General features: G+C 40.1%; 1 protein-coding gene and 1 long non-coding RNA gene across 5 annotated transcripts; both read left to right on the top strand.

Annotated features, from left to right (window-relative positions):
- The first annotated feature begins 71996 nt into the window (after positions 1 to 71996).
- On the top strand, positions 71997 to 78055 carry LOC111094886. Of its 3 annotated transcripts, XR_005385985.1 has the most exons (6): positions 71997 to 72102; positions 73296 to 73469; positions 73769 to 73847; positions 75555 to 75835; positions 76741 to 76804; positions 77889 to 78055. It is a non-coding gene; the product is annotated as an uncharacterized LOC111094886 (long non-coding RNA). The 3 variants fall into 3 exon arrangements; XR_005385986.1 differs by lacking the exon at positions 75555 to 75835 and having other exon boundaries at positions 73296 to 73442; XR_005385984.1 differs by lacking the exon at positions 75555 to 75835.
- A 12193-nt stretch (positions 78056 to 90248) lies between these two features.
- On the top strand, positions 90249 to 143422 carry MORC4 (MORC family CW-type zinc finger 4). Of its 2 annotated transcripts, none has more exons than XM_038587999.1 (17): positions 90249 to 90612; positions 90731 to 90803; positions 96946 to 97078; positions 102468 to 102685; positions 103326 to 103473; positions 105916 to 106048; positions 106353 to 106481; positions 110551 to 110670; positions 112288 to 112388; positions 123729 to 123827; positions 127033 to 127161; positions 128677 to 128745; positions 129210 to 129261; positions 130633 to 130808; positions 140894 to 141581; positions 141886 to 142131; positions 142487 to 143422. In XM_038587999.1, exons 1-17 carry the CDS (start codon positions 90511 to 90513, stop codon positions 142565 to 142567), a joined length of 2697 nt encoding a protein of 898 aa, XP_038443927.1. In that variant the 5' UTR covers positions 90249 to 90510; the 3' UTR covers positions 142568 to 143422. The 2 variants fall into 2 exon arrangements, with proteins under 2 accessions (XP_038443927.1, XP_038443926.1); XM_038587998.1 differs by having other exon boundaries at positions 141886 to 142169.
- The last annotated feature ends 757 nt before the right edge of the window (positions 143423 to 144179 follow it).

The raw sequence follows: 144179 nt of genomic DNA, 5'->3' as shown, positions 1-144179 counted from the left end.
TAGTGATCTCTCCTTTCTCATTCATGATTTTATTAATTTGAGTCTTCTCTCTCTTCTTTTTAATAAGGCTGGCTAATGGTTTATCTATCTTATTAATTCTTTCAAAGAACCAACTCCTGGTTCTGTTGATCTGTTCCACAGTTCTTCTGGTCTCGATTTCGTTGAGTTCTGCTCGAATCTTTATTAACTCCCTTCTTCTCTTGGGTGTAGGATCTATTTGCTGTTTTTTCTCTAGCTCCTTTATGTGTAAGGTTAGCTTTTGTATTTGAGTTCTTTCCAGTTTTTGAATGGATGCTTGTATTGCGATGTATTTCCCCCTTAGGACTGCTTTTGCTGCATCCCAAAGATTTTGAACGGTTGTATCTTCATTTTCATTAGTTTCCATGAATCTTTTTAATTCTTCCTTAATTTCCTGGTTGACCCTTTTATCTTTTAGCAGGATGGTCCTTAACCTCCATGTGTTTGAGGTCCTTCCAAACTTCTTGTTGTGATTTAGTTCTAATTTCAAGGCATTATGGTCCGAGAATATGCAGGGGACAATCCGAATCTTTTGGTATCGGTTCAGACCCGATTTGTGACCCAATATGTGGTCTATTCTGGAGAAAGTTCCATGTGCGCTTGAGAAGAATGTGTATTCAGTTGAGTTTGGATGTAAAGTTCTGTAGATATCTGTGAAATCCATCTGGTCCAGTGTATCATTTAAAGCTCTCGTTTCTTTGGAGATGTTTTGCTTAGAAGACCTATCGAGTATAGAAAGAGCTAGATTGAAGTCACCAAGTATAAGTGTATTATTATCTAAGTATTTCTTCACTTTGGTTAATAATTGATTTATATATTTGGCAGCTCCCACATTCGGAGCATATATATTGAGGATTGTTAAGTCCTCTTGTTGAATAGATCCTTTAAGTATGATATAGTGTCCCTCTTCATCTCTCACTACAGTCTTTGGGGTAAATTTTAGTTTATCTGATATAAGGATGGCTACCCCTGCTTTCTTTTGAGGACCATTCGAATGGTAAATGGTTCTCCAACCTTTTATTTTCAGGCTGTAGGTGTCCTTCTGTCTAAAATGAGTCTCTTGTAGACAGCAAATAGATGGGTCCTGCTTTTTTATCCAGTCTGAAACCCTGCGCCTTTTGATGGGGTCATTAAGCCCGTTCACATTCAGAGTTACTATTGAGAGATATGAGTTTAGTGTCATCATGATATCTATTCAGTCTTTGTTTTTGTGGACTGTTCCACTGAACTTCTTCTTAAAGGGGAATTTTAAGAGGCCCCCTTAAAATTTCTTGCAGAGCTGGTTTGGAGGTCACATATTCTTTTAGTTGCTGCCTGTCTTGGAAGCTCTTTATCTCTCCTTCCATTTTGAATGACAGCCTTGCTGGATAAAGTATTCTTGGTTGCATGTTCTTCTCATTTAGGACCCTGAATATATCCTGCCAGCCCTTTCTGGCCTGCCAGGTCTCTGTGGAGAGGTCTGCTGTTACCCTAATACTCCTCCCCATAAAAGTCAGGGATTTCTTGTCTCTTGCTGCTTTAAGGATCTTCTCTTTATCTTTGGAATTTGCAAGCTTCACAATTAAATGTCGAGGTGTTGAACGGTTTTTATTGATTTTAGGGGGGGATCTCTCTATTTCCTGGATCTGAATGCCTGTTTCCCTTCCCAGATTAGGAAAGTTTTCAGCTAGAATTTGTTCAAATACATATTCTGGCCCTCTGTCCCTTTCGGCGCCCTCGGGAACCCCAATTAAACGTAGGTTTTTCTTCCTCAGGCTGTCGTTTATTTCCCTTAATGTATCTTCATGGTCTTTTAATTGTTTGTCTCTTTTTTCCTCAGTTTCCCTCTTTGCTATCAACTTGTCTTCTAGGTCACTCACTCGTTCTTCCACCTCGTTAACCCTCGTCGTTAGGACTTCTAGTTTGGATTGCATCTCATTCAATTGATTTTTAATTTCTGCCTGATTAGCTCTAAATTCTGCAGTCATGAAGTCTCTTGAGTCCTTTATACTTTTTTCTAGAGCCACCAGTAGCTGTATAATAGTGCTTCTGAATTGGCTTTCTGACATTGAATTGTAATCCAGATTTTGTAACTCTGTGGGAGAGACGACTGTTTCTGATTCTTTCTTTTGAGGTGAGGTTTTCCTTCTAGTCATTTTGCTCAGTGCAGAGTGGCCAAAAGCAAGTTGTATTGGGAAAAAGAGAAAAAGAGAGCAAAGAAAGAAGGAAAGAAAAGAGAAAGAGAAAAAAAAGGGAAGAAAAAGAAAAAAAAAGAAGAAAAAGAGAAAGAAAAAGGAGAAAAAAAGGGGGTGGGGGAAGGAAACAAATCAAAAAGCAAAACAAAACAAAAACAAAAACAAACAAACAAACAAAAAAAAGAACCACCGGGGAGTATCTTCTGATTCTGTGTACTTTAAGTCCCTTGGCTTCTCCTGGAAGTTGTCCGTCTAGCTGGTGTTCTGGGGGAGGGGCCTGTTGTGCTGATTTTCAGGTGTTAGCAGTTGGGGGAGCTGCTGTGCCCCTGCCTGGTGCAGGGCTCAGTGGGGGTTGTTTACCCCGTGAGGCCGCAGGAGGAACAGCCCCAGTGGCGGGGCAGCTCTGGAAACCTGGATTCAGCTCCGGCAGGAACTCCGTCTGCAGGGCCTGGAGGCTCCGGGGCGGGGCCGCTGATGTGCTCAGCTCGGGGCAGGAGCGTCCTTGCTGTCCTGGGCCCTCCCGGCCTCTGCCTGTCCCGGGGGAGGCGGGATCCTTGGCTGTGTCCCGGCGCCCTGTGCTCCGGAGCCTGCGCTGGTGGATTCGCGCTCCCGGGCCGCGCAGCCCCCTCCGTGGAGCCGCCGCCCAAGTCCCTCCGAGCTGCTCCTGGAACCGCGCAGCCCCCTCCGCACGGAGCCTCTTCCTCTGCCCGAGCCCCTCCGAGCTGCTCCCGGGGCCGCGCAGCCCCCTCCGCGGAGCCGCCGCCCGAGCCCCTTCAGCTGCTCCGGGTCCCGCCGGGTCCCGCCGTGCGCGCTGCAGCCCTTAGGGAGCTCGGCGCACTCTCCTGGGCGCGCAGTTGCTGTTACTGTCCCCGGGAGCCCGAGGGCATCCCCGCCCTCCTGGGTCCTGCTCCAACTCCCCACGAGCCCCTTTCCGCCCGGGAAGGTCGGTGCAGCTCCTGCTCCTCCGGGACGGGGCTCTCCTGTCCTGGGGACACTCGCCCCGGCCTCAGCCCGGCTCCTCGCGGGGCCCCTCCCCCTTGGAGGCCTTTGTTTCTTTACTTCTTTTTCCCCGTCTTCCTACCTTGATAGATGCGCGAACTCTTCTCACTGTAGCATTCCAGCTGGTCTCTCTTTAAATCTCAGGCCGAATTCATAGATTTTCAGGATAATTTGAAGGTTTTCTAGGTAGTTTGGTGGAGACAGGTGATTTGGAGACCCTACTCTTCCGCCATCTTGCTCCTCCCCCCGAGCCCCAGTCAGTACCACACTGTCTTGATGACCACAGCTTTGTAGTACAACCTGAAATCTGGCATTGTGATGCTCCCAGATATGGTTTTCTTTTTTAAAATTTCCCTGGCTATTCGGGGTCTTTTCTGATTCCACACAAATCTTAAAATAATTTGTTCTAACTCTCTGAAGAAAGTCCATGTTATTTTGATTGCATTAAACGTGTACATTGCCCTGGGTAACATTGACATTTTCACAATATTAATTCTGCCAATCCATGAGCATGGAATATTTTTCCATCTCTTTGTGTCTTCCTCAATTTCTTTCAGAAGTGTTCTATAGTTTTGAGGGTATAGATCCTTTACATCTTTGGTTAGGTTTATTCCTGGGTATCTTATGCTTTTGGGTGCAATTGTAAATGGGATTGACTCCTTAATTTCTCTTTCTTCAGTCTCATTGTTAGTGTATAGAAATGCCACTGATTTCTGGGCATTGATTTTGTATCCTGCCACGCTACCGAATTGCTGTATGAGTTCTAGCAATCTTGGTGTGGAGTCCTTTGGATTTTCTATGTAGAGTATCATGTCATCGGCGAAGAGGGAGAGTTTGACTTCTTCTTTGCCAATTTGAATGCCTTTAATGTCTTTTTGTTGTCTGATTGCTGAGGCTAGGACTTCCAGTACTATGTTGAACAGCAGTGGTGAGAGTGGACATCCCTGGCTTGTTCCTGATCTTAGGGGAAAGGCTCCCAGTGCTTCCCCATTGAGAATGGTATTTGCTGTGGGCTTTTCATAGATGGCTTTTAAGATGTCGAGGAATGTTCCCTCTATCCCTACACTCTGAAGAGTTTTGATCAGAAATGGATGCTGTATTTTGTCAAATGCTTTCTCTGCATCTAATGAGAGGATCCTATGGTTCTTGGTTTTTCTCTTGCTGATATGATGAATCACATTGATTGTTTTACGGGTGTTGAACCAGCCTTGTGTCCCAGGGATAAATCCTACTTAGTCATGGTGAATAATTTTCTTAATGTATTGTTGGATCCTATTGGCCAGTATCTTGTTGAGAATTTTTGCATCCATGTTCATCAGGGATATTGGTCTGTAATTCTCCTTTTTGGTGGGGTCTTTGTCTGGTTTTGGAATTAAGGTGATGCTGGCCTCATAGAACGAATTTGGAAGTACTCCATCTCTTTCTATCTTTCCAAAGAGCTTTAGGAGAATAGGTATGGTTTCTTCTTTAAACGTTTGATAAAATTCCCCTGGGAAGCCATCTGGCCCTGGACTCTTGTGTCTTGGGAGGTTTTTGATGACTGCTTCAATTTCCTCCCTGGTTATTGGCCTGTTAAGGTTTTCTATTTCTTCCTGTTCCAGTTTTGGTAGTTTTTGGCTTTCCAGGAATGCGTCCATTTCTCCTAGATTGTCTAATTTATTGGCGTATAGCTGTTCATAATATGTTTTTAAAATCGTTCGTATTTCCTTGGTGTTGGTAGTGATCTCTCCTTTCTCATTCATGATTTTATTATTTTGAGTCTTCTGTCTCTTCTTTTTAATAAGGCTGGCTAATGGTTTATGTATCTTATTAATTCTTTCAAAGAACCAACTCCTGGTTTTGTTGATCTGTTCCACAGTTCTTCTGGTCTCGATTTCGTTGAGTTCTGCTCGAATCTTTATTAACTCCCTTCTTCTCTTGGGTGTAGGATCTATTTGCTGTTTTTCCTCTAGCTCCTTTATGTGTAAGGTTAGCTTTTGTATTTGAGTTCTTTCCAGTTTTTGAATGGATGCTTGTATTGCGATGTATTTCCCCCTTAGGACTGCTTTTGCTGCATCCCAAAGATTTTGGATGGTTGTATCTTCATTCTCATTAGTTTCCATGAATCTTTTTAATTCTTCCTTAATTTCCTGGTTGACCCTTTCATCTTTTAGCAGGATGGTCCTTAACCTCCACGTGTTTGAGGTCCTTCCAAACTTCTTGTTGTGATTTAGTTCTAATTTCAAGGCATTATGGTCTGAGAATATGCAGGGGACGATCCCAATCTTTTGGTATCGGTTCAGACCCGATTTGTGACCCAATATGTGGTCTATTCTGGAGAAAGTTCCATGAACACTTGAGAAGAATGTGTATTCAGTTGAGTTTGGATGTAAAGTTCTGTAGATATCTGTGAAATCCATCTGGTCCAGTGTATCATTTAAAGCTCTCATTTCTTTGGAGATGTTGTGCTTAGAAGACCTATCGAGTATAGAAAGAGCTAGATTGAAGTCACCAAGTATAAGTGTATTATTATCTAAGTATTTCTTCACTTTGGTTAATAATTGATTTATATATTTGGCAGCTCCCACATTCGGGGCATATATCCTGAGGATTGTTAAGTCCTCTTGTTGAATAAATCCTTTAAGTATGATATAGTGTCCCTCTTCATCTCTCACTACAGTCTTCGGGGTAAATTTTAGTTTATCTGATATAAGGATGGCTACCCCTGCTTTCTTTTGAGGACCATTCGAATGGTAAATGGTTCTCCAACCTTTTATTTTCAGGCTGTAGGTGTCCTTCTGTCTAAAATGAGTCTCTTGTAGACAGCAAATAGATGGGTCCTGCTTTTTTATCCAGTCTGAAACCCTGGGCCTTTTGATGGGGTCATTAAGCCCGTTCACATTCAGAGTTACTATTGAGAGATATGAATTTAGTGTCATCATGATAACTATTCAGTCCTTGTTTTTGTGGAATGTTCCACTGAACTTCTTCTTAAAGGGGAATTTTAAGAGTCCCCCTTAAAATTTCTTGCAGAGCTGGTTTGGAGGTCACATATTCTTTTAGTTGCTGCCTGTCTTGGAAGCTCTTTATCTCTCCTTCCATTTTGAATGAGAGCCTTGCTGGATAAAGTATTCTTGGTTGTATGACAAAGAATTTAAAGCAACCGTCTTAAATATGCTCAAAGATCTAAAGCAAGCAAAAAGAGTCAAAGGAAACAAGTAGAACAAAGTCTCATCCGATAGAGAATATCAATAAAGAGGATAAATTCTACAGTCTGAGCTGATCCTGAGCTGATACAGTCTGAGGATCAGCTCAGACTGTAGGATTTGAACCATTCTGTCTTGAAGTTCACCGATTCTTCTGCTTGTTCATATATGGTGTTGAATCATTCTAGTGATTGTACTCTTTAGTTCTTGAATTTCTATGCTGAGTGAAATAAGTCAATCGGAGAAGGACAAACGTTATATGTTCTCATTAATTTGGGGAATATAAATAATAGTGAAAGGGAATAGAAAGGAGGTAGAAGAAATGGGTAGGAAATATCAGAAAGGGAGACAGAACATAAAGACTCCTAACTCTGGGAAACGAACTAGGGGTGGTGGAAGGGGAGGAGGGCGGGGGTGGGGGTGAATGGGTGATGGGCACTGAGGGGGGCACTTGAGGATGAGCACTGGGTGTTATTCTGTATGTTGGCAAATTGAACACCAATAAAAAATAAATTTATTATAAAAAATTAAAAAAATAAAGAATGGATAAAAATGTACAGAGCCTAAAGGACCCGTGGGATACCACAAAGTGGAAAACATGCATTATAGGAGTCCTAGAAGGTAAAGAAAGGGCAGAAAGAATATTTGAAGATCAATTGCACCTGAAAACTTCTCACATTTGATGATATGAATCTACACATCAAGGAAGCTCAACAAACATCAGGTAGGATGAACTCAAAGAGATCCACAATGAAACATATTATAATCAAACAATTATATATTATATTCAAACATATTATAATTCAAAAAAAGAGAATCTTGTAAACAACATGGGAAGCAACTCATTAAGTGCAAGTGTTTTTCAACAAGATTAATGGCTGATTACTTATCAGAAATCATGTAGAGCAGAAGGTATGGGATTATTTATTCAAGGCGCTGAAAGGAAAACCCTGTCAAACAAGAATTCTAGTTCTAACAAAACAACCCTTCAAAATTGATGGTGAAATGGAGGCATTTCCAGATAAACATTCTCCCTCTCCCTCTTCCCCCCCAATTTGTGCTTTCTCAAGTAAATAAGTAAAATCTTTTAAGAAGAGAAAATCAATCAATGTAATACACCATTGTAATAGAATGAAGGAAAAATACTACATGATTATCTCAATTTATGCCAAAAAAAATCATTTGACAAAATCCAATACACTTTCATGATGAAAACCTTCAGGAAACTAGGAATAAAAGGGAACTTCCTTAACATAATACAGGGCATCATAAAAAACCCATAGCTACTATCATGCTCAATGATGAAAGACTGAAAGCTTTTTCTCTAAGATCAGAAACAAGACAAAGATGCCTGTTTCTTCCACTTCTATTTAACAATGTACTGGAAGTTCTAGCCAAAACAATTGGACAAGAAATAAAAGGCTTTCCAAGTGGAACAGAAGTTAAACTATCTCTATAAAAGAGATATAAAACTATATCTCTACAGATGGGGTATGATATATGTAGAAAACCCTAAAGAATCTACATACAAAATAATTATTATAATGAACAAGTGAATTAGCAAAGTTGCTGAATATAAAATCAACACACAGAAAAATTCATTGTATTTCTATATATCAGCAATGAACAATCCAAAAACAAAATCAAAGGGCACATGGGTGGCTCATTAGGTTAAGCATCTGTCTTTGGCTCAGGTCATGATCCCGGGTCATGGGATTGATCCCTACATTGGGCTCCGTGCTTAATGGAGAGGCTGTTTCTCCCTCTTCTTTTGCCACTCTTATCTGATTGTTCTCACTCTCTTTCTCTCTCTCACTTCCTCCCCTCAAATAAATAAATATCTTAAAATGACGAAGTTAAGAAAACAATTTATTATAGCACCAAAAAGAATAAACTACTTAGAAATAAATTAAACCGAAGAGGCACAATACTTGTAAAATTTAAACTATAAAACATTGCTGAAATAAATAAAAGGCCTAAATGAATAGAAACACATCCTGTGTTTATGGATTGAAAGACATAATATCGGTAAGGTAGCTATGCTCCCCAAAGCAATCTACAAATTTAATGCAATCCATGTAAAACCGCAAACAGCCCTTTTTGAAGTAATATAAAAGTTGATGCTCAAATTTATATGGAATTGTAAGGCACTCAGAATAGCTAAAACAATCTTGGAAAAGAGTAATAAAGTCGGAGGACTCACATTTTCCAACTTCAAAACTTGCAACAGCTGTATTAATAAAAACTGTTTTACTAGCATAAGGATAGACATATAGATACATGGACTAGAACTGAGGACCCAGAAATTAATGCACACATCTATTGTCATTGGATTTTTTAGAAATATACAAAGACAATTCAATTTTTTGTATAGTTTTTATTGGAGTTCAATTTGCCAATATATACTATAACACCCAGTACTCATCCCATCAAATGCCCCCTCAGTGACCGCCACCCAGTCACCCCATCCCCCCACCCACCCACCTCCCCTCATTACACCTTGTTCATTTCCCAGAGTTAGGTGTCTCTCATGTTCTGTCACCCTCACTGATATTTCCCACTCATTTTTCTCTCCTTTCCCCTTTATTCCTTTTCACTATTTTTATATTCTCCAAATGAATGAGACCATATAATGTTTGTCCTTCTCCGATTGACTTACTTCACTCAGCATAATATCCTCCAGTTTCAACCACGTTGAAGCAAATGGTGGGTATTTGTTGTTTCTAATGGCTGAGTAATATTCCGTTGTATACATAGACCACATCTTCTTTATCCATTCATTTTTCAATGGACACCGAGGCTCCTTCCACAGTTTGGCTATTGTGGACATTGCTGCTATAAACATTGGGGTGCAGGTAGTCCTGTCATTTCACTGCATCGTATCTTTGGGGTAAATCCCCAGCAGTGCAATAGCTAGGTAGTAGGGTAGCTCCATTTTGAACTATTTGAAGAACTTCCACAGTTTTCCAGAATGGCTGTACCAGTTCACATTCCCACCAACAGTCCAAGAGGGTTCCCCTTTCACCACATCCCCTCCAACGTTTGTTGTTTCCTGTCTTGTTAATGTTCACCATTCTCACTGGGGTGAGATGGTATCTCATTGTGGTTTTGATTTGTAGTTCCCTGATGGCAACTGATGCGGAGCATTTTTTCATGTGCTTGTTGGACATGTGTATGTATTCTTTGGTGAAATTTCTGTTCATGTCTTCTGCCCATTTCATGATGGGATTGTTTCTTGGGTGTTCAGTTTAATAAGTTCTTTATAGATATTAGATACTAGCCCTTTATCTAATATGTCATTGGCAAATATCTTCTCCTATTCTGTAGGTGGTTTTTGAGTTTTGTTGACCGTTTCCTTTGTGCAGAAGCTTTTTATCTTGATTAAGTCTCAATAGTTCGTTTTTGCTTTTGATTTCCTTGCCTTCATAGATGTATCTTGCAAGAATTTGCTGTAGCCAAGCTCAAAAATGGTGTTGCCTGTGTTCTCCTCTAGGATTTTCATGGATTCTTGTCTCACATTAGATCTTTCAACCATTTTAAGTTTGTCTTTGTGTATAGTGTGAGAGAATGGTCTAGTTTCATTCTTCTGCATGTGGCTGACCAATTTTCCAAATTGCATTTATTAAAGAGACTGTCCTTTTCCCAGGGGATAGTCTTTCCTGCTTTGTGGAACATTAGTTGCCCATAGAGTTGAGGGCCCATTTCTGGGTTCTCTATTCTGTTCCATTGATCTAGGTGTCTGGTTTTTGCCAGTGCCACACTGTCTTGATGATCACAGCTTTGTAGTACAACTTTAAATCCAGCATTGTGATGCCCCCGGCTCTGGTTTTCTTTTTCAATATTCCCCTGGCTATTCGGGGTCTTCTCTGATTCCACACAAATCTTAAGATAATTTGTTCCAACTCTCTGAAGAAAGTCCATGGTATTTTGATAGGGATTGCATTGAATGTGTAAATTGCCCTGGGTAACATTGACATTTTCACAATATTAATTCTTCCAATCCATGAGCATGGAATATTTTTCCATCTCTTTGTATCTTCCTCAATTTCTTTCAGGAGTGTTCTGTAGTTTTTAGCGTATATATCCTTAATCTCTTTGGTTAGGTTTATTCCTAGGTGTCTTATGCTTTTGGGTGCCATTGTATGTGGGATTGACTCCTTAATTTCTCTTTCTTCGGTCTCATTGTTAGTGTATAGAAATGCCACTAAATTCTGGGCATTGATTTTGTATCCTGCCACACTGCTAAATTGCTATATGAGTTCTAGCAATCGTGGGGTGGAGTCTTTTGGGTTTTCTAAGTACAGTATCATGTCATCTGTGAAGGGGGAGAGTTTGATTTCTTCTTCACCAATTTGAATGCCTGTTATTTCTTTTTGTTGTCCGATTGTTGAGGCTAGGACTTCTAGGTATTGAATAGCAGTGGTGAGCGTGAATATCCCTGTCATGTTCCTGATCTTAGGGGAAAGGCTCCCAGTGTTTCCCCATTGAGAATGATATTTTCTGTGGGCTTTTCATAGATGGCTTTTAAGATGCTGAGGAATGTTCCCCCTACCCCTACACTTTGAAGAGTTTTAATCAGGAATGGATGCTGTATTTTGTCAAATGCTTTCTCTGCATCTATTGAGAGGATCATAGGGTTCTTGTTTTTTCTCTTGTTGATATGATCACGTTGATTGCTTTACAACTGTTGAACCAGCCTTGCATCATGGGGATAAATCCCTCTTTGTCATGGTGAATAATCATCTTCATGTCCTGTTGGATCCTATTGGCTAGTATCTTGTTGAGAATTTTTGCATCTGTGTTCATCAGAGATATTGATCTATAATTCTCCTTTTTGGTGGAGTCTTTGTCTGGTTTGGAATTAAGGTGATGCTGCCCTTATAAAACTAGTTTGGAAGTATTCCATCCCTTTCTATCTTCTGGAACAGCTTAGTAGAATAGGTATTGTTTCTTCTTTAAACGTTTCATAGAATTCCCCTGGGAAGCCATCTGGCCCTGGGCTTTCGTGTCTTGGGAGGTTTTTGATAACTGCTTCAATTTCCTCCCTGGTTATTGGCCTGTGCACGTTTTCTATTTCTTCCTGTTCCAGTTTTGGTAGTTTGTGGTTTTCCAGAAATGTGTCCATTTCTTCTAGATTGCCTAATTTCTTGGCGTATACCTGCTCATAATATGTTTTTAAAATCGTTTGTATTTCCTTGGTATTGGTTGTGATCTCCTTTTTCATTCATGATTTTATTAATTAGAGTCTTTTCTCTTTGTTTTTAATAAGGCTGGCTAATGGTTTACCTATCTTATTAATTCTTTCAAAGAACCAACTCCTGGTTTTGTTGATCTGTTCTATAGTTCTTCTGGTCTCTATTTCATTGGGCTCTGCTCAAATCTTTATGAACTCTCTTCTGTTTGGTGTATGTTTTATTTGTTGTTCTTTCTCCAGTTCCTTTAGGTGTGAGGTTAGCTTGTGTATTTGAGATTTTTCCAATTTTTTGAGGGATGCTTGTATTGTCATGTATTTCCCTCTTAGGACTGCTTTTGCAGTATCCCAAGGATTTTGAACAGTTGTATCTTCATTCTCATTAGTTTCCATGAATCCTTTTAATTCTTCTCTAATTTCCTGGTTGACCCTTTCATATTTTAGTAGGATGCTCTTTAACCTCCATGTGTTTGAATTTATTCAAATTTCTTCTTGTGATTGAATTCAAATTTCAAAGCATTATGGTCTGAGAATATGCAGGGGATGATCCCAATTTTTTGGTATCAGTTGAGACCTGATTTGTGACACAGTATGTGGTCTATTCTGGAGAAAGTTCCATGTGCACTTGAGAAGAATGTGTATTCAGTTGCATTTGGATGTAAAGTTCTGTAAATATCTGTGACATCCATCTGCTTTAGTGTATCATTTAAAGTTCTTGTTTCTTTGGAGATGTTGTGCTTGGAATATCTGTCATTTGCAGAAAGTGCCATATTGAAGTCTCCCAGTATTAGTGTATTATTATCTAAGTATGTCTTTACTTTGGTTATTAATTGATTGATATACTTGGCAGCTCCCACATTAGGGCCATAAATATTCATGATTGTTAGTCCATCTTGTTGAATAGATACTTTAAGTATGATATAGTGTCCCTCTTCATCACTTACTACAGTCTTTGGGATAAACTTTAATTTATCTGATATGAAGATTGGTACCCCAGCTTTCTTTTTTAGGACGATTGGAGTGGTAAATCGTTCCCCAGCCTTTCAGTTTCAGGCTGGAGGTGTCCCTAGGTCTAAAATGAGTCTCTTGTAGACAGCAAATAGATGGGTCTTGCTTTTTTATCCAGTCTGAAACCTTGCATCTTTTGATGGGATCATTAAGCCCATTCATGTTCAGAGTTACTCTTGAAAGATATGAATTTAGTTTCATCATAATACCTATTTAGTCCCTGTTTTGTGGATTATTTCTTTGGGTGTCCTCTTTCTTTTACAGAGTCTCCCTTAATATTTCTTGCAGAGCTGGTTTGGTGGTCACATATTCTTTCAGTTTCTGCCTATTCTGGAAGCTCTTTATCTCTCCTTCTATTCTGAATGAGAGCCTTGCTGCATAAAGTATTCTTGACTGCATGTTCTTCTCATTTAGGACCCTGAATATATCCTGCCAGCCCTTTCTGGCCTGCCAGTTCTCTGTGCAGTGGTATGCAGTTAATCTTCCTCCCATATAAGTTAGGAATCTCTTATCTCTTGCTGCTTTAAGGATTTTCTCTTTATCTTTGGAATTTGCAAGTTTCACTATTAAATGTCAAGTTGTTGAAGAGTTTTTACTGATTTTAGTGGGGGGACCTCTCTATCTCCTGGATCTGAATGCCCGTTTCCCTCCACAAATTAGGGAAGTTCTCAGCTATGATTTGTTCAATATGCTTTCTGGCCCTCTTGCCCTCTTGGCGCCCTCTGGAACCCCAGTTAAAGATAGATTTTTCCTTCTGAGGCTGTCATTCATTTCCCTTAACATTTTCCCATGGTCTTTTAATTCTTTTTCTTTTCTCCTCAGCTTCCTTCCTTGCCATCAACTTGTCTTCTATGTCACTCACTCTTTCTTCTACCTCATTAACCCTCATAGTTAGGACCTCCAGCTTGGATTGCATCTCATTTAATTGATTTTTAATTTTGGCCTGATTAGATCTAAATTTTGCAGTCATGAAGTCTCTTGAATCCTTTATGCTTTTTTCCAGAGCCACCAGTAGCTTTATAACTGTGCTTCTGAATTGCCTCTCTGACATCGAATTGTAATCCAAATTCTGTAACTCTGTGGCAGAGAGTACTGTTTCTGATTCTTTCTTTTGTGGTGAGTTCTTCTTTCTAGTCATTTTGCTCAGTGCAGAGTGGCTAGAAATGAGTTGTACTTGTTAGAAGTGCAACCTCTTCTCTCTATCGTTCCAACTATTCTCTCTTTAAATCTCAGGTCGAATCCATAGGTGTTCAGTATGATTTGAAAGTTATCTAGGTAAGTTAGTGAGGACAGGTGACTTGGGGCTCCTACTCCTCTGCCATCTTGCCCTGCCTCCCCATTCAATTTTTTTTTATCAACAAATTTTGCTGAATCAACTGGATATCTACATGCAAAGCAATGAATTTGGACTCTTATGTTGAATTACATATATACTACATTTTTTCCATTCATCTGTTGATGGAAACTTGGGTTGCTTCCTTATCTTGACTATTGTAAATAATGCTTCAAAAACATAGGAGTGCATATATCTTTTTAAATAATGTTTTTGTTTTATTTGGGTAAATACCCAGTAGTGGAATTACTGGATCATATATTTCTATTATTGAGTTTTTCAAGGAACCTCCATAGTTTTTTTTTTTCCTTCATAGTTGTCTACAGTGTTTGCACCAATTTACACCCTCAACATGAGTGCATGAGGGTTGCAACAACATGGATGGACCTAGAAGGTATTTTACTAAGTGAAATAAGTCAAACAATGACAAATACCATATGATTTTACTTATATGTGTAATATAATAAACAAAATAAATGAACAACCCCCCCCAAAAAAAACCCAGACTCTTAAATACAGAGAACAAACTGGTAGTTGTCAGAGAGGAGGCAGGTTCGGGGATGGGCAAAATAGATAAGACAAATTAAGAGGTACAAACGTCCAGTTATAAATAAGTCACAGAGATAAAAAGTATAGCATAGGGAATATAGTTGATAATATTGTAATAATGTATGATGACAGATGGTGACTACACTTATTGTGGTAAGCACTGAGTAAGGTAAATTGTCAAATCAATATGCTATACACCTAAAACTAATATAACATATCAATTATACTTCAGTAATTTAAAAAAAACTCACAATATGATATTCTAAATCATACCCACTAGGATGGATATAAAAGTAATAATAGCTATTAATATTAAAGGAAAATAAATGTAACTAATAAATAAGCAAAGAAAAATAATTAAAGGAAAACAAGGATATATGAAAATTGAAATCCTCATACATGGCTGAAAGGAATGTAAAATAGTTCAACCACTGTAAAAAAATTGTTTAACTATTGTTAAAACATGGAATTACCATGAGCTGCAACAAATGAGGAATTGTTCAAACAAAATTTATACTATACTGGTTTTACTAGTCTATTATAATAGACAAATGATGAGAACAGCCTAAATATCCAACTGATGAATAAAGAAACAAATACAGTATATCTATACAATAGGATATTATTCAGCCATGAAAAGGAACAAATCCTGATACATGCTATATAACATGGATGAACTTTGAAAACATTACGCTAAATGAAATAAACTAGACACAAAAAGCCACATATTGTGATTCCATTTATATGAAATATCCATAATAGGCAAATCTATAGTGACAAAAAAGATTTGTTGTTTCCAGGGTTTGGGAGAGAGAGGGAATAGAGAGTTCCTGCTTAATCATTACAGAGTTTCTTTTTGGCTTACTGAAAATGTTCTGGAACTAGATAGAGGTAATTATTGCATAACAATGTGAATATACTAAATGCTACTATATTGTGCACTTCAAAATTCTTAAAATGTTAAATTTTATGTTATGTGTATTTTTCACAATTTTTGAAAAAACAAACTCCTTACTATTATCTACAAAGCCTATACCATATCTGGTTATTGGCCACCTGACTCTTCATACCATTGTTCTTGCTCATTATATAGCAGATGTACCAGCCTTATTTCTGTTCTACTTACAACTGAAGCTTCACCTTACCTTGGGATCTTTGTTTCCTTTGCCTAGAAAATTGCTCCCTCCCCATGCTTGCATATAGCTGCTTCCTTTACCAGACCAAATGCTACTTCCTGAGAGCAGCTTCCTTTGATTACCTTATTTAAATAGAATTTCACCCATCCTACTCCTAGTAACTTCTTATCTCTTTACTCTGTATATAGTCTTCAAACCAGACATAATATGAAATTATCTTACCAATTATTTGCATACCTATTTACCTATTCCCCCCTCCATCAAAATATAACCTTGAAGAGAGTAGAAGTTTTTTGTGTTTTTTTTTTTTTTAATTGCAGTGCTCCAAGCATCTGGAATAGTATCTGGCACACAATTGTTTAATAAATAATTATTAAATTTGTGAATAAAAAAATATAATTGACACATTAGCTAATTCTCAGAGTTTTTCTTTTTACTATAGTGATTCTAGTGTGAAAGTCACACACCAAAAATTATGTCTCCTATAATACCTGGGCAGCTATGGATGTCTTCTGTTCTGGTGGGATGAGCTTATGTGTAGTGAGTAGGGTGGTCTGTCACCACAAGTATGCTCACAAAATTCTGAGTTTCTTGTTCTGAGGATTCGATTTTCCTTTTTGTTCCAAACTTAAAGAATCAGAACATGAATAATAAAAGTCCTAAAATTATCTAGATTAGTAAAGAAAAATTCAAGGGATTCTCATACTGACATAATAATAAATATAATTTACTTACCCACTACTATGCTAAATAGTTTATATTAGTAAATTATATACTCTCATCTTTTTTAAAAAGATTTTATTCATTTATTCATGAGAGACACAAAGAGAGAGAGAGAGAGAGGCAGAGACACAGGCAGAGGGAGAAGCAGGCTCCATGCAGGGAGCCTGATTTGGGACTCGATCCCTGGACTCCAGGATCACACCCTGAGCCAAAAGCAGACACTCAATCGCTGAGCCACCCAGGCATCCCTATAATCTCATCGTTAAAAATAAACCCTCTCTTGACTTCTTGATGTCCTCCTAGCTATGATCCCATTTCTACACTCCCCTTAACAGTAAAATTCATAAAAAGTTGTTTATACTTTTCTATTTCCAATTTTTCTCCTTAATCCACTTTAGCAAGGATTTAGGCCCTGTTACTCTACTGAATCAGCTCTTGTTAAGTTCACCAATTGCCAAATGCAATGGTCCTATTTTTGTCTCCATGTTCATTTACCTCTCAGCATCATTCAACATAATTGATCATTCCCACCTCTTAAAATTTTATCTTCACTTGGCTTCTGTGATACCTTACTTTTAGTTTCCTTCCTTCCTCACTGGCTGCTCCTTCATTGTTTCCTTTGCTGACTGACTTTTATTCCTCTTCTCACATCTCTAAATATTGTATTTCCCCAGTTATAGGTACTATAGAACTCTTCTTAATAGGCACTCATTCTTAGCTGATCTCATTCAGACCCATGGCTTTGAATCCCATCTATATGCTGATGGCCTCAAAATTTATAACTCCAGGTTGACTCTCTCCCTTGAATTCTAGAATTGTGCATATATCTGTTTACATGATATCTCTACTTGGATGTTTAATAGGAATCTCAAACTAAGCTTATACAAAACAGAACTCTTGATACACTTCATATCCAAAAACTGGTTCCATTACCACAGTATATACCCCTAAATGCTATAATATTTATGCAACTGCTAAAGCTAAGTCCATTAAAATACATCTGGGACACTTGACTGGCTAAGTCAGTAAAGCACCCAAATTTTGTTTATTTATTTATTTTTGTATTGGAATTTGATTTGCCAACATACAGTATAACACCCAGTTCTCATCCTGTCAAGTGCCCCCCTCAGTGCCTGAGCACCCGAATTTTGATTTCAGCTCAGGTCATGATCTCAGGATCATGAGATGGAGCCCCGTGTTGGGCTCTGCACTCAACAGGGAGTCTGCTTGAGATTCTCCCTCTCCCTTTGCCCCTCCTCCTGCTCTCCCGCATGCTCTCTCTCTCTCTCTCTCTCTAATACATAAATAAATCTTTAAAATATATCTAGAGCCTAGAACAATACATAGCACATAGAAAAGGAACAATAAATATTAGTTGAATAAATTAATAGAATAAATTAATATAATTATCATAAATTCTTCTGCACCTGATGTGATGCAGGGCTCAACCCTACAGGATATAGAAGGAACAGATCTCCTTCTCATTGTAACAACTAGGAAAAAAGGAGACATCTATCTGTCTCCATCTATATATCCCAACAAGGAAAGGGTCCTTTATATGTGTGTAGCAATTTTCAACCTCTTCCTTTGTGGGCATCTAGAAAGTCTAGATATGAAGTAAGGTTTGTTTTTGCTGTAGACAGAGGCACTCTACTGAGGGGAGAAAAAGCAGCAGCACCTTTTACAGCCTTATGAGTTGGCACAACAGGTCAGAATTTGGAAGAGCCTCAAACCCACAGTCAAATCTTACCTTGGTTTCTCTCTATAGGCTTTTGTTCAGTGCTGGACTGGCATTGGGGGCTAAGAAACTGGTTTGGGAGGTCAGAGATAGATCCATTGCAGTCTCATGATTTATAGGAGACAAAGTCTAGGTAGAGAAAAGGAGCTCTATTAAAGAGGAAGGATCTGCTTTTAAATTTTGCCCTTGAGACTTTTAGTTAGAACTGAGTGGGAACTAAAGCCACAACCTCGTGTTACCTAGCTCAATTCCTATCTGATTTGAGATGATTTTCTCCTTACCCATCTTCCTAACAATGATCATACCCTCTCTTGGGAAAAAAACATTGACATTAGAATTTATAGTCACTTTATACACAATGTTCAAGATACAAAGATTATGAGACATGGAGAAACAGGGAACTGTGACTCTTAATCAACAGGAAAAGTAGTCAGTAGAATTAGACCTACTGGTGATTCATGTGGTTGTACCTCAAAACATTATGCTAAATGAAAGAAACTTGACACAAAGTATAATTGTTTGAATATACTTGTACGAAATATCCAGAATAGATAAATCTATAAAGACAGGAAGCAAACTGTTGATTGCCAGAGTCTAAGACGAGGGGAGACTAGACAGCAACTAATTAATGGATATGTTCTTTTCTTTTGGGGTGTTGAAAATGTTTTGAAACTAGAAGTGCTGGTTGCACAACATTATTAAGTGTGCTAAATTCCACTGAACAGTATACTTTAAAATTATTAATTTTATGTGGGTATATTTCACCTCAATTAAAAAAATAATTCCTTGAGTGGGTTTGGTAGTAGGCTGAACACAGCAGAAGAGAGGAATAGAGTATTCAAAGACAGTTCAATAGAAACCATCCAACTGAAACAAGAAATTATGGAAAGAAGAGAAAAATGTATAAGAAATACATGGGAGATTGTTGGTCAGTCTAATATATGTATAATTAGGATCCTAGAATGAGAAGAGCAAAATAATAAGCCAGAAAAAATTTTAGAAGAGGTAATGGCTGATAATTTCCCCAAAGTGGTAAAAGACATTGGAGTGCCTGGGTGGCTCAGTTGGTTAAGCAGCCGACTCTTGATTTCAGCTCAGGTCATGATCTCAGAGTCATGGGATAGAGCATTGAGCATGGAGCCTGCTTGAGATTCTCTCTCTCCCTCTGCTCTCTCCTCTCATCTTGTGTGCTATCTCTCTCTCTTTCAAAAAAAAGTTTAAAAGACATCAACCAGAGGGGAGGAGCAAGATGGCGGAAGAGTAGGGTCCCCAAATCACCTGTCTCCACCAAATTATCTAGAAAACCTTCAAATTATCCTGAAAATCTATCAATTCGGCCTGAGATTTAAAGAGAGACCAGCTGGAATGCTACAGTGAGAAGAGTTCGCGCTTCTATCAAGGTAGGAAGACGGGGAAAAAGAAATAAACAAAGGCCTCCAAGGGGGAGGGGCCCCGCGAGGAGCCGGGCTGAGGCCGGGGCGAGTGTCCCCAGGACAGGAGAGCCCCGTCCCGGAGGAGCAGGAGCTGCACCAACCTTCCCGGGCGGAAAGGGGCTCGCAGGGAGTTGGAGCAGGACCCAGGAGGGCGAGGATGCCCTCGGGCTCCCGGGGACAGTAACAGAGCAACTGAGTGCCCAGGAGAGTGCGCCGAGCTCCCTAAGGGCTGCAGCGCGCACGGGACCCGGAGCAGCTCGGAGGGGCTCGGGTAAGGAAGAGGCTCCGTGCGGAGGGGGCTGCGCGGTTCCAGGAGCAGCTCGGAGGGGCTCGGGCGGCGGCTCCGCAGAGGGGGTTGCGCGGCCCGGGAGCGCGAATCCAGCAGCGCAGGCCCCGGAGCACAGGGCGCCGGGACACAGCTCAGGATCCGGCCTCCCCCGGGACAGGCAGAGGCCGGGAGAGCCCAGGACAGCAAGGACGCTCCTGCCCCGAGCTGAGCAGATCAGCGGCCCCGCCCCGGAGCCTCCAGGCCCTGCAGACGGAGTTCCTGCCGGAGCTGAATCCAGGTTTCCAGAGCTGCCCCGCCACTGGGGCTGTTCCTCCTGCGGCCTCACGGGGTAAACAACCCCCACTGAGCCCTGCACCAGGCAGGGGCACAGCAGCTCCCCCAACTGCTAACACCTGAAAATCAGCACAACAGGCCCCTCCCCCAGAACACCAGCTAGACTGACAACCTCCAGGAGAAGCCAAGGGACTTAAAGTACACAGAATCAGAAGATACTCCCCCGTGGTTGTTTTTTGTTGTTGTTGTTTTTTGTTTTCTGTTTTTTGTTTTGTTTTGTTTTGCTTTTTGATTTGTTTCCTTCCCCCATCCCCTTTTTTCTCCTTTCTTTTTCTTTCTCTTTTTCTTCTTTTTTTTTTTTTCGTTTTTTTTCTTCCCTTTTTTTCTCTTTCTCTTTTCTTTCCTTCTTTCTCTCCTCTGTTTTTCTCTTTTTACCAATACAACTTGCTTTTGGCCACTCTGCACTGAGCAAAATGACTAGAAGGAAAACCTCACCTCAAAAGAAAGAATCAGAAACAGTCCTCTATCCCACAGAGTTACAAAATCTGGATTACAATTCAATGTCAGAAAGCCAATTCAGAAGCACTATTATACAGCTACTGGTGGCTCTAGAAAAAAGTATAAAGGACTCAAGAGACTTCATGACTGCAGAATTTAGAGCTAATCAGGCAGAAATTAAAAATCAATTGAATGAGATGCAATCCAAACTAGAAGTCCTAACGACGAGGGTTAACGAGGTGGAAGAACGAGTGAGTGACCTAGAAGACAAGTTGATGGCAAAGAGGGAAACTGAGGAAAAAAGAGACAAACAATTAAAAGACCATGAAGATAGATTAAGGGAAATAAACGACAGCCTGAGGAAGAAAAACCAACGTTTAATCGGGGTTCCCGAGGGCGCCGAAAGGGACAGAGGGCCAGAATATGTATTTGAACAAATTCTAGCTGAAAACTTTCCTAATCTGGGAAGGGAAACAGGCATTCAGATCCAGGAAATAGAGAGATCCCCCCCTAAAATCAATAAAAACCGTTCAACACCTCGACATTTAATAGTGAAGCTTGCAAATTCCAAAGATAAAGAGAAGATCCTTAAAGCAGCAAGAGACAAGAAATCCCTGACTTTTATGGGAAGGAGTATTAGGGTAACAGCAGACCTCTCCACAGAGACCTGGCAGGCCAGAAAGGGCTGGCAGGATATATTCAGGGTCCTAAATGAGAAGAACATGCAACCAAGAATACTTTATCCAGCAAGGCTGTCATTCAGAATGGAAGGAGAGATAAAGATCTTCCAAGACAGGCAGCAACTGAAAGAATATGTGACCTCCAAACCAGCTCTGCAAGAAATTTTAAGGGGGACTCTTAAAATTCCCCTTTAAGAAGAAGTTCAGTGGAACAGTCCAGAAAAACAAGGACTGAATAGATATCATGATGACACTAAACTCATATCTCTCAATAGTAACTCTGAATGTGAACGGGCTTAATGACCCCATCAAAAGGCGCAGGGTTTCAGACTGGATAAAAAAGCAGGACCCATCTATTTTCTGTCTACAAGAGACTCATTTTAGACAGAAGGACACCTACAGCCTGAAAATAAAAGGTTGGAGAACCATTTACCATTCGAATGGTCCTCAAAAGAAAGCAGGGGTAGCCATCCTTATATCAGATAAACTAAAATTTACCCCAAAGACTGTAGTGAGAGATGAAGAGGGACACTATATCATACTTAAAGGATCTATTCAACAAGAGGACTTAACAATCCTCAATATATATGCCCCGAATGTGGGAGCTGCCAAATATATAAATCAATTATTAACCAAAGTGAAGAAATACTTAGATAATAATACACTTATACTTGGTGACTTCAATCTAGCTCTTTCTATACTCGATAGGTCTTCTAAGCAAAACATCTCCAAAGAAACGAGAGCTTTAAATGATACACTGGACCAGATGGATTTCACAGATATCTACAGAACTTTACATCCAAACTCAACTGAATACACATTCTTCTCAAGTGCACATGGAACTTTCTCCAGAATAGACCACATATTGGGTCACAAATCGGGTCTGAACCGATACCAAAAGATTGGGATCGTCCCCTGCATATTCTCGAACCATAATGCCTTGAAATTAGAACTAAATCACAACAAGAAGTTTGGAAGGACCTCAAACACGTGGAGGTTAAGGACCATCCTGCTAAAAGATAAAAGGGTCAATCAGGAAATTAAGGAAGAATTAAAAAGATTCATGGAAACTAATGAGAATGAAGATACAACCGTTCAAAATCTTTGGGATGCAGCAAAAGCAGTCCTAAGGGGGAAATACATCGCAATACAAGCATCCATTCAATAACTGGAAAGAACTCAAATACAAAAGCTAACCTTACACATAAAGGAGCTAGAGAAAAAACAGCAAATAGATCCTACACCCAAGAGAAGAAGGGAGTTAATAAAGATTCGAGCAGAACTCAACGAAATCGAGACCAGAAGAACTGTGGAACAGATCAACAGAACCAGGAGTTGGTTCTTTGAAATAATTAATAAGATAGATAAACCATTAGCCAGCCTTATTAAAAAGAAGAGAGAGAAGACTCAAATTAATAAAATCATGAATGAGAAAGGAGAGATCACTACCAACACCAAGGAAATACAAACGATTTTAAAAACATATTATGAACAGCTATACGCCAATAAATTAGGCAATCTAGAAGAAATGGACGCATTCCTGGAAAGCCAAAAACTACCAAAACTGGAACAGGAAGAAATAGAAAACCTTAACAGGCCAATAACCAGGGAGGAAATTGAAGCAGTCATCAAAAACCTCCCAAGACACAAGAGTCCAGGGCCAGATGGCTTCCCAGGGGAATTTTATCAAACGTTTAAAGAAGAAACCATACCTATTCTCCTAAAGCTCTTTGGAAAGATAGAAAGAGATGGAGTACTTCCAAATTCGTTCTATGAGGCCAGCATCACCTTAATTCCAAAACCAGACAAAGACCCCACCAAAAAGGAGAATTACAGACCAATATCCCTGATGAACATGGACGCAAAAATTCTCAACAAGATACTGGCCAATAGGATTCAACAGTACATTAAGAAAATTATTCACCATGACCAAGTAGGATTTATCCCTGGGACACAAGGCTGGTTCAACACCCGTAAAACAATCAATGTGATTCATCATATCAGCAAGAGAAAAACCAAGAACCATAGGATCCTCTCATTGGATGCAGAGAAAGCATTTGACAAAATACAGCATCCATTCCTGATCAAAACTCTTCAGAGTGTAGGGATAGAGGGAACATTCCTCGACATCTTAAAAGCCATCTATGAAAAGCCCACAGCAAATATCATTCTCAATGGGGAAACACTGGGAGCCTTTCCCCTAAGATCAGGAACAAGACAGGGATGTCCACTCTCACCACTGCTATTCAACATAGTACTGGAAGTCCTCGCATCAGCAATCAGACAACAAAAAGACATTAAAGGCATTCAAATTGGCAAAGAAGAAGTCAAACTCTCCCTCTTCGCTGATGACATGATACTCTACATAGAAAACCCAAAAGTCTCCACCCCAAGATTGCTAGAACTCATACAGCAATTCGGTAGCGTGGCAGGATACAAAATCAATGTCCAGAAGTCAGTGGCATTTCTATACACTAACAATGAGACTGAAGAAAGAGAAATTAAGGAGTCAATCCCATTTACAATTGCACCCAAAAGCATAAGATACCTAGGAATAAACCTAACCAAAGAGGTAAAGGATCTATACCCTCAAAACTATAGAACACTTCTGAAAGAAATTGAGGAAGACACAAAGAGATGGAAAAATATTCCATGCTCATGGATTGGCAGAATTAATATTGTGAAAATGTCAATGTTACCCAGGGCAATTTACACATTTAATGCAATCCCTATCAAAATACCATGGACTTTCTTCAGAGAATTAGAACAAATTATTTTAAAATTTGTGTGGAATCAGAAAAGACCCCGAATAGCCAGGGGAATTTTAAAAAAGAAAACCATATCTGGGGGCTTCACAATGCCAGATTTCAGGTTGTACTACAAAGCTGTGGTCATCAAGACAGTGTGGTACTGGCACAAAAACAGACACATAGATCAGTGGAACAGAATAGAGAATCCAGAAGTGGACCCTGAACTTTATGGGCAACTAATATTCGATAAAGGAGGAAAGACTATCCATTGGAAGAAAGACAGTCTCTTCAATAAATGGTGCTGGGAAAATTGGACATCCACATGCAGAAGAATGAAACTAGACCACTCTCTTTCACCATACACAAAGAAAAACTCAAAATGGATGAAAGATCTAAATGTGAGACAAGATTCCATCAAAATCCTAGAGGAGAACACAGGCAACACCCTTTTTGAACTCGGCCATAGTAACTTCTTGCAAGATACATCCACGAAGGCAAAAGAAACAAAAGCAAAAATGAACTATTGGGACTTCATCAAGATAAGAAGCTTTTGCACAGCAAAGGATACAGTCAACAAAACTAAAAGACAACCTACAGAATGGGAGAAGATATTTGCAAATGACATATCAGATAAAGGGCTAGTTTCCAAGATCTATAAAGAACTTATTAAACTCAACACCAAAGAAACAAACAATCCAATCATGAAATGGGCAAAAGACATGAACAGAAATCTCACAGAGGAAGACATAGACATGGCCAACATGCATATGAGAAAATGCTCTGCATCACTTGCCATCAGGGAAATACAAATCACAACCACAATGAGATACCACCTCACACCAGTGAGAATGGGGAAAATTAACAAGGCAGGAAACCACAAATGTTGGAGAGGATGCGGAGAAAAGGGAACCCTCTTACACTTTTGGTGGGAATGTGAACTGGTGCAGCCACTCTGGAAAACTGTGTGGAGGTTCCTCAAACAGTTAAAAATATACCTGCCCTACGACCCAGCAATTGCACTGTTGGGGATTTACCCCAAAGATACAAATGCAATGAAACGCCGGGACACCTGCACCCCGATGTTTCTAGCAGCAATGGCCACGATAGCCAAACTGTGGAAGGAGCCTCGGTGTCCAACGAAAGATGAATGGATAAAGAAGATGTGGTTTATGTATACAATGGAATATTACTCAGCTGTTAGAAATGACAAATACCCACCATTTGCTTCAACGTGGATGGAACTGGAGGGTATTATGCTGAGTGAAGTAAGTCAGTCGGAGAAGGACAAACATTATATGTTCTCATTCATTGGGGAATATAAATAATAGTGAAAGGGAATATAAGGGAAGGGAGAAGAAATGTGTGGGAAATATCAGAAAGGGAGACAGAACGTAAAGACTGCTAACTCTGGGAAACGAACTAGGGGTGGTAGAAGGGGAGGAGGGCGGGGGGTGGGAGTGAATGGGTGACGGGCACTGGGGGTTATTCTGTATGTTATAGTAAGTTGAACACCAATAAAAAATAAAAAAAAAGGCATCAACCATAGATCCAAGAATCTCAGTAAAGCCCAAGCAGGATAAACAACAAAATTATACCTAAATGTGTCATAATCCAACCTCTTACCCAAGAATGCAGGAAAAATCCTAAAAGCAGCCAGAGATGGAAAAAGATAAATTGTCTTCAAAGAAGTGAAAACAAGACTAACACCATACCCTTCAACACAACACAATCCATGGATGCCAAAATATAGTGTAGTCACATCTTTAAACTATTATAAGAGAAAACTGCCAGTCTGTACCCAGTGAAATATCCTTCAAAAATGAAGGTGAAATAAAGATGTTTTTGGACAAATAAAAGTTGTGAGAATTCATTGCCATCAGAAATGAACTGTATGAAATACTAATTCCTTCAGGCTGAAGAAAATGATAACTGCTTTGAAGAACAGAACTGCAGAAAGGAATGAAGAGCACCATACATATGTATGGGTAAATATATATTTATTATTTAAAGTAACAATAACAATAATATCAGTGCCTTGTAGAGGTATATTGTACATAGAAGTGAAATATAATAGCCAAAAGTATGAAAGCACATAAATAAATAAATGGAGTTTTACTAATGTGTAATTTTTACATTTGTCATGAACTGGTAAAGTACTAATTTAAGGTAGACTATAATAAATTAAGGATGCATAATGTAATCTCTAGCTATCTTAAGCAGGATTTCTCAACCTTATCACTATTGACTTTGTGGATTTGAGAACTCTGTTGTGGAGGATTCTCTTGTGTATTGCAAGATGTCAAACAGTGTGACTGGACTCACTCACCCCCTAAATGCCACTAACACTCTCCCCACAATGAGTGACAACCAAAACTATTTCCAGACTTTGCCAAATGTCCCCTGGGTAGCAAAATCACTCCTGGTTGAGAAATACTGCTCTAGAATAACTACTAAAAAAATAGAAAATGATATAAACAAAATGCTAATAGAGGACTCAAATGGAATGATAATAATGAGAAACTTGATTAATCTGAAGTAAGGTAGGATAAGAGGAACAAAGGAGCAATGGACAAATGAGACAAACAAAATAATAGCAAGATGCTCAGCTTAAATAAAACTATATCATTGATTACATTAATATAAATGAACTAAATAATATTTACAAGAGACATTTTACATGTAAAGATACAGATAGTTTGAGAGTAAAAGGATGGAAAATATACCGTGCAAACACTAACAAAAACAACAAAGTTGTCATGGTTATATTAACATCAGATTAAGTAGTCTTTAAGGCAAGAAGTATTACTGGAAAAAGAAACATTTCATAATGCCTTCATGAGGAAGGCAATAGTTCTCATACTACAAAATAGATACTATTTTTTATTCTAATTTTTACAGATGAGGAATTGAAGTCACAGAAACCTTTTGGGACTTATACAAGTAGTAAATAATGGATCCAGAGCAAGCTAATATTATACAGTATTTTTTGGCAAAGAAAAAAAAGAGATCATTTCTCTTCATGATTGAAGTTAAAGGATTGCAGTACCCAAGGAACAATGACACTTTTCTATATTTCTTTAGGGAAGCAGGGCAGTTTTTCCACAACGGCATTAATTATTTAAATGTAAACTTCAACCAGAATGAGGCCTTATTATATCTTTAAGTTGTGAAGTTAACAGAAAAACATTCTACGATACCATACCCTAAGTGTAAAGTTCGTTCAGCACAGCTGCGGTCTGTGATCCTCATAAAACACTTCAAGCTACTTCGAAGAATCAAGTCAAATCATCTCTTTTTAGATTGCTATAAAACAAAGTGGAAACTTTCTTTTTCCATTACTACTCAGACTGCTTCAACAAAGCAAGTCTTATATTCCTGGGGGAAGCATAGAAAGGATATGAGTAAAATTTAATTTTGCCAGTAAAATAAATAAAAAAGAAAATTTCCAGTAAGTCATATTCCTCTGTTCTCTGGGAAATAACATTTTCAATGTCTGACTTTTCTGAAAAAGGCTCTGGACAGGTTGAGAACCCACTAATCTGCAAGGAGCAATTTGATCTTTGATACAATTTTCTACTTTAAAAATATGCTATCAGTTATCTTATTATAAAACTAATACACACGAAAGGGAAAAAGTGGTAAACTTTAATGTGGCAAACCTTGGGAAGCACATCTTTAACCTAGTGATCGAGGTTGACATCAGCAATGATCAGTCATGTTGATTTGTGTACTCCTGATATGACACAAAAAGAGCACATCACTTCTGTGGTATTTTCCCTCAAAACTCATAACCCTAAGTGTAATCAAGATTAAACTATCAGATAAATTCAAATTGAGAGACAGTCTACAAAATACCTGACCAGTACTCTTCAAAACTGTGAAAGTCATGAAAAATAAGGAAAGATATTATCACAGACTACAGCAGGCTAAGGAGATACAACAACTAAATGCAGTGTGGTATAGTGGATTGGATCCTGGAAATAAAAAAATGGAATTAATGGGAAAAAATGGCAAAATGTGATTAAAGTCTGGAGCTTAGTGAATACCAATGTTGGTTTCTTAGTTTTGACAAATATTTCACAGTAGTGTAAGGTGATAGCATTAAGAGAAACTGAAACTATGTACTATGTTTGCAACTTTCCTCTAAATCTAAAACTATTCCAAAATAAAAAGATTTATTTTAAAATGTCATACATGATTGTGGTAGAAAGAAAAAAAGAAATGAAAGAAAAAAGACACAAGAAAGAAATGGAAGCAAGGAGGGAAGGAAACAATAACTAATAAATGTAAAAAGTGAATAATCTTTCAAAAATTTCCAGAGGTAAACTAATGACGTTGAGCATCTTTCATGTACTTGGTTATCCTCCATATATCTTCCTTGGGGAAGTGTTTGTTCAAGTTTTTTACCTATTTATAAAACTGGGTTGTTGGTTTTCTTCCTGTTTCCTCCTGTTTTTATTTTATTCTTTTATACTTTTTTTATAACAAATTTATTTTTTATTGGTGTTCAATTTACCAACATATAGAATAACACCCAGTGCTCATCCCATCAAGTGCCCCCCTCAGTGCCCGTCACCCATTCACCCCCACCCCCCACCCTCCTCCCCTTCCACCACCCCTAGTTCGTTTCCCAGAGTTAGGAGTCTTTATGTTCTGTCTCCCTTTCTGATATTTCCCACACATTTCTTCTCCCTTCCCTTATATTCCCTTTCACTATTATTTATATTCCCCAAATGAATGAGAACATACAATGTTTGTCCTTCTCCGATTGACTTACTTCACTCAGCAAAATACCCTCCAGTTCCATCCACGTTGAAGCAAATGGTGGGTATTTGTCGTTTCTATACATTTATTTTTTTTATTTATTTACAATAGTCAGAGAGAGAGAGAGAGAGAGAGAGAGAGGCAGAGACATAGGCAGAGGGCGAAGCAGGCTCCATGCACCGGGAGCCCGACGTGGGATTCGATCCCAGGTCTCCAGGATCGCGCCCTGAGCCAAAGGCAGGCGCCAAACCGCTGCGCCACCCAGGGATCCAGTATTTGTCGTTTCTAATGGCTGAGTAATATTCCATTGTATACATAGACCACATCTTCTTTATCCATTCATCTTTTGATGGACACTGAGGCTCCTTCCACAGTTTGGCTATTGTGGCCATTGCTGCTAGAAACATTGGGGTGCAGGTGTCCCGGCGTTTCATTGCATCTGAATCTTTGGGGTAAATCCCCCGTAGTGCAATTGGTGGGTCCTAGTGCAGGTCTATTTTTAACTGTTTGAGGAACCTCCACACAGTTTTCCAGAGTGGCTGCACCAGTTCACATTCCCACCAACAGTGCAAGAGGGTTCCCTTTTCTCCCATCCTCTCCAACATTTGTGGTTTTCTGCCTTGTTAATTTTCCCCATTCTCACTGGTGTGAGGTGGTATCTCATTGTGGTTTTGATTTGTATTTCCCTGATGGCTAGTGATAGAGAGGTTCCATATGCCCCACCTAGTTTTCCCTATCATTAACATCTTACATTGGTTTGGTATATTTGCTACAATTAATGAAACAATGTTGATATATTAAATTCACACTTTATTCATGTCTTTAGTTTTTACCTAATGTTTTGCTGTTCCAGGATCCTATTCAGGATATACTTTACATGTAGTCATCATGTCTCTTTAGGTTCCTCTTGACTGTGACAGTTTCTTAGACATTCCCTGTTTTCAATGGCCTTAGCAGTTTTGAGGTGTCAGGTATTTTGTAGATTGTCCCTAAACTTACTTTTTAAATGTTCTTCTTATGATTAGAATAGAATTTGGGGAGGAAGACCAGAGAGTAAATTACCATTTCATCACATCACATCAAGGGTACATACTATCAGCAAGACTTATCAAATGTTGATGCTAATCTTGATCACCTTCTATTGACTCATTGGCCATGTATGTGATTTACAAATATTTTCCCCCAATCTTTCTTGTCTTTTGATTTTCTTTACATTGTCTTTTATCAGAAAAGTTTCAATTTTGATGAAGTTTAATGTATCAATATTTTCTCATATGGATCTTACTTTTGTTATAGTGTCTAAGAACTCTTTGCCCAACCCCAGGTTATGAAATCCCACTATATTTTCTCCTAAAAGTTTTATAATTTTACATTTTACATTAAGATATATGATCCATTTTGAGATACATTTTGTATAAGGTGAATAAAGGTGTTAGAGTTTTCAGCATATAGATCCTGTACATAGTTTCCCTATTCTTTTTCTAATTACAATTTCATTTATCTCTGTTCTAGTCCTTATTCTTTCTCGCTGCTAGTTTGGGGTTTAATTTAATCTTTTTTCTAGTTACTTAAAGTGTATGATTAAGTTATTAATTTGAGGTCTTTCTTCAAGTTTTGATGTAGGTGTTTATAGCTATACATTTTCTTCCAAGCATTACTTTCACTGCATTCAACAAGTTTATTACGTTGTGTTTTCATTTTTACTCATCTCAAGGTGTTTCCTAATTTCTCTTGTAATTTATTCTTTGACTCATTGTAAGAGTGTGTTTTTGAACTTCTGCATATTTATGAGTTTTCTAATTATCTGGCTTTATTCTACTACCATTAGAAAATATACTTTCTATGATCTCAATCTTTTAAATTTATTGAGACATTTTCTGTGGTCTGATATATGGTCTATTATGGAGAGTGTTTCATGTGCAGTTGATAAGAATGCAAATTCTGTCTTTATATTGGTAAAGTGTTCTGTATATGTTTGTTGGATTTAATTGGTTAATAGTGTTGTTCAAGTCTTCTGTTCTCTTATTCTGTCTGGTTGTTCTATCCATTATTGAAAGTAGGATATTAAAGTCTCCAACTATTATTGTAAATTGTCTATTTCTTCCTTCAATTCTATCAATATTTGCTTTATATTTGAGGAGCTCTGCTTTTAGGTACATATATGTTTATAATTATTATATTTTCTTGAATTATTGGAAACTTCCATCAATATATGTCTTTCTTTTTTTAAGATTTTATTTATTCATGAGAGACACACACACACAAAGAGGCAGAGGAAGAAGCAGGCCCCGTGCAGAGAGCCTGATGCAGGACTCGATCCCAGGACTCTAGGATCACACCCTGGGCTGAAGGCAGGTGCTAAACCACTGAGCCACCCAGGGATCCCCTATAATGTCTTTCTTTGTATCCTATTATTTTTATTACTTATATTCTATTTTTTCTGATGATGATATAGGTACCCTGGCTCTCTTATGATTACTATCTGTATGATAAATCTTGTCCTATCCTTTTTGTGTCTTTGTGCCTCAAATGAGTCTCTTTTAGACAAAATTTAGATGGATCATGTGTTTATTTCCAGTTTCAAATATTTTCTTTCTAATTGAAGATTTTATCCATTCACATTTAAAGTAATTAGTGATAAGGAAGAACTTCTGTTATCTAGCTATTTGTTTTCTGTATGTTTTATATGCCCCAATTCTCTTGTACCGCCTTTTTTCATATTTAGTTGATGTTTTCTAGTGTACCATTTTTTATTCCCTTATTTGTTTTTCTGTATACTTTTTTTAAATTATGTATTTATTCATGAGAAACATAGAGAGGAGAGAGAGAGGCAAAGACACAGGCAGAGGGAGAAGCAGGCTCCATGCAGGGAGCCCAATGTGAGACTCAATCCTGGGACTCCAGGATCACTACCTGAGCTGAAGGCAGATGCTCAACCGCGAGCCACCCACGTGTCCCAGGTCACTGTCATGTTTGAAAGATATTTTGCCTGAATATAGAATTCTAAGTTGACAATGTATTTCTCTAAGCACTTAAAATATGTTGCTCTTTCCTTTTGCAGCTTACATTGCTTTTAATGAGAACTCTACTGTCTTCTCTCTTACAGAGAGGCAAAAATACTTGGTCGGCTTCCATATCTTGGCTATTGTGAATAATGCTGCTATAAACATAGAGGTGCATGTATCCCTTTGAATTAGTGTTCATGTATTCTTTGGGTAAATATCCAGTAGTGTGATTGCTAGATCATAGGGTAGTTCTATTTTTAACTTTCTCTTTATTATTATTATTTTTTTAGCTTTTTGAGGACCCCCCCATACTGTTTTCTGGAGTGGCTGCACCAGATTGCATTACCACCAATATTTCATGAGTGTTCCCCTCTCTCTACATCCTTACCAACACTTGTTTCTTATGTTGATTTTAGCCATTCTGACAGATGTGAGGCAATATCTCATTATAGTTTTGATTTACATTTCCCTTATGGTAAGTGTGATAAACATCTTTTCATGTGTCTGTTGGTGTCCTTTGGAGAAATGCTTGTTCATGTCTTCTGCCCATCCATTTAGGCTATTTTTCATCACAGAAAATTAATTTTTCTGAAGTTTACTTTGGGCCTTCCGTGTCTCTTAACATATTCATGCTTTTTTCTACCTTTTTGAACAGATGACATATCGTTATCGCTATTTTCATGTTGGTGTCTAATAATTGTATCATATGTTTCTCTTATGTATTTATCTATTGACTCACTTTTATTTTCATCATGGGTTGTATTTTTATGCTTCGTTGCATGCTTAGTAATTTTTTATTGGATATTTTCCATTGTGAATATTTCATTGATGGGTACTGGAATTTTTAAATTTTCTATTGAGCTTTGTGTAGGCTGATGTTAAATTATTTGAAAATCATTTGATTCTTTTGAAGATTGCTTTTAAACTTTGTTATGTGGAATGAGAGCAGTTTCTAGTACAGAGCTAGACTATCCTCTGTACTATCCTCTGTACTGAGGTAATACCTTTGTGGGTACTGAACCTGATGCCCTGGAGTTTTTCACTCTGACTGGTAGGAATACAATTTGTTCCTCACCCTCTGTGAGCTCTAAGGATCGTTCTTCATATGCCTTTCCATTGTTCCTTTAATCCCCCCAGGCACAAGTGGTTTCTTCACATGAATGTACTGATCAGTAGTTAGCTAAAGATTTATTGGAAACCCTCTGTAGATCTTTAGTGCTCTATTCTCTCTCCTCTCTTATCTTCCCTCTCTCCTCTTTATTCTATTTCTCTCTCCTCTTTGTCTCTCTTTCTCTCTGCAACTCTCTTACTTCCAGTAATCTGCCTTATAAATTCTAGATGTCTTGGCCTCCTGAAGTTCTCTATATCTTCTGTGGGACCCAAGGAATTTAACAAAAATCCCCTACCCCTGGACAAGCAGAGCAGGACTAACTCCATTTTGTGCTACACCCGCCATCTCATGTATAACCCCCACATGACCTGCTTATTGCTTAAGGCACTCCCCCACCCTAGTCAAGCCGCTGAGCGCACCCTTACCGGAAACCCGCTCATATAGGAATGCGGAACCCCTAGCCGCCAAAGAATGTAAACCCCACCTTTTGCCCACCAAACCTGAGCACCAATTCTGACCAGAGTGATAGGCTAGTTTAAACGGTCACTATAGGGTAAATTGTAATTCAATTGGCCACCTGCGTGTGGATCGACATGACTGTGCAACTTTCTGTGTGTGTTACAATCTCATTGGCCACTAGCCCCTATAAAACTGCTAGCCTCTTAACCACAGGGTCCAAGTCCCTGCTCTGCTGTGTCGGGAATACTTGGACCCAAGCTCAAGCTTGCAAATAAACCCTCGTGCACCTGCATCGCTGTCGGCTCCTTGGTGGTTTCTCGGATTCGCAATCTTGGGCACAACACTTCAACTTGGGCAGATACTCAAATACTACCAGGCAGAAATTTGGAGCAATTGTAGGGCTCATCTCTTTGTTTTTCTTCTCTTGGAGAAAACTATTCTATAGTTACTATTCAATGTCTGAAGATCATTATTTTATGTGTTTTGCCCTATTTTACAGTTGTTCGTGTTGGAAGGGTAAATCTGGCCATAAGCCCACCACCTGGTCTTTTGTTTATTTTTGTTTTTATATTAACTTTGTTTAAATTGTCTCAGAAAATCTGTGGTGGCTTTTGCTCAATTTGTTTTCATTTTTAAAGTGTTAATCTTATGAATTAATAACTATTTACCAGTTAGGATTTAGAGGGCAATGTATTAGGTTCCTAAGGCTGTCAGTTACCACAAATTAGGTGGCTTAAACAACAAAAAATAATCTTCTCATAGTCTCAGAGGCTAGACATCCAAGATCAAGGTGTTGGTGGGATTGATTTCTTCTGAGACCTCTTTCCTTGGCTTGAAGATATCTAACTGCTCTCTATGTCTTCACATGGTCTTCCCTCTGTATCTGTGGGTGTCAAAATTTCCTCTTCTTATAAAGACACCAATCATATTGCTTTAGGGCTCACCCGAAAAACCTCATTTTCACTTAATTACCTCTTTAAAGATATTATCTCCAAATTCAGTCACATTCTGAAGTACTAGTGGTTGGGACTTCAATATATGAATTTAAAGGTGACACATTCAACCCATAACAGGAAATAACACAATGGCCCATCTAAAGTGGCTTAGACAATAAATGCATTTACTATCTTACATAACAAAAAGTACAGATATATGATGGCTACTGGGTTGGTTGTAGTGTTTCGATGGATTTAACAGGGATTCAGTTACTCTCCATTTTTAAACTTTGCCATCCTCAAGTATATCAGTGATATCTTCCTCCGTGGTTGTGAGAATGCTATAGCAGTTCTACTCATCACATACAGACATAGCCAATTTCAAAAAAGAAGTGTTTTCTCCAAAGCATCATTTTTATAGGAGTGAATATTTACTAAAAACTTTATCAAAAACTGAATCACATGGTCATTACCTATCTGCAAAGGAAGCTAGAAAAATGAGTATCTGGTGTTTTGATCTATATATAATTGCTACCTCTGCCACCAAGGGATGGAAGTAGTGACTGTTGACTAAGAAGCTGACATACTCTGCTACAAATTTCCAGAAAACAAATGGTCCACAAAACATTTCTCTCCATCTGAAGCTTTTACAATGTACTGTCATCATTAATTAGTCTTACAGTGAAATTTCCATGGCTAGGCTAAATTAGACAGATTGAAATAGTTCCTCCTTTAAAATGCAGTACAAAACTTCAAGCATTATATTTCTGCCAGTAATGTTATCCTTATATATGAATTTCCATCCATTTGATGAAGTCATATTAGAGCTTGACTCCAACATAATTTCCTCATTTTAACCAGAAATTAGAGCAAATGCAACAGTGCCTAGGTGGTGTCCAATTTTAGAGAAGTAGAGGCTAGATCCTTTGAAAATTTCCTCAGTTATTTCTTGGTTATAGAGTGCCTTAGTCAGATCCATTTTATTAAAATTAACATACATAGTTTCATACTAAGCAGTTCCATCAGGCTGAGGGGTGTGTGTGTGTGTTTGTGTGTGTGTGTGTGTGTGTGTTTAAAAATTAAACATTTCTGTTCTGAAACACCAAAAGAGATCACATAGAGTTTGATGGGCTCAAATTTCCACTGAAAGATATTAGTGGTGCCACCACTTTCATGTTTAACTTTCAGGTTATCCAGGACCTAGGATTATTTTTCTCATTTAAGCTACTGCTTTCACCAGCTTATCCATGTACCTTTATCAATTACACCAAACTTGTAAACCAGATGGCCAGTAGTGATAGACTTGGGAAAGTCTATATGCCAATGGCTATTATATTGATCTCTGGGAGTTTACCCTTTCCCATTTTGGCTTGAGTGTAGTGATGATTTTCACAATCTTTTTCTGGCATTGTCCCATTGCCCCAGCTTATGTTTCTATCCTGGAGGTGAATACTCTCCGGTCCCCTAAATTAAATCCAGAATTTTATTTTATTTATAGCAGTTGTTAGTTCTATTTAAATTCCAGTGAGTTAATGTACAGTGTAATATTAGTTTCAAGTGTATGATTTAGTGATTCAATACTTCCATACAATATCTGGAGCTCATCACAGCAAGTGCACTCCTTAATCTCCATCACCCATTTCACTCATCCCCCTACCCACCTCCCTTCTGATAACTATCAGTTTGTTCTCTGTTGTTAAGAGTCTGTTTTTTTATTTTGCCTTTTTTCCTCTGTGATCATTTGTTTTAAATTACACATATGAGTGAAATCATATGGTATTTGCCTTTTATGAGACTTATTTTGCTTACCACAATGCTCTCTAACTCCATCCACAGCATTACAAATGGCAAGAATTCATCCTTTTTTTTGGCTGAGTAATATTCCATTATATATATATATATAAATAAATATATACACACATATATATACATATATATGTATATATTATATATATACACCATGTTTTTTTTTTTACCATGTTTTCTTTATCCACTCATCAATTGATGAACATTGGGTTCTTTCCACAATTTGAAATCCAGAATTTGGGATCCCTGGGTGGCGCAGCGGTTTGGTGCCTGCCTTTGGCCCAGGGCGCGATCCTGGAGACCCGGGATCGAATCCCACATCGGGCTCCCGGTGCATGGAGCCTGCTTCTCCCTCTGCCTGTGTCTCTGCCTCTCTCTCTCTCTGTGACTATCATGAATAAATAAATAAAATCTTTAAAAAAAAAAAAAAGAAATCCAGAATTTTAATTTGGAGGGCCTCCTAATACCTAAAGAAAGAATGATGAGATTGAGGAGAAATTCTAAGTCTAGAATTTTCTCCCTCTGTGAATGGGATGTGGGCTATGCTCAAGATGGTAAGCTTAAGATGGAGTTACAGGAATTTTTTATTATGTGAGAAACTATTTAGGAATATTGAAAAGTAGATATTTAGAGTGCAGACTCAGCAGTGAGGAAGAAGATGTTGCAGTAGGAGGATCCTAAGCTCATCCCATCCCAAAGATAAAACTAAATAACACCAACATCAATGTAAATAACCCAGAAAATGACCCAAAGATTGGAGAACAGATTATCCTCAGCTAAAAGTAGAGAAGAGGTCACATTAAAGAAGACAGGAAAGGCAAAGAAATAATTGGAGCTAAAAGGACCCACTCCTTTATTTTTCATATGAGTGAAGGATGTGACAGACACAGAGAGGGGAAAGAAACAGACCACCACAATAGGTCCCAAGCATGGGGGACTTGAACAGGGAAGATAAAGCTCCATAACATTTGGTTTTGAAAACCAGAGGGTACTGGTTTCATGAGTTCTTACAATTAGTGGGGCTTAACACCTGGAACTTTAAAAATCAGCAGACTTGGCTTGGGAGAGCTTGGAGAATGGTAGGAAACTCAGTCTCCATCCGTAAGGAGATATCACAACAAACAGCAGAGATATAGTATAGAAGCAGCACTTTGAAAGTGCCTGGGATATAGAGTAAGATTTATTTACTAATCTCAGAGCATTTTGCTGGAGGTCAGGAATCTTTGGGAGACTTCTCCAAGAACAAAAGAGTTGGTGGGTGCCATTTCTGTCCCCTAACCTCTGGTCTAAATACAGGGACACCTGCAGGAAACAGCACAGATCCAACACTCTCCATCTAGCTTGCAAACAGTGCAACCTGCCCTTGCCTGCTTCTGTGGCTCTGCCCCCTCCAACCCAGCCCATGTTGGCAGAAGCTTCCCAGGTGAATGCACATCCCCTCCCATAGTGTACCATCATGGACATTGCTGTTGCCACACACCTCACACCCAGCTTCTCCTGCAGACCTCCTCCCTCCAATACACCCTTGACTGGAGACCATCCCAAGTTGTGCTACAAACCTAGCAGTGTGCAAGCAGTCCAGGGGCCAGCACTACTTCAAAGTGACTTCTGACTTAGAGAGAAGGGAAGGTAACCACACATACCAGTACAACTGTGGCCTAAGTAGTGGGCTGGGAGCATACATTGGGTCTGACTGCAGGCCCCGTCCATCAATAAAAGCTTCTTGGGGGACAACTCATGGAAAGTGCCCTGCATTTCAGTGGCACTGCATCTCTGGAAAATGCCTGGTCTGACTCAACTCAAGCCCAGGGCAGCCCCAGACTAATGCCCTAACAACACAGATGCTTCCCAGAAGAAAGAGAGTCATTGTAGATGACTAGACTGAAGGCAAAAGTGGCTCAGCCACAACAGTAGGGTGCGTGCAACACACATAGGAGACACTCCTGAAACACCAGGTTCTGGTGAACACAGGACATTGCACTGAAGGGTACTAAAGGAACTCTTCTTCATAAGACCATTACTTTAAAGAGCAGGATATGAAGCTGACTTTCCAAAACATAGAAACAGACACAGAGGGTTAGGCAAAATGAAGAGGCAGAGAAATATGTCCCAAATGAAAGAATAGTACAAAATCACAGCAAGAGACCTAAGTGAAATGGAAATAAGTAATATGACAGATGGAGAATTTAAAGCAATGATCATAAAGATACTCACTGGACTTTAGAAAAACTTGGAGGACCTTAGTGTGGCCCTCAACAAATAGATAGAAAACATAAAAAAGAACCAATCAGAGATGATTAAGAACTTAATAATGAATTAAAAATTCACCAAATGGAATAAATAGTAGACTAGAGGAAGCAAAAGAACAGATCAGTGACCTGGAGGACAGAGTAATGGAAAGCAATCAACCTGAATAGGAGAAAGGAAAATATAATAACAAAAATGAAAATGGACCAAGGGAAATCAGAGACACCATAAAAGCATAATAACATTTGCATTATAGGGATCCCAAAAGGAGAAGAGAAAGAAAGGGGGGCAGAAAATTTATTTGAAGAAAAAAATAACTGAAAACTTTTTAAATCTGGGGAAGAAAACAGAAATCCAGATATGAGGGGCAAGAGAGCCCTGACGTACTAATTAAAATGGCAAAAAGTAGTGATGAATAGAGAAGTTTAAAAGTATCAAGAGAAAAGAAAACAGTTGCATACAAGGGGAACCCCATAAGGCTGTCAGCTGATTTTTCAGCAGAAACTTTGCAGGTCAGAAGAGATTGGCACGATACATTCAAAGTGCTGAAAGAAAAAAAAACTTGCAACCAGAATACTCTATCCAGCAAGGCTATCATTCAGAATAGAAGAAATAAAGAATTTCCAAGACAAAAGTTAAAGGAATTCATCACCATTAAACAAGCCCTACAAGAAATGTTAAAGGCGATTCTGAGTGGAAAGGAAAGACCATAAGTAGGAGAAAGAAAAGTAGAAAGCACAAATGCAGTAACACTAAGTATACCTGGAAAAATCAGTCAAGGGATTCACAAAATAAAAAGATATAAAGTATGACACCATATACCTAAAACTTGGGAAGAGAGAGAAGAATAAAGAATGGGTTCAAACTTAAAAGTGCAGACTCTGAGTCTGGGTTCACTTTTTAAAAGATTTTATTTATTTACTCATGAAAGACACAGAGAAAGAGAGACAGAGACATAGGCAGAGAGAGAAGCAGACTCCATGCAGGGAGCCTGATGTGGGACTCCATCCCAGAACTCCAAGATCACACCCTAAACCAGAGGCAGACGCTCAACCACCAAGCCACCCAGGCGTCCCTGAGTCTGGGTTCAAATCTCAGATCCACCATTAGCTAGCGTGTAAATCTGGGCTAGTTTATTAACCTTTAAATACCACAGTTTCCTCATCTGTAAGAGGGGATAATAGCAACCACCACATAGGGCTGTAATGAGTTAATGTGTTTGATCTGGGGGTGCAAGTATTATCAAGTGCCTTTGGATGAAATGAGCAACAAAAAGAAAGCTTTCATCTGTCCTGCAGGATTTTACCAATATGAAAGAATGCCTAAATTATCTTGGGAGAGAGGCTGCTATGATGGGGCAAAAATTACTGGTAATTTGAACTACCTAGAGATGTGAATTTATTTAGACGGTATATCATATTAGCCAGAACTTGGAGAAACATGAAGGAGGACTGAAGCAGAAACCACTTGGAAGATGGTTCCAAGCCTGAAAGTATCCACTGACAAATGCCAATTCTACCAATCCTAGATCATGTAGAGTATATTGTGCCACAACTGGAGGTGATCATAAATTCTAAAAGTTTCACTCTTATTAACTTCCCCTATTCACAAATTATAGGAAATTAAAGATCTTCTCGGGTTTCATTGAGCACTGTAGATTTGTGAAACCTCTTCATGATCCAACTTAATGTCAGATTAAAAATGGAATAGTTCTATTCTCAGAGGTTATGCTAGTCATTTTACCTCTTTAGGCATTGGTTGGAAAATCCTATAGATAGGTACTTCAGTCATTGATGACCTGCTTAAGCTCATTTCCTAATATTTGTTGGCCTCATCAAACATTGTATTTAACATCCTTTTTAAATAAATATTGTGGTTTATCAGGAATATTATGAAGATATATTATATATAGTTATTGTGATATAAGCCTGTCTGAAGCTGAGACTCAGTATCCTATTTGTAAAACAAAATTCTTGACTTTAAAATAGGCTCTTCAGGAAACTGACTGGGGAAAAATTAGAGAGGTTAGACCATGAGAGACTCCTAACTCTGGGAAACAAACAAAGGGTTGTGGAAGGGGAGGGGGGTGGGGGGATGGGGTAACTTGGAGACAAGCAATGAGGAGGGCACTTGATGGGATGAGCAGTGGGTGTTATACTATATGTTGGCAAATTGAATTTTTTTGGTATGATTCCATTTATTTATTTTTAATTTTTCTTTTTTTTTTTACATTTGTTTTTATTGAAGTTTGATTTGCCAACATATAGTGAAGGGTTCAGGGTATCTGTAGCTACTAAAGTATAGGAAACTTTCTTGAGTGAAATGTAGCCAAAAGCTTAATGCTGCCTCCAGAAATTGGGTCTATGGTGAGGATCAACTCTGGTCATGGAAACTTGTCAAATGTTCCAACTAGAAGTCAGCCTGGAGGAAAAGACAATGGACAAAATGCAAGGTAAAATGGCTGATCGAAGGAAATCTAAAGGCCTCTTAGGAGAAACCATATAAGTTATCTTGAAGTTTGCTTGAAGAATAGCATAAATGAGAACTGATTAATAGTATATTACATTATACCCAGTGTAAAGGCAATAGGAACAACTGGTTAAACTTCAAGAATGCTATTACCATGGTTGTGAGAGTTTTATGTCGTGGCATTAGCCTTTGGGGAAGCAAAGAACTATATACACAGAATCTAGTTTGGGGCTAAAGATGACTAAGAGTACCAGAGTCAAATGTGAAATTTCTACTTTTTGCATTTAATGAAAAAAGTTGCCAACATGCAGATTTCCTGGAAGCCATTCAAAGCCAATATTTTGAGAGTTAGAGAGTGTAGCCTCCTTACTGTACCCTGAATACCCAAGTGGAGCACAATAAAATGCATTCCCAAAGAGACAAATCTTACTCTCAATCAGCCACATGCTCAGAATCCATAAGAATGTGCCGGAAAGTGTTACCTTTGTGGGAGAACTGGAAGTAGCTTTTCCACACTATGCAGCTCATTGTTCCTGCTCCACTACAGGTGTGTTGAATCTTTGTCTTGATTATTGGAACAACCCATGTTTCTTAGGGAAACTCTTCCCTCTTTGGAGTTATTATCTCTTTCCTCATTCCTCCACAGGCTTTTCCTGTTGTTAAACCTGTTTTCCTCTTCTGAGCTGCTACATTTTTTTTGTTTCAGTCTTTGATGTAGGAGGGTTGTTATTAGTTCCATCTAGTTCTTTCATTAAAGATGGAAAGGTCTTTAAATCCACGTGGATAGAGGATGGGATGAAGGACAGCTACCCCTGTCAGTCTGGCATTGGAACATAACTCCTATGAGATACTATGCTAAAAATTCTCAATCTCTTTAGTCTATTTACAGTTGCATTTCAAATAGCCCCCTTCTATTATCCCAGTTTCTGCATATTTGTACCCACAACCTCACCAAAATAGACACACCATTTTATGAAGGGATCAATTAAATCAAGAGACTACAAAGATTTTACTATTGTGAAATACTAATGGGAAATTTATGTTGTCTGCAGATAGTGTAATGAGGTCCCTGTTCACTCTCCACCTTCTACATACCAGTATCCATTTGCTTCTAGTCATAAACTAGGAGAGGTTTTTGTTTTTATTCCGAAGAGAGGGACTTAAAAAGATGAAAATAGAGAATAAAGATGATGATACAGGATGTGTCCCCAGGCCCGTGGACTGAGTAATCTTTTGTGGTTAGAGAAAGGTGAGAGATAGGGCATTCAAGAAAGCCTCTGGAATTCTGGGCACAAGCAAGTTGGCTTTAGAACCGAGGCAAAACAGTATAACAAAGAGAGGCCCTTTCCTTTGCCTTCTCATGGGACCCAGTACAGGTATGAGATCCCAAGGATGGGCATTTTAGAATAATCTAAAGACAGTTTACTTGGGGCTATACCTGGCATCAGTGGTGATGCTTTTCTGAGTAGCTTTATGGTAGTAGGTATAGACAAATGGGATCCAGAGAAGTAGAAAAGAGCAGAATAGTTGCTGAGTGGAAACCACAGCTGATAAATTAGTTTGTAGTCACACATGAGGCAATTTTTTTTGCTACACTCTCCCAGCAGACATTTGTATTACATACACACACACATACATATTCTTAAAAACTGTATCGATTGCATGAATGTGTATGTAGAAACACAAAATAATCTACAGACAAATGCTATAATTAATAGTATTAATTTTAGTATTTTGAAAATTCTCTGGGTAAAAAGTCAATATGGAAATATCGATTTTATTTCAATATACTATCAACAAGCAATTGTAAATGAAGTTTTAAAAGATACATTTACAACAACACGAAATACCTAGGAATTAATCCAACAAGACCTCTACTCAGGAAACTGCAAAATATTACTGAAAAAAGTTGAAGCAGATGTAAACAAATGGAGGAATTTGTTAAGTTCATGGACAGGAATGCTCAATGTTGTAAAGATGTCAGTTCTCTGTGCACTGAATTATAGATGTAATTCAACCAATCCAAATCTCTGCATATTCTTTTTTTAGTGAAAATTGACAGGCTGACTCTAAAATTTATAAAGCAGAACAAAAAGCCAAGAACAGCCAAGACAATTCTAAAGAACAAAGTTGAAGAATTCACAATATCAGATAGCAAGACTCATAAAACTACATTAATAAAGATAGTTTGGTCTTTTCAAAAGGGTAGACAAATAGAGCAATATAACAGAGTAGAGTCTGAAAACAAACCCATAATCCCACATATGAATGGGCATTTGATTTATGACAAAGGTGACACTGCAGGACATTGAGAAAAGGAATTCTCTTATGTTAATCATCTGAGTCAATGGAATAGCCATAAAGGAAGAAGGGAATCTAGACCTCAACCACACACTTATATTAAAATAATTTCAAGGTGGATCTAAATGTGAAAGTTAAAAGAATAAAGCATTTGGAACATAATATAGCAAAATATATTCACGACTTTGAAATATCAAAGGTTTCTTCAACGTGGATGGAACTGGAGGGTATTATGCTGAGTGAAGTAAGTCAGTCGGAGAAGGACAAACATTATATGTTCTCATTCATTTGGGGAATATAAATAATAGTGAAAGGGAAAATAAGGGAAGGTAGAAGAAATGTGTGGGAAATATCAGAAAGGGAGACAGAACGTAAAGACTGCTAACTCTGGGAAACGAACTAGGGGTGGTAGAAGGGGAGGAGGGCGGGGGGTGGGAGTGAAAGGGTGACGGGCACTGGGTGTTATTCTGTATGTTAGTAAATTGAACACCAATAAAAATAAAATAAAATAAAATAAAATAAAATAAAAAAAAACAAAGGTTTCTTAAATGGAACACAAAAATTACACTAACCATTAAGTCAAAAGATTGATAAATTGGAATATGTTAAAATTTAGAACATCTGACTATCAAATTATACCATGAATAGAGTGAAAAAGCAAGTCAAAGAATAAGAGATGTTTGCACAATATAAGACTGACAAAGGACTCATATACAAAATACATAAAGAACTACTAAAAATTAGTAAGAAAGAGAGAAAAACCCTATAGAAAAATGCACAAAAGACTTAAATAGGCACTTAATAAAAGAAGATAAATGATTAATACATGTATTTAAAAGTATGCAACATTATTAGTCATCAGAAGTTTAAATAAAATCCACAATGCTATATGATTACACACCCACCAGAATGTCAGATATTAAAGAGTGACAACAGCAAATAATATGGATATGGGGCAACAGACCTCTCATATATTGCTGGTAAAAATGTAAATTGGTACAACTTTTGAAAAACATTTGGCATTCTGTACTAAATCTGAACATGGGAATATTGCAAGTGTATATAAAAGGACTAGCACTACAGTAACATTTCAATAAAATGAATTATAAGGTAAATGGGAGTAGTTTTTCCTGGATAAAGTACTTTGAATTAGAGAAAGATTCTTATGGGGCATGGCTTCTAAGTGTATATTGTTGCTTTTTGACTGACTGCCAGGCTTTTTTTTTAGCTAACTGGGGTGCCAATATGAAGATAAGAGTTGGGTATCTATGGAAAATTGGTGTAGTTTTGAGAAATAATTTATGTGAAGGAAAAGGAAGGATTGGTAACAGATGACAAAATTCTTCACTGAAAGAGTGTTCCACAACTATCTTTATGAAGCTTTATAAAGCTGCATGATATAAACTACTCCCCTGGTTTCCCCCAATATCCTTGGTAAAGAATCTATTGCCCCTTTTTATGAAACAACATTTGGGAAGGTGCAAGGAAGGCCATTACTAGAAATCAGATTTTACTGCTAGCTGATCACTCATGCTTAGAGTGGGATGAAATCAATCTTGCTTTGTTTTTCCCTATCAAATCATTAGCCAATCCAAAATTTTCCTCTAATGGGCATTTGGGAATCCCACCTTTTCCCTCCATCTCCTCTACTTCCAAGAGATCTCATTAAGTCTTGCTTTTACCGCCTACCTTCCCTCTCTTGTGTTTTTCAATTGTGATGAATTTATGCAGGTACTTTAGATCCTTAGAGGTCTGTGAAGTAAACAGACCTTCAGTTGCTATTACTGATAGTTTGCTGATATGTTTACATGCTACCTGTCCCATGCTCCCAAGAAGAGGAAAAAGAAGAGAGAGAAGGAAAACTCTTTCCTACCAGAAATACAATTTTATTAATGCTGTATGGACTTGCATTTATTTAGGATTTACATTGGTAGACCATGAGGAGAGCAAGGGCTGCCCATGGGGATCCTGTCACACACTGCTGGTTTTGTTATTATTTCCACCATGTTTAACAAGTATTATAACCCTGTTATTATTGAAAAAAGTGAACCTACAGCTTGGAAGTGGCCCTTTCCCCTTGAAGGCCCTAGTCTTGAAGTTTTCCTGGAAGATATCATAGTATCTCTCCTTCTAACTCCCAGCTGGTAGAGCTGAAAGCCATTTTTGAGGATCAAAAAAATTCAGGAATGATATAAGACTCATAGATCAGGAGAATCATTTTCAAAGGATCAGAAAGAATGTGCTGCTCAGGGAAGTACAGAGGTTATAAATTCAATTAAGGAGGATTTTAATTACAAGATTAATGATACAAACCAACTGACATTAAACACATAGCAGAGAAGGTAGAAAAAAGAAACCAAGACCATTTTATGATAGTGTTTCACTGTGTGCTTGGAAAGTAACCAAGAGGAATTCAAGGGGAATCAATTCTTGGTCCAAAGTTGTTTTAAAGTGGTACTATTACATAGTGCAACGTAGAAATATTAGGGGAATTTTACAGAGTAATATAGTGAAGTAGAGAAAAGGAGAGTACAGAGTCAGAAAACAGCAATGTCCATTGGGGAAAGAAATAGATACTTTATAAATAGCATGTATTATTGGGCTCCATTCTCCTCTCTATAGGAAAAAGCAAAAACAGCTCTCTGAAAATTGCTGATAAAGTACACGCTAACAACTATGACTGATTGTGTGTGAAATTATATGCCCTCTAAAGTGTGGTATAGAAGAAATGTAAGTGCTGACTTATTCCCAAGGAGAATAAGGCTCATTAAAGCAAACAACTTTTCAAGACACAAATATATCTGTGTCAATTATCTGTTTGGCTGTGCTTTCCATTTTAAATAATCATTGTGCATGGATGACAAGGTAAATGCTGAATTAATACTATAAGTTGCATTTCTTATAATTCAGAAAAGAGAATATTTATTTCATTTTCATGTTCTAGAATTCTCTGGTGGTTAGAAAAATGACTTTAGGGGAGGGGCAAGATGGCGGAAAAGTAGGGTCCCCAGTCACCTGCCCCCACCAAATTACCTAGATAACCATCAAATCATCCTGAAAATCTACGAATTCGGCCTGAGATTTAAAGAGAGAACAGCTGGAATGCTACAGTGAGAAGAGTTCGGGCTTCTATCAAGGTAGGAAGACGGGGGAAAAAAGAAATAAAGAAACAAAAGGCATCCAAGGGGGAGGGGCCCCGCGAGGAGCCGGGCTGAGGCCGGGGCGAGTGTCCCCAGGACAGGAGAGCCCCGTCCCGGAGGAGCAGGAGCTGCACCAACCTTCCCGGGCGGAAAGGGGCTCCCAGGGAGTTAGAGCAGGAGCCCAGGAGGGCGGGGATGCCCTCAGGCTCCCTGGGACACTAATAGACACCTGCACGCCCAGGAGAGTACCCCATATTCCGCGGGTGAGCTCCCTAAAAGACTGCAGCGCGCACCGCTGGACCCAGAGCAGCTCGGAGGGGCTCGGGCGGCGGCTCCGCGGAGGGGGCTGCGCGGCCGGGAGCGCGATTCCAACAGCACAGGCCCCGGAGCACAGGGCGCCGGGACACAGCCCAGGATCCGGCCTCCCCCCGGGACAGGCAGAGGCCGGGAGGGCCCAGGACAGCAAGGACGCTCCTGCCGCGAGCTGAGCAGATCAGTGGCCCCGCCCCCGGAGCATCCAGGCCCTGCAGACGGAGAGCTCTGTAGATACTGCGGGAGCTGAATCCAGGGCTCCAGAGCTGGCCGCCGCCACTGTGGTTGTTCCTCCTGGGGCCTCACGGGGTAAACAACCCCACTGAGCCCTGCACCAGGCAGGGGGCAGAGCAGCTCCTCCAAGTGCTAACACCTGAAAATCAGCACAACAGGCCCGTCCCCCAGAAGACCAACTAGACGGACAAGTTCCAGGGGAAGTCAAGGGACTTAAAGTATACAGAATCAGAAGATACTCCCCCGTGTTTTTTTGTTGTTGTTGTTGGGTTTTTTGTTTTGTTTTGTTTTGTTTTGTTTTGTTTTTTTGCTTTTTGATTTGTTTGCTTCCCCCACCCCTTTTTTCCTTTCTATTTTTCTTCCCTTTTTTTCTTCCTTTTTTCTTTTTTCTTTTTCTCTTTTCTTTCCTTCTTTCTCTCCTCTCTTTTTCTCCTTTTACCAATATTTGTTTTTGACCACTCTGCACTGAGCAAAATGACTAGAAGGAAAACCTCACCTCAAAAGAAAGAATCAGAAACAGTCCTCTCCCCCACAGAGTTACAAAATCTGGATTACAATTCAATGTCAGAGAGCCAATTCAGAAGCACTATTATACAGCTACTGGTGGCTCTAGAAAAAAGCATAAAGGACTCAAGAGACTTCATGACTGCAGAATTTAGAGCTAATCAGGTAGAAATTAAAAATCAATTGAATGAGGGCAGCCCCAGTGGCACAGCGGTTTAGCGCCGCCTGCAGCCCAGGGCGTGATCCTGGAGACCCTGGATCGAGTCCCACCTCGGGCTCTCTGCATGGAGCATGCTTCTCCCTCTGCCTGTGTCTCTGCCTCTCTCTCTCTCTCTCTCTCTCTGTATCTCAATGAATAAATAAATAAAATCTTAAAAAATCAATTGAATGAGATGCAATCCACACTAGAAGTCCTAAGAACAAGGGTTAATGAGGTGGAAGAACAAGTGAGCGACATAGAAGACAAGTTGATGGCAAAGAGGGAAACTGACGAAAAAAGAGACAAACAAAAGACCATGAGGATAGATTAAGGGAAATAAACGACAGCCTGAGGAAGAAAAACGTATGTTTAATTGGGGTTCCTGAGGGCGCCAAAAGGGCCAGAGGGCCAGAATATGTATTTGAACAAATCATAGTTGAAAACTTTCCTAATCTGGGAAGGGAAACAGGCATTCACATCCAGGAAATAGAGAGATTCCCCCCTAAAATCAATAAAAACCGTTCAACACCTCAACATTTAATAGTTAAGCTTGCAAATTCCAAAGATAAAAAGGAAGACCCTTAAAGCAGCAAGAGACAAGAAATCCCTGACTTTTATGGGAAGGAGTATTAGGGTAACAGCAGACCTCTCCACAGAGACCTGGCAGGCCAGAAAGGGCTGGCAGAATATATTCAGGGTCCTAAATGAGAAAAACATGCAACCAAGAAGACTTTATCCAGCAAGGCTCTCATTCAGATTGGAAGGAGAGATAAAGAGCTTCCAAGACAGGCAGGAACTGAAAGAATATGTGACCTCCAAACCAGCTCTGCAAAAAATTTTAAGGGGGACTCTTAAAATTCCACTTTAAGAAGAAGTCCAGTGGAACAATCCACAAAAACAAGGACTGAATAGATATCATGATGACACTAAACTCATATCTTTCAATAGTAACTCTGAACGTGAACGGGCTTAATGACCCCATCAAAAGGCGCAGGGTTTCAGACTGGATAAAAAAGCAGGACCCATCTAATTGCTGTCTACAAGAGACTCATTTTAGCCAGAAGGAACCAACAGCCTGAAAATAAAAGGTTGGAGAACCATTTACCATTCGAATGGTCCTCAAAAGAAAGCAGGGGTAGCCATCCTTGTATCAGATAAACTAACATTTACTCCAAAGACAGTAGTGAGAGATGAAGTGGGACACTATATCATACTTAAAGGCTCTATCCAACAAGAGGACTTAACAATCTTCAATATATATGCCCCGAATGTGGGAACTGCCAAATATATCAATCAATTAATAACCAAAGTTAAGACATACTTAGATAATAACACACTTATACTTGGTGACTTTAATCTAGTGCTTTCTACATTCGATAGGTCTTCTAAACACATCTCCAAAGAAACAAGAGCTTTAAATGATACACTGGACCAGATGGATTTCACAGATATCTACAAAACTTTACATCCAAACTCAACTGCATACACATTCTTCTCAAGTGCACATGGAACTTTCTCCAGAATAGACCACATATTGGGTCACAAATCGGGTCTGAACCCATACCAAAAGATTAGGATTGTCCCCTGCATATTCTCAGACCATAATGCCTTGAAGTTAGAACAAAATCACAACAAAAAGGTTGGAAGGACTTCAAACATGTGGAGGTTAAGGACCATCCTGCTGAAAGATGAAAGGGTCAACCAGGAAATTAAGGAAGAATTAAAAAGATTCATGGAAACTAATGAGAATGAAGATACAACCGTTCAAAATCTTTGGGATGCAGCAAAAGCAGTCCTGAGGGGGAAATACATCACAATACAAGCATCCATTCAAAAACTGGAAAGAACTCAAATACAAAAGCTAACCTTACACATAAAGGAGCTAGAGAAAAAACAGCAAATAGATCCTACACCCAGCAGAAGAAGAGAGTTAATAAAGATTTGAGCAGAATTCAACGAAATCGAGACCAGAAGAACTGTGGAACAGATCAACAAAACCAGGAGTTGGTTCTTTGAAAGAATTAATAAGATAGATAAACCATTAGCCAGCCTTATTGAAAAGAAGAGAGAGAAGACTCAAATTAATAAAATCATGAATGAGAAAGGAGAGATCACTACCAACACCAAGGAAATACAAACGATTTTAAAACCATATTATGAGCAGCTATATGCCAATAAATTAGGCAATCTAGAAGAAATGGACGCATTCCTGGAAAGCCACAAACTACCAAAACTGGAACAGGAAGAAAGAAAACCTGAACAGGCCAATAACCAGGGAGGAAATTGAAGCAGTCATCAAAAACCTTCCAAGACACAAAAGTCCAGGGCCAGATGGTTTCCCAGGGGAATTCTATCAAACGTTTAAAGAAGAAACCATGCCTATTCTCCTAAAGCTGTTTGGAAAGATAGAAAGAGATGGAGTACTTCCAAATTCGTTCTATGAGGCCAGCATCACCTTAATTCCAAAACCAGACAAAGACCCCACCAAAAAGGAGAATTACAGACCAATATCCCTGATGAACATGGATGCAAAAATTCTCAACAAGATACTAGCCAATAGGATCCAACAATACATTAAGAAAATTATTCACCATGACCAAGTAGGATTTATTCCCGGGACACAAGGCTGGTTCAACACTCGTAAAACAATCAATGTGATTCATCACATCAGCAAGAGAAAAACCAGGAACCATATGATCCTCTCAATAGATGCAGAGAAAGCATTTGACAAAATACAGCATCCATTCCTGATCAAAACTCTTCAGAGTGTAGGGATAGAGGGAACATTCCTCAACATCTTAAAAGCCATCTACCAAAAGCCCACAGCAAATATCATTCTCAATGGGGAAACACTGGGAGCCTTTCCCCTAAGATCAGGAATAAGAGAGGGATGTCCACTCTCACCATTGCTATTCAACATAGTACTGGAAGTCCTAGCCTCAGCAAACAGACAACAAAAAGACATTAAAGGCAGTGAAATTGGCAAAGAAGAAGTCAAACACTCCCTCTTCGCCAATGACATGATACTCTACATAGAAAACCCAAAAGCCTCCACCCCAAGATTGCTAGAACTCATACAGCAATTTAGCAGCATGGCAGGATACAAAATCAATGTCCAGAAGTCAGTGGCATTTCTATACACTAACAATGAGACTGAAGAAAGAGAAATTACGGAGTCAATCCCATTTACAATTGCACCCAAAAGCATAAGATATGTAGGAATAAACCTAACCAAAGAGGTAAAGGATCTATACCCTAAAAACTATAGAACACTTCTGAAAGAAATTGAGGACGACACAAAGAGATGGAAAAAATATTCCATGCTCATGGATTGGCAGAATTAATATTGTGAAAATGTCAATGTTACCCTGGCAATTTACACGTTTAATGCAATCCCTATCAAAATACCATGGACTTTCTTCAGAGAGTTAACAAACTATTTTAAAATTTGTGTGGAATCAGAAAAGACCCCGAATAGCCAGGGGAATTAAAAAAAAAATACACGATAGCTGGGGGCATTACAATGCCAGATTTCAGGTTGTATTACAAAGCTGTGGTCATCAAGACAGTGTGGTACTGGCACAAAAACAGGCACATAGATCAATGGAACAGAATAGAGAATCCAGAAGTGGACCCTCAACTTTATGGTCAACTAATATTCTACAAAGCAGGAAAGACTATCCACTGGAAAAAGGACAGTCTCTTCAATAAATGGTGCTGGGAAAATTGGACATCCACATGCAGAAGAATGAAACTAGACCACTCTCTTTCACCATACACAAAGATAAACTCAAAATGGATGAAAGATCTAAATGTGAGACAAGATCCCATCAAAATCCTAGAGGAGAACACAGGCAACACCCTTTTTGAACTCGGCCACAGTAACCTCTTGCAAGATACATCCACGAAGGCAAAAAAAACAAAAGCAAAAATGAGCTATTGGGACTTCATCAAAATAAGAAGCTTTTGCACAGCAAAGGACACAGTCAACAAAACTAAAAGACAGCCTACAGAATGGGAGAAGATATTTGCAAATGACATATCAGATAAAGGGCTAGTTTCCAAGATCTATAAAGAACTTATTAGCTCTGCCATCAGGGAAATACAAATCAAAACCGCAATGAGATACCACCTCACACCAGTGAGAATGGGGAAAATTAACAAGGCAGGAAACAACAAATGTTGGAGAGGATGCAGAGAAAAGGGAACCCTCTTACACTGTTGGTGGGAATGTGAACTGGTGCAGCCACTCTGGAAAACTGTGTGGATGTTCCTCAAAGAGTTAAAAATAGACCTGCCCTAGACCCAGCAATTGCACTGTTGGGGATTTACCCCAAAGATACAGATGCAATGAAACGCCAAGACACCTGCACCCTGATGTTTCCAGCAGCAATGTCCACAATAGCCAACCTGTGGAAGGAGCCTCGGTGTCCATCAAAAGATGAATGGATAAAGAAGATGTGGTTTATGTATACAATGGAATATTACTTAGCCATTAGAAATGACAAATACCCACCATTTGCTTCAACGTGGATGGAACTGGAGGGTATTATGCTGAGTGAAGTAAGTCAATCGGAGAAGGACAAACTTTATGTTCTCATTCATTTGGGGAATATAAATAATAGTGAAAGGGGATAGAAGGGAAGGGAGAAGAAATGTATGGGAAATATCAGAAAGGGAGACAGAACATAAAGACTCCTAACTCTGGGAAACGAACTAGGGGTGGTGGAAGGGGAAGAGGGCGGGGGCTGGGGGTGAATGAGTGACGGGCACTGAGGGGGGCACTTGATGGGATGAACACTGGGTGTTATTCTGTATATTGGCAAATGAACACAAATAAAAAATAAATTTATTATTAAGAAAAGAAAAATGACTTTATTGACGTTCTAATTATTAAAAAAATATATACACGTACCTATTCCAGGCCAGATACCCTAGTTTCTCTGGCTACTTATAGGTAAATCATGGAAGGAAAGCCCCCCAAATTTGTGTACAGCTAATGTAAAGAAAAAGAATGGTTCGTTACCTTTGCTCAATGGTAAAACTGAGAAATCCGTGGTCTGTCTGCAGAATGTTTGGCCTTTTCCAACCAGGGTTTAGTTTGAAAGAGATGAATGTAAGCTAACATTTGGACTGAAAGAGAATAGTCCCTATGGTACTTAAGTATTATGTATCTACCTGAAGAATATTTTTCACAAAGACATAGATCAAGTATGACTAACACCTAACACTTGCATTATGTAACTTACTTCTGGTCACTTCCTCTTACAAATACCTGAGAGTAAGAGATAGATTCCTGGCTCATATAATATTCTGTAACTCCAATTCTATGATAGATGTACATATATGTGTCAAGCCAGATACCCCCTCATGTGCTAGTCATGATTTATTTTGATATTTTCTGCATGTGTCTCTAGAGGATATATTTAGAGTGTTTAAGGAATCATAGACCAAGAAGTACTTTGACATGTCACTATCTGATTAGAATAATCTATTAATAGGATATTCATTATTTGGCAATTTGATCCTATCCACATATTTGCAAATGAGTTGCACATATGTTACCCAAATAACATATTTACCAAGTATTAGTTAATTATGGTAGGTGATAAGACACACATTGTAGAAATTAGCCCGTTTGTAGTGGGAAGACTGACTAGCAAAGGTAAAACCTCTTCAAGTGAACAGTTTTATCAGAGATTTAAAAGCAATGACATTCATTTCACTGAGTTTTAAGTTCAGAATCAATGGAGTTCATGAAGAAATAATTGTTTTTTAAAAAAATCAATTGAATTTTTCATTACTTTTAAATTAGTATTTCTCCACACTACACAAAAATTGAATATATGTCTAATTAATTTTTCTCAAGAGAGAACAAAACCAATCTTGTCCTTTTTAATCCCTAAATTTCAATAAAGTAGGGTAAGTCCCCACTAGCCAATTTGCAAATGGGGCATTTCTTTTAGGTGAGCCTAAATATTCACAAACTTACTTTTTCTGTTGAGCAATTTCATAATACTCTTCACTGCAGTTGGTTAAACTCCAAGTATTACTATTGATCTATGCTTCTTTCTTTACCATAAGTAGCCCTTGAATTATCTGTTAGCTCCCTGGGGGACTCAGGTCAGGAGAAAACTATATGAGAGTCAAAGCAATGCACAGATGAAAGGACTCCTTTCCTACATTATTTAAGGAGGGGATGCCATTCTGTTTTACCTAGAAAGAAGGGGAAAATAGATTTGGCTGAAGCTTTCATGGTGATAAGGGTCAGGCCATTCAGAATCCTGTTCTGTACTAAAATAAATAGTTCCTCTGTTGCTATGGCTTTATAATTTCCCCAACAAACATCTAGAAAGACGGTAGCATGTTCCAAAAAAAGTTTAGAGATGTTAAAAAATGTCTTAAACTTATTCATAAGGGAGAATCTATTGCATTATATGGGGCAATGTCTTATATTATCTTTATGTCTTCAGAGACTATGCTTGAAGTTAGAAAGACTTCAGCTCTAATATAAGTGTTTTCCCCTGCTCTGTGACTATGACTGAAGCAAGTGGAGAATGATGGATGCATGCATGTGTATGCACACACACAAAGTAGGGAGTCAAGGGAGCATCATTCTCCATCTTAATAATACCAAGAAGTTCTGCCAACTTTGAGATTTTCTCATGTGGCTCTTAAAGTTTTCCAATCACCAGGATATTCTTTTAAAGGCTCAGATAGTAACATACATGTAAATAGAAGGGGCCTATTAAACAAAGTAGTTGGACAACTCTTTTCAAACCTAATTTCAGAGGACATGTCATTTATTCATTGGTTCATTCAAATGAACCAAAATTTATAAAACCTGACTCAGTTCTGGAGACATAATGATCAACAAAACAAGGTCCCTGACCTCAAAAGTCACTCAGACTAGTTGGAAGGACAAAGTAAATACCCACTTTTAATATATTATGATAACAACTGAAAATAATGGTGAGATGAATGACACTAGAAATCCTCTTAGGATAGCCTGGTGATGGGCTACATGGGATCCCTTTCCTGTTCATGATAAGAGCTGCATGTGACTTCAACTTCCCTCAATGCCTTCAGATACTAAGTGGTATAACCCAGCAACTCCCAGGAAAATTGACACCTAAGCTCAGATCATTTGTTGTCAAAACTCAAGCCCTTCTTGCTCTTCTAGCAAAGCTGCTCTCTCAATTGCTTATATAAAGGGAGAGTCACAAGGGCCTGGTTCCCTCTCCTGTAGCACAGACTCATTGTGTCCAACTGCATCTGGCCCTTGCACAGCTTTCCCCAGGATTTCAGCATGACAGGGAACTGTGCACCTACTTCTGGTGTCCACCCAAGCATGACATTTGAGGATTCTACAGGAGCATGTAGGAGAGGTTCCCATCCTGTCTGGATCATGGATGTTCCTCAGTCTACAATAAAGCCATCAGGCTGAGTAGTTAATTAGATGATGAGGAGGAAAAGCAAGATAAGAATACTCCAGGTAAAAAAAAAAAAAGAATACTCCAGATAGAAAGAACACCAGACTTGCAAACTTGAAGATGAGCAACACTTTGTATGCTAGGGAAAGTCAACAGTACTTCTGCATGCTGAACTATCCTGGGAGGAGAAAAATGAGAAAGGTGAGGCTGAAGAAATTAGCAAAGGATAAACATGAATGAAGCCATAGTGAAGACTTGTTTATTATACCATAAAAACAATTGGGAAGTGCTTGTAAGACTTTTTTTTTACAACATGTGTATATATTATTTCTACATATATATTCATAGCTAAGGAAATGGCCACCACTCTATAACTCCAGATGCACAACCTAGAGTTATTATTTTTCTTTTTTATTTCTTCTGGTGTCTATAACTCTTAATTCTTTATTATATTTATTTATCAGTTTTATATATTTTATATACTGATATTATAATTATAATATTATTATGACCTTATGAAGATAATTATTTAATTCACTAATCCTATTCTGAATGTTGATGTTTTATTATTTTTGTTCTTTGTAAAGTAAATAATATACTTGACCTTCCTTATTTCATTTTTTTAATCTTTTTTTATGCTGTTTTTTAGATTAGATTTTTATTTATTTACTCATGAGAGAGAGAGAGAGAAAGAGAGAGCGGCAGAGACACAGGCAGGGGGAGAAGCAGGCTCCTTGCAGGGAGCCTGATGTGGGACTCAATCCTGGGTCTCCAGGATCAGGCCCTGGACCAAAGGCGGCGCTAAACCGCTGAGCCACCCGGGCTGCCCTATTTCATTTTTTCTTAACAGTATTTATTAACTCCCACTCTGTGAAATGAAGATATTGGCATCCAGGCTCTTTTTTTTTTATGATAGTCACAGAGAGAGAGAGAGAGAGAGAGAGAGAGAGGCAGAGACACAGGCAGAGGGAGAAGCAGGCTCCATGCACCGGGAGCCCGACGTGGGATTCGATCCCGGGTCTCCAGGATCGCGCTCTGGGCCAAAGGCAGGCGCTAAACCGCTGCGCCACCCAGGGATCCCGGCATCCAGGCTCTTACCTTGTGCTCACCTCTCTGCTACTACTCCTTCCCAGCCCCCTTCCCACTGTCTTGGCAGAATGGATAACATTATATTCTGTTTTATAAACAGATTAAGTCATACATGCTTTGTCTATGAGTTGATTCTGAAGTTTAAAAAACAAAACCAACATTACATTATGATGACTACCTAAATGCTGAGCAGTGATAGGTCAAGTGGTTTGCTGGATTATATTCTTGTCTCTGCAGATCCAATGTCAACCCCATGTCTAGTGCTCCAGTTGCCCAAAATTATGTAATATATTTGGACAGCTTTCTGGTTTTTCCTATAGTTTTTAGTTGTTTCATTCACTTTCAAAGAACCTGCAGAAGAGCCAAGAACTTTAGGACCCTAATCCTTAAATTTGGCTCAGTATATTCCACAGAAATCCCCTCTACATTTTTAGTTTTATAAATTCTCAGTCAAATGCCCGTTCCAGATAAATTCTGTGGAGACTATTGATATGAGTAGGGGTACAAAATGTAACCCTCATCATCCCCACAGATCTAATGTGTGGCTTTGCATGTCTGACTTGATGACATGTCCTCACTTATTTGCTTGAAATTCACTTATTAATGGAGCCAACTTTATGACTCAGCAGTTTCCTAAGAGGCTCAAAGTCAGCCAGGTTGCAGCAGAGTCTGTGCCCTGAAGAAAGTTGCTGGCCCTCCTTCTTCCTGCTCAAAGTTGAGCTTTGGGGCTTCTTAGCTGGTCATATTTGTTATCCCTTCCCTATTGCTTTATGCCAGCTGGATAAAGGCTGTTCTTTGTAGGCTTGTTGAATTTCCAGGATGAGATGAAGCTGAACTTACTGCTGAACCCAACAGTAAAAAGAACTATGATACCTGGGGCATTTGCATCTTGCACTTATTCAAGAAAAACAGCTGATTTTCAGTAACAACAGCAAGTTTTGTGGTGTTTTAACTTACTCTATTCCTATCCCTCATCCTCCAGGTCAGGGTAGCCTTGAAAATATCAGGTCACATTCCCAATATCAGAGCAAAATGGACTGTATTCGCAAAGAATTAAACACTATTATTCATAGCTAAAAAAGTGGAAATAACCCAAATGCCCATCAGCTGATGAATGGATAAGCAAAATGTGTTGTATTTGTACAATGAAATATTATTCAGCCATAAAATGAAGTACTGATGCATACTACAATGTGGATTAACCTTAAAAATACTATGCTAAATGAAAGAACCCAGATGCAAAAGGCAACATGTTATATAATTCCATTTATATAAAATTTCCAGAATAGGCAAATCTATAAAGACAGAAAGTAAATTAGTGGTTTCATGGGAATGAGGGTAGGAGGAACTAAGAGTGCCTGCTAATAGGTAAGAAGTTTCTTTTTGGAGTGATGAAAATGTTCTGGAATTAGTGGTGATGATTGCACAACTTCATAAACATACTAAAAGCTTTGTACACATTAAAATGATAAATTTTGTGTTATTTGAATGAGATTCGCACACACACAAACAAAATCTTGAGGAGTTCCACAACTACCTTATGTCCCTACTAAGCTTAATGATTTGATCAGCTTAAGAATTTGTAGTAAAATTGTAATTAGGGGCATTGTCTATAAAAGTAAGACATTGGCATGTGGAAGAGGGAGCCCCACTGATAGGAAAGCTGATTTGGGTCACATACAAGCTGCCATCACAGGCTGTTTTCATTGGACTCAAGGTCAACTTAAGGAGTAATAAAGACTGTGGACAGTCTTTCAAGAGGTATGGGAAAACCTGTCAGCTTCACACTGTTGAGGAACAGCTGAGAGCCTCAATTCCAAAAACCACAAAACCAAGACAAACAATAATGATGAGAAATGATCTATAATTAGATACATGTGTATGACTGAATTCTGGGCAGATTTTAGCTACTGGATTTGAAGTGGGAAGGATGTTGAGGAACTTGGCAATCTTGATCTGAAAGATGTCCTTTTTTGTTTTGTGTCCATTGTTGTGCATGAGTATAAGGGATACCCCATAGTTCTGTGTAATTTTTATGTGCCAGACACTGGGAACTGTGCTTTGCCTATTTGTACATATAGAAAGCATAACTATTATTCATATTATACTTCTAAATTGAATCTAAAAGAGACAAAGAAGACCACAATTAGAACACAAATCCCACGTTCCCAACTTTTCCAAAAACATTTCTGTGGATGCCTGTCTGCTAACCAACTCCATTAGCTTCTCACGGATGTCTTAGACTGAATTGCCAGCTTTCGTTGGCATTTGGACACTGAATAGAGACAGTTCGTCTGAGAACCTGGCTGTGTTCCATTCAGAGATGTGGCACAGCTTCTCTGGCCTTTGGAGCAGAGCCAATTCCTATATCAAGGTCAGTTCCTTTTGTGAATAGAGGTAAGCCAAGACAGATGTTCACAAAGGTGCAGTGGGGTCGGATGGAAGACAGACTCTTAAGAAAGAGACATGTTCAGACACAGTAGATGCTGGACTGAAGAGTAGTTTTGAATCTGAGAGAGTTATAGGGAACTTAAGAGCAGAATGTCTAGGCTTTGTACTCCAGACCTCACCTGAAAAAGATGATATTTGATCCCTGAGTCTACAGTATCCTTATAGCCAGCCAATTTCTTCCCACAGCTAGCTTGATTGGGCCTTGGTTCCTTGATTCTAATCAAATGATCCTTACAGTGACAACATGCTCCACGTTGTAAGTGTTGAGGGTTCTTCTACTGATACACTTAAGGAGTTCATTTACCCCTTAGAAACCCTTTCTCCAAAGGCACTCATACTCTGGCAAATAACAAGCTAGTATACAGGATTTGAAATTCCATCCACCCAGCATGGGCCTCACCATTTCCTGTGGTCTCTCTCCCCAACACATTCATTAAAATCAAACCTAAGTAAAGGTACAAGTTTAATATGAAAAAATAAATAAATAAAATGTCATCCACTTAGATTACCAGCTTCAGAAATGGATTCTTCAAACTTATTTCATTTTTTCCTGAATCCACAGCCACAGCTGCATCATTGCTCACCTCATCCTCCTTGGCCTCCCACATCAAACACTCAGAAATCTTCTCTGCAATTTCCAAGTCCAATGAGATGGAGTCCTGCATAAATATGTTTTTTAACCAAATAAAGAATTGACTACAAATTTCAATAATGCAGCACCTATAGGTACTCAACTCAGTGAGTTTGGGCATCAGTGACATACAGCAAAGCAAACACAACTAAAATTAATTAACACATCCTGTCTATTGGTTCATGTGTTTTTAAATGGAAAACTGAAGGAGAAATCAGAATGAAAGACTTACAAAACAATCAAGCAGTCCATGTTGGTATGATAGGAATGAGACAAGTGCTAGAAATGTCACAGCTGGCATCTGGACATCACAGGTCATGTCAGTTTGGTATAAAAGCTAATATACCATTAGGTTTTGAGATGATTTGGTGAGGACCTGTGTCTCCCAATTGATCAACAGGATCTAGCTACACTATATGGCCAGGGAGGGTTTCCCTTTCTTTATCAGGAGCTCTTTGTGTGCCTCCCAAGGCTATATATTTTGTTGGAAACTATACTTTCTTAAAATAAAAAGAACCATTCTATTCTAGAGAATCCCATATAGACTTCTGGAACTGAGACCCAAATAAATTTACTACCATGCCTGCCATGTTTGTGATACTCCCTGAATATATAATTATCCAATGGAATAGATTTCTGTCATACAAAGCAGAGATTATTGTATCATTAAATCTCGTACTCTTCAGTATGGGAACCCTTTGAGCACACCAAGAGAACAATGAATTTAGTCATAATAAAGTAGAATGAAAATACCTTATTTTAACAGATTTAGTCAAGAAGAAATTGGCACATTCACACTTGGGTAATTTTAGAGAAAAATGTAAGACTGTAACAGGATTATTTTAAATAGAGAAGACCTTCAAAGTATGGAAGATAATATGCATGCTAGTTAAAGATGTAGGATACCTGGAATTAGAAAACTTGAGTGGAATCCTTTCCTCCAACTCTTCCCATCTATGCGACCTTAAGTGTAACTTAACCTAAATCTCAATGCTCTCATCTGTAAAATGTATGTTTTTCCTCTTGGATACTCTAATGGCATCTTGTACTGCCTTCATTTTCATATTAATCATGCAATGTTGTAACTGCTTGGCAACTATTCTGTATTCCTCACTTTTTCACAGTGGCATCCCCTGTCTATAATCTAGAAATTATGTTCACACATCTACAGGTGTAAAATACTGAGACTTTAGGAGTGTTTACTCCTAGAAGTGTAATTGCTGAGCTTTAGGGAATGCTTATCAGGTATTTCTTAATGGCTCTCCAAAGTGGTTAAATCAATTTACATTCCTTTTGTATTTGAGTTCTTTCCAGTTTTTGAATGGATGCTTGTATTGCGATGTATTTCCCCCTTAGGACTGCTTTTGCTGCATCCCAAAGATTTTGAACGGTTGTATCTTCATTCTCATTAGTTTCCATGAATCTTTTTAATTCTTCCTTAATTTCCTGGTTGACCCTTTTATCTTTTAGCAGGATGGTCCTTAACCTCCATGTGTTTGAGGTCCTTCCAAACTTCTTGTTGTGATTTAGTTCTAATTTCAAGGCATTATGGTCCGAGAATATGCAGGGGACAATCCCAATCTTTTGGTATCGGTTCAGACCCGATTTGTGACCCAATATGTGGTCTATTCTGGAGAAAGTTCCATGTGCGCTTGAGAAGAATGTGTATTCAGTTGAGTTTGGATGTAAAGTTCTGTAGATATCTGTGAAATCCATCTGGTCCAGTGTATCATTTAAAGCTCTCGTTTCTTTGGAGATGTTTTGCTTAGAAGACCTATCGAGTATAGAAAGAGCTAGATTGAAGTCACCAAGTATAAGTGTATTATTATCTAAGTATTTCTTCACTTTGGTTAATAATTGATTTATATATTTGGCAGCTCCCACATTCGGAGCATATATATTGAGGATTGTTAAGTCCTCTTGTTGAATAGATCCTTTAAGTATGATATAGTGTCCCTCTTCATCTCTCACTACAGTCTTTGGGGTAAATTTTAGTTTATCTGATATAAGGATGGCTACCCCTGCTTTCTTTTGAGGACCATTCGAATGGTAAATGGTTCTCCAACCTTTTATTTTCAGGCTGTAGGTGTCCTTCTGTCTAAAATGAGTCTCTTGTAGACAGCAAATAGATGGGTCCTGCTTTTTTATCCAGTCTGAAACCCTGCGCCTTTTGATGGGGTCATTAAGCCCGTTCACATTCAGAGTTACTATTGAGAGATATGAGTTTAGTGTCATCATGATATCTATTCAGTCTTTGTTTTTGTGGACTGTTCCACTGAACTTCTTCTTAAAGGGGAATTTTAAGAGGCCCCCTTAAAATTTCTTGCAGAGCTGGTTTGGAGGTCACATATTCTTTTAGTTGCTGCCTGTCTTGGAAGCTCTTTATCTCTCCTTCCATTTTGAATGAGAGCCTTGCTGGATAAAGTATTCTTGGTTGCATGTTCTTCTCATTTAGGACCCTGAATATATCCTGCCAGCCCTTTCTGGCCTGCCAGGTCTCTGTGGAGAGGTCTGCTATTACCCTAATACTCCTCCCCATAAAAGTCAGGGATTTCTTGTCTCTTGCTGCTTTAAGGATCTTCTCCTTATCTTTGGAATTTGCAAGCTTCACAATTAAATGTCGAGGTGTTGAACGGTTTTTATTGATTTTAGGGGGGGATCTCTCTATTTCCTGGATCTGAATGCCTGTTTCCCTTCCCAGATTAGGAAAGTTTTCAGCTAGAATTTGTTCAAATACATATTCTGGCCCTCTGTCCCTTTCGGCGCCCTCGGGAACCCCAATTAAACGTAGGTTTTTCTTCCTCAGGCTGTCGTTTATTTCCCTTAATCTATCTTCATGGTCTTTTAATTGTTTGTCTCTTTTTTCCTCAGTTTCCCTCTTTGCTATCAACTTGTCTTCTAGGTCACTCACTCGTTCTTCCACCTCGTTAACCCTCGTCGTTAGGACTTCTAGTTTGGATTGCATCTCATTCAATTGATTTTTAATTTCTGCCTGATTAGCTCTAAATTCTGCAGTCATGAAGTCTCTTGAGTCCTTTATACTTTTTTCTAGAGCCACCAGTAGCTGTATAATAGTGCTTCTGAATTGGCTTTCTGACATAGAATTGTAATCCAGATTTTGTAACTCTGTGGGAGAGAGGACTGTTTCTGATTCTTTCTTTTGAGGTGAGGTTTTCCTTCTAGTCATTTTGCTCAGTGCAGAGTGGCCAAAAGCAAGTTGTATTGGGAAAAAGAGAAAAAGAGAGGAGAGAAAGAAGGAAAGAAAAGAGAAAGAGAAAAAAAAGGGAAGAAAAAGAAAAAAAAAAACGAAAAAAAAAAAAAAAAAGAAGAAAAAGAGAAAGAAAAAGAAAGGAGAAAAAAAAGGGGGTGGGGGAAGGAAACAAATCAAAAGGCAAAACAAAACAAAAACAAAACCAAAAACAAACAAATAAAAAAAGAACCACCGGGGAGTATCTTCTGATTCTGTGTACTTTAAGTCCCTTGGCTTCTCCTGGAAGTTGTCCGTCTAGCTGGTGTTCTGGGGGAGGGGCCTGTTGTGCTGATTTTCAGGTGTTAGCAGTTGGGGGAGCTGCTGTGCCCCTGCCTGGTGCAGGGCTCGGTGGGGGTTGTTTACCCCGTGAGGCCGCAGGAGGAACAGCCCCAGTGGCGGGGCAGCTCTGGAAACCTGGATTCAGCTCCGGCAGGAACTCCGTCTGCAGGGCCTGGAGGCTCCGGGGCGGGGCCGCTGATCTGCTCAGCTGGGGCAGGAGCGTCCTTGCTGTCCTGGGCCCTCCCGGCCTCTGCCTGTCCCGGGGGAGGCGGGATCCTGGGCTGTGTCCCGGCGCCCTGTGCTCCGGAGCCTGCGCTGGTGGATTCGCGCTCCTGGGCCGCGCAGCCCCCTCCGCGGAGCCGCCGCCCGAGCCCCTCCGAGCTGCTCCTGGAACCGCGCAGCCCCCTCCGCACGGAGCCTCTTCCTCTGCCCGAGCCCCTCCGAGCTGCTCCCGGGGCCGCGCAGCCCCCTCCGCGGAGCCGCCGCCCGAGCCCCTTCAGCTGCTCCGGGTCCCGCCGGGTCCCGCCGCCCGCGCTGCAGCCCTTAGGGAGCTCGGCGCACTCTCCTGGGTGCGCAGTTGCTGTTACTGTCCCCGGGAGCCCGAGGGCATCCCCGCCCTCCTGGGTCCTGCTCCAACTCCCCGCGAGCCCCTTTCCCCCGGGAAGGTCGGTGCAGCTCCTGCTCCTCCGGGACGGGGCTCTCCTGTCCTGGGGACTCTCGCCCCGGCCTCAGCCCGGCTCCTCGCGGGGCCCCTCCCCCTTGGAGGCCTTTGTTCCTTTATTTCTTTTTCCCCGTCTTCCTACCTTGATAGAAGCGCGAACTCTTCTCACTGTTGCATTCCAGCTGGTCTCTCTTTAAATCTCAGGCCGAATTCATAGATTTTCAGGATAATTTGAAGGTTTTCTAGGTAGTTTGGTGGAGACAGGTGATTTGGGGACCCTACTCTTCCGCCATCTTGCTCCTCCTCCTCAATTTACATTCCCACATGGAGTGTGTGAGTTCCTACTTCCACTGGCCACCACACTTGATGTTATCACTCATTTTTTACTTTTTTTTTTAGTGTTTATTTTTTTTTATTTATGATAGTAACACAGAGAGAGAGAGAGAGAGAGAGGCAGAGACACAGGCAGAAGGAGAAGCAGGCTCCATGCACCGGGAGCCCGACGTGGGATTCGATCCTGGGTCTCCAGGATCGCCCCGGGCCAAAGGCAGGCGCCAAACCGCTGCGCCACCCAGGGATCCCTCACTCATTTTTTTCAATGATGGCTATAAAATGAATGATCATTTTAATATGAATTTACCCAATTAGGAGCAAGGTTGAGTACTTTTTACATGCTTCTTGTCCAGTTGGGCATCTTCTATGAAGTACCAAATTTCAACATTGGTGCAATTGCCTATTGGGCTGTTTGTCCTGTTAATTTGTTGTCCCTCTTTGTATATTCTTTGTAAAAATCTAATCTATTTTTTAAAAATTATTCAGTCTGTGTTTTGTCTTTTCACTTTTTATAGTGTCTCTTCAATCTTTTGCATCAATTGATACTTATAAATCAGTATTCTGTTTATTTGAACATTGCCTCACAAGCATTTGCAACAAATAAATCATAAAGGTTTAAATGTAGGTTTCAAGGAATCAATTGAAGTTTAGCAGCACTAGGAGAATTCTTAGCTTTTTCTTCTCGAGTGTTGTGAGACTGAGAATAACCTCAAAGCAAAAATGCAATCTTCTTGAGAAGCTTCTTTGGCCTCCAAAATTTAGCTAGCAAATGCTTTCCTAAAAAAACCAAGAGGGATGCCTGGGTGGCTCAGCAGTTGAGGGCCTCCCTTCAGCCCAGGGCATGATCCTGGAGTCCCGAGATCGAGTCCCACATCGGGCTTCCTGCATGGAGCCTGCTTCTGTCTCTGCCTATGTCTGCCTCTTACTGTGTCTCTCATGAATAAATAAATAAAATCTTTAAAAAAATTTAAAAGATGACACCAAATGCTGGTAAGGATGTAGAAGAAAAAGAACTCTTAATTATACCTGGTGGAAATACTATATGGTACAGCCAATGTGGAAGATATTTTGGCAGTTTCTTATAAAACTAAACATATTCTTACCATGTGATAAAGCAGTCATGCTCCTTGATATTTACCCAAATGAACTGAAAACTTATAACCACATAAAAACCTGCACCCAGATGTTTATGGCAGCTTTATTTATAATTGCCAAAACTTGAGAGCTAGCAAGATGTCTTTCAGTAGGTGAATGGATGAACAAACTGTGGCACATCTAGATGATGATGGAATATTACTCAGCACTAAAAAAGAAAAGCTTTCTAGCCATGAGAAGACATGGAGGAAATGTGAATGCACATTGCTAAATGAAGGAAGTCAATCTGAAAAGTCTGCCTAATGAATTATTCCAACTATATACCATTCTGAAAAAGGCAGATCAAGGAAAATAGTAAAAAGTTCAGTGGTTGCCAGAAGTTGTGGGAAGGAAGTGTTGAAGAGGTGGAGCACAAAGGATTTTTAAGGCAGTGACAATACTCTGAATGAGAATATAATAATGGATACATTACAGATTTGTCAAACTTCATAGGATGTACAACACCAAGAATGAACCACAATGTAAAATATGGACCTCAGGTTATGATGTATCAGTACAGGTTATAATAATGCCCCCATCAGGGTAATATATTTGTTATATTTAGAGAACCTATAATGACAAAGGCAGAGGCTATGCATTCATGGATGCAGGCAGAATATGGGAAATCGCTGTGCCTTCTTCTTACTTTTGCTGTGAACATAAAACTGCTCTAAAGAAATGAAGTTTTTTGGGGTGCCTGCCTGGCTCAGATGGTTAAGTGTCCAAATCCTGATTTTGGCTCTGGTCATAATCTCAGGGTCATGACATCAAGCCCTGCATCAGGCTCTGTACTCAGTGGGGAGTCTGCCTAAGATTCTCTCTGTCTCCTAAAATAAGTAAATAAATCTTAAAAAAAGAAATGAAGTCTTTTAAAAATAATACATAATAAAAAGATGCCTTCCATTTCACTTTTAAAGTTTAAATTCATGGTGTTAACATAGTAGAGTATTGGTTTCAGGAGTAAAATTTAGTCATTCATCACTTATATATAACACCCAGTGCTCATCCCAACAAGTTTCCTGTGTGATGCCCATCACTCACTTAGTGAATCCACCCACCCTCCTTCCATCCGACAACCCTCCATTTGTTCTTATAGTTACATGCAAAAGAATGAAACTGGACCACTTTCTTACACCATACACAAAAAATTAATCCAAAATGGATACACAAAATGCTCCTAAATGTGAGACAGAAAACCATCAAAATCCTAGAGGGGAATATAGGCAGCAACCTCTTTGACCTTGCCTGGAGCAACTTTTTACTAGATATATCTCTGGGGGCAAGGGAAACAAAAGCAAAAATGAACTTTTTTTCAAAATGAACCTCATCAAGATAAGAAGCTTCTGCACAGCCAAGGAAACAATCAACAAAAACAAAGACAACTGACAGAATGAGAGAAGATATTTGCAAATGGCATATCAGATAAAGGGCTAGTATCCAGAATGTATAAAGAACTCATCCAAATCAACACCCAAAAAATAAATGTTCCAGTTAAGAAATAGGCAGAAGACAGGAACAGATATTTCTCCAAAGAAGACCTACAAATGGCTAATGGACACATGAAAAAATGCTCAATGTTACTCATCATCAGGGAAATACAAATCAAAACCACAATGAGATACTACCTCATACCTGTCAGAATGGCTAAAGTTGACAGCTCAGGAAACAAAAGATGTTGGTGAGGATGCAGAGAAAGGGGAACCTTTCTGCACTGTTGGTGGGAATGCAAACTGGTATGCCCACTCTGGAAAACAGTTTGGAGGTTCCTCCAATAGTTAAAAATAGAACTACCCTACAACCAAGAAATTGCACTACTAGGAATTTATCCAAAGGATACAAAAGGATACAAAAGTGCTGATTAGAAGGGGCACATGCACCCTGATGTTTATAGCAGCATTATCAATAAAAGTCAAATTATGGAGTCCAACTGTCCATCGGTTGATGGCTGGATGAAGAAGATGTGATATATATATAGCATATATATATAGCATATATATATATATATATAGCATATATAGCATTTCTTTTATGAGTTAGGTTGAAAACATTTAAAAATGTTTAAGTGGCATTTTAACATCTCTTTTTATGAAAGTCTTTTGAAACAATTTTTATGGCAGTTTTGGTCTTTTAATCCTCTGTTAAACATTTTTTTTCATGTTTTTGGAATATTGCCCTTTTACTATGATATAAATTTTGTAAATCATTTCTCCCTGATTCTCTTTTTAAAAGTTGTACTATCAAAAAATAAAAAAATAAAAGTTGTATTATCTTTTGTTTTTATGGAAACAGGACATTTGCATCATAGCAAAATGAGAAAACATAAAAGGGCAAAAATAAGAAAATTAAATTACATATTCTCTCCAACCAGAGATTATCATAGTTAACAGAAGTAGATTAATTTGTGTTGATTATCTCAAATTCATTGTGTAAATCTTTCCGTGTCATGATATAATGGTTTTCAATACATTGCTGGATTGATCTCATTCATATTCTTATTGGCAAATTTGTTATATTGCCATGGTTCTTTCTTTTCAGTTGCAGGATTGAATTTATTATTGTATTTGGTTTTATAGTATTGAGAAAATACTGGATTCACACAGATAAATATTTATAAAATTGTGGTGATGTAAAAAGATATGTGCAGTTTACTTCACATTTTTGCCATTGACAGGGTCTATATTCCCTGTCCTTGAATCTATGCTTAGTAAATCACTCATTTAAAACAGCTTACCCTGGGTGTACTTAGGTTGCTCAGTCAGTAGAACATGTAACTCTTGATCTCAGGGTTGTGGGTTTGAGCCCCATATTGAGTATAGAGATTACTTAAAAATGTAATCTTTAAACAAATAAACAGCTTACCCCAAAATAGCCCTATACTCTTCATTTAAGCTGATAGGAAAAGAAGATTCATTCAAAGGGCTTTCTAAAAATGAGCTAACCTCGCAGCAGAATTTAACAAAAATCTTTTGGCATATGACATTATAAGTGTCTCCATGACTTTTACCAACCTTTTAAAATAAACTTTTTAAAAAGTTGAGTCAAATAAACTGATGCCCCTTCACTATAGCTGTAATGGTCAGCTCAGGCTGCCATAACAAAAAAAAAAAACTGTAGACTATGAGGCTTAAACAACAGAAATTTCTTTTATCACAGTTCTGGAGGCTTAGAAGTCCAAGATCAAGGTCTTGTCAGGGTTGGTTTCTGGTGAGAACTCCCTTCCTAAACTTGTAGATGGCCGTGTTCTCACTGTGTCTTCAAATGGCCTTTCCTCTGTGTGCAGAGAGCAAGAGAGAGAGAGCAAACAAAGAGAGAATGATCTTTGACATCTTTTCCTCTTCTTATATGAACACCAGTTTTTGGAACTAAGGCCTAACCTTTATTACTTCATTCAACCTTTATTAGACTTTTACAGGCCCTATCTCCAAATGCAGTCACATTGGGGGTAGGACTTCAACATATGGATTTTATTGACATCATTCAGTTTGAAACAATGCCCTAACATTCCCTGAAACATGTTGGAGAAGAAAAACTATTATAATTCCTTCAGCCTGCTTCTTTTACCTATGAAGAAGTAGGTCCAGAAAAATACTGTGGTATTCATGAGTTAACATGGCTGGACTGTAATTCAGGTCTCCCAACTATCTAGGCTTCGTCTGTTACAACAAATGAGATGCTTTTCTTCCCTTTGTTCTTATCCATTTTTGTCTAAAAGCTTCCTCTCATTTCCCATAGGGCTCCTTGCCTAAGGGCCATTTTTAACTGAACTGTTTGAAAACATCTATTTTTCCCAAGAAGCTGGCGGACAACCAAGATCCAAATCCTAGCTTAGCCTGGACTCAACTGAACCCTGGCACTCTCCACTCCACAGCACACAGCTAGCTCTGGCAAGTTATTGTCTCCTGGGCCTCCTCCACCCTGGTAAAGTTAGGCTGACTATGCTTTACCAGACAAATGTCTGGGCTGGTCCAGCAAAGCCAAAAGACCCTACAGTTCCAGATTTCACAGAGAACTGGCTCCAATTCTGTGTCCGGGGTTACTTGCCCCCTTCCTTAGTGGGACTCTATACCTTATTCTTTCATTATAGTGAATAGCATAAATACATTTCAAAAAGTATCAGCCTTGCCCTCAGCCAGAATCTCTTTCCATTGCTGGCATGGGAAGGTGGTATTAGTGGAATTGGCATTATCCTGGCACAGTCACTTGCAAGAAGGCTGTGGTCTCTGAGGCCCTGACTTCACTTATGGCATTCCAGGAAATCCAACTCTAGTGAGGGTTCTGCCTGTATAATTCTTATTAGATTTTTTGAGATATAATTAATAAACCATCACCACAATTTTATTTTTAAAAATTTATTTATTTATTTATTTATTTATTTATTTATTTATTCATGAGAGACATGGAGAGAGGCAGAGACATAGGCAGAGGGAGAAGTAGGCTCCCTGTGGAGAGCCCGATGTGGGATTCGATCCCAGGACCCCCGGATCACAACCCGAGCTGAAGGTAGACACTCAACCACTGAGCCACCCAATCACAACAATTTTAGGACATTTTCTTTATCCCCTAAAGAAACCCCATACCAATTAGCATTCCCTTCCTCATTCCCTTCTCTACATCCCCATCTCTAACCAACTACTAATTTGTTTTCTGTCTCCATAGATTATCTATTCTGGACATCTCATATAGATGGAATCATATAATTTGTGGTCTTGTGCTTTTGCCTTCTTTCACTTAGCATGTTATTTTCAAGGTTTGTTATTGCATATATCAGAAATTCATCCCTTTTTAATAGCTGAAAAATATTACACCATATGAATATAACATATTTTGATTATTCATTCATTAATAGATGCATATTTGGAGTGTTTCCATTTTGCCTATTATGAATACTGCTGCTATGAACATTTATGTGCAAGTTTTTGTATGGACAAATATTTGTATTTCTCTTGAGTGTGTATACCTAGAATTGGAATTGCTGGGTCATATGGCAAATCTATATTTAACCTTTTGAGAAACTGCAAAACCATTTTTACACAGCAGCTACACCCTTTTACATTCTGACCAGCTGTATATGAGCATTCCAATTTCTCCATATCTTTACCAACATTTGTTATTGTCTTTGTCATTATATCCATCCTGGTGGGTATAAAGTAGTATCTCATTGTGATTTTGATTTGCATTCCCTCAGTAATAATTAGAGATGAAAAATAATCATAAAATATGAGCATCTTTTCATGCATTTGTATATCTCTGCAGAAATGTATATTCATTTCCTTTGGTCATTTTAAAATTGGGTTATTTATCATGTTTCTGTTGAGTTGCATATTCATATATTCTGGATATAAAGTCTGCAAAAATTTTTCCTATTTTGTGTGTTGTCTCTTCATTTTCTGCATAGCGTCCTTTGCCTTGGGAATTAAAATTTTACATCTTAATTTATAAAAATCTTGTTTGGACTAATACCAATATAATTTTAATAGTTTACAAAATCTTTGCTTCTGTATAACTCCATTCTCTCTCCCTCTTCTTTGTACTATCATTATCATATAAATTATACCTTTATATATTGTATTCTCATCAATGTAGATTTATAATTGTAGTTTATGCAGATATCTTTAAATTAAACAGGAGAAATGGTTACAAGAAAAATTTATACTATCTTTTATATTTACCTATGTAGTTACCATTAACTATGCTTTTTATCTCCTCATGTTGCTTCAAGTTACTGTCTATGGCCTTCAGCCTGAAGTAATTATTCATTTCATTTCAGCTTCTAGTATTTTTGGTTGGGCAGATCTGCTAGCACATAATTATCAATTTTGTTTATCTTGCAATGTCTTAATTTTTTCATTTTTGAAGGATAGGTTTGCTGGATATAGAATTCTTCACTGCCTATCTTTTTTTATTATTGTTTTGAATATGTCATCCCACTGCCTTTTGCCTCCAAGATTTTTGATGTGAAATCAGCAGTAAATCTTATTGAAGTTCCCTTGCATGTGTGAGTCACTTTTTTCTTGCCTGCTTTCAAGATGCTCCCTTTGACTTTAGCATTTGACAGTTTGGTTATGATGTATCTTTTTGAGTTCATCATACTTGGGAGTTTGTTGAGCATTTTGGATGTATAAATTAAGATATTGTTGTTTTTTTTTTAAATCACATTCAGAAATTTTTTGACATTTTCTTATATATATATATATATATATTATGCCCCTTTTCTCTTCTCCTTCTGGAATTCCACTATTTATGTATTGGTATGCTTAATGGTTTCCCACATTTCTCTGAGGCTCTGTTTACTCTTATTTATTGTTTTTTCTTGCTGATTCTCACATAGGATAATTGTAACTGATCTATTTTAAGTTGACTGATTCTTCTGCATGCTCAAATCTACTTTGAGCCTTCTGAATTTTTTATTTCACTTCTTATAATTTTCAACTCTATTCGACACTTCTTTTATAATTTCTATCTCTTTATTGATATTCCCTAGTTGATGAAAAATCATTCTCATATATTAGTTAAGACATAGTTCAGTTACTTGAATACATTTAAAATAGTTTAAAGTCTTCATCTATTAAATCCAATGTCCAGGCCTCCTTCCAGAACAGCTCCTGATTACTGCTTTTTACTCTATGTATAGACTGTACTCTTTTTTTGTATTCCTCATATTTTTGTTGAATGGTAGACGTTTAAAATAATATAGTGTGACAGCTTTTGAAAGTGGATCCTTCCATCCACAGTATTTGTTGTTTTGTTTGTTTGTTTAGTTACTTTTCTGAACAAAATCTGTGAGGTCTGTATTCTTTGTTATGCATGGCACTAAAGTCTCTGCTTAATTATTAATGGTCAGGTACTGATTAGAGAATGATTTCTTAAATGATTGGGACAAATAAGCTTCCCAATCTTTGCTATGGGGCTCTTTGTGCATGTTGGGGCACACTTTTGATAGTCAGGACAACGATGTCTTAGGCTTCACTTCCTACTTATACAAAGCCTCAAGGTCAGCCAGAGGTGAGAACTTATAGCCTTCTCAGGTCCCTTCCCTGGTCTTGCACACAGTCCTAAACATGTGCATGGCTTTTTAATTCCCAGGAATGTGTTGATACTCTTCAAAGCTCCCTTGTACATCTCATTCTCCATCTCTTTCTTTTAAGTTTTTGGACAGTTTGTTGTTTGCCCCAACTATTGTCACTGCCTCAGGCAACTGCTATGTTGAACAATTGCCACTGATTGTTTTTGACAGGGGAAAAGGCTTTTCACATTGAGTGAGCTCAGACTCAACTCAAATAAAGGGAAGCCTTGTGAGTGTGTACAGGTAATAGGGAATTTTCCATCTGGCATCTGGGATAGGAGAAAGAAGTGAGAACAACAGTGGAGAGGAGTCAAGGTGAGGCTACTATGACCCTTTCTTTCCATCTATACTGACACCTTTCATCATAGCATAGTCTTGATACCTTAAGAAGGAAGATCAGACACCTTCTTAATGAATGGGAAGTATATATGCTGGTTAAGAGTATGAAATATATGGAATTAGAAAACTTGAATGTGATTCTCTCCTTCAACTTTTTCCGGCTGTGTGTGTGTGACATTGAGCACAACTTAGTTAACCTAACTCTCTATTTTCTTATTTATAAAATGGGAATAACATTAATTATTTAAAGTGAGTTGTTGGGGGTTAGATAAGTTGGGACTTGTAATATGCCCAGCATTACCATTGGTCCTGTTAATGTGCTATTTTCACCTCTAAATTGAATTAAACAGAATACAATGAACTCACCAAAAAGTATTTTTGAAATCTTTAACTTTTAAGAACTTGTCTTTGATTACTTTGAAGAGCAGAGATTGAAAGAAAAATAATTCTGTTTAGCTGATGTCAGAACAAATAGGACTAATGAGTCCTCCCTTTGTAAGGGCTCATCTGGCTAGCTGTGGTAAAAGGTATGGACTTACACACATAACCATATCTTGGAAGAATCAGACTAATGTTCAATTGGTTGAATATGGATTCTTTGCACTATTATTTCTCTTATAAATTGCTATATAACAAACAACCCCAAAATAGCAACAAAATAACCATTTATTTGCTCACTATGTTAAAGCTCAGAAGTTCAGGCAGGGCTCAGGAAACTGTCTTTGTTACCCATGGTATCAGCTGAGGCAGCTCAACTGAGGCTGGAGGTCCCAAGATGGCTCCATTCACATGTCTGGGATCTTGGTTCTGATTATTAGGTGACATGTCTTTCTTCTCCTCCATTGCCAGTAGGGTAACTCTCCAAAGGGCAAAAACAGAAGCTGCTGAGGCCTCTTCAGGCCTAATCTCAGATATTAAACAACATCTCTTCTGCAACATTCTATTTGTCAAAGCCAGTCACTGGGCCAGCCTAGATTAAAGGGCAATGAAAATAGACTTTTTCTTGATTGGAGGAGTAGCAGCATCACACGGCAAATAGGCTTGCAGGATTGGAGGGATTGTCATAGTCATCTCTGAAAACAATGTGCCATAGGTAGATTGTGAGCTTTTGGGCTCAGAACCTGATTATCCTTGTTAGAGTGGTATGTAACTATATTTCCATTTGCTAGTCCCAAGTGATGAGGAAGCAGAACATTATCAAGTATGTTCCGGGCAGGAATGTGTGGGAAAGATGAAAGAACCAACAATAGAAACTGAGAAGATGCCTCCCAGGAGAGAGGAAGAAAACCACAGGAGCTTGGGAGCCTGGAAGCTAAGTGAATACATGTTTTGAGGGGGAGGAAGTAAGCAACTATAAAACAAATGGTGCTAATAAATTGAGTAAAATTTTTTTTTCTGGGAAGAACTATAAGAAATTGATAAAAAGTAGTTATTTTCAAGAAGAGGTTCTGGTGGAGGGGAAAGAGAAGGCTGCCACTTATCATAATTTACCTTCTTCTGTCCGAACTTTCTAGCCTTGCATATAAATTATTCTGTTTTCCAATATGAATGATCTGGGAGGTGAGATTACAGACAATGTTTTGGTATTTTTTTTATTGGAGTTCGATTTGCCAGACATTTTTTCCAAAATCTGTTTTAAAAGGGCCTCTTACCACCAACAACTTTCATCACATTCCAACTGAAATTGCACAAGAAGAAAATGCAAATGGAAGATTGCTCAGGTAACTTATTGTTCCTCAAGTTCTTTTCCACTTTTTCTCTTGGGTGTCATATATAATCTAGAATAAGGCATAAAGTGAAATTATCCATATATGAATTTAGGGGAAAGGCCAGTTTAGCTGCTCAAATGTGGAGTTCTCAAGGCTACAATTTTCCTTAGGCTGAATTTATTTTCCAGAGAATGTGACTTTGCACCTCTTCACAGCATCTCACTCAAGTGGAATATGGTTTGAGCCTTCAGAGTGTCAAATCTAGTTTCATTAGCATTAGGTCCCAGTTTTCAGGGTGCTATTCTATGAGGGAGCTCTGTGGAAATTGGGAATTACTGCAGATATGACTCTTAACCCCTTCTGCACCATTGGCACTCTGCTGCTTCTCCCCTTCTACTCATGTTCATGAGTAGAAGGCCCTGAGGCAGGACCTACTCCTGCATGTGAGACCCTCACCAGCCTGTAATTTTGTCTTCTATCATAGCTCCTGATCTTCAAATGTCCTGTTCCTTGTCCTTTACCTCACACTCATCACACCTCACTCCCAAAGGTAGACCCACCTGCCATGCTGAGAATCTTCACATAGCTTTCATATCAATACCTTACCACCTCCCTCACAGCCCTACTCACAAGGATGCAGGCTAGTCCAGCATGGGACCTGGCAGGGCCTGCAGCTTCCACTCACCCTTCTACTCATGTCAGCCAAGGTGACCAACACTAATCAAGATACACATATGTACACATATATACACATTGACATATACAAATACACAGCATACATGCAAATACTAACACACATGTATATACACACATGCCATGCATGTACATACAGACATAACAAATATGAAAACATATAGAGATGCATGCCCTTTATTTGGGGGCAATCCTTAGGCCCAGTACACATACATTCCTACAAACATACATAGATACACATAGACACACAGATAAACATATACATACACATGCGGAGGAGCTGTTCTCAGGCCCAGTGAGAGCACCAGCCAGCCACAGAGACTGTGTATGAGTCTGTTGCTATTTAAACATGATGAGGATTCCAAATTGCTCTCCGTCACATCAGAAAGGTCAAATGGTCATTTTAAAGGATATCTGGCCCATTTTGTCAGCTCCCATATAGTCCCACCACCCTCAGTTGCATGAACCTTTTCACATATGAGAGAATAATCTTCCCTGTTTCCATTTCTGGAAAAGCTATTTGTCCTAGGTATCTTGCCAAGTGCTTTACATACATCACCTCATTTTATTCTCACAGTAACCCAATGATAGGAGCCATAAACACCATGCTATTTGGTCTCCCTCCTTAACACAACACAGGTGGCCTTCCCACCTTTTGCTTTCCAAAATTCTTTCATATGTACTCCTTTTCATCTAAGTTAGTTTGATCTAAGGTTGATCTAAGGTTTGATCAACCTCCTTAGTTGATCTAAGTCTTGCAATAACACTGTGAAGTAAGAAGGGTTGGCATTGTCATTCCCATTTTGTAGTTGAGACTCACAAAGGTTAAGGAACTTTAAGACTGTAAAAACTCATAAAAATAAGCCAGATCTTAACCCTCTGTCCACATGCTCTGGTTCCAGTAATTTTGCATACCTACTCTTTTGTTCATATATCATACATTGATGCTCCCTATCCATTTCAAGAGATTATACCAGGCACTATGAAAACAAACACTGAATGAGACACATCTTGACTTTGAAATAGCTGGAATTCTAGAGAGGAAGAAAGACCAGTAGAGAGATACATCATAATATCACATGCCGGATCCTGGACTTGAGACTTGGACAACCTGGGTGGAATAACTGGTTCTGCTGAAGGAGCCAGCATTAAAAGGAGGCCACATGTGACAGACAACTCAAAGGCCATGCTTTGTCCATGCTGCTGGAACATCTACCTGCTTTGTGTGTGCAGCAAATGGTAGTGAGGCCGGCTACCCTCTGAAAAATTGAAGTCAGTCACATTCATCTAAATTTTCCTTCTGCAAGGTATGAAAGACAGTCATAATTAACCAAAGTACATTTTCTGAGCAATGCAATATCAGATCATCAATGATGTAGGGACCAATAGGATTGCTATTTGTCACAAATAGCTAAATTATTATAGGCGAGAAACTACATAATCAAATGTGCCCCTTAAAACTGTTTATGAAGTTTCCTAGCTATTTTAGAAAGTGAATTACAGGTGAGAATATTCTAGCCTAAATAAGATCAAATATTACCTTTTGCATGGGCATCTTATGGTATTTTGTTTTACTTTTGACTATTGGATGCCTTTTAGTGTTTCTCTCTCTCTCTCTCTCTCAGAAAATTTTAAACATACCCAAGAATAGAGAGAATAATATAATCCATACCCATCATCTAGTTTCAACAATTATAAACACTTTATGAATCCTGTTTCATCTATTTTTCACAGAACCAGATTTTTTCTGGAGCATTTTAAAGCAACTACAGTCTTATTTTTGAGAAAGGTTTGGAGGGGTGTGAAATTAGAATGAGAAAATATATATCCTTCCAAACCTCCTAGGTCTTTAGCCCTAATTAAATTGCCAGCATGATTTTTTAGAAACTAATCCAGCTTTAGTAGAATCTCTTATATGGCATTTGCTCAGCTAACAATGCACAGCTCAACTGGACAAGGTGTCTTTTGGCCCTTTTCCCTTTAAAAGTGTTCTGCCAGAAAAAACAAAATGGAAAAGTTTTTTGACTGAACACTTCAGATAAGAACAAAGCACAACTAAGACACAGATACATAGGAGTTTTGGCTGAATATAAAAGATACCACTGTTGTTGCTGTTTGGGAATTTCAGTACCTTTGTGTTTTAAGGTAACATATATGTCCTTTCTGTCATTGGAACTATGATTTCATTTATTTCCTTGTCTCCTATTTTCAGGAGAGCCACTTCTTACTGGGAAGAGATCCTGCAATTCACTGTGATGATTACAAGGTGAAAAGTTGTAAGTATCCTAATGGAGTATAATTGTTAGTCTATGCAATCATCAGCATTACAAATGAACAATGATTTAAAATTCAAATAGTTTTTATTCCTGAAGATACAAACTTCAATGTTACTTAAAACAGTAAAACAATAGAAACAATTGTTGATGGGCATTAAAGAGGGCACATAATGTGATGAGCACTGGGTGCTATATGCAACTGATAAACTATCGAACACTACATCTGGAACTAATGATGTACTATATGTTGGCTAATTGAGTTCAAATTTTAAAAAAAGAAACAACTGTTGAATAAAGGGAATAGTGAATTAGAGTGCAACAAATAAATGGAATCATAAACGCACAGTTTATGATTGTGCGAAATTGTGGGAAATTGTTTATTGCATTACATGATAAAAGTAGTGTATAAAAGTATATGCCCAGGATGAGCTCACCTATGTAAAAAGTACATGGAAACAAAATTGGAAGGAAATATGCCAGAAGGTTAGCAGTGGTTGCCTCTGAGTGGTAGGGTTATGAATGAATTTTCTTGTTTCTTTTTGGGCTTTACTGTCTTTTTCAAATTTTCTACAGTGAGCATGTAATCACTTGTATAATCAGAAAAACATTTTTTTCTAAATAAAAGGGACAAGCAAGTCTCAAAAACTCAGTGCCTAGAAGCAGATCAGCAATCTGTTTTGAATGTTTCCAAGGCAGTGAAACAGGCAAAAGTAAGAAGGATGATTTCAGAGTCCCCAGGGGAGACTTGTGTAGTTAGTTCCTAGGAAACCAGAAGTTTTAGCCACTCAAAACACATGTAAGTGTTTTCGGTGTGAATCAAAACCTTCCATTAGACATAATTGCAACAGCAGCTGTTACACAACCTGTATAAACTATTTTTGGTGTGAATCAAAATTTTAACATAGAAACTATTAACTATTTCATGGTCACATAGGTATAAACCTCATCCACCACTGGCCAGGTTTAGCTACCCTAACAGAGGGGAAATTCCTGATCTTTGGTGGAGCTTGCAGGGAAGCTTAGCCAAGAACTAAGACACTCTTCTGAATGTGTCTTTTTCTTCTTTATCTTATTCTCTTAAAAGGACAAAAGGCAATTTGAAGATCGCTTTAACAATTTACTGGATTTTGGGCAGCCCGGTGGCTCAGAGGTTTAGCGCTGCCTTCAGCCCGGGGCCTGATCCTGGAGACCCGGGATGGAGTCCCATGTCGGGCTCCCTGCATGGAGCCTGCTTCTCCCTCTGCCTGTGTCTCTGCCTCTCTCTCTGTGTCTCTCATGAATAAATAAATAAATAAATCTTTAAAAAATATTTACTGGATTTCTTAAAATGTCATGAGTAATTCATTACCATTGTAATAAGAATAACATAAGCATATAAAGACATAATCTCTTCATTTTTTCTGGTTCCATCCACTTGGAAAAACCAATATTAATCTGATGTGTACCCTTATACACTTCTCTCTATATAGTATGTATACACACACACACACACAGCCAACAGATAGTTCCTCTTCCCTTTATTTTCTTTACAAAACTGAAGTATTACTTTATATACAAAGGAATCAGATCATAGAATTGCCTCGAGTGTTTTAAAAATACAGATTCCTGGGCCCCACCTTAGGCTAATTAGTTTAGTGAGTTCTATAATTGGAATAGTTTGATAAATGCTGCTCTCTATATTATTCTACAACTTGCTTTTATCTCTGAACAATATAACAATACAGTACAACATGGTTATCCTTTTGGGTTAATGCCTGTACATCAAAGTCACTATCTTTCCTTACATCTACTGATGTCCTTTTGTCTACTGATGTAAGGAAAGATAAACAGATTTGATTACAAAAAGAATTCAAATTATTTGTTTTGCAAAAGACAGTGTAGGCAAATTTAAATGATAAAAGACAGATTATGAAAAAAGATCTGCAGTACCTATAGCTAAGGGTTGATACATTCCTGATATACAAAGAGGTCTTACGAATCAAGAATTTTTTAAAAAAAGGGCACTACTGTGGTAGGAAGCAGACTCTGAGATGATGTGAGTAAGCAGGATGTTAATTAAGAAGTAATCTTTGGATCAACAGGTATGGAAGGGAGAGGAAGGAAGCAAGAGTGGGCAGGGGAGAAGTAGAGTTGTGATGCAGGCCCAAAGACAGTCTCAGCCCTGCAGTTATCCCTCATCACTTTCATTCAAGGCCATCGTGAGTCAGGCTGTAGTGTGGTTAGCACTCACTTTCAGCTGATACCTATGGACCGTGGCAATCCATCCATGCACTGAGCTCAGGCTTTTTCCTCCAATGTCATCTGATCATAAGGGACGGTGCCATATATCATAGTATGAGCACAGGAAGAGAGAGCCGTGAAATAGTGGTGGATAGCATGGAGGTCTTGCCCCCCCCCCCCCATAGCTACTCCAGTCCTTCGGGCCTACTTGTGCTGGATTTATCACTTCCTTACGAGGCCTGTTAGGCCTGATTGATCCTAGGATGTGGTGGGTTTAACAGAACCCAGCTCATGATAAGCAGTTGTGGCCACATGCTCACTTGGTGTCCCATGACCAGCTTATTCCAATTCTACCAGTACCCAGTAGCCTGCTGGCAGTTGTTTGCCAAAGGCATATAATTATCTAAAGATGTCACAGTGCTGTTCTGAAATTCCAGGGATCTGCATTATGTTTACCCCATGGGATTTGCCATGAACTCCACCTAGCATCTTTCCCCATCATCATTACCTTTAATACTATAGGGTACTCTGGTCATATGGCCCAAGAAGCAGAGTTGCTTGCACTATAGTTAGAGACCTGTTGCAGAGCTCTTCCCACATTGAATTCCACTCAAAGCTGTCAGTCTTCACATTATCTAATATATGAGTCAGAGCAGTATTCCCAAGTGCACTGTCTCTATAACCAGAAGACGCCTACCAGATGTTGTGCTGTCCTTCCTTGTGGTGAGAGGTTCAAGGTGCAATCATTGTCCTTTACTTCGGATAGGATTACTTATTATGCCCATAATCAATGGACATCTAAGAAATTTATTGATATGCCAAGCCCCTCAAACTTTATAGGGTTTATCTCCTATGTTGTGAGTGATTGTCTATCACCAAGGCTGCCAATATGCAAGATACTTTTTGCTCATCCAGGCTGATTAGCATAATTTCTTTTATATAATCAATGTGATGTTTTATAGGTATTCAGATCTCTTTAGACTGTATTAAGACAGAGGGCAAGTGAGTTAACATGGACCTATAACAAAATTACAAATGTAATATCGTTGTTTGTTCCATATGAATTTGAACTTTTTCAGATCCTCTTTTCTGAATAGTATAGAAAAGAAGACATTCACCAAATTAATGGCAATATACCATTTACATGAGGCTGTGTTTACATGCTCTAGCAAATATATCACATTTAGAATGGCAGAAGTTATGATGCTACTTGGTTGAGTTTAGAATAGTCTGTCATCTTCTGAGATCTGTCCATTTTTTCCCAGGGGTTAGATTACTGAGTTAAATATAGATATGACAGAGCCTAACAACCCCATGTGCTTAGACTTTACAAATGATACTAATTTCTGGGGTGCCTAGGTGGCTCAGTTGATTAAGCATCTGCCTTTGGCTTGGGTCATGATCTCAGGATTCTGGGACTGAGCCGCACATCGGGCTCTTTGCTAAGCAAGGAGACTGCTTAAGGATACTCTCTCTCCCCCTCCCTCTGCCTCACTCCCCCTGCTTGTTCATGTATGCTCTCTCTCTGTCTCAAATAAATAAATAAAATGTTAAAAAGAGCAAATGAGGGATCCCTGGGTGGCGCAGCAGTTTAGCGCCTGCCTTTGGCCCAGGGCGCGATCCTGGAGACCCGGGATCGAATCCCACGTCGGGCTTCCAGTGCATGGAGCCTACTTCTCCCTCTGCCTGTGTCTCTGCCTCTCTCTCTCTCTCTGTGACTATCATAAATAAATAAAATAAAATAAATAAATAAATAAATAAGTCCAACAGAAAATTAAAAAAAAAAGAGCAAATGATACTAATTTCCATAATTATATATATTCCAAGGGAGTATTATTTTTCCCAATTTTTCATTATGGAAGAATTTTAAACTCACAAAAAATTGGAAGTACTATACAGTTAATACTCATGTAGACATCAACCAGATTCTACATTTTACAGTTTATTATATTTTATTCATCTCCTATTCATCTATTCTTTTCATCCATCTGCCAAGCCATCTAATTTTTTATATGCATTTCAAAGTAAGTTGTGGACATCAGAACACTTTCCTGGAAAAAAAGTTAGCGTGTATCTCAATGTTTGCATATAGTTCTTATTTTAAGTAGAATTTTCATATAAAGAAATGCAGAAATCCTAAGTGCACCATTTGATGACTTTTGGCAAATGCACATAACCCATGTATCATACCATTTAAGTATCTACCACCCCCAAAACATACATACATTTGGGACCAGCCCCAGCTGGGGGAGCTGGCAAGCTGCTCGGCGAGTTCTGTGCCCATAAGTTAGATGTTCTTCCCTCTGAACCCAGCATACCAGGGGAGTGCATCTCCTTGACTCACAGCTGAAGATTGGCACTGTGGCCAGCTAGCATCAAGAGCACCCCTGGGGGGAGTCAGCTTTGGGTGAGCTAACAGCACACTCCTGCCTCATCTGGGGTGCATCCCCAGCCCCACCAGAGGTGCCCCCATCCCATCCCCCCAGGTGGCTACAGCTTCCCTCTCCTTCCCCCTGAAATGCTTTGGGATGCTTGCCAGGTAGGAGCCAAGAGGCGGCTGACCCACATCCATCAGGTTGGGAAAACAGAAATCACCCAGCACACGTGCTCTCTGCTGACCAAGATGCCAGCCCTAGGGTGGGTCCAGTCCACTCAGGCTCCTGGTAAGACCCCAGGAAGAGAAAGAAGGAGAGAGCCAACAAAGCCCAAAAGGGAGAGTGGCTTTCTGTAGGGAGGCCTTATGCCTGGCATGGGCTGGAGGGAAGCAGTCTTGTCCCACTAGCTGGGGAAAGGGACCAAGCTGCATGAAGCCCGGTGGGGTCCAGGGGAGGCCTGAGGGCAATGGGAGGGAGGCAGGGGTTCATTTCAAACTCTGTTCCTGTCACCTTTCTCACACTGGCAGGTACGCAGGGAGAGTGCTGACTCCTCTCTCTGTGAGCCTTTTATGGAACCACACTCTGGCTGGCAAGGGAAGTCCTTTGGTAATCATCTCTGGCCCTTAGACCTGAGCCCCTGGCCCTGACCGGGCCTCTGGGATTCTCCCGCAGAGCTCCCTCTGGTCCCTGGTCTCTCCTGTCTGGGCCCTCAGCCAGCCCTGCTGTGGCCCAGCCCCCTCCTTCCCTGGTGAGGGCTCCACAGCTTAATTATGCTCCAGTGCTGCATTTTCCTTCTCCCCTTGCTATAAAACTGCCTGACTAATTCAGCTCTCTAGCCTTGATCTGCCACTTGGGGAGTATCTCTCCCACTCTCTGCCCTTTATTTATTTATTTTCTGAAATCTGTTTGCCTTCCCTGAGTCTTCACAACTGGAACTGGAATCAGAGCTGTAAAACACACCATGCCAGTGACTGTAATGAAATTAAATCTCCGTTCAAAATGCTTGTTCATATTGTATTCCAAAAGTTCTGTTTTGTGTACCGAAGCTTTTACCAGTAGCAGCAAGCCATTGGAGAAATAAGTACTAAATGTAAATCAAGTTAGACCAGCCACAGGTCCCATTCGAAATGATTGGTCAGAAAAGAGAAATCCAAAGAGTAAAGTGGAAAGGGAATCCCTTCTAACTAAGAAACAGGGCTTCATATATTCTCCCCACCAATATGGTTTTGCCTTCCTTTTTATCTTCTGTGTAGTAAGGAAGAAGTAGCCAGAGAATGGGAAGGTTGGGAAAGCAGTTTAAGTTAGACTAGTTTGCAAAGTCTAGGCCAATGAATCTCAAACTTTAATGAAAATCACCTGTAATAGGCTGGGGTGGGCCTGAGAATTTGCATCTCAAACATGTTCCCTGGTGGTATGGCTACTGTTAGTCTGGGGACCACACTTTGAGAACTACTGCTTTAGGGGCTATGCTGAGTAGGCTTGAAGGTCAGAAGTCTCTGGTTCTGAGAGGATTTGTACAGAGGCAGGGAATGTGCCATATGACCTGGAAGAGTTTCTAAGTCAATGCACCAGGCCTTGGGCAGAGCTCAGCACAAGCTATTCCTGGAACACCTACCAGGAAGATGTGGCTGAAGAGCATAAGTTATACCTGGGACATCCTGCCTAAGGCTCTGTCTCTTCTGAAGTCATCTAACTCCTGCTGTCATGCCTTTCTCTTTCCGGGTGGTATAGGAAACTGAGGCACCAATGGACCCCAGAACATTTGGCCTGTTTTGAGCCCTGTGCTAGAGAGCAGAGGTGGCTCTCAAACTGAGCAGGGGTCTGGGTAATCTGGGGCAGGGGATGCTTGGTAAAATCCAGATTGCTGGCCAAGATCCCCAGAGCTTCTGATCAGTAGGTCTGGCAGGGCGGTGGCTGAGAATGTGTGTTTCCAACAAGTTCCCAGGTGACATTAACTACCACCTCTTTGCCAAGGGAATAAAGAGGATTCTATGTTCTTGTGACTGAGGCAGAGATGCCTTGGCCACTGAGAGAGACACAGATGAAGGGGCATCCCAAACAGATTGGAGATTGATTCTACACCAGGTTAAAAATTCTGAGTGACTTGGTTTTTCTTAAGAATTCGAGAGAAAAGTACCACATTATGTACAACATTTCTTTATTCTAAACATATTTGAAACGAATTACTGGATAATATTGTTCAGGTTCAGCTATTTCAACAAAGGGAAGAGGGAAGAGAACTAACATTTATGAGTTATGTTAGGCTTTGCACTAAGCCCTTTATCTATGTCACCTCACTTGCTTCTTGCGACAACCATACAAAAAGACATCGATAAAAAGAAGACATTCCCATTTTTTTCAGATGAGGCAACTGAGCCTCATCTGAAGACCTTGAGTGACCTGCCCAAGGTCACATAGCTAAAAGAGTTGGGCCCAGGTCGCAGCTCTGACTGCATAACCCTTTCAGTGGCTCTGCTCATGAAAGCATAAACAACACATCCTTACTGAAGGAGCAGAAGAAATGAGGGAAGAGTGTTTTCTGGGAAAACACAGTAGAAACAAAAATTTCCCCATGGAGAGTAAATAACGGGGAAGGAGACTGAGGGGATAGGTTGGGGTTAGATCGTGGAGGATCAGGAAAGTTACCAAGGAATTTGTACTTTGCCACAGTCAATGACGAGTCCTTGTAAAAATTTAACAAGGGGTGGGATGTTAAACTGGGTGTAGCTTAAGGGAACGGGAGGTGGTGGTAAGAGTTGAGGGGGTGGGTTGGTGGAATCAGAGAGCCCTGGAGCTGGAAGGGACCCTCAGCACCAATCTGACAGAAGGGAAGACTGAGACCCAGAAAGGGGAGGTGACACACCGAAGGGATGCTGTAGGGCACTGCCCAGCTCCACTTCTACCCTTTAGTGCTGAAGCCCCCATTTCCCCCGCTGGAGGGAGTATTGGTGGTTTTCCGTGCACAGCTGAGCCCCTTGCCAGCGGTGGCCCTTGGCTAAAGAGACCAACCATGCCCAAAGTCACGCACCCGCCCCAGGTGACTGGTCAGTGTAGGAGTATGAAGCACCAGCCCCTTTACCACAATTTAGGACAACTCTGAGGGGCCATGCTGGATCCAGAGCTCCTGTGGGGTGGGCTGAGGCATTTGTTATGGCTGCATTGCAGTTCAGCTTCCTCCTCTGTTCAGTCCTGCTTTCTTCATTCCCTGTAGGTGTTGACCATGAGAGGGTTCCCCAAGAGACCTCCTGCCCACAAGGCTCTGTCTCATGTTCTACCTCCCTAGGAATGTGGCCTGTGATGCACATCCGAGGTCATAGGCCAATTCAGTGGAGTCAGGATGGGAACCTGTGCTTTCTGACTCTCGACCCTTTTACCCCATCCTGCAGCCCTCCCACACTGAATCCTCTTGGGCTCCCTCTCTAGCACATCCATCCAGGGACGTGGGACAAGTGACCTAGAGACTGAGTCAAAAGATGCTAGGAAGAGCCCCTCCACCCCTCAGGAGCACCCTGCATGGTAACAAGTACATGTTGTGTCATACAATTCGAGCCACCTGTTCTAGGTGAATCAGCCAGGAGGAAATGCAACGTGCTTTTCTGGTTCTTCCAGGGCTCCTTCATTTGCCTGAACCAATGGCCAGGGGAACTCAGCCTGGACTGGGCAGAAATAGAAAAGATCAAAGTAGATGGCTCAGGGCTTTAGACCCAAGGCACTGGATCAGGGTGAGGCTGGCCTTGAGGTCTAAAGCTCCATCCCAAGAGACAGCCAAGGACAGGCTGGGGGTTGTCAAAGGGCCCCACCACACCCTGCTCAAGCATTTCTCTGCTCTTCATCTTGAAGCAAGACCCGGGGTTTTACAACCACCACCCATGCTCTGCCCACAGACAGGATCTGTTCAATGGAGTGCTCCCTTAAAATGTGCCAGCTGCTGCTGCAGCCCTGTTCGGGGGTGAAGTATGCGGAACCTTGTGCTACAGCCTTTTTACTACCCTGTGGAGCCACGGCGATGGTATTTGTATAGATTCATTTGCTGCTTTTGTTTATTGCTGTGCAGTAGCAGCCAGGCCTGGAGGAGGCCAAATCCTAAATTTCCAGCAGCTCCATTGGCCCCTCAGGATCGTCCCTCTGTCTTGGGGAGCGGAGGAGGGGCTGAGGGGCAGCCTCTGGCCCCAGCTGCCAATCGAGAGGCTACAATCTTGGGAGGACACAAAGGTTTTGTTTAAACACCAAATCCAAGTAGTAAACACACTAGTACTTAGTACAACCCAAAGCAAACAAGAGACACATGGACCGCACACCTTAGAAAAAAGCGGTAAATGGGTACTTTTAGAAGCTCCAAGCCTTGAGTCAAATAAAAGTGAGGGCCACATGGGGCTTTTTAAATGTTTCTGCTGTGCTGAGAGGAAGAAATGGCAGTGGGTCACTCTGGAAGGAAAATTATGAATGCCCGCTCCAAATACATGAGAGTTCTGATTAGAACATCGCCCAAGTGGACACTATCCTTGCCCATGCATTCTTCCCCCAGGGATGCTATCTTCTATTTCCATAACTGCACTTGAGACTCTCTGCTTCTCTGCTGACCTCTGCCACTCAGTATGGCAATTGCACCCACCTGACATGTGATGGCCACATTCAGCCAAGGCTCTCCGTTGTGTCAGAGCTCTACAGTCTGCTACGGTGAGCTAGATCCGCAGCAGACACTCCCACTGTCAGGCCTGACTTGCTGCAGAGTCACCACTGACTTCCTTAGGGATGCTGGTACCCCTCTCACCAACTCATTCCTTGTCTTTGGTAAACGGTGTATCCTGTGGCTTTCTGGTTAGTTTTCTAGTCTTGCTTAGTAGATCCATGCTAGTATGCCCAGCTCTGAATCTTCTGGTCCCTTCTTCCACTATTGCCACAGCACTGATGGCATGTCAACCTCACTGGCATGGATCATCACTTTTTCTGTACTTCTAAGGAGCTACCTCAGTAGTGAGTTTGTATCATTTCTTGGGGTCCTTGCCAGGGTGTATTCCAGAAGACTGTTGATGAACTCACTTTTATCCAACATTATAGTCTAGCTCCCTTGACCAAAGCACTCACAGGATCCAATTCCATGTGAACTCTGCCAGCTCCTGTTCCTCCAGGCTGGCTAGATTTTGCAGCTTCCTGGGGACAGAGTCACTTTTCTCCCTTAGCAGGCCTCGCATGTTCAGGCTCTGCCTTAACCCTTGTTATAGGCCCAGTGGCCAGGAGGGAAAGTGAATGCACACATTGTCTTGTGGAGGAGTCATTCTGCATCATCTCCAAGTGAGAGGGGGAAGAAATGATCAGTAGGGAAGTCAAATCAGGTCTGTAGAGGAATCTGGGGATTCGAGATTTTGGTGGCATCAATCTAGATAACTGCAAGCCATGTGTCAGGGTCCTATTCTTTCCCAGGAAGCATTCTGATTTGGGCATTAGCAAACCTGTCTCGGTTGGGAGTTAAATCATCTTTGGAGCTCAATAACCACGGCATTCTATTCACCTTGGAGCTCCTATCTCCCCCCATATTTCTCAAATACCAGATTGTATGTTCCCTTCTACCAATATACCATTCCATTCACCACCTGGTAAAGATCTTAACAATAATAGGACTGCCACCTTGTGGCAGGGGGCTATCTATGGTGTGGTCTCAAATGCCAACTGGGCAGTGAGTGACCTAGCTCCCAAATCCCATCTGAGCACCGATTTCTTGGATAAGTCTCAGGTTCAAGTGTCATAATTTGGGTTCCCCAGGAAACAGACTCCAAAACAGAATGTGGCATACAGGATACTTACTAAGAGGGGTCTTTTGGAAAAAAGAAAGAAAGAAAAAGAGGTGTCTTTTGGACTAGCATCTGTGAAAGGAAGCTGGTGATGGCATAGGGGAAGTGGAGCTGCATTGCAGGCCCAACAGCAGCCCCAGCCAGCCCCACAAAGATATCTGGATTTAGAATGACCCCTCAGAATTGTCCCAAGTCAGGCTGAGATGGTAAAGTCTTTTTTTTTTTTTTTTTTTTATGATACTCATACAGAGAGAGAGAGAGGCAGAAACATAGGCAGAGGGAGAAGCAGGCCCCATGCACCGGGAGCCCGACGTGGGATTCGATCCCGGGTCTCCAGGATCGTGCCCTGGGCCAAAGGCAGGCGCTAAACCGCTGCGCCACCCAGGGATCCCGGTAAAGCCTTTTATACTACTTCTTTGATCAGACAATGTGGGTTGCCTCAGAAGACTTTGTGACCTTTGAGTGAGGCAACTTTCTGTACCTGGGCAATCCCTGAAGGGGCTAGTCATCTTGCCAATAGTGCTCTCAGCAGCTCAGCCAAAAAGGCCTTTATTGAAATGGGAGACAGGCTGGTACATCCCAGATTCTACTGCAGGCACCAGCACTTCACCATGAAATTGTCACTGAAAAGTAAAGAATTGAGCATTTATCCTGTCCTATCTATACAAATTATATTTCAGAGTAACCAAACAGCTGTGGTCGATGAGGGGAAGTTCTACATAGAAGGCTCCAGTTCATACATTTAAAAAAATTATGGGATGAGAATGTTTTGCAACTCCAATAAAATTTTTTTTCAGCCAACAAATATCGATTGATGAGACCATAAAGTAAAAGGCTGAGGGAGAATTCTAGGGTGGAATATACAGGCTGCCTCCACCTGAACCCACTGATCAATCTGAATATCATTAAGTGTTGGATCCCATGTACTTCCTGATGCGATGCAGCTGAAGTCTATAGCACCATCTATGAGCATTCCTGCTTTCAAAATACCTTTGTACCAGACTCTAATGAAGGCTTCAGAGCCAACTGATGATTTATAGTTAAGTTACACTTATTCCTCTAACAAGAGGAGCAAGCTAAGTGACAATATGAAGAAGCAAACAGACAAATGAGAATGTAAGGGCATTCAACAGTACAAGTAACTTCATTTCTTCAACAACTTAAGAGCATGAAGTAAAAGCGTGGAGATTGTTTTAAATTAAAGTAGGTTCAGGGCAAATACCAAGTGCAATGTGTGCATCTTGTTTGGATCTAGGTTTAAACAAAGCAAGTGTAAAAGAAAGGCAAATTTTTGAGATAATTGAGGAAATCGGAATATGAAGTGGTACTAGAGGACATTAAGAGTTGTTATGAATTATGGTTAGGGTGAAAGTGGCATTGTGGTTAAGTTTTTAAGAAAAGGGTCCATGTTTTCAGAGGACACTGACGTATATAGGGTAAAATGATATGATGTTTGAGACTTGCTCTAAATTGCTTACAGAAATTAAAAACAAAAGAAAAAAGAATATATAAACAGGTATGGCAAAGTCTTGATAATTTTTGAATCTGAGTAATAACTATATGGGGATTCGTTATATCATTCTCCGTACTTTTGTGTATTTAAAAAAATATTTTTTTAGGATACCAGGAAAAGGACAAATGCAAAGAACTCAATGGAAGGAAAAATGATGCTCAAAGGATATAAACAGGCACTTATAGAGAAGTAGATTCAAATGACAACAAACATTTCAGCTTCACTGGTAGATGGGGAAATGCAAATTAAAACAATAAGGAGATACTATCTTTTATTCAAAAGATGGGCAAGAAGTCCAAGGAGCAGGACCAGATATCTAGCACTATGAGCATGGCAGAATAGCTGACTTGCTGGGAGGGCAAATTGCTCCCATCTTACAATAGTTATTAAGAGTAAACCATGTACATGCTATTAGACAGCAACATTCTGTATAAATTATAGTACCAGGAATTAATGATCTATACACGAGAATGTCTGAGGCAGCACTTTTTGTGTTGTGAAAAAAAAAAAAGTCGTAAACAACTTGAGTTATCCTAGAAGGATGGTCAAATAAATTATGGTTTATCCATACCACGGAATGTTATTTTTTTAATTAAAAATCTTTTTTTCTGGGGCACCTGGGCAGCTCAGTCGGTGAGCCTTTGGCTCAGGTCATGATCCCAGGATCTTGGGATCAGTCCCCATGCTGAGCAGGGTGCCTGCTTCTCTTTCTCTCTCTGTCAAATAAATAAAATCTTCTTTAAAAATTGTTTTTTTCTATAATCAGTGTATATGTGATAGTACAAAAATTAGAAAATGCAAATAAAAAAATAAACACATTTATAGTTCCAGACCTGGAGATATCTTGGAATACGTCATTTCAAGTGTTTTTCATTGTGTGTGTATATGCATGCATATGTATTACGTATGTGTGAATATGTGTGTATATATATGCTTATTTTCCAATAAAAAAAAGATATAACGTTACAGACCATGTTGGGTCTTCTGGTTTCTTTAATACCTTCGTGAATATTTTCCACATCAATAAATATTCATCTACAACTATGGCCTTCAAGATCTGCATAGCATTCCATTCCATGGGTCCTCTGTAACTCAACCAATCTTGTATTTGGGGCATGTACGTGCATTCCAAAGTTTTCTTTTATAATCAGCCTCCCTGCGCGCTTGCAATGCTTCCCCCACGCTTGCAAAGCTTTGAAGATGAGTTGCCAGTTGCCTTCCAGAAAGTTCTGGGTGCTCCTGGAGGCACTGGAGCCAGCATAGTCAGAATGCTTTCCCATCATGCGAGCCTGCTATCTTCCCAGATAGCAAAACTGTAGTCTTTCGAACTTGTAAGACTTGTCTTATCCTGCCCGTTAGTCATGCAGCCTAACTGGGACTCCGTTCCAGAAATCCCTACAACTTCTTCCTCCTCTTGCCTCATTCCCCCCCCCCCCCCCCGCGCTTTCCCGCTCAGCGGCCTGGCCTATGGCAAACGCCAAGAATTAATTAGGGGCGGGGATCAAGGAGCGGCTGTCAGGAGGTCGCCATATTTCTGTACGGCCCTGAGGCCGCCCGGGCAGGCAGTCCGCGGGTCGGGAGAGGTGCTGACAGGGCGGGGCCGCCGCTCGGCACTGCCGGCCTCACCCCTCCCGCCCGGGACAGGTGGCTGGAGCGTGCCCCGCCCCCGCCAGCTGCGGGGGGAGCAAGGAGGGCCAGCCAGCCCCGGACGGCTGCCGCCAGCTGCGAGGGAGAGTGAGCGAGGGCCAGTCCGGGACGGCCGGGCGAGGAGTCCGGCGGCAGCAAACGAGTATCGTGGCGGCCAAAAAAATGCTTCTGTACCGAGGGGCCCCCGCAGGCCCTGGCGCGCCGGGCAGCGGGCTGGCCCGGCCGAGCGGCGGCCCACAGGCCTTCGGGATCCGCCTGAGCACGGTAGGTCGGGGGCCCGAGGGGGCGGACGCGCGCGCGGGCCCCGGGGCTGCGGGGGGCGAGCGGGGAGGGCCCGGCGGGCCGAGGCCTCACGCGGGACGGGACCTTCTCTCGCCCCCAGATGAGCCCCCGCTACCTACAGAGCAACTCCAGCAGCCACACGCGACCCTTCAGTGCCATCGCGGAGCTGCTAGGTGAGTGGCGAGGGCGGGCTTGGCCGCGATCGCCCGAGGCAGTGGTGCCAACGTGGTGCCGCAGACGCGAGAGGAAAGCGCGGAGCGGTGCGGGGCGGAGCGGGGCGGGGCGGGGCTGGGGTGGGTGGCGTTGGGACCGTCCTGGCCCCGCAGGCGGAGGAGGGGGCGGCTCTCTGGCCCCGGGGGAACGAGGTCTCGCGGATAAAGCGGAGGAAACAAGGTGTGTCCGGAGAGTTAGGACGCCCGTGCGCTTTTTCTCTCTGGATCGTGATGTTCCGGGCACTTTAGGATAGCTTAGTTAATAATCAAAAGGAGATGCATAAAAATATCGGGCCCCGGGGCAGCTGGGCTCCGCAGGGACTGGCGACCGACGGAGGGCGCCAAGCTAGCAGAGGGGCATTGTGGAGGAGCCGGTAGGGTCCTAGAGAAAAGTCTGGAAGACGGAGTCCTTTAACTTTTGGGACCAGAAATTCTGGGAATGATGAGACATCTTTTAAGAGATGACACGAGTGCATTTGGCTCCCTGCGACTGTGGAGGGCTGGGTCCGTGGTCCACGAGCGCCCCCACACCGCTGGAATGAACACTGAGCACTTAACCTCTCGCTCCACCGGGGTTTGCTTTTAAAGCGTTTTCAGTTGATCCCTTGAAGCCAAGTACACCAGCTTTTGCAGTAGTGTGCTAAATACTGTGTGGAAAGCAAAGAAGAAAGGCATTCCTGGACAAAATGCCTCAAACAGCGCATTTGTAAATGTTTTGGAAATGGAGGGAAGGGAGAGCCGGTATTGGGACAAGGTAGCACAGAATAAAATCTTGAAAGTGGTTTCCAGGCTCGCCAGAGGAGCCCCACCCCTACTGAAGCAATTGCTGTGGCCCCACAGGGCCGAGCTGTTTTGAGCTAGAAGTCAGCAGGCAGCAGGAGGGTTAAGAGAACTCTTTGGGAAAAAAAAAAAAAAGAGCTCTTTGGAAGGATTATTAGTTGGACCATAACAAGAATGCTTACATTATGTATGACTGTTCTTTTGAAGGTGCAAGGGGAAAAAGAAAAACACTGACATTGATGCATTTTGAATCCTAGAGAACAAGAACTGGATCTTTAAGGGTTTGCACCATGCTTGGAGAGAAATTCTGCTCTGTGGAATGAGATCTCAGTGCCTGTAGCTTATAAGAAAGGAAAAAGAGGGAAAAGTAACAATTTACTTAGGGGGGAAATGGGAGACAGAGGTGTGTTCTTCCCGGACAGCTTCACTATGTAAAACTGGGTGTACCTACCCCGAACTGTGTACTGAACTTTACAGGTGATCCAAAGAGTGTGTGTTCTGTATGCAATTTAGAATATGCTAGATTATTTTTGGCCCAAGCATTAAACAAAAAGAACCTAAGCCTGGCCTAAGATGTCTCCTCTGAGAGCATGTGTGTATTAGATACACAGACACGTGTCCCTGTGCACATGCATGTGGAATGCAGTTTTTGACACCAAATCACAGCTATTTGTGGTAACATTAACAATCAGAGAGAAAAAGGAGAGCAAAGTGTTACTGGTAATCCAAAGCTTTCATTTTAGGTTTGTTCTCAATATTTTTCTCCTCCATTCATGCATTAATTTTCTAGTGACTCCTTCATTCAGTGAATATTTATGGAGCATTCGCCATGGGCAAGGCCACTATGGCAGGAAAAAAATGAATACAAGATAGTCTCACTTTTTTAGTAGGGGGAGAAGGTATATAAGGTTTATGCTTTGAGTAACAGTTAAATAGAAAGTGACATATCAGCAAAGATCTACATTTCGAGTGCTGTGGGAATTCAGAGGAAGGAGGGATGACTTCCAGCTTACCAGGAAGAGGAGGGTTAGGAAAGGCTTTGTAGAGGAGCTGACATTTGAGCTGAGATTTGAAGGATTGGGACATGTGGATTTGGGTGTGGGGAGGGGAGGGCATTCCAGGCAAAAGAAGCAACTGCATGAACAAAGGCACAAAGAATACGGAGTCATTGAGTTTCTTTAGAGCGTGGAGTTTACAAATTGTCACAACTGTAGATCCTTAGAGAGTTTCTAAAGGGCTGTCACAAGTACATTTTTAACTGTACCCCTTGAGATATTATTATATGGCATGATTATCATTAATATTATTATTGTCATTATCATCATTATTATTCTCATGCTGCAGATCAAGATACAGAGGGTCAAAGAAGTGAACTGACTTGTCCAAAGTTGCATGTCTAGTAAGTGGCAGGTCAAGAACTCAAGTGCAGGTCTTTTTACTCCAAGTACCAAGTAGGTAATGAGGTCAGAAAGGCGGCCTGGGACCAGGGTGGGACCAGGAGACCCAGGTATTTGGCTTTTTAGCCTGAAGTTTTCTGAACAGGGGAAAGTCCTGATCAGAACTGTGCTTCAGGAAAGTTAATCTTGCAGCAGTGTGTAAAAGATGGATTGGAGGAGAGCCATGGCTTCGAAAGACTGACTAGGAGGTTACGGTGATAATCCAGATGAGATGGAATAAACTGTAAACTAAGAAAGTGACAATGGGACTAGAAAAAGCTAGATGTGAGAGAGTTTAGGGATACATAGGGTAAGAGAGAGTGAGAGATAAAAAATAATTTTTGAATCAAACTTGTGGTCATTTGAATGCTGGCTCTGTGTGTCTATGTGTGTGTGTATATTTGTATATGTATCTGTATATTTATATATATGGAACAGAGGATGAATAGGCTTGTGTTGGAAGGATGGTGACCTTAATTTTAAACAAGAATGCTTTTAGATACATGTAGGATGTCTGTATGGCAGCAGTTTGGCCCTGGCAGCCTTGCAGGAATCCACATAGGGCCCTCCTGGAATAGAAGAGGATGGGAGGCTTGCAAAGGGCTACCTCAGAGAGGCCATCACAGGACAGTTTCTCACTGCCTCCCAGATTCTGATGAGCTATGAGGCTTCATTCAGTTGGAATGCTTTTATTTATTTATTTATTTATTTATTTATTTATTTATTTATTGACCAGAAGTCGGGTGGACCAGGTTAACAGGAGAAGATAGATTCCCTAGGATCATGTTTCTCATGTTCTTGCCTAAGGGGGGCAAGGGGAGGCAGAGATAGGGTCCTCCTGCTCCGGGGAGCATGGGCCAAGTTAGGAGAGAGAGGACTTCTTGGGATCCGGGAGCACATGAGGTTGTATGGGCCAGGTTAGGGGGATAAAGACATCCCAGGCTCTGGTAGTGTAGCTCTTGCCTAAGTAGGGGGCAGTGGCAGGGAGCAGGGGTTCTCTCTTGCTGTCCTGCCTGTTTATAGGCAGTGCCGGCTGGGATAGCATGTGCTACAGGTTGGTAAATTTTTGGAAGGTTCAGCAGCAAGAGATCGGATTGAAACCAGCCACCAGATTGGTGCCTTATTATTATAAGTTCATTTGTTGAGGCCAAGGGAAAAGCTACTTCAGATGGAAGATAAGTGTAAAGCTGGGCTTACTGCCGCCTGCTGCTGTCTTGTCCTAAGCTGCTAGGGCCACCCCTGGCTGCTGCTGGGCCCCTCCACCCTGGACCCCAGCAGCCTCTAACCAAGGAGATAAAATGTCTAGCTTCCCTGGGAAGCTACGTTGTAACCCCTGAAGTGCCTGTGTTAAAATGCTCTGGTATGTTTCCATATTAAAAAAAAAAAGCATCTAATAACGTTTGGGCAGAATCTGCAGTAAACAGGAAAGGAAGAAAAGTGATTTTGTGAGAAGTACACGCAGACCCATTGAATGTGTGGTCACATAAACTTGGAATTGGAATTGATAGGTGTTACGTGTTTGATTTGTGAATGTTCATGAAGTGTTAGAAAAACTTTCTCCTGTGTCCAAAGCCTTCAAAATAGAAACGATGCCCTGTCGGTTGACAAGGTAAAGGTATCCGTCTCAATGGCCCTGGCTTTCTGCCAGCAAGAGTGACTGATAAGTCCTAAAACAATTCTGGGTCTGCTTGCCAAGTGGTTTCTTGAAACAGTGTAGGTAGCTTCCCAGTGCTGGATCCTTCTGTCAATTCAAAAAAAAAAAAAAAAAAAAACAAACAAAAAAAACCTGCTGCCTCTCACACAAAGTAAAACACTGTATTTCTGATAAAACCTCTATTGCATGTCAAACCTACAATTCCTGATGAAAGTTGGCCCACTTGTTTTACCACATGACCCAAGGCTTTGGCCCCACCTAGCCCTTAAAGATAGACTATTATCAGACCTCTTACCTCCCTTCTGGGACTATTGGTGATGGTTTACTGCTGTCATGACTTTTTTGGGGTGACAGTTTGTGAGGGGTTTAGCAGTGAACACAGGCAGCATCTTTATGGCCCTTGAAATCACTCTGTGTCTTGTTTTATTTGGTGAACGTTATGCACATCTAGGTGGTGGTAACTGAACTTAATTATAAAAATTGATATTCTGAATATGAGTAATATTTCTCTTGCTTGTAAGGGATGTTCCCAGTGGAGAAATGGCACAATTTCAACAGTGGTAGTGGGACAAGTATACAGCCAGGAGCCCACCTGGCTCTCTCAGCCCAGCCATGTGGCGATGCCAGGGAAAAGGGAAGGCGGGTGGGGGAAGCCTAGGTGGCTCAGCAGTTTAGCGCCTGCCTTCAGCCCAAGCATGATCCTGGGATCCCGGGATCAAGTCCCATGTCGGGCTCCCTGCATGGAGCCTGCTTCTCCCTCTGCCTGTGTCTCTGCCTCACTCTGTGTGTCTCTCATGAATGAATAAATAAAATCTTTTTTTTTAAAAAAAAAAAAGGGAAAGGGGGTGAAAGGGAAGGTCTCAGTCTTGGTGAAAGAGCTAGTAGGGACAGGAGTGCTTGGGGAACCCATTTGATAGATCATATAAACTGCCCTCCCACTCAGGCCAGTGAGTCTTTTTTTTTTTAATTTTATTTATTTATTTGAGATAGAGTGAGAGTGAGAGAGCAGGAGCAGGGGAGCAGAGGGAGAGGGAGAAGCAGCGGCCTCACTGAGCAGGGAGCCCTATGCGGGGCTCAACCCCAGAACCCTGGGATCATGACCTGAGCCAAAGGCAGATGCTCAACCCACTGAGCCACTCAGGTGCCTCGGGGCCAGCGAGTCCTAATGAAACTTTTACAGTCCATGTGTCAATGAGTGACAGTTGAACTGTAGTTTCTGGCATAAAAGATGTGGCTTCTAGACATTGGCACCCCTTAGGGTTGTAGACTTTGCACATATGTTAGAATGTGGTTATATTGGTGCCTTTGGAATCGTAAATGATGAGCCCATTTTGAAGACCTAACTCAGGAGGAATCTAAAGCTTGACCTACAATTTTTTTTCTGCTTTAATTCTGTGTTCTCTATTTGATGAGAGTGGGACAGCTTCACCTTTAATACTTTTACAAAGTACTGAAGCAGAATCCCTCCTTCTCTCTAAGCATTCTTGTTAGCATTCACTGGAATCTGGGCGGGCATTAAATGTTTCCATTTGAACTTCTACCTCTTTCAGGGCCTCTTAGGCCATAAACAGGGACAGTGATAATATCTGTGTTCTTTAACAGAGGAGGTGATGTAAAAAAGTAGAAAACAAAATGTTCACAGATGCACTGTAACATGTATAGTATGCATCAATTTGTACTGAAATTGCAAATTCAGCTGTTCCCCATAGCCACCCTTTAACTGTATGTGCTCCTGAGCAGTGAAGCACCTGAAAGGTAAGAAAGAGGAATAAGATAAAAATGGAGCAGGGCTCCCTGGGTGGCACAGAGGTTTAGCGCCTGCCTTTGGCCCAGGGCGCGATCCTGGAGACCCGGGATCGAATCCCACGTCGGGCTCCCGGTGCATGGAGCCTGCTTCTGCCTATCATAAATAAATTAAAAAAAAAAAAAAGATAAAAATGGAGCAAAATGCTTTGTGTACAGGAGTTATTTTTCCTACAGATCCCGAAATGTGAAGGGCGAAAGGCACATTGCAGTTCAGTCATTATATGAAATCTAGAAAGCAGCTTCACAATCCCACCTGTCATCATATCTATTGTTCCCATAACCTAGTAAGTGCACACCCTGCCCACCTTTGGGGACATCCACCTAGGGGGAATAAAGGCGAGTTTCTTTGTCTTGGGGCACTGAACTAGAGATTTTACTGAAATACTAGAAAAAGGGATCTAATATTACAGATTTCTACCTTTTGCAGATAATGCTGTAGATCCAGATGTATCTGCCAGGACAGTCTTTATAGATGTTGAAGAGATCAAGAATAAATCTTGTTTGACCTTTACTGATGATGGATGTGGGATGACACCTCATAAACTACACCGAATGCTCAGGTAAAAATGCCTTCATTCTTTCTTGTTTCGAGTTCATGAACTCTATTTAAGGCTTCATAATTTTCTTTAATATTTCGCTTTCCCTTTATTCACTCAGCAAATAATTTATTGAGCATGTATTATGTGCCAGGGCACTGGTTATGAAGTAGACACTATTCTTGCCCTCATAGAACTTACAGTTTAGCTGGCAATTCAGACAATGAGGCAGTAATCATAATTTAAAAATGACAAGTATGCTAGAAAAGGATAGGATGCAATGGGGTAGGCCAGGAGGAGAACCATATCTGATCCAGGAAGTCAACAGAGCCTCTTAGATGAGGTGATATTTAAACTGAGATCTGGGGGCACCTGGCTCAGTGGTTGAGCATCTGCTTTTAGCTCTCATGATCCTGGGGTTCTGGGATTGAGTCCCACATCAGGCTCCCCACAGGAAGCCTGCTTCTCCCTCTGCCTGTGTCTTTGCCTCTCTCTCTGTATGTATCTCTCATAAATAAATAAGCAAAATCTTTATAAATAAATAAAGCAATCTGAGAGTGAGTAGTAGAATTTAACAGGGTAAAGGATCAGGGAGCAAGGAATAAGAGTTCAGGCAGAGAATAGCAAGCTTAAGGACCTGAAGGCCTTGACTGGTCTGAGACCTCCTCCAAATGATATTAGCCTTAACTCATTCTTAGATCAGAAGTATTGCAGTTGGGATGATCTTTGGATTAAATGCATGAATGTGCTTGGGTATAACCAAGCCCCAGGAAAGATGAATAGAAGACATTCATACACATCATCTTGGAAAGTGTTGCAGTAGAATTGCAAAATTAGGGCGTTCTCTCTTCTACCTGCTGAAGTTGGTGGCTGAGATTTCTGTCACCACTCTCAGTTCATTTAATCACTTGAAAATGTTTGTAGTTGAGAATATAAGTTTCTACTTGATTATCTTCGTTTATTACTCAGTAAAAGACAAGTGTTTCCTCAACTCCTTCCTTCTATCCTCCCTTTTTAAGCATGGGTCGTAGTTCTCTTGGAAGGCATTCTAATTCTGTAACCCCGTTTATAGGGTAATCCCTTTGATCCAGCAAAGCAAAGAAATGAAATTTGGGCATTAACCAAGTAAAATGTCAGGTTTTACCACTCAGCAGCCTGTGTACTTGGTGTCTCAGACCCGCATAATCAGAAGAATATTCGAGGAAAGCTTCTAGAAGTAAGATAAAGATGTGGCCAGTATGTTGGTAAAGGCATAGAGTTGGCCCTATCTTTTAATTTATAGCATTACATTTAGCTCCTCAAGCTAATATTAAAAAAATACAATTTTAGATGGAATGGAACCAAAGCATTGATACCTCTAATTACATATGTATTCATTTTTTCCCTATTTTTTAATAGTTCCTTTCCACCACACTTTATCCCAGCAACATGGGTGCCAGATAGTGGGCCCAGTAAATCTGAGTGCCTTCCGTTTTGTGGGCAGAACTACCTCTATGAAAGCTGGAGCTTATAGTTATAAGGCAAGAGAAAAGAGGAGGGTGGTTTCAAAGTAATCAAAATTTTTGTTCCAGATTCATTCAACAAATTTTTACTGAGCCCCTATGTGAAAGTCACTGGAGATAAAGTGGTGAACCAGATAGACAGGATCCTCACCCTCAAGGGGCTGATGGTTTAGTGAGAAGTATAGCAAAGAATTGACCAGTAATACAACTAAATAGGTTATCTCACCTAGTGGTAAGTGCTATGAAGGAAGACTACAGTTTCAACGAGAATATATAATGGAAGGCTCTAACCTAACCTAGTCTAGAGAATCAAAACAGGCTACCCTGAAGATGTGGCATTTGAGCTGAAGGATAAAGGGGTAAGTATCATGCATTCATAATTTTGTTCCCTCCCCAAGGAACAAAATAGCAAAACAGGCAGAAACTTACTTGTCATACCATTTTTTGGCGTTACCATACCAAGTATTTTTCCCACTAATTTGAGCTGGGCCATTGTTCTTCATACTGAAAAATTAATTTTAGACCATTTTTTACTGAGTCCTGGATTAATGTATATGTACCAGATACTATTTGTGATCATATCTTAAAACTAACTTTAATGAGCTAGGAGGTCCCATTTATTTAAAAGTTCATTTAGTCTAATCCTAACTCCTAGCCATGGATTCCACTTACCACAATTTCGTTATAAATAATTGGACTTTAGAGGTAGCTTTGAAAATTAAGTATGTTCATTTGGTTTTGGTTAGGGACATATTACTTTTATATAATAGTAAAGTAATTACCTCTAATGGTGCAGAATGGTTAAGCCCACTGATACTCTTATTTCACCGATAACATTTGTAATAATCCTACCCATAGTTTCCAACTCTTCATGGTACTCTTCCTTTTTCTGAGCTAATAAAATAGTTCTATAGCTGCAGCAAGTTTCTCCCATAAATACAGAATCCCAATGAAAATAAAATTAAGAAGGAAAAGCCTATTATTAAATTCCTTTCAAGTCCACAGTGAATTCTCTTTAGCTTCTGGGGATAGTGGTGAGCCAGCTAGTCTATATGTTCAGTTACCTTTCTCCACAAGGTAGGAAAGCTCTTTCAAAGGTAAGGGATTAAAAAGAGGCACAGATCTGTGGATTAAAATATTTGCCACCTCTGCTCAGAAGTGCATTTCCTAGTAGGTCTGTTCTTCTAAATCAACAGCCAGAGAATAACTGTGTTTAGCAGTGTTCCATTGCTTTATATTCTGTATCATTTATCTAGGAAACAGCACTGCCTGCCCTCATATGGCCACAGATTTGCTGAGGTTTGTTTCATTGATCAGAGTCCCAATTTAAGCTGATCTCTTTAGATTCTAGAATCTTGACATTCTAAGGAACTCGGGAGCAAGCTGCTGACTCCCTGGATTCCACTCAAAAAGCTGACATCCAAGCCCTTCCCCCCTGCCGGCATGTAAACACTACCATTGGTGTCTCTTACACGAAAGGATAGAACAGGACTTAGGGAAGCCACCGTCTAAGCCAAGAGATATTCGGAAAATTAGGGAGCTATACCAACTACATAAACACATAAACTACATAAAATGCATCTCCACAATTCTCTTCTTGGTTGTGAGGGCTTCTACACTCGGTAGTTATTTGATCAGTATGTGGCATCCATTCCACAATTTTCAGTTAAGCAGAATACCTAACATGGGAACATAAATGGCATAAAAGAAACATAAATGGGTTAAGTGGAACATAACAACAACAACAACAAAATCCAGAGCTTCTGGCTCCTCTCTTCTAACTTCTCTTATCCTTTTCACTTCTGATTTCTGGCCCCGTGCTATTACTTAATCTCCTCAAGCTCATATAGTCATTTGGTCTCTTCCAAACTAAGTAACACAATGAGGGTTTATACTTACAAAGGAAAAAAGGAATGTTAAGTGGCAGAAGAGGCAGGAAAAGCTGGGAAATTGAGGGGATTTAATATATTCTCCCTGTATTCACCACTTTCCCTTAAACTACTTCAGTGAAGCTTTCATGGCACTAGAGATAATTTAAGTCGAAATAAGCACATAAATCTATTCCATGTGACAGGTAAGATGACTATCTCTGAAGAGCCCTGAGTTTTTGGTAATAACATTCAATCTGAAGTAGAGGTACAGGATAGTGCAGGACAGTTCTCAGAATGACTTCTAGAGTTAGTTCAAAATTAAGCTCTGAATACTACTTTATAGTTTAAAAGAGTATTGTATAGACAGTATATAATTTTAAAAAATATTTTATTTATTTATTCATGAGAAACAGAGAGAAGCAGAGACATAGGCAGAGGGAGAAGCAGACTCCCTGCAGGGAACCCGATGTGGGGCTCGGTCTCAGGACCCTGGGATCATGACTTGAGCCAAAGGCAGAAGCTCAACCACTGAGCCACCCAGGTGCCCCTAGACAGTATATAATGTAATCCTCCTAACAACTCCTAGAATCTTTTCTAGGCACTTGTTACACAAGAGGATTAGGAATGCCTGGATTTTACCAGCTTCTAGAAGTTCATTTCCTGGATTACTGAGGCCCATAGACAGCAGAAACTCAGTGATCTTTTGGTATTTTCAAAGGAACTTCTGCCCTAGAAACTACCTTTTACTGTGAGTGGAATTATCCATAGGATAATCAAAGCTCCTAGGAAGGATCTAGAAGGACACGATGGCATTATTGTGTAACATGTTTTGAAATAGAAAAGTAAAAGGTGGTCCCTCTTTCATAGGGCGTAAGCACAAGCCACAGCCTTCAGGAAGTAGAAACTAGGCACCTCAACCCTGCTCAGAAGAGTAAGAACCAAGGCCAAACCACTCAGCCATGGCAGATAGAGTGTCTACTTAATTGGTATTGGAGAAGCATCTAATCTGTAATAGATGAAATCCCTCCTTAGACTGTAAACCATGAAAGAAAGAATCAAGTCTTCTTTTTTTTTTTTTTTTACTAACCATCATGTCTCCAGTGCTTTAGCACAATGCATAGTACATAATAGGGACTCAGTCAATATTTATTGAATGAATGTTACCGTACAACATTATGCACTTTGTCTGGAGAGAAGCAGTCCTTAAAATTTTATTTGTGGCAAGAGAAGACCTATGAAGGAGCCAATCATCATTCTGGATTTTGTATCTTCCACTTTTCTGCTTCTGTTATTCTGTTGTGTGTTGGAATGGGGAGCCTAGGAAAAGGGAAAGTATCTGGCTGCAGAGATTGTCGAGGTGACCCAATGAAAGCCCCCTGATCAAACAAGAGAGACCTCAGACCGCAGCTGCTTGCTGGTATTCAGTGGCAGAATTAATTACCTATTTTTATTCTCTGACCACATTCCAACAAACTGTCTCAGCAGATGGAGCAGAGGTTAAGAATTGAAAGGGTTATCCTTTGGGTGGAGAGTTGAAATTGTTAAGATACGCAACCTCTGACTTCTCAGATTTCGAGAAGGTGATATAGGGGGGATGCCTCATCTGGTATTTCTGACCAGCACTGCTGTGGGTTGATTTTGTGACCCACACCCATGTGCTCTGTGAGATAACCACCCTTTTCACCCTACCCTTACTTTACTATTAGTAATCACAACCATTCTATCCAGACAAGAAAGGCAGCTGCTCGTGGCCTCCTCCAGTTCTCCCTGTTAGGCAGCAAGAAGAGGCCATCTTCACGTTCATCAAGTCTGACTACTGTGATGGAGGCATCTGTACACACACCAGCCACACGGGAGAACCAGGGCCGCTACCTCATAGTAATGTCATATGGCTTTCACTTGATAGTTTTGCCCAGAGGTACCAAAAGGAAGAAAGAAGGAGTGACTTTTTATAAGTGTTTTTCATCTGAAAGCCATTCTGCCTGTCAACCTGTCTTAGGATGCTTTTTACCTTTCTGATTTTTTTTTGTGTAATTACAGCTTTGGCTTTACAGATAAAGTAATAAAGAAGAGCCAGTGTCCCATCGGCATCTTTGGTAATGGTTTCAAGTCAGGTTCCATGCGGCTAGGAAAGGACGCTCTTGTCTTCACCAAGAATGGGGGTACGCTCACTGTTGGACTCCTATCACAGACCTATCTGGAATGTGTCCAGGCCCAGGCAGTTATTGTACCAATTGTTCCATTCAACCAGCAAAACAATATCCTTTCTGAAAATGGAGAATGTCCGTTCAGAATGAGTCTGATCTGCCTATTACAATAGAAATCTCTTGTCTTCAGCTCAAATCCAGCTATCAAAAGTTTTCATATTTAAAGAGATATTCAAGTGTCCTAAATTTAACTGGAATTTCACCCTATGAAATACTTTTGGAAGTAAAAGTACTGTTGATAGAAGCTTAGAAATGTTTTTTATTGTATTGAAACTTCCATTGTTTTTGAGATACATAGTATTTGTCAGCTTATCTGAGAGCAGAATGGCTCATTTCCCTATACACCTAAGACAAGCTGTTATTTCTATTAGAATGACAGGTTGTCTAGACCCAAGCAACACTGCAGTAAAGTTTGAACTCATTGCTTCCTGAGTCTAAAGATTCAGCCTTTGATCTGTTTCTTAAACAGCTTTGGTTCACAGTGTATTTTCAAAGCGGTAGTCTGCAAGGGTGACTAATTTGAGTGTCTCTGTGACCTTTCTCCATTTTCCCCCTTCCCTTTTTTCTGTAGCAATAATGCTCATGCTTCCAACTGTATGACTATATTTTGTCCCAACATGCAACCCAGATGTCCCAAATTGATCGTATCCTTTTAAGATACTCATTTTTCTTTGACTGTATTTGGTCTTACAAAAAATGATCATCACTGAGGACTCCTTGCCCAGCCTAGAAGCCATCTTGAACTATTCCATTTTCAACAGTGAAAATGACTTGCTGTCCCAGTTTGACGCCATCCCAGGCAAAAAAGGCACTCGGGTTCTCATCTGGAACATCCGCAGGTATTGTATCTTAGGGGTGATAGACTCAAGTAAGCAAAGGTAGTAGGATGAAGGACACTTGACAAACCCCTCTCTAGAGAAGCAGAGTAGATAAATTTGGATGCATATTTGGATCTCATTGCACATCTTTCCTTCACTTTCATTGAACCACAGTTCCTGTTTGAGAAAGTGGTTCTTAACTGGTGAGATGTGGAGCTTGATAAAGTGGAGATCCACATATTCTGAGGCTATTGCCAGAAATAACCAAGACAGTTCAACATTATTATAAGATCTTCAGAATACATTATGAATTTCTTAGATTCATGGACATTGTTTTGAGATAGAATAATGATAGTTATTTTATGCATTTGACAATGAAAATGAAGTATGAGAAAGAGAAATAACAAAGCACAACATGATCTTTGAAAATAAGGACCTCTTATTTCTGCCTTCAGAGCAGCTGGCTTAGAAGTATGAAAATCTTTGAAGCAGATAAATTTGAACTATAATAATGATACTGGCTTCACATCATATGTTTAGAGCTAATAAAACCATCTGGAAATACTTTAGGATAAGTCATCATTTGTTTAATTTGTCATGTCTGGTAGAATACATTTAACAGTGTCCACAAAAGTCTACAAACCTTATATATAAGATAGAAGGGATACTGGTATCTTTAACAGAACAGGGTATCAGATGTATTCATTCTTTTTCTCCTTAGGTCAAGTATTTTGCCTCATTTCTTAGCTGGTAAAACTGTATAAAGTATGCTGGTATTTTATAAAGAGTACTTTCAATTAAAAATAAAATAAGGAGATTTTTAAAAATATATATATACATTGGTAATTTAGATCTTCCTGTGTCCTACTGGGAAAAATCTCAAGTAAATTTAATTTATATTATAAAGGATCATTTTCCTGAGGTGTTTCCAATGATTTAAACACATTAAGAAGACTTTTTTCTTTGTACATTGTTTCTCAGTTATATGGTATTAGGTGTTATGTGAATAAAAGATTCCATGGTCAATAACTGGGGGAAAAGCTGTCTGAAACAAAGTTTACCATGTTGCTTTTTTGCAGGATTTCTCAGAGGCTTTCTTATGCTAATGTTATTTCAGTTGGCCTTGAAAATGTGTAAGAGAGCTATATAGTATGTGGTTTTCCCAATTTAAAAAAAAAAAAAGCAGTTTCTCCAGACCTGTTTTCCTTGAATGGTGAATGGTTGGGTGCAAGGAGGGCAGGGAACCTCCTTAGAGAATGTGTGCAAGTGGAGTGAGGTAGCAAGAATCAGGAACATCCTGGAAAATTCAGAATGTACTATTATAGTGAGGTGGGCGTTTTTTACATTTTCAACACAGCACCTCTGAGCTAATAGAGGCTGAAGTATGAGAGGAGGTATCACTAGAGCTTGAGGTGGCCCTGAGGGCCAAGAATTGTTTCTCAATTTTATTCAGTCATACAACCCTTATTACTTACTTCTCTTTTTAAAAAAGATTTTATTTATTTATTCATGGAAGACACACTGAGAGAGGCAAAGATACAGGCAGAGGAAGAAGGCTCCTCTCTGTGGGAGCCCAATGCAGGAATCGATCCCAGGACCCCAGTATCAGGCCCTGAGCCGAAGGCAGATGCTCAACCACTGAGCCACCCAGGTGTCCCTACTTATTTCGTATTTAGGGGAACTACTGTTCCACAGAACAAACTTTGGGAACGGCTGTTCTGATATATATGTTTTCTCTGTAGCTCATCTCTTGTTTTGGGTTTTTTTCCAGGAACAAAGATGGGTCTTGCCTTTTCACCCTGGCAGTTGTTAGCAATATAGTCCAGGGTCTCAGAATGGATCAAAGCTAAGTAGCCCAAAAGGATTATGAGAAGAAGAAAGATCCTTGTGAAAGGAATATGAGCACTATTATATTTAAATGATAATTCCATAAATGATATTTCAGAGGACTAGCAGATACATGCTGTTTCTATGGCAACCTTTTTTTCCTTCCTCAAAGAAATAGGATTAGATCTAGGGAATCTTGGTATTTCATTAGTCCTTATACTATTGCTGAAATCAGAAGTAGGTTTTGATTCATTCTTCTATTTATTCAGTTAGAGTGGATGATGTTGAATGACCTACCCAGCAGTACCCAGAAAGTTTGGATCTATTTTAAGATCCCAGTCTGAGAGTAGCTGACATCCATTTGATTTATCAAATCAGACATTTCCACTTTCCCTTTTTTTGTCTTTTGTACTTGGCTCACCACTTCTATGAAACAGTCGATTTGTTTAGACTAGGAATACCTCTAAGTATTGTGTGATCTTCAAACCAAGTAATTTATAGCTCCTTTGTACTGATAGGGAAAGAAATATGTGTCTGAGTTTTGGCTTATATTGTTTCTTCTCTCTTGGGTTCCTGATGCATTTTTGTCCTTTGGAATCAGTATTTGTTAGATTGGTACTTGTCTCTTTTACCCAGAAATAAAGATGGAAAATCTGAGTTGGACTTTGATACAGATCAATATGACATCCTGGTATCAGACTTTGGCACAGAAGAAAAAGAGACTGGTGATGTTACCTGTGAGCTGCCAGAAACAGAGTATTCTTTACGGGTGAGTAAGAGTGGTTTTTCTTCAACAACGAGAGGTAAGATCTCTTGTAACATGAAAATATTTCAGAACAAGATCTCAGTTATATAAAGATGACAAACTTTTAGCCCTGTGCCAGGATTCCTTTTCACTGTCTCCTCTATAGCTAATACTGTCAGTAGCACTTTTGTGCAGTAGTTGAGATAACAAGGTAGAGAAACTAAGCCACATCTTTACCCAGAATAGATCTCAGTCACTAGCAGTGTTTATGAGGATGTTAGTAGAATTGGTGATGTCATATAATAATTTTCCCTTTGCTGTTCCATAGGCATTTTGTGGTATTCTGTATATGAAGCCACGAATGAAAATTTTTCTGCGTCAAAAGAAGGTGACTACTCAGATGATTGCCAAGAGCCTGGCTAATGTAGGATATGATTTATATAAACCTACTTTTACTGTATCCTTACAACTACATGAAATTGGACCTCTTCATTTCAGGATTAGATTTCCACGTTGAAATAAAAAAAACAAAAATGATTTTTTTTCCCAATTGAAAAATGTGTGTTGTAATACAAATCTTATAACAGTATATTCTTTTTTTTTAGAGAGAGAGAGCAAGAACAGGGAGGAGGGGCAGAGGGAGAGGGAGAGAGAGAATCTCAAGCAGGCTCCATGTGGAGCCCAATGTGGGGCTCAATCTTACATCCCCAAGATCATAACCTGAGCTGAAATCAAGAGTTGGATGCTTAACTAACTGAGCCACCCAGGTACCCATACAGTATATTCTTTAAAAAGGTGTTTCTTTTTTTTTTGAAAGTATTTCTTAAATGCCAATAGATATGTTAGTTTTATCAGAAACCATCTGGAAATTATTAAAATCATACAGCATCCTGAGATTTTGGAGATTCTGGGTTAGAAGATTCTGAAATATCTTTTTCTAATAGGAATAATTTATTTTTAAATCTTCAGCTAATTCTACTGAGTAGCCAGGTTTGAGACTCTCTGCCATAAGGAGTGATCCATGCTGTATGGTTTGCACTTGAATTTTGTTATATGTTACATTGAAATAATCAAATATTAACTAGAACATGTTAATCTTTTGGGCATAGTATGATCTTTGTTGTTACAAGTCTAGACTTATATTGATGGAAGTTAGGAGAGTGAAAATTAAAGGTTGATTTCCTAGGGTGAGGTAAATCCTCAACAGGTTTGACATGGATTTCCTGATACTTGTCATAATGGGAGCCACTCAAAGAAGTAATACTGATTTTCACTTCTACCCCCTATTACCCTGGGAATGGATTTCAGATTCTTGAGAAAAATCTTAAGATGAACTATGGAAATTAGGTCCAACTCTGTTGATGGCTTTTGGGGCAAAAATAAAGTCTTTGGAAGGGGAGAACTCCTAAGCAGTCATGAAGAATTGCTCTCATAATTTATTTTCTAGTAACTAAGCACAGCTCTTGGCCCAAGAAACATGTTCCCACCCGATTTGCTTTACCTAGTTTGCTTTGTCTTTCTTATGTGACCAAAAATTAGAAATTGTTATTCCCTTTCTTAAAAGCTGTGTAAGTCCTTACTCATAAGTCAAGTGATTTTCTCCTTTTTTGGGGATCACATACCTTCTCTACTACAAAAGCTTTTGAAAAAGAAAAAAGCCCTGAACAAGGCCATCTTAGCAAACCCAGAACTAGTGTTGTTATATTTTGTAGGTACATTAGCTGTAATTCACTGTATGTAGGCTAGGATCTTAATGTCCTAGGTTTAACAGAGCCAGTTGTAAAGAAGTACTTTCCAACCACTATTTCAGGGGATGCCACATTTCTGTCTCCAGCTTCTTTCTTTTGTGGGTTTCTGTCAGAGCAATTCCTGTGCACTGCTGAAAAATACAATTCTCCTGAAGATCTAATTGGTTTTATTAAGTGATCTGTGAAGAGGGCAGCATCCCATTTAGCAATTAAGAGATGGTCCCAGGAGCTATACAAAGTGGAAGGTATTATAGGATGGAGCAAAAAGTTGTTAGCAAAAGAAAAGAAAGGATTATTTTAGGCCAGGTCAGCTTCTTTTTGTGGGAGAAGGGAAAAGCAGGGTTTTTATCATGTACATAGTGTTGAGCAGGAAATTTCAGATGGACTCTTGAAAGGTCATACTCCTGGGATTGTTTAGAGCCAGAACTAAGTCCTGATTTGTTTACTTGGGGGGCAAATGATTCCAATTTGGGCTTTTTTTCAATGTATTTATATAAGAGAGTGAGCACATGTACATGTGTGGGGGGAGAGGGAGAGAGAGAATCTCAAGCAGACTCCCTGCTGAGCCGGAAGCCCCCCGCCTGGCTTAGTGTCATGACCCATGAGATTGTGACCTGGGCCGAAATCACAAGTTAGAGGCTTAACAGACTGAGCCACCCAGGTGCCCATTTTTTCTTTTTTCTTTTTTTTAAAGATTTTATTTATTCATGAGAGACACAGACAGAGAGACAGAGACATAAGCAGAGGGAGAAACAGGCTCCCTGGGAGGGGGGAGCCTGATGTGGGACTCGATCCCAGGACCCTGGAATCATGACCTGAGACAAAGCAACCACTCAGCCACCTAGGTGCCACCCCCCACAGTTTTTCTTTTTTTAACAGCAATGCATGTGACATATACTTCAACCTAATTTCCCATTAAACTAGTTATCTTCCCCTGTTAGAATTTGGGCTAAATGAATTCACTATAGGCATGAATGACATGAAACTTCTGATAAAATTTACCCCAACATCAAAGAGAGACAAGATCACTGATGTTGACTTAATTATTCCTCAGTTATCAAAGGCCTCTTTTCTCTTCTTGTCCTTCCTTCTTATACTAGTTTGGGAAACCTCCTACCCCAGTGCACTGCCACCCCGTGATTTAGAATTTTAAAAGCATGCAACAGAAGAATTTGACATATCTCTAAAAAATGTTAAATTTGATAGTATAGAGTTTGAGTTTGTTTTGGGGAGTTTGTCCTGTTTTGCTTTTTCATGGGAATAGTCTTACCTGAGATTTGATTGGAACTTCTCGAGCCCAGAACGTAATTTCTGAGCCAAACTTTACTCTGTCGTGTAGCCCCCTGTATGATGTCTTTGTATCATACCTGACCTATTTGTTAACTGGATTCGATGCAAGTGACTAATATTACATAGAGAGGGCAATGGAGATCGTTTTTGGAATCAGTAACAAATTTCAGCTCATTTGGACCTGAAGATTTCTTAGTATTTGTTTTAATAGAAATTTCAGTTTCTCTGTCTCCCCCTTTGTCTTTCTCACTCTCTTATCTTGGTTTTTGAATCAAATAGAACCTGCTAAAAACATATCATTGTTCATCTTTTACGTATAATATTTAATTCACTTTATTTCATGTCTCCAAGCTTGTTCACTTCTTTCCATGAAACATATTACAACAGGACTATTCATTGTCCTTTACCCTTAAAAAGTGACTTTATTCTTCTTTATTCTCGCTTTTGCTTTCATTGTGTTTTGCATGATTAGCAGGACTTACCTTATTGCTTATACAGTTGACTCTTGAACAATACAAGGGTTAGGGACACCTACTCCCTTGCACAGTCGCAAATCTGAGTATAACTTTGGACTCCCCAGAATCCTAACTACTAATAGCATACTCTTGTTAGGAGGCTTTACTAATAACATGAACAATTAACATATGTTCTGTATGGTAGTATAAACTGCATCCTTACAATAATACCTAACTTTTTCTTTTTTTTGCGGGGGGCACTTCTGGGCTGCACAGTGTATTTGTGAGTCTTCAAAAATTGGCACAAATCTCCAAGAATTTTTCCAGTGTATTTATTGAAAAAAAATCTATGCACAAGTAGATCTGTGCAGTGCAAATCCATACTGTTCAAGCATCACCTGTAATTGTGTGGATTTGTATTGTACTAGCTACCACTCTTATCTTACCTAGCAGCAAATTGAGCAACTAGCACAGGTTAAGAAATGTTTTGTGATTGTTTATGAATTTTTGAACCACTGATGATATTTTGGTGTATTTCCTACACTCTTTTCTATGCATGTATTCCTATATACATATTTTTAGATAATACTTATCATTATATTCTGAACATTTCCTAATGTCCCTAAATATTTTTCAGGGACATAATTTTCAAAGGCATGTAATAGACCATGTAAATATACTAACATTTATTTAGACATCCCCTTATTGTCAGACATTTAAATTATTTGTTTTTCTGTCATTCTAGCTAATTGACCAATCTCTATAACTCATAAGCCTTTATGAACTTTCCTATTTCTCTAGGATAAATTCCTGGAAGGAGAATTACTTGGTCACAGATTAAGAATATTTTTAAAGTTATTGCTACAGATTTTGTAAATGTCCCCTGGAAGGGTTATACCAACTTAAATCCAATGGTATATGATGTTTTTTTGTTTTTTTTGTTTTTTTTGTTTTTTTTTTTTTTGCTCTAACAGTGCAAAATATTGTTTGCTAAATCCCATGGTGTTTGATTCCTTAATGATTTTCCTCTCAGAATAAGCAAGTGAAAATAACTTTTGGGTTCTCTTGCAAGAATTATAACCAGTTTGGAGTCATGATGTATCATAACAACCGACTCATAAAGTCTTTTGAGAAGGTGGGATGCCAGGTGAAGGTGAGTGGTTAATGTTTCTTTGTCATAGAAGGCTGAAAAGAGAAAGAAGAGGATTTGAAATTTGCAAAGGGGATAGACTCATTAATTGCTTTTACTCCCACCTTATGATGGTTGTTAAATCTGATCCTGGAACTCTGTGTTATCAGTGAGCTGTCTTTTGTTGGAAAGCTCTTTCTACTTCTCATTCTTCACCGGTGTTAATTAATCCAGGAGCTTTACTGAATGCATTTTCCAGGTAGCTGTTGAGAAGAGAGAGTATTAGAACACCAGTAACTTTGCCATGTGTATTGGTTTATTAGTGTTTAAGATAGCTCTTTCTACTTTCTTGGAGAGACAATAAGGCACAGTAGAAGCAGAATGAAATTTAGTGGTTGATGACCGCTAAATTTGACCCGGATTTGAATTCTGCCTTTTCCACTTAAAATCTGAGGAACTTTAACTAAATTTTTACATTTCTCTAAGGCTCATCTTTCCTTCCCTGTAAAATAAAAGCAACAGAAATGATTTTATCTGCTCTGCCTACCCTACAGCTTACCAGGCTGAGAAGCTTAAATGGGATAAATAATGAATATACTATACAAATTGAACTGTACAAATACTACCATCATCTTCAGTGTTTTAATGGCATGTTCAAGTTGTCAGATCCACAAATATCCTATTCATTCCCATTTTATAGATAAGATTGCTAAAGCATGAAAGATGGTAAACCGCTTTGCGTTACACAGTAGGACAAAGTTATAGAAGATCTAGGATAGCTAATTTACAGCCTATGCTGCTTTTCATTGTTATATCATCTTTATATGTACAACACATATATGAATGCCATCCTAATTACACCTTGACTTTTTAAATCCCAAAGTATTTTATATCAGCTTGTCATTAATAACCACTGCTAGTCTGACTCCCCCCCTTTTTTTTTAAAGATTTTATTTATTCATGAGAGACATAGAGAGAGAGAAAGAGAGAGAGGCAGAGACACCAGCAGAGGGAGAAGCAGGCTGCATGCAGGGAGCCTGATGTGGGACTCAATCCCAGGACTCCAGGATCATGCCCTGGGCCAAAAGCAGACACTAAACTGTTGAGCCACAGAAGCGTCCCCTGACTCCCTTTTGTAATTGTTTGGTAGCCTAAATATATAAAAATTACTTATTTTTGTAGAGTGTGATGTTTACATATTATCCTTAAAATTGCTTTTCTGATGAAGGTTGGTTTCTATTCCATAGAAAAGTAGTATGTAGCCTTGTTTGTCTTTGTTTTTTTTTTTTTAGCATTGTCATTCTTTGTTCAAAGGAAATCTTACAGCAATCCAATAATATAAAACAGATGAAGGTGGAAGTAGTGTGCATGAAGTAGAGATGGCTATTAATCCCTGGAAAATCCTAGAGAATCTATGGATCATAGTTTGAAAATCTCTGCCTTAGAATTGGTCAGAGGTTCCAGTCCAGTGGAATACTTGTGGTCTGTTCAAGTTCATCCTGGGTATTTCTCTAGATGTTGCTGTACTTTCCTTGCCTTTGAATGTTATGTAACCTTTCTATTACTGCTTAAAATCAAAAGGAAATGCTTCCAGATGGTCAACAGTAATGTAAGTGTTGAACTTAATATTTTTTTTCAAAGCCAACTCATGGAGAAGGTGTGGGAGTAATTGGAGTCATCGAGTGCAATTTCTTAAAACCTGCCTATAACAAACAAGACTTTGAATACACCAAGGAGTACCGGTGAGTCACTCCCAACCTGAGGTGTTTCTGATAGTCTATTCAGATCTGATTCTATCCTCTGCAATTTCTCAAATCATCACTAAAAGCCAGCCAGATGAGCTGAGAATTCCTTTAAACCACTCTTCCAAGATGAGAGATAAAATTACTTGATTTTTCAATGAAAGCTTATTGATACATTATATAGAGAGAGCCCAGTTGAGATAAAATTTACCTTTAAAAAGTATGGAAAGAGCATGGCAGTCACTTCATAAGATACTTCTGGTAAAACAAAGAGTTGGGATTGATCTTAATGAAAAGGGATGAAAGGATCTGCAGGCATCAAATATGTTAGGGGAAAAAAAGCCACAGTTTGAAGTTTGTTCCAAAAGAATTTCTTGAAGCCGGTGAACAGATTGAGAGGAAAGCAGCAGGAGAGATGTGTGTGTTTTCATGGAAGCATCTAGATTTCATAAGTGAGACAAAAAATGAAAAAGGAACTTGACACTGAGGCTGAAACAGCAAGGATATTTTTAGGAGACAAAAAAAGGAGTCAATGAAGCCAAGATAACAACAATTTGTTGTAAAACTTTTAGCGAGGGATGGATTATTCATTCCTTCTTAAGTATATCTCCTATGTGCTAGCTACTAGGGACAGAAGAATGAAAGATAAGAATCCTTGATGCCTGTGAACAAACTAGATGAGATGTATGCAAAGAAGAAACAAATACCCATAAAATAGTTGCTTCAATGGAGGATACATGCAAAATGGGAAGAGCCTTCAAATATGCCTAAAGGGTCAAACAAAGCTTCACAGAGCAGATCCTACTTGAGCTTAATCTTGAAGGAGAAATTGGAGTTTGCTAGGTAGACAGATAGGGAAAAGACATTCTAAGCAGAGGAAAGTCTAGGCAGGAGAGGGTAGGCGGTGCTCTAGTAGTAAGGAGAAAGAAGGTATGAGGACATTTGGTGTCCTTTTCCCTAAAACCTCATAGCAAATTTTAGAGGGGGGGCAGGAAGCCTTCCCCAAATTTATTTTGGTTTGTACCCAAAAAATGTAATAGAATTAGTTAAATCTTACACCGTAATTTATCAGGAGCCATAGGAATTTTCGGTTTACTGCTTGAAAAAGAGACAGCTGTTTGGGTGGCAACCCTAAATTAATTTCAGGGCAATGGGTTCTTGATTCCTCAGGCCACCCAGTGGGTGTGGTAACCACCTGCCCTCAGTTTAAGGAATATGGCCTTTTAAATGAGTCTGGCCCATAATAGAGATCTTCCACTAGGACCTGACTCTTAAGAGTGAAAGTTTAGAAATGACATCAGTTGGACAAGTTTCAGAGCCAAGTCATTCTTTTTCTCTTGAGTGAAAGGAACAGTGAATTTCTAGTGAAAATGAAATAGTTAAGATTTGTGAAGTCCAAATATTAGATATTAAACAGTACTTAACATCTTTCTTATATCATCTTTGTTACCCCACCCCCCACATCTACCTTTTAAATTTTAGAGGGATTAGACCTTGGCTTGTGATGTTTTGTTTTACTATGATGAGTTTGAGGTGATTGCAGGGCATTTAAATAGAGATATTCCATAGACAGTAGTTTTATCTAGTTAAATATCTAGGACTTTTGCTTAAGTAGCTTAATATCTGCTACACATTTTATTGAAAACAGGAAACTAGTATACTATCCTACATACAGAATCTTTTGAGGATAACAAATTTGTATTATTCTTATCCCAATTCTGGCATCATTATCCTTTTTCACTGTATTTTATATAAATGAAAAGGTGTTTAGTTAAAAAAAAAACAGAAGACTTTGAGAAGGGGATTAGAGAAGGCTGTCTGCTATCAGAAACTCATCCTAAGAGTATGATAGAAATCAAAACTGCAAATGCTAAAAGAGATACCAGCCATCATAGTACTGGAATGTCTACAAATAAATCATCTGTAATATCACTCTTAATAGTTATGGATATCAGATTTCAGCTGCAACTATCAGGACTCAAACTGACAACGTTTTTAGAGTGAATTTCAGCTTAAGAAATACCATGAACACACACCCACTGACCACCTCACTGGTGCAATGGCACCGTGGCTGGGCTTTGTGGAGTCTTCCAGAGAAATTCAAGGTATGGATGCTGCCTTTCAGGAGCTTACAGTCTGTTTGTAATGATGAATTGTCATATATGTGAAACAGTTTAGACAGCAATAAAATGGCTGTGTGATCAGTCAAAACCTAAGTGATATGGTACAGGAAAAATGCCCTGATAGAACAGATAGGGAAGGTTTTAAGTGGAAGTTATGACTTGAGATTTGTCTGAAAGGATACAGGACTTAGAAACAGGAGGGAAAGAAATTCCAGGATGGAACTATAGCATGACAAGTAGTGACAGGAACTCAAAATGGTGAGAATATAGGGTGTGGGAAGAGGACACAACTAGAGTGAAGGGAAATAGAGTTGAATAGACAGAATAGGGCCATCTCCTGAAGCAGGAATTGACACACTTTTCCTGTGAAGGGCCAGGAAGTAAATATTTTAGTTTTTGTGGGCCATGTGGTCTGTCACACTACTCAGTTCTACTGTAGTATAAAAGCAGTATAAAAGCCCTAGAAAATAAGTAAAGGAATGAGCATGTCTGTGTCCAAGACATTTTTCTTTTACAAAAGCAGGCAGTGGCCTGAATTTGGTCCACAGTCTGTAGTTTGCTGACTCCTACCCTAGAGCCACAGTTCCCAGACTGCATGCCAAGCTGCACATAATAAACTCAAACAGAGGGGAGCAATAGGGTATTCTATATTTTTGAGGAAAGTACCGTGACACTCAACTTCTACCTCTAAATAATAGAAATGGTCTTCTCTTCCTGTTCGAGCAAATCACCACAAACTTCGTGGCTTAAGACAATGCTGATTTATTGCCTTAGAGTTCTGTAGGTTAGAAGTCCCAACACAAATAAAATTTGTGCCTAGCCTCACTAGGCTAAAATTAAGGTTAGCAGGGCTACATTCCTCTCTGAGGGCTCCAGGGGGGGAATCCATTTCTAGAAGTTTCCAACTCCTAGAGGCTGCTGGCATTCCTTGTCCTGTGCATGGCCCTCTCTCTCCATCTTCAGAGCCATCAGTGGTGGGTCAAGTCCTTCTCACATCACATCACTCCGATGATCCTACTTCTTTTTTTTTTTTTATTGGTGTTCAATTTGCCAACATATAGAATAACACCCAGTGCTCATCCCATCAAGTGCCCCCCTCAGTGCCCGTCACCCAGACACCCCCACCCTCCACCCACTTCCCCTTCCACCACCCCTACCTAGTTCGTTTCCCAGAGTTAGGAGTCTCTCATGTTCTGTCTCCCTTTCTGATATTTCCCACTCATTTTTTTCTCCTTTCCCCTTTATTCACTTTCACTATTTTTATATTTCCCAAATGAATGAGACCATATAATGTTTGTCCTTCTCTGATTGACTTATTTCATTCAGCATAATACCCTCCAGTTCCATCCACATCAAAGCAAATGGTGGGTATTTGTTGTTTCTAATGGCTGAGTAATATTCCATTGTATACATAAACCACACCTTCTTTATCCATTCATCTTTCGATGGACACCGAGGCTCCTTCCACAGTTGGGCTATTGTGGACATTGCTGCTATAAACATCGGGGTGCAGGTGTCCCGGCGTTTCATTGCATCTGTATCTTTGGGGTAAATCCCCAGCAATGCAATTGCTGGGTCGTAGGGCAGATCTATTTTTAACTCTTTGAGGAACCTCCTCGCAGTTTTCCAGAGTGGCTGCACCAGTTCACATTCCCACCCACAGTGCGGGAGGGTTCCCCTTTCTCCACATCTTCTCTAACATTTGTGGTTTCTTGCCTTGTTAATTTCCCCCATTCTCACTGGTGTGAGGTGGTATCTCATTGTGGTTTTGATTTGTATTTCCCTGATGGCAAGTGATGCAGAGCATTTTCTCAGGTGCTTGTTGGCCATGTCTATGTCTTCCTCTGTGAGATTTCTGTTCATGTCTTTTGCCCATTTCATGATTGGATTGTTTGTTTCTTTGGTGTTGAGTTTAATAAGTTCTTTATAGATCTTGGATACTAGCCCTTTATCTGATACATCATTTGCAAATATCTTCTCCCATTCTGTAGGTTGTCTTTCAGTTTTGTTGACTGTTTCTTTTGCTTTGCAAAAGCTTCTTATCTTGATGAAGTCCCAATAGTTCATTTTTTATTTTGTTTCTCTTGCCTTCATGGATGTATCTTGCAAGAAGTTACTGTGGCCAAGTTCAAAAAGGGTGTTGCCTGTGTTCTCCTCTAGGATTTTGTGGAATCTTGTCTCACTTTAAGATCTTTCATCCATTTTGAGTTTATCTTTGTGTATGGTGTAAGAGAATGGTCCAGTTTCATTCTTCTGCATGTGGCTGTCCAATTTTCCCAGCACTATTTATTGAAGAGACTGTCCTTTTTCCAGTGGATAGTCTTTCCTGCTTTGTCGAATATTAGTTGACCATAAAGTTCAGGGTCCACTTCTGGATTCTCTATTCTGTTCCATTGATCTATGTGCCTGTTTTTGTGCCAGTACCACACTGTCTTGATGACCACAGCTTTGTAGTACACCCTGAAATCTGGCATTGTGATGACCCCAGCTATGGTTTTTTTTTATATTCCCCTGGCTATTTGGGGGTCTTTTCTGATTCCACACAAATCTTAAGATAATTTGTTCCAACTCTTTGAAGAAAGTCCATGGTATTTTGATAGGGATTGCATGAAACATGTAAATTGCCCTGGGTAACATTGACATTTTCACAATATTAATTCTTCCAATCCATGAGCATGGAATATTTTTCCATCTCTTTGTGTCTTCCTCAATTTCTTTCAGAAGTGTTCTGGAGGTTTTAGGGTATAGATCCTTTACCTCTTTGGTTAGGTTTATTCCTAGGTATCTTATGCTTTTGGATGCGATTGTAAATGGGATTGACCCCTTCATTTCTCTTTCTTCAGTCTCATTGTTAGTGTATAGAAATGCCACTGACTTCAGGGCATTGATTTTGTATCCTGCCACACTGCCAAATTGCTGTATGAGTTCTAGCAATCTTGGGGTGGAGTCTTTTGGGTTTTCTATGTATAGTATCATGTCATCGGCGAAGAGGAAGAGTTTGACTTCTTCTTTGCCAATTTGAATGCCTTTTATTTCTTTTTGTTGCCTAGATTGCTTCTAGTACTATGTTGAATAGCAGTGGTGAGAGTGGACATCCCTGTCTTGTTCCTGATCTTAGGGGAAAGGCTCCCAGTGTTTCCCTATTGAGAATGATATTTGCTGTGGGCTTTTGGTAGATGGCTTTTAAGATGTTGAGGAATGTTCCCTCTATCCCTACACTCTGAAGAGTTTTGACCAGGAATGGATGCTGTCTTTTGTCAAATGCTTTCTCTGCATCTAATGAGAGGATCATATGGTTCTTGTGTTTTCTCTTGCTGATATGATGAATCACATTGATTGTTTTACGAGTGTTGAACCAGGGGATCAAATCCTACTTGGTCATGGTGAATAATCTTCTTAATGTTTTGTTGTATCCTATTGGCTAGTATCTTGTTGAGAATTTTTGCATCCATGTTGATCAGGGATATTGGTCTGTAATTCTCCTTTTTGGTGGGGTCTTTGGTTTTGGAATTAAGGTGATGCTGGCCTTATAAAACGAGTTTGGAAGTATTCCATCTCTTCCTATCTTTCTGAACAGCTTTAGTAGAACAATGACCCTACTTCTGTCATCACATCTCCTTCTCTGATTCTGACTCTTCTGCCTTCACTCTTCTTCTTTTAAGGACCCTTGTGATTACACTGGATAATTCAGCATAATCTCCCCCTCTTAAGGTCCGCTGGTAAGTAAGTAACCTTAATTCCATCTGCAACCTTAATTCTCCTTTGCCATGTAACCTGATAGAGTCACAGGCTCGAGGGTTTAGGACATAGAAATCTTTGGAGGACTGGTATTCCACCTGCCACAACCTGCCCCCTGGGCTTCTAGGATCCACTTATATTTCACACACAAAATACATTCACCCCCTCCCAACATCCCCAAATCTCAACTATTACAGCAACTCTAAGTCTTAAGCTCCTGTCTTAATGTCAGAAGTTCAGGATTCCCAAATCTCATTATCTGAACCAGGTGTGGGTCCCATGCAACCTGGGGTCAAATTCCTCTCCATTTCACTCTCAAAATAGAATGGTGGGACAGGCTTACCAGGTCAAGATATTCCAGTTCAAACAGGGAGGAAAATGGAAGGAAAACAGAGTCACAGGCCTCAAGCAATTTCAAAATCCAGCCACAGTAATGCCATTAAGTCTCAAGCCCTGCAACTAATGTTCTGGGGCTTGCAGCCTCCTCTGCTGAACTTGAGGCTCTGCCCTCTGGGCTCATCACTGCACCCTCAGAGTCCTCTTTCCTTTTTCAGCAAAAAGGGGTATGCACGGGGTAAGCACGGGGTATGCATCCGTGGCTCTGGATCTTCATCGGCCTGTGTTCTGACTGTAGAGTTGTGGAGGTCCACCAGCCTCCTTCTCATTTTGTACCCTCTCCATCCTTGTCAGCCTAGGGTAGCAATTTTCGTGCCAGGACACCATTCTCAGGAATCTTATGGATCTTACATGTATGTCACGGATATTCACTCAGACAAGAAGCTCTTGACAGGTCTTTTCCTAGATAATCCTATTTCTATTCTTGGCTTCTGCTGAAATGGCTGTGGAGATCTGAGTCACATGTTTAATCTTTTCAAAGAGCTTTTTTGTGCGACAGAATACTCTGACCTTTTGATCTGACATATTAGCGAAAGGTTCTCTAACCACAGCCCTGGCTTTTTCTCCAGTGTGCTTTTCTGACCATGAATATCTCCATTTTAGTATCTTTTGCTGTCTGGAGAGAAGCTGAGGACTTACAGAATCATTAAGTCCTGGTCCCTTTTTGTCCAAGAGTTCCCTCTCAACGTCTTTGTCTCCTCCCATATTTTATGTAAGCAGCCTGAAGACACTGGGCCACACTGTCAACAGGTTGCCTGGAAGTCTCCTCGGCTAACAGTCCTGTGGCATCATTGCAAGTTTTGCTTTCCACGGAACTGCAGGACACACTCCTGTTAAGCTCTCTGCCACTATCTAATCGGGATCACCTTCCCTCAAATTTTCCAGTAGCATGTTCCTCATCTTCTCCCAAGCCTTCACCAGCAGCAGCTCCACCATCTGTGGTTCTGCTAACAGTCTGTTCCCAGTAATGTAGGTATTCTCTGAGGAAATCTTTGTTTTCTCCCCCATGGCCCTTTACCTCCTTCTGAGCCCTGACCAGGGGAGGGGGGCCCAACCTCTGTATTTCCACTAACTGTTCAGTCTAGAATCTAGATTACAGTCTCAGCCATTTCTGTCATGGTCCACAGCCCCTGCCCACTGTGCAAATCTAAAGCTACTTCCATATTCATAGGTATTTGTTGTAGCAGCACCACCTTTCCGAGTACCAAGATTTGTTTCATTCCTTTTGACTACATCATACCTTGGCAAACCTGGGTTTTCATTGGTTGCTGTGACAAAAAACTAAGTGATACATGAGAAGCAGGGTTGAATAAGAAATGAGGGGAGCTGTGTCCAATTTCGTTCCAAGGTTTGGGTAGTGGCACCCTGCCCAGCAGGCATACACACACAGCCATCCCATTAGTGATTGTGGCTATTTAAGAATGAAATAAAATCTTTTTTTCAATTGATATGCATTATTTTCTCAAATAGATACTAAATGTTAGCACATAAATACTGATTAAATTGTTTGGACCTAACTTGTCTAGTAACCAGACCTGGTCCATATTGGTTTTGACCTACAGGTAGCATGAAAAACTTGAGACACAAGGGGTGCCATGAACCAAGGAGGTTTAAGAACAACTGTCTTAGAGGAATGTTGGATAGAGTAGCTGATGCCTTAGACAGTGAGAACTTCATTGTGTTTTCTTGACTAGGGGAGTGACTTGAAACAGTTCTATCTTCCGGATATAGTATGTTACAACCATATACTGCTTTATGGTTCTTAAGGTGCTTGGCATGAATTAGGTCAGTTGATAAATCTGGAAATGACGCAGGATGGATTGAAGGAAGGATTAAAGGCTCTTGGAGTAACCTAGGTGTGAGATGAATGTCTGAAACAAGAGCCATGGAAAAGGAAGTAGAGGACAGATGCTGTGAAGAAAAGTTCAAAAGATTTTGGTGGCATGTTAAATAAGGGGTATAAAGGAGAGAAAAGAATCAAAAGATCACTGCAAAGTCTTGAATTTAGTACAGTGGGATATTGGCAGGATCATTGATAAAGTAATGACTCTACTTTGGACAAAGGAACCATTTCATGGGGTGGCGATTGTGGAAACTAGACTGTAGGAGGTTAAGATGGGAGAATGAAGAGGAAGTAGTAGGTGTAGACCACATAGACCAGGATTGGGGAAGCCAAAGGAAGGAGATTAATAGAACAGTGGAGTCAAACCAGGGTTTTTTGAGAAGAAATGGGATTTCAGAATACATGGCAATGGTTATCTTGTTTGAGGTGGTGGTTATGTGACTGTATACATTTGTCAAAACTGATGGAACTACACACTTAAAAAGATGCATTCTACTCTGTAAATTTTACCTGGATACATGAGAACAGAGCTTTATTTTTCTTTTTAGTTAAGATAAAATTCACATACCATGAATGTCACCATAATTAAGTCTTCACTATAGTGGTTCTTAGTATATTCACAAATTGTACAACCATCACCAGTATCGAACTCCAAAACATCTCCACCATCCCAGAAAGCTATTCCTTGTCCATTAGCAGTCATTCCAATCCCTGGCAACCACATAATCTATTTCCCTTTTTTCCCAGTTTCTTTTTTATCATGGTAAAAATACATGTACCATAAAATTTACCATCCTAACCATCTTTAGGTGTATTGTTAAGTGGCATTAAGGACATTCACACCATCATGCAACCATCACTACCACCCATCTCTAGAACTCTTTTCATCTTGCAAAACTGAAACTCTATATCTGTTAAACAATAATTCCCCATTCCCACTTCTACCAGCCCCTGCCAACCTTCATTCTACTGTCTGTTTCTTAAGATTTTGACTACTCTAAGTACCTCATTTAAGTGAAATCATACAGTAATTTGTCTTTTTGTGATTGACTCATTTCACCTAGCATAGTGTCCTCAAGCTTAATGCATGTTTTATCATGTGCCAGAATTTCCCTCCTTTTTAAAGGCTGTATAATATTCTACCGTGTGTGTATATATCTATATGTGTACACATACACGTGCATGCACAATACAGTTTGCTTATCCATTCATCCATCAACAGACAATTGGGTTGCTTCCACATTCTAGCCCTTGTGACTTATAGTCTATTTTATCTGATACTAGTATAGCCACCATTTCTCTCTTTTGGTTACTATTTACATGGACTATTCTTTCCATCCTTTCTCTCTCAACCTACTTGTGTCTTTTGTGTCTAAAGTTCATCTCCTCTGGGCAGCATATATTTACATCATGGTTTTTGAGTTTCTCTTACTCATTCCACCAAACTCTTTTTTGATTGGAAAGTTTAAGCCATTTACATTTAAAGCACTTAGAGATAAGGAGGGACTTTTGTCATTTTGCTTTGTTTTCTGTATGACTCATAAGATTTTTTGGCCCTAATTTCCTGTATTACTGTCTTCTTTTGTGTTCAGTTGATTTTTTATAGTGACAATTTATTTCTCATTTCTTTTTGTGTATATTTTATAGCAGTTTTCCTGTTTTAAGAGCTGAAATTTGCTAGTTTATCATTTAAGCCTCCTGAAAGTTGCAAGGCATTAGTAGACTCTAAAATTCCAAATAGCTCAGACAATTCTGCCAGTGCAATGACTGTCTAGGTGAAGGGATATAGTCTTGATGCTTCCTACTCCATCTTTCCAGAATCCCATCTAATCTACTTGTTTTATTTTTTTTAAAGATTGTATTTATTTGAGAGAGTGAGTGTGTGCACACATGAGAGAGAGAGGGAGAGGGAGAGAGAAAGCGCACACAAAGCAGGGGGAGGGGCAGAGGCAGAGGGAAAAGTGGGGAGCCTGACATACGAGTGCTGGATCCCGGGACCCTGGGATCATGACCTGAGCTGAAAGCAGATGCTTAGTAGACTGCGCCACCCAGGTGCCCCTAATCTACTTCTTTTGAAAATAATTTTAAAACAGAATTTTAAGAGAAAATTTGGAATAGTTCTTCATCTGTGACTTGAAGGAAAGATACAAACATAGAAGTGTGACCATCAGTAGGTTGGAGGAGAGAGAGTATAGAAGAGCTCTTCTCTGTGTGGTCAGAATCTAACATAATATTAGGTGGAGGTAAGGAAGAATTCCTCTGAAGGAGATAAGAGGTCTACAAAACCCTTGGGGAATGATCCAAGGAGTCCAGAGATTTTTTAAGAACTCTAAATTTGTAGTATTTCAGGTGTCTACAACTCTGCATTAAGGTGTGATCCTAGGTTGTAGAATTAAATAGGGATTAGTCATTAGAAATTGGGAGTTTTTAAAAGTAAAATCCAAAAACAAAAAAAGTGAAATTCAGATTTTGACTTATACACATTACATTGTTTGACCGTAGGTTTACTGTTGTTCACTGGGGAAGAGAGATAAAGGAGAAAGAGCAAGAGCCAGAGCTAGGGTCCAGCCTCCACTAACAGATACATAGCAGAGGGTTGAAGGGGACTTTATAGTCCATCAGTGCCCTGACTGCCATGATCAACATTTGAATGAAGAACTGTGTAGACAGTTATTGTCCATCGGTGCCCTGACTGCCATGATCAACATTTGAATGAAGAACTGTGTAGACAGAGTAGACAGTTTTTACTGTAGACAGTTTTTAAGTTAGTACTGGATGGATTTGTAATAGGTAGGGTGCAGTATTTGATCCCCTGACTTTCAACTTGGTCCTGAATTGTTTACCTGTAGTCTTCTGACAGCCTAAGCAACACCCCATCAACTTCCCAGTATTTGTCTCTGTCCTGCCTCTGCAGTTGAATCTTCTGTCATTGTCTATGATGTTAATTCTGCCACCTCATGATTCTAGAAGTCCTGAAAATTTGAAGAATACAGTACTTTTTGGGACTAGTGACCATTTTGCCTTTGCAACCAAAGTGACCATTCGACATTATGGCTTCATCATTTTGACATGTCATTTGCAAAGATAGTGAATTCCCATCCTAGTTTCTGAAAGTATAGATGTTCACCATTAGGCTGCTTATTCTGCAGTGTCAACTTCTGTTAAATGGGAACATCTCAAAGATCGTAAAATTGTTCAACAGATCCCCAGCTTTGACATACTTCTTGCTTTTTCTTTCAGGTTGACAATAAATGCCCTTGCCCAGAAGCTCAATGCTTATTGGAAGGAAAAGACATCTCAAGAAAATTTTGAGTCTTCAGCCATAGCCAGGCCAATACCGTGAGTAGTAAATAACAGAATATAAAGGTATTTGGGGTGATATCCATAGAGCAAATGGAAGGAACAAGAGTAAGATGGTGCTTTTCATTTAAGGAGGTTTAATTAACAAAGGGGAAATCACAGGTACTGATTTCATCATTCTCTAGACCTCTTCACTCTGGTTTAACATTTGTGTGGCTTAGAGCATAAATATGAAGAGTTTAGTGCTGTGAGTTTATCCTACAGGCAGTGTGATATAATGGAAGATGATGGCCATTTAAATGAGACACTCCTGGGTTGAAAATCTGGATCTGCTTCTTAATAGTTGGGTGAGCTTGGGTAAGTAAGTTACCTCACCTCCGGGAGAATTTGAAATTAGATAGCATAACATTTTTAGTATAGGACCTGGCATATAGTAGGTGTTCAAAAATATTAGCAAACTTCCCTTCTCTTTGTTTTAGCGAACATTGTTGGACCTGTACCAAGAAATTTGAGGGTAAAAGTAGAGAACTCAGCATATCAGGAATTTATTGAATTTAAGATGGAGAATTCCATACAGAACCATGGATCAGGATGACATGGCTCAGTGAGCCACAAAAGGAGCATAAAACAGAGTATAGAATGTGTGACAATACATGTATAATCACTTACACCACCATCGTGACAAAGATTATAGAGTGTTAAAAGTTCATTTTGGGGGTTGACACCTGTGGGTTTTTTTTTTAATGGAAATGATCAGGCAAATGTATGATACAAGATTTTGTTTCAAATGTAGCATGATCGGCTGTTGTGTGAATATCACTGCCTTACTCTAAAGATCTCTGCTCCTGTCCAGCCTCTGTGTTGTCAAAAAAAAGCCAACTTAGATGAGATGCCTTTTTTTTTGCCTTTTGAAACAGGCAGTGATTAATACAATGAAGCAGATGTTCATATATTGCTAGAGTGTGTGTGCATGTGTTATAAGACCTTTCTGGGGGCACAATTGTAATAATTATTATTGTTTATTGAGTACTTATGTACCTGGCCCTGTAAAAGTCCTTTACATGTGGTTTACATTTATTTGATCATTACAACAACCCTGTGAGGTAGACAGAATCACATTATTACCTCTTTACAAATGTAGATGCTGATACACTGAGCTTAAGTAACTTGCTCAAGGGGAGCCCAGGCGGCTCAGCAGTTTAGCGCTGCCTTCAGCCCAGGGCCTGATCCTGGAGACCCAGGATCGAGACCCACGTCAGGCTCCCTGCATGGAGCCTGCTTCTCCCTCTGCCCATGTCTCTGCCACTCTCTCTCTGTGTGTGTCTCTCATTAATAAATAAATAAAATCTTTAAAAAAAAAGTAACTTGTTCAAGATGAAACAAATAGAAAGTGGTAGATTCGAGGTTCAAATACAGGTGGTCAGCCCCCGAAAGCCCAAGTTCTTAGGCATGACTCTTCTGGAAGGAGGATGCAGTGAGGGGAATATTGTGCAACCCCTCCAACTACCTGTTTATTGCAAGTACGAGCCAAATGCCTCTCCTATCTGCCTGGATGGAAGGATCTCCCATAATCCAGTGTAACCTGAGGCTAAGAGTTGCTAGTCCCCAAGACAGTAATAGTGGCAGGCTTCTGCAAGCAGGTCTTCTGGGTGTCTAACATGTAAAATCAAAGCTAATAGGACCTTTCCTCTCCCCTCCCACTAAGGCTGAAACTGCTTTTGGCTATCTCTGGCTCTAGATAAAACAGTGGCTGAATGGAAATACATGGACACCAGAGGTCAGACCTGAGCTCAGAGTTTAGAGATTACAAAACTGGAGCAGCCTGGAGCTAGGAGATGGGGAGCTATATATCCAAAAACATGTATGAATTCTCTGTTAAAATAGAGTTTCAAACAAGAAGAGGACATTGTGGTTGAGGGGTAGAAATACAAGTACCTTTGGTCTTTTTTTATACCTTTCTGTATTTTCTAGGTTTTCTATAATCTTACATTTTTATAAAATAACCCCATTATTTAAAAAGATAAGGAAGGGGCTCCTGGGTGGCACAGTTGGTGAAACATCTGACTCTTGATTTTGGTTCAGGTCATGATCTCAGAATCGTGGGCTCGAGCCCCACATTGGGCTCCACACTAGGCAAGGGGCCTGCTTAAGAGTCACTCCCTCCCTTTCCTCCTTCCCCTCCCCCACCCCAGCCCCAGCTTGCATTCTCTTTCTCTCTTAAAAAAAAAAAAAGATAAGGAGAATATTGAACTAAGACAAAAAAGAACCATATCACTCTAGTGAAATGGCTAGTATAAGAGCGGCACAAATGTAACACACACATCATACTTCTAGGCTAAATTACATGTTTCTCAAATTGGCCCTTGGTGCCCCTCTGTCCTCTTTCTGCTTCTTTTCTCTAGCCTTCTCCCTCTAGTCTGCTTTTCACACTTTAGATGCTCACTGCTTTGATTATATATATGGACCACCTCTTTTCATTCACAGAGAAATACATTCACTATGAGGTGTAGGTGACCGGGTTAGGCTTCCTGCCAGGGATGGGAGTGGTTTTGTGTCTTAAGCATAGAAGTCTAGAAGTATTTTACCTTTATTTAACCCAGTTGTTGGACTGGAGTGACCATGTTTAACTATGAAATTTAATCACACTTGTAGGACTTTTTAAAAGGTTAATGTTGGGAATATCAACCTAATAAAATTTTGATTGAAGTATAAACAAAGACTTTTGAATGGAAAAAAGAGAGGACTAGGGAGTCTGCAGGGAAATGAGGGAGACTTTATGATGATGATGCTTCCGTGACTCCCACAAATGCATTTCAAATCAGTCACACAGTTGGATAGAAGCAAATAAAATGAATCTTTTGGTTTTATTTCTTGGTAATAGTGTTAACATGTATATTTATATGTATATAAATGTTTTCCTAGTTAATTAATTTTAGAGTTAAAATTATCCTCATTTGCTTAGAACAAGAGATTCTGGATAAACATTATTTACTTCCATAAATAATGGTAGCTTACTATGTTGAATACTTGTTACTATTTTTTCATATCCATATCTGGCGTAGTTCTATTATTATCTTATTTGTGAAGTTCAAGATATGTATTTTAGATACCTGGACTATAACATTAGAGTTCTAACACATTTCATGTACAAAATTTTGTTCTTTCACTTTTAGGGTGTGCCTTTCTAACAGAAGGGCACAGAGCTAGGATATACACAGTCATACCTCTATTTTCCTTCATTCAGGAAGATTCCTGACCAGACATGGGTACAGTGTGATGAGTGTCTTAAGTGGAGGAAGCTTCCTGGCAAGGTTGATCCATCTACATTACCTGCAAGATGGTTTTGTTACTATAACTCCCATCCAAAGTACAGGTAAGATTAGGACTCAGTACTGTGGCAGAGAAAATTGCTGATTTGTCTCTATATTCTAAAAACGCTTTTTAAAAAGATTTTTTCTTTGAGTATAGTACCTTTTATTCCCATGACTCGTTCATTCCATAAGCGGAACCCCTCTCTCTTTCACTCATTTTGTCCACTAAAATACTTTTCATCTCCAGCCCACACTCTTCAGCCTAACACCGGAGCCCCTTGCTAACTGATCCCACCCTACCTATCCAGCCTTATTTTCCACTGTATGCTTTAGCCAGGCCTGTGGCTCCAGTGTTCCCCACATGGGCCATGACTGTTCCCTCCTCTGTGACTTGACAGTGTCATTCTTCTTGTTTACGATGACTTTCTGCATTCCATCTGCCTATCCAAATCATATCCATCTGGGAAGCTGAAGTATTTCTGTGTGATATACTTCTCCTATTGATAATAGTTTACAGTAATTTTATGCTGGCTTCCTGTGGTATTTAATTCTTGACATTTGTTCAATACGGTTTTGTATTTTTTAGACATTTTGCATATGTATGTACTTCAGCTCTTCAAGAGATTGTAAACTATTTGGGAACAAGGGCTCTCCCTGGGCAGCAGTGGGATTGTGGGACTGGAATGTGGAATGGAGTGTTTGGGAGTCTCATTTCTGAAGCCTGAATCTTCAGTCAGTTTACACATAGCCAGGACATGTAGACTTCCAGGACACTGCCTCCTTATAAAATGGGTATACCATAGGGTTTCCAGTTATTACTAACGTTTGTATATTTGTTCCTAGGATTGCTTTTGACCACTGAATACATTTTTGAGTATGCCTTTCGGTGTTTACTCATAAGATTCTCTTCCTTGTGCTTTACATATAGCAGATCTCTTTCCATTTATAGACTCTTCCTTTCTCTCCTCTTTGCTAACCTCCATTGTGTTGTTTTTATGACTTAAGCTCCTAATCCCTTATTGCTTCTCTCTGTCATAGCCTCTGATTTTCTTCTTCAGGCATCATCACCTCATTTAGCTAGTCTCATGCTTCTAGACTGCCCCTTGGGAATACCTTCTCAGTAAATGAGGCAAAAGACTCAGGTTCTGGTCTCTGTAATGATTTCTTTGTATGGAACCTCAGGCAGGTCTCTCCTGTGCTGGAAATCCACTGTAAAAATAGAGCTTATGCCTCTTGCTGTCCACCAATAGTAGGATTTTTGCAGGTGTCAGGTACTTTGTTTTTTTTTTTGTTTTGTTTTGTTTTGGTTTTTTTTTTTTTTAGGTACTTTGAATGTCTTGGGAGAAAGGTAATGTATGCACCAAAAATAATTAGGTGACAGTGTGCCTTGAACTAAGAATTGCTACATGCTAACTTGGCACACAGGTTTTGTAATGTGGGGGGAATCTGAACTCTGTAATGTCAGGGGATTGTTATTAGCCTCCAAGACCTACCTTGTTAAGGCTATAGGGAAACTAAAGGGTAAGACCAAAGGGCACATGTTGTTTCCAAAAGATGATTTCTTCTCTGTATCACAGGAGATGCTCTGTTCCAGAGGAACAAGAACTCATCGATGAAGACCTATACTTGAGCAAAGCTAAGAAACAGTTGAGTATCTTTAAGATTCTAGATCATACAGCCGAGGGGCCTGACTCTTCCTAACAGGACAGGGAAGTTTTGAGAAGAGAGATTTTTCTTTCTTTCTTTCTTTCTTTCTTTCTTTCTTTCTTTCTTTCTTTCTTTCTTTCTTTCTTTCTTTCTTCTTTCTTTTTCTTTCTTTTGTGTTTTTTTTTTTTTTTTTGGCTTTGAATGAGTTCCCTCTCCCTCCCCTGTTCTCCCAATTCTTTATTCCTTCTAGTCATCTCCTGTGTATCTTAACTAGTGATTGTCTTTTGTCCCTCCCCTCCCCCTCACTCTTTGGGTGGGGGCAGTTGACCTCTCTCCAGCATCATTTACTCAGTGGGGCCCACTAATTTGGCAGGGACATTATGAGCTAAGGCTACAATTGGTAATCCATTTCAGACAGAGAAATGCCATGAGTGAACTAAATAGCCCTCTTATCTTCTCCTAGAGATCAAGCCCTTGAGAGGAAGAAGCTGCTGGTGGACAATGAGAACCACCAGGTGAGAGACAGTCTGCCCTTTTTCTTTTCTCATGCAAAATTTTCCCCCAACAGAGGACATAGGTTGAACGAGGCAGCTGTCTTGAGAGCTGCATAGAAATAACGAACCACTGCTTCTGGTGGTCTTTTTCCCATGGGATCTTTTGACTTTGCTTTGATCCTTTGATCTGCTGTTACTGATGTTCAGATCACCAGAAATAGAAGAGCCAAAGTCATTTACTTCCCAGATTTGGATTTCGCACTGATTCTGGACAGTCACGTTCAGTGTCACAGAATATTCAGGATTGTGCATCCTCGTACAGGCTGCTCTTGTTTTTTCCTCAGTCTCATTTCTTCCAGAATTCAGGGGTGATTCCTTCCTCCTTCCTCTCTGGGAAGAAGGGGTGGTTCTCTGTGCCCCTCCCCTATCCCTGCTTTCAGGCTGGCTGGCTTTATAAAGACTCTGCTGTTTTGAATTTTCAGGAGCACTGTCTCTCGGACATGGTTGCCCAGCTCCGGACGCTGAAGGGTGCAATAAGGTTGGCCGTCCTCTCAGGGACAATCCTTTCCTGACAGCCACCATAGCACCCATGTATCTTCCCCACCCAACCTCGCCTTTCTGCATGATTTTCCTCTTGACCCTCTTTCCCAAAGATATCTGCTCGTAGCATGTTAGATGCACCTTCTCCCCCACTCAATCAGGGTAGGTCAGACTGGTGAGGATAGAGGCAATCTAATACTAATTCTTCTGACATCCAACCGAAAGCCAGGTATATGAACATAACAGGTTTCATACCCTCATGTCTTGGCCTAAGAGTCTGATCTGGAGATCAGGAGATTTCCTGGGACTGCCCTGTCCTCATTCAGTTTACCTCCCCTTTATATTCATCCACCTTCATCATTTATGCTGTCTCCATCAGCTGGCTCTCCCACAAGATCTTAGATGCATGTCTCTGTGTGTGTGCACTGTGATTATGTGTTAGTCTCTTGCATGCATTTCTCCGAAACCAGCCCTGACACTTGCTGCAATGCTTAGCCCCTCCAGCCCTGCCCGCATCACAGATCTCAGAGGAGTGAAAACCCAGCCTTAAACTGGGCCACAGGAGAAAATTAGATGGTGATTAGGGGGCCTGGGTTTATGTTGTGGGTTGGGAAACTCTAGAAGCCAGTAAGTGAGTTAGGGAGGTCTGTAGGTGTCCAGCTGCTAAGGTTATAACCAAACTGGGCTCAGTGTTCGAGTGTACATTACTGCGCGCTGTTTGTTTGCCGTAGGAAACCAGTTTTTTTTTTTTTTTTTGGCCAAGCTTTTCTCCTAGCATCTGAAGGATTGACTCATCCTTTGGTGTTTTGTTTGAAATTAGGATTATTTACGAATCATTTCTTTGTTTGCTAGGTATTTGTTAATCCACTGAAGATCCCTGCTATTCAAAATGTGGATGAATTGAACAATAAGACAATCGGATATGAGGGAATCGATACTCCTAGCCGGCCTCCATCTGTTGGAGAAGAGAGCAGGACACCTTCTCTTCAGCTTAAGCCTCTGGACTCCAGTGTTTTTCAGTTTTCCAGGTGGGTCAGAAACATAGTCTCTTCAATAATAAGCCTCTGGGTCCATTTTCCTGTAAAGTCAGCTGGTATGGTTATCATGTTTATGTTTTTCCTAATGTCTAGCAATGGACTTTGGGTAGAGACGCACGATTTTGGGTCAATAGAGTTGTGTGTTGCATGTAATTGCATGTTTTCAGTATTACTGCTGAAACTGCTATGTCAAGTCTATCTGTCTCTCTTTGGAGGTAATCTTCTGACAAGTACTCTTTAATGTGTTATGTAGTCACATTACATTGGGAACCATGTTAAGTGAAACAATGGACTTGAAAAGTCTTTGAAAAGCATAATGTACAATCCAAATGTAAGGTGATGTTACATAGAGAAGTATTATTTCTCTCCCTTAAGTTGATGAATATAGAAGTCCTGTGGGGCCCCCTAGGCCTAGCACATGTTGACCACATATCAAAAATAACTATTAGAAGTTTGCTGTGAGGGATCCCTGGGTGGCGCAGCGGTTTAGCGCCTGCCTTTGACCCAGGGCGCAATCCTGGAGACCCGGGGTCAAATCCCACATCGGGCTCCTGGTGCATGGAGCCTGCTTCTCCCTCAGCCTGTGTCTCTGACTCTCTCTTTCTCTCTCTCACTATGTGCCTATCATAAATAAATTTTAAAAAATTAAAGAAAAAAGAAGTTTGCTGTGAGGCAAGCCTTCTAGTTTGTTGTCTCCTAGAATCAATTATGAATGTGAGTTTCGTTTTGGGTTTTACTTATCCATCTTCTAGCACCTCATTGGTATAATTTTGTTAGTCTTCATAACAGGAAGGAGCATACCTTTTATTTTTCTTAAATAACAGGAATATGTGAAGTGCTGAAAGATATGACTGCCCCTCTACTACCATGAGACTGGAACTCAGGACTCCTAATATGACTTGCCTTCTCCTCTCTACTATGCTTCTCACTTCTGGCAGGGCCAAACCATAAGGCAGGTACAGAGTTGCTCCCTAACAGTAGAAACTAATGTAGTCGTCGATTATGTGACTATTATGTAATGGGTTGTGACTTTTCATTGACCCTTTTCATTTGGGGTATCTTTTAATATATTCTAGGGTAGAAGCAATGGAATACATATCAAGGTGAAAAAGTAACTCCTGGCTTTTTCCCCTAATGATACTGATTCTTTTCCTTGTCTCTTGCTTCATAGGTGAGTCTTTTCAGCTTCTCACCTAGACAAACATCTCTGCATGTGTGCAATCCCCTATTCTGTGATTCTTCACAATTAAGCCCTGTAGATAACTGGAAGGACCCCATGACTCTCCCTGAACATGAACAAAAAGTCTCAAGAGGAAGTAAGCTATTAGGAGTGAAACTAATAAAACTCCAAAGGAGAGCAGCCCGGTGTCTTAGCGGTTTAGTGCTGCCTTCAGCCCAGGGCCTGATCCTGGAGATCCGGGATTGAGTCCCACGTTGGGCTCCCTGCATTGGAGCCTGCTTCTCCCTCTGCCTGTGTCTCTGCGCCTCTCTCTCTCTCTCTCTGTGTGTGTCTCTCATGAATAAATAAATCAAATCTTAAAAAAAAACTCCAAAGGAATTAAATGAGAATCTGTGAGCTCATCTAGAACAGTGCCTTGGAAGATAGTAGGCACTTGGTAACTAATGTTAAATTGGAGCCCTAGGGAAGGAGCTGGTTCTAACATAGAACTGTGCAGCAAGACCTAGTCCAGCCAGTCTCAGGGCCTTGAGTCTAATTCCACTCTGTTCCCATCCATAGTTTTCTACCCCCCACTTTAGGTCCAGAGTGACATCCAGTAAAGTGCTGTGCATTTTTGAAGCACATTGTTGCCTTTCTACTTTGATCTCCTTGAGGTGATCATGCACCTGAATTGCCATTGGCATTTCAAGGTGTTGTTGCTCTCAGAAGGCTATCATTTCCCTGCTGGGACCACTTTCTTTTGCTTTTTCTTCAGTGTCTCTTTTCTTACTCTAGAGTGGTTTCTCGTACACCTGAAGGAGATATCAACTGCTGATACATAAATGTGTGTATTTGATGAGTGCAGTACAGCAGTACGTCCATTGGGTGGCATACTTCATCAATCTGTAATGGGATTTCTGTATGAAATATTTATGGAACTGCTATGTCCAGATTTGGGTTTTGGCTGTAGAGGACAGGTAAAGTGTTTCATTCGTGTATAATTTTAATTTGAGAATAATATCCTTTCAAGGGAAAGACAGAATGTGATAGTTAATGTTGCTAATGTCATGCTTTATGTAAGGTCAGTAAGCTGATTGTGTCATTATAAGCTACATGTATAAGGAGATTCAGATCGATTGCAGAGTCTGCCTTTTTTGTAGGGAGAAATGAAGGTATGCTAGTTTCATAAAACATACAGGGTTTTCTTGGTAAAACAATGTTAATGAAATAATAGGTTTAGTCAGGAGTTACAAAGGTCTCCTTTGTTATTAATCAAAACCTGAAGCTGGTAAGAGTCCTTGGGTCATGTAGTACAGCCTTCCAACTCTAGATTAAATAAAGCCCACACTACACAAGAGAGTTTTTAAAGGTTCTAGCAGGGTAAGTTCTGTGACCCAGCAGGGGCCTCAGAGGGGTCATTGGAAATAGCTTTGTGAGTTTCACAAACTAGCCAAGGGGATGGGAGGACTTGCAGTATAGAATGGATTCAGCCAGTATGTAAGCAAGCATAATCTTCCTGCTTATTTCTGTTCAAGGAAATAGTTCTTTGTGTTCATTCACTCTGCATACATTTGAGTGCTTGCTGTATGAAAGGAAATGTTCTAAGGCAGTGATGGAATCAAGAATGAAGGAGCTTATGGTAGTCTAAGTTAGATACATAAGTATCCCCAGTACATGCTGGGTTTCATATGTGTGGTCGCAAACTTAATATTTAAAGTACCCACTAGTATATGGATAGAGGAGACAATTAGTAGCTGTAATTTATTTAGATATTTAGAGACCCCTTGAATAAACTATACATCAAAGGCTAATTTAAATAGTTCATGTTTTAAAAGGATAACAAAAAAAAAAGAAATTACACTGTAATAGTTGAAGGAGTTGAAGACAGACTTTCTGATGTGTCTAAAGGCATATTTGAAACCACAGACACAAGGTAGAAACAGAAGAACAATTTTGTTAAGTGAGTAAGATTGATTCAGCAGCCAGTTTTAACAGTTTAATGAGAGAGACTTCCAGAATGGAGAAATGAGGAATGTGACAGACTCTTACCAACAAATAACCGTCTGAGTGGAAAATATTTTTACACAAAACAAAACAAGCATTTGAAGCTCCTGGGGATTGTCCCAGAGGCTTACAGCAAATAAACATCCATTCAAGAAAATCTATGAAATCTCGGAGAGAATGGCAACAATCTTCAGCATTGAGCTTGCTGCCATCCCCCTCCAAGCTATATTTTACCCAAAAGGGAGGAAGGGGGGGCTCAGGGAGCTCTTATCCAGGTGGTTGTGGTCAAGAAGCTAGGGACTCCTCTTTCCCTTGCTCCCAGTCTACAGCTATGGTTTCACCACGGTCAGAAAGACCTCCAACATTTCACATGTTCCCCAAGTCTGTCTTGCAAAAGCTCTCTTCTGGACCGACCCAGTAGGACTGGGTCTCTCTTCTCCCACCCAGCCCCCATTTAGGGTGGAAACACTCATTTAGGGGCAACATGCCAGCAATACCAGACTCTTATTGCCCCAGCCACAGCTTGCATGCATATAGGGCAGAAGTTCATACCTGAAGAAGCAAGCCAAGAAAACATCGAAGCATTCTCAGAAATAATGGAAGTCTTGGTGAACCATAACTGAGGGCACTCATAGCTCTATGATACACATTACAACAAGCAAAAGGGCCAAGCAGTCAGAAGTTTGGTAACAGAGCAAAGGAAAAAGTCAAGGAGACCTCTCCTGGGATCACAGTCAGCTCTGGTATTAGCAAGGCTGTGCATAAGCACAAGGCTACGGTTTACTCAGGAGCAATCTGGCTAGGACATGAGGTGGGCTTTAAAGCAGCCCTCCAACCTCACACAGAACAAACAACAAAGGGGACAGGGCCCTCGCTGGCAGTAGGGGCTTAAACATGGCCTCTGAGGAACCACTGGATGAAAAAGAAGCTTTTCTGACCCAGGGGCAACCCCTAGGAAACCATACTTAAAAATAAATCACACATACATATCCTGGTAGATGGGAAGACTGTGTGCATGCTCAAAGTTGTGCCCTTTGAGAGGTGATTAGAGAGGGAAAAGTCAAGCCACTTCTACTGGGCTGGCTGAACATGGGGCAGAAGTAGATTCCTTGAACTGTAATAGCAGCTTCCAAAGCCACACATACATCCAGTGGTAAAGGGTAAAAATCTAACTGGCTAAGAGGACTTAAACATAATCCTTGATCAGTAAGTGGCCTGATGCTGACCCCAGGGTGAATCCCACATTGCCAGGTGAGATAGAAAAACCCAGAAATCTGAGCAGGAGTATTGGAGGCTGCATCCTGTAGCAGAAGTAGATTTCATGGAGACAGTTCAGCCAAGTCACTAGATAACCAACCAGGCAAACAACAACAACATCAACCACTCAGGGAGATGGTAGCAGTATCCAGAGGTGTTATACTGTGTTACCTAAAATATTCATATGTCAGAGCACCTGGCTGCCTTGGTTGGTGGAGTGTGTGACTCATGATCTCAGAGTTGGTAGTTAATGCCCCACGCTGACTGCAGAGATTACTTAAAAATTAAAAAAAAAAAACTTATAAACTATCCAGTCGTCAGCCAACAATTATGAAACATACAAAGAAACAGGAAAGTGACCTGTACATAGGAAAAAGCAAGAAGCAGATAATAGAAACTGCTCTTAAAGAGACCCACATGTTGGATTTAGCCCACAAAGACTTCAAGGCAGCCATTATAAGGATGGGATAATTCGGTGATAGGCATTGAGGAGGGCACTTGATATAATGAGCACTGAGTATTATTTGCAATTAATGAATCACTACATGCTACCTCTGAAACTAAAACAAACAAACAAAAACAGTGGAGACCAGAGGGCAGTAGGATCACATATTCAAGGTAGTAAAAGAAGGAGTATCAAGCAAGAAGCTGAAGTCCAGTAAAACTATCTTTAGAAAATGAAGAGAAAAAAAAGAAAATGAGGGTGAAATAATACATTCCCAGGTAAAGACAAGCAGATGAAATTTGTTTCTAGAAAAACTGCCTTTCAAAAAATACTAAAGGGAGTTCTTTAGGCTGAAAGCACGTGATAGATACCAAAGAGTAATTCAAACTCACATGAAAAAAAACAAGAGTACTGGCAATGGCAATTATAAAAGGCAGTATAATGGCGTTTTTCCCAGTCTCTATTCTTAACTAATTTAAAGAATAATTTCATAAAACTATATGTGTGTGTGTATATATATATATATATATATATATATATATGATTTTATATATGCATACAACTTTATTGTTGGGCTCATCCAACAGATGTAAATGTTTGACAATGATAGCATAAAGAAGGAGAGTAGGACCAAAGCAGTACTGGAGTAAGGAAACACCATAGTAAGAAATGTATTTTAAAATATCCAGATATACAGGAAATATGCCTTAGATTCAAATATATAAATAGGTTGAAAATAAGAGTGGAAACAGATATACCATACAAAAGCTGGAATGGTTATGCTACTATCAGACAAAATAGACTTTAAACAAAAAATGTTACCCAGAAATCCAGAGGGACATTTCATAATGACAGGGTTTATCAGGAAGGTGTAACAATTACACTTCTATGTGGACCTAATAACAGACCCCAAAATATATGAAGCAAAAGCAGACAAAATCGAAGGGAGAAACAGATATCAATAATAATTGAAGACTTCAGTGCCCCACCTTCCATAATGGATAGAAGATCAACAAGGAAACAGAAGAATTGAAGAATGCCATTAACCAGCTGGACCTGACATATACATATAGAGCACTTCATATTCTTCTCAAATGTACATGGAATAGTCTCCAGGATAGACCATGTGTTTACAAAACAAGCCTCAATAAATTGAAAGGATTGATAGTATACAAAGGTTTTACTCTAATCACAGTGGAATAGAATCACCAACAGAAGGCGATTTGGGAAATTGACAAACACATGGAAATTTAACAAAACCAAAAGCTTTTGCATAGTGAAGGAAACCATCAACAAAATGACAAAGCAGCCTACTGAGTGGGACAAAATGTTTCCAAATTATATATCCAATAAGAGGTTACCAATACCCAAAATATATAAAGAACTTAACACAGCACCAAATAATTTGGTTAAAAAAATGGGCAAAGGGCCTAAACAGACATTTCTCCAAAGAAGATATACAAATGACCAACAGACACATGAAAAGATGGTCAATCACTCATCATCAGGAAAAGGCAAATCAAAACCACAATGAGATATCACCTCATACCTGCCAGAATGGCTAAAATCAACAACACAAGAAACAATAGGTATTGGGGAGGATGTAAAAAAAGGGGAACCCTCCTGCACTGTTGGGAATGCAAACTGGTACAGCCACTGTGGAAAACAGTATGGAAGTTCCTGAAAAAATTAAAAATAGAATTACCATATGATCCAGTAATTGCACTGCTGGTATTTACCAAAGAAAATAAAAACACTAATTTGAATAGATAATATGCAGCCCTAGGTTTATTGCAGCATTATTTACAATAACTAAGATATGGAAGCAGACCAAATGTTCATTGACAGGTGAATAGATAAAGAAGATGTGGTATGTGCACACACACACAGAGTGAAATATTACTCTGCTGTTAAAAGAATGGGATCTTACCACTGCAGCACTAGAGGGTATAGTCCTAAGTGAAAAGTCATATATAGAAAGACAAATACCATATGATTTCACTCCTATGTGGAATTTACAAAACCAAACAGGTGAACAAATTAAAAAAGAGACAAAGAAAAAAGAGTCAAATAGAAAAACCAGACTCTTTAATATAGAAAACAAATTGGTGGTTGCCAGAGGGGAAGTGTGGGGGGTAAATAGATAAAGGGAGTTAAGAGTAGACTTATCTGGATGAGCATTGAGTACTGTATAGAATTGTTGAATTGTTATATTGTACATATGAAGCTAATAAAACACTACATTAACTATACTTCAAATAAAAGCCACTGAAAAAATTAAGAAAGCAATTAGTAAAATGACTCCATTTATAGTAGCTTCAAGAATACAGTATTCAGGAATAAATTTTAACAGAAGTGCAAGTAAGCCTTGGAAACAAAACCATAAAACATTATTGAATGAGATTAAGGAAGACCTAAATAAATGGAAAGACATTTCATGTTTATGGATCAGAGGGTACAGTGTTGTTATGATGGCAGTAGTCCCCAGATTGAGCTACAGATTCGATGCAGTCCCTGTGAAAATATCAGCTGTAGACAGACAATTTAGGTGTATGATAAAAGAAAAAATGAGAAGAAACCAGCTATGTAGTTGGAAAAGAATTCCTGGTATGTGAACCCAAAATTAATCCTTATTAAATGAGTGAAGACAGGTCTAGAATAAGAATCAGTTCCTAAAGGGAAGAACCAGACCGTTACTTATAGAACTAGTTAAGTACTAGAACCACTCCGTAAAATCCACTTCTTTTCCTCTCATTCACACAGTAGTTGCTTTCTGATTTCCTCTTAGGTGCAGACTTTCGTTCATTTCTTCCCACCTCGCAGTTAGTTAAGCTCTATTCTGTAGGGGAGCTTATACTTTAGTCCTTCTGGTAGGGAACATACAAGACACACACACACACACAAGGTAAAAAGTGATGTGTATTATAATAGAGAGCTAGGGTGCTATAGGAATTCAGAAGTAGCATTTGAGCTAGTCTTAGACATACAGTGTTGGGTTGGAGAAGGGCATTCCAATCAAAACAAGCAGCATGAGAAATCATGGGGCATTTCTTTTGGCTGGCATCTTTCAAGGAAGCTAGGGCCAAGTGATGTCCCAGCTCTGCCACTGACTACCTCTATGACCTTGAGAAAGTTAACCTCTCTACATCTGAGTTTCCTCTTTAAAAAATTCTGACAAACATACCACCTACCTCAGGGAAAATGGAATGAGACCATACACGTTAAACCCTTATCACACTGTCTGACACAGAGTAAGTGCTCAATAAATATTTTTTGTGATTCGGAATGGAACACCAAGCTAAGACAGACGTTTAAGCTTTTATGTTGTGGGGAACAACAGATAAAGATTTCAAAGAAGGGTGTAACATAATCAGGGTAGTGCCTTAGGAAGATAATTAACTTGGCAGCAGGTGATCGGAGGTAAGAAAAGGGGAGACTGGGGAGAAGCTGTTGCAGTGGTTCAGGAGCAGTTACATGAGCTCAAACCTGGGTGTCGATAGCCCATAGAACTATATAAAATTCCTGAGTTGGCTGGTGTCATCCCACAGATCAGAAACCTAGGAGAGGGGACAGGTTTGAAGTTGAAAATAAAAGGCCACTTTTATACATCCCGAGATACCGGTGGGGACCACCAGGAAGGAATATGGGATGGGCAACTGGAAGTGCACCACTAGAGACCAGGGCTGGGAGGCTATAGCCATGGAGTTGTGTGAGATTACCCAAGGAGAGAAATACAGGGAGAGGTGATTAAGGGCAGAACCCCTAGAAGTGGGAAATGGAAGAGAAGGGAGATCATCTGACTCCAATTGCCTTTCATAGAACTGTGGTGTTGCTATCTGGTATCATCCACCCTTCCTCCCTACATCCAAACTGACTGTTCCTCTGTCTCGCTGCATAGCACAACTACACGGACCCTCTGCAGTGGCCCCTAGCATGCCAGAGAGGAATACATTTGGCCTCACCCTGCCCCTAAATACTGTTGCTTTCCCCCTAAGGTTGACACAGCAATTTCTGTTAAGATGCAGACCAGTTTTCTTTCCAGGAGAACCCTAGTTTCGAGGGACATTCAGGGCCCTGTGAGAAGCCAAGTTTTGAGATGTCTTACAGATGTTCTCAGAACTTGCAGAGACGAGTGGGCGGATGGCCTTGAAATACTGTACTGTGACATGGCTGATACATAATATACTGGACTCTTTCTCATCAAAAATTTGAAAAGTGGTTCTCACCTCGAAATGTCATGGTTTTGTGCAGGGAGGGCCAAAATAGTTCTCAGGGTAAAAAGGATGGGGGAGAAAGAAAGGGGGAGGTCCCATCCTCCTGGCTGTTTTTAAATTGCCTATAGATTTCATTGGCACCAGATTCATTGGTTCCTTCGAGAACAGTTAGTACATATAGCAGCCAGAAATGGAAGGCAATTTGAGATTCCTATCCTGTACTTTTCCTGAAGAAATGAGGGAGTGCCTGTTTGCCCTGGCAGAAGGGAGTTCTTTTGCCGTAAGAGGGAAATGACTTGAATTGGCCGATTTAACTTGTTTGTTTCCAACGACAACGACGAGGGCCCTGTGTTTTAATTAACTTTTACGAGTGAATAATGGGCAGTAGCCACAATCCAGTTGGCTGGCAAAGGAACTGCTTGGTGTTCTGTTGCAATAATAAAAAAAAATGTGCCTAAGTCTTTGAAACTGGAAGGTTTTTGTGACACTTTAAAATTAACGAGCTGGCTCAGTTTTCCTCCGCATACTCTACTAGGCTTTTTATGACCTTTTTTTCCATTCTCGTGTGAGAGGATTTTGCGTGTGTGTGTGTGTGTGTGTGTGTGTGTGTGTGTGTGTGTGTGTGTTTATGCCTTTCTTTGCAGTTTGGAGACTTCTGAGTTGGGCTGGTTTCAGTCCTACTTTCAGAATTCTTACCAAGGTCAGTCAGCCTGGTCTAGCTAGCTCTCATACCTTTTGATTTCACCTCTCCCTTCAGACTGGTTGCTGTCTCAACAAGGTGGATGAGTGCAGAGTTTGATGTTCCAGCAGTAGGGGCAGGGGTAGGTAGAGTTGTATTCCTAACCCAAACTGAGTGTGGTTAACAGCTAGAGTCTGCTCTAATACATGGAGTTTGGAGAGAGACTCCAAAGGAAAAGAATATGCCTAGCTTGTATTTCAACAATTTAATTTAATTTTTAATTTAAAACTAACATTTAATTTTCCCTTCTTCTTGCAGCAAGTACAAATGGATTCTGGGAGAGGAGCCGGTAGAGAAACGCAGAAGGCTCCAGAATGAGATGACAACACCTCCTCTAGATTATTCCATGCCTGGCCCTTACAGGAGGGCTGAGGCAGCTGCCGCCTACCCAGAAGGGGAGAACAGCCACGAGAAATCCAGTTCGGAGAGAAGCACCCCGCCATACCTTTCTCCAGAATACCCAGAAGCAAGCAAGAATAGCAGTCAGAGCCGGGAGGTTACAGTGCTGTATTCAGGGGCCCCAGACCACCACCAGGGGTCCCTGCTCCACGAAGAATTAGAAGACCAGATGCCCAGGTTGGTAGCAGAAGAGTCTAACAGAGGCAGCACAAACAAGGAGGAGGCACACAAGGGACCTTTTGTAGCTGTGGTCGGCGTCGCCAAAGGCGTCCGAGATTCGGGGGCTCCCATCCAGCTGATCCCCTTCAACAGAGAGGAGCTGGCCGAGAGGAGAAAAGCCGTGGAGTCCTGGAACCCAGCACCCTACTCCTCTGGGGCCTCCGGCGCAGCCCCAGCTACGGCCGCTGGGGGACCAGGCAGAGGCTTCGACGAGAGCGGAGGCCACAGCGCGCCCAAGATGAAGAACCACAGGGAGCTAGAAGAACTGAAAAGAACCACAGAAAAACTGGAACGTGTTTTGGCCGAGCGGAATTTGTTCCAGCAAAAGGTCAGGGCCACACCTTACTGCTGGGACTGAGAGAGCGTTTTAACCTGGAGAGCCCAGAGCCGAGGCTCAGGTGGATTCCCTGGCCTGGGAGGCCTCAAGGCAAAAGACACCATTGAATCGTTCTGTGCCTTGTCTCATATTGAATGAACGAGAATGGGCTTCCCCTCCCGTATTTGGGGGAATTGGGAGAAGGTCCCTAAGTGGCCCGTGTATGGAGTACCCGTGGAGTGAATGTATTAGGGGACACGCCTTGGCACGCTCGTAGCATGTGGGGGTCATTGCGTTTCTGTTTCTTGGACTGCAGGTGGAGGAGCTGGAACAGGAGAGGAATCACTGGCATTCCGAATTCCAGAAAGTCCAGAGTGAATTGGTAACCTACACCACCCAGGAGACCGAAGGCTTATACTGGAGCAAGAAACACATGGGCTATCGCCAAGCTGAATTCCAGATTCTGAAAGCTGAGCTGGAGAGAACCAAGGAAGAAAAGCAGGAACTGAAAGAGAAACTGAAGGAGACAGAGACACACCTGGAAGTGCTGCAGAAGGCTCAGGTCTCCTACCGGACCCCAGAGGGAGATGACCTAGAAAGGTTAATTCCTAGGGTTTAGTTCTCAGTTTGTGAGTGCTAATGGGAAAGCAGGCCTTAGGACCCGCCCCCCCTGCCCCCTGTCACTGGCCATAGATAAGGGAGGAAGCCTTAATTTAGAGACCACCAAGGATCGAGGAGTTACCTAGAGAGCTGCAGTCGGCCTCCCCGTGCTCAATGGCACCACGCTTTCTTCTTTCTGCCTAGCTAATGGATGCATCATTATTGAGGAATGTAGGCCCGTTTTTAAGGGGCTTCATTTGTTCTGATGGCTAATGACTTCATGTCATCTCTTCTGCCCCCCTCACTCCATCATACAGGGCTTTGGCCAAGCTTACGCGGCTGCGTATCCACGTCAGCTATCTCCTTACTTCTGTCCTCCCTCACTTGGAGCTTCGTGAGATCGGGTTTGACTCAGAACAAGTGGATGGGATCCTGTATACGGTGCTGGAGGCAAATCACATACTGGATTGAGCACCGGACTATATACTCTATATACCCTTCTGTACCCTACCCTGCTCTTTTGTCTTCTCTGGTCTTCTCTTATCTTCACTTCTTCCTCCCCTCCCTCCCCTTCTCCCCCTCTCTCTCCTTGTGTGTGTGGTCTCTTTCTCCTTCTCACCTTTATGCCTTATGTAGAGAATATTTGAGTAAATCCTGGCTCTTACTCAGTCTGCTTCTTATTCAGTTTTCGTGTGGAGAAAGAGGCTAGTTTCATAGGCTTTCAGGAGTTCCAGGAACAGAAAAGCAATAGTCACCAAGCCAGGTGACCTGAAAGCTTTAATTTTCATGACGTAGATACTTGACCTGTTTCATATCCTTTCTGAAATGGTTTGTATGCACTTAGGTTCAATCAGTCAGCAAATACTGTGTCCAATGGAGTAGGTGTTGGGAGATAAATTAAGAAGTATAATTCATGGTTTCAGCCTTCAAGAATCTGAACAACCTAGTTGGAAACACAGGACACATACCACATTAACTAACTGGTACAAGTGAGTGGTACAGACATGGTAGGGAGGTTCTGGGGGAGGAAGGTGAAGGAAGGCTTCACATCAGAAATGGGACCTAAACTTAGATTTGTTTTAAGAACAAGCATGACCATGCTGGCAACAGTGGCAACAATGGTGGTTCTTTAGATGATAGGACTATGGTTGATATTTTTTTCTTCTTGCTATCTTCCTGCCTTTTTCAAATTTTCTATAATAAACCCATTATTCGTCTTACATTGGAAAAAAATAAATTGTTTTTAAAAAGAATGAGGTTTGGATTTAGATCTCAGATGAGAGACTCTTGAACATATAATGTAATTTTATATTTATGATTGATACTATATTTAGCATCACCTCCGGAAGAATAGCATGTCCAAAAGCAGGGGAAAAGCTGGAATGTGAAAAGCATGTTCATTTGGTAGAAACGATGGGTTCATGTAAAGGGAACCAAGGTTGAATAACAGCCCATCTCCCCAGCCGCACACAGTATTTGCACTTTCATAAGTTCTGAAAAAGAAATCAGGGCTCCCAACTCAAAAAATATGTGTCACCAGACTGGGATTTCAGGTAGCGAGGGAGCTATTTTAGAGCAGGGAGATCTATTTACTATCCCTCACTCAGAACAGTGCTGAGGAAGGGGGCTGATCTCCTATTACCCGAAAATAGTAAAACCTATACCCTTGTAAAAGTAGACATTTTGTTTACTCATTGCTTTATTGTGTTTATATAGAACGGACTCTCCAAAAAGTTCAAGGCACTCTTCATCAGACGTTGAACGATGAACACATGAAAATATACCAACAATGAAAAAGAAGTAGGAAGGGAGAAGCAATCAAAGTGGGAGAGGTGGGGGCGGCGGGATCAAGCAATGGCAATAGGATTAGGTAGTGCCAAGGAATGTTTTGGAGATCTTTTCCCATGCAGAGTTACTTTGGAAAACCCTCCCGAGCTTATTTTTCCTCCTTGGAGATGAGGCCTGGTCCAGGTACTGTCCAGTGAGACCGTAAGGAGTGGGAGGAGGCCT

The sequence above is a fragment of the Canis lupus genome, chromosome X, assembly GCF_011100685.1.
Source record: "Canis lupus familiaris isolate Mischka breed German Shepherd chromosome X, alternate assembly UU_Cfam_GSD_1.0, whole genome shotgun sequence".
NCBI lineage: Eukaryota > Metazoa > Chordata > Mammalia > Carnivora > Canidae > Canis > Canis lupus.
This window is presented reverse-complemented; position numbering and strand designations above follow the sequence as displayed.

What these genes read in the sequence shown, in the direction of transcription:
- MORC4 (XM_038587998.1), top strand. Translation starts at nt 90,511, where the DNA reads ATGCTTCTGTACCGAGGGGCCCCCGCAGGCCCTGGCGCGCCGGGCAGC. An exon ending in AAACTACACCGAATGCTCAG is followed by an intron (nt 97,079 to 102,467) that starts GTAAAAATGCCT and finishes GTGTAATTACAG; the next exon opens with CTTTGGCTTTACAGATAAAG. An exon ending in GAGGGAGATGACCTAGAAAG is followed by an intron (nt 142,170 to 142,486) that starts GTTAATTCCTAG and finishes TCCATCATACAG; the next exon opens with GGCTTTGGCCAAGCTTACGC.